At 35.1% G+C, this 144,179-nt stretch overlaps 1 protein-coding gene across 4 annotated transcripts; it reads right to left on the bottom strand.

Moving 5' to 3' along the window:
* Window positions 1-32,480: 32,480 nt before the first annotated feature.
* Window positions 32,481-140,358, bottom strand: LOC149794559 (sodium/potassium-transporting ATPase subunit alpha-like). Of its 4 annotated transcripts, none has more exons than XM_089968830.1 (21): window positions 140,210-140,264; window positions 124,582-124,750; window positions 123,614-123,699; window positions 110,969-111,148; window positions 107,010-107,213; window positions 97,077-97,190; window positions 96,531-96,665; window positions 94,055-94,172; window positions 90,063-90,331; window positions 86,062-86,260; window positions 73,913-74,024; window positions 72,866-73,191; window positions 70,552-70,727; window positions 69,959-70,095; window positions 64,588-64,805; window positions 63,853-63,954; window positions 59,164-59,413; window positions 48,189-48,363; window positions 46,048-46,178; window positions 40,680-40,781; window positions 32,481-37,019 (listed from the first exon to the last, which is right to left on the bottom strand). In XM_089968830.1, exons 2-21 carry the CDS (start codon window positions 124,589-124,591, stop codon window positions 36,896-36,898), a joined length of 3,168 nt encoding a protein of 1,055 aa, XP_089824956.1. In that variant the 5' UTR covers window positions 124,592-124,750; window positions 140,210-140,264; the 3' UTR covers window positions 32,481-36,895. The 4 variants fall into 4 exon arrangements, with proteins under 4 accessions (XP_089824956.1, XP_089824957.1, XP_089824958.1 ...); XM_089968831.1 differs by having other exon boundaries at window positions 124,647-124,750; window positions 140,210-140,260; XM_089968832.1 differs by lacking the exons at window positions 123,614-123,699; window positions 124,582-124,750 and having other exon boundaries at window positions 140,210-140,358.
* Between the last annotated feature and the right edge of the window lie 3,821 nt (window positions 140,359-144,179).

Here is a 144,179-nt window from a genome sequence, read left to right as displayed (position 1 = left end):
ATTTCAAACACAAATATATTTATATAAATAGCCGATCTATTTTAAATGATATAATTGATTCATCTAGCATCAAGCGAACAATCGAAGCCATTGCCTTGTATAACTTCATAACCTGCTTTTTTCCGGTTCACTCCAACTTCACTGTGGCTGATCTTCTTGGTCCTTTCGCTTTTTTCTTCTCCAAACCCTCTATTGTCTCGCCTCTTTCGGCCCTCAGACCTTGTGTGGGTAGGTGGATACGTAAGTACGTAGATACATAGATACGTGGATAAGTAGGTACGTTGATACGTCAGTGGAGCTATTTCCCTTTCAAAATCAACAGAGAAGCAACCTAAATCTTCTGTCAGATATCCTACTGGGAATAGATCATTACTCCCTCTCGGTATGTCTGATATCGTCCTATCGGAATTCAAACAGATACCAAAAGCTGTCTGGTCAAGCCAAACAAGGCAGGCCATAAACAAACCTAGTTTCATAAGATTAATACGCTTCCTAACGGTTGTTTCATCACTGACTCAGATTAACATCACACGAGACATAAAAGTTCCGTTCTCGTCTCAATTACACAAATGAATGAATGAAATTCATTACATGTTTAGCTACGATATTTTCAGCGAATACACACATTTAAGTCTTTAGCATACACGAAATCTCACTTAATGGCTTAACAACGCTAGCTTCAGTCAATACGAACTCAAGTCTTTATCATACGTGAAATTGTCTAAGATCGGAGAATTCAAACGGATTATCGTAACCCATATCAACTAAAGTAATGCATGAAATTCTTAGAATACCTGATTCTTATAGCAATCAAGACGATAAATTCAAACAATTCCTCAAACTTATATAAAGAAGACCAGCGTACGAATTCAGATAGATGAACTCAAACACAGTTATACTCACATAAACTCAAACAAAGTTATACTCATATCAAGAAAATTGATCTATGGATTTAAACAAATAAATTCATGCAAATATAAACAAATAAATTCAATCAAATCGTTATATTGGTATCAACGAATTACATGAGATTGATGCAAATACCTTGTGCTTTCAAGCTATGCTCACTTCTACCGCCAGAATTGTGTCCGTCGACTTTCCAGACATCCAGTCCATCGGATAAATGTTTTACGAGAGAATTTCTTCTAAATTCAATCTCAGGGTCTCCTATATTTTTTCCTCTTGTAGGAAAACGTAGACTGACAAAATTTTGCGATGGGGCCTATTAAAACCAAGACATTTTGTGTGGAAAACACCCCCCCCCCCATATTTACTGCAACCATTCAGGATTAAATATATCTACCGCCTTTTATAACTAAGCGCAAAAATTTTGGTCAGCCTGACTTCTAGATTTCCAAATAACTGATTCTGGACAATTTCAACTCTGACATTTTCGATACAAAGATCGAATGTAACCTTTTCATTCCAGTCTGTCTGACTGTTAAAAAAAACAAAGGCTTAATTAAGAATCACTTCCTCTCAACACACAGACATTAAAAAGCATTGCGGTAGAGCGATTTAACACGTACCTGTCCCCATAAATCTAATTAATTGTTGTCTTGCCCAAATTAGTGTGCTCTTTATAGATCGACATAACTTTTCACCCTTACACCCTCAAGCAGACTGACATCCAAATCAAGCCTGTTTTAACAGATTATGATACCCAAATCAAGGACTGATTTTAGATCAGACTGATGCCCAAATCAAAGATTGATTTTAGATCAGACTGATACCCAACTCAAGCAGACTGACATCCAAATCAAGCCTGTTTAACAGATTATGATACCCAAATCAAAGATTGATTTTAGATCAGACTGATACCCAACTTAAGCAGACTGACATCCAAATCAAGCTTGTTTAACAGATTGTAATACCCAAATCAAATATTGATTTTAGATCAGACTGATTCCCAACTCAAGCTGACTGACATCCAAATCAAGCCTGTTTAACAGATTATGGGTATCAGATTATCAGACTGATACCCAACTCAAGCAGACCAACAGCCAAATCAAGCTTGTTTAACAGATTGTGATACCCAAATCATAGATTGATTTTAGAGCAGACTGATACCCAACTTAAGCAGACTGACATCCAAGTCAAGCTTGTTTAACAGATTGTGATACCCAAATCAAATATTGATTTTAGATCAGACTGATACCCAGCTCAAGCTGACTGACATCCAAATCAAGCCTGTTTAACAGCTTATGATACCCAAATCAAAGATTGATTTTAGATCAGACTGATACCCAACTCAAGCAGACCAACAGCCAAATCAAGCCTGTTTAACAGATTGTGATACCCAAATCATAGATTGATTTTAGAGCAGACTGATACCCAACTCAAGCAGACTGACATCCGAATCAAGCTTGTTTAACAGATTATGATACCCAAATCAAAGATTGATTTTTGATCAGACTGATACCCAGCTCAAGCTGACTGATATCCAAATCAAGCTTGTTTATCAGATTATGATACCCAAGTCAAAGATTGATTTTAGATCAGACTGATACCCAGCTCAAGCTGACTGACATCCAAATCAAGCCTGTTTAACAGATTATGATACCCAAATCAAAGATTGATTTTAGATCAGACTGATACCCAACTCAAGCAGACCAACAGCCAAATCAAGCTTGTTTAACAGATTGTGATACCCAAATCAAAGATTGATTTTAGAGCAGACTGATACCCAACTCAAGCAGACTGACATCCAAATCAAGCTTGTTTAACAGATTATGATACCCAAATCAAAGATTGATTTTAGATCAGACTGATACCCAACTCAAGCAGACCAACAGCCAAATCAAGCTTGTTTAGCAGATTATGATACCCAAATCAAAGATTGATTTTAGATCAGACTGATACCCAACTCAAGCAGACTGACATCCAAATCAAGCTTGTTTAACAGATTATGATACCCAAATCAAATATTGATTTTAGATCAGACTGATTCCCAACTCATGCTGACTGACATCCAAATTAAGCTTGTTTAACAGATTATGATACCCAAATCAAAGATTGATTTTAGATCAGACTGATACCCAACTCAAGCAGACTGACATCCAAATCAAGCTTGTTTAACAGATTATGATACCCAAATCAAATATTGATTTTAGATCAGACTGATTCCCAACTCATGCTGACTGACATCCAAATTAAGCTTGTTTAACAGATTATGATACCCAAATCAAAGATTGATTTTAGATCAGACTGATACCCAACTCAAGCAGACTGACATCCAAATCAAGCTTGTTTAACAGATTATGATACCCAAATCAAAGATTGATTTTAGAGCAGACTGATACCCAACTCAAGCAGACTGACATCCGAATCAAGCTTGTTTAACAGATTATGATACCCAAATCAAAGATTGATTTTAGATCAGACTGATACCCAGCTCAAGCAGACTGACATCCAAATCAAGCTTGTTTATCAGATTATGATACCCAAATCAAAGATTGATTTTAGATCAGACTGATACCCAGCTCAAGCTGACTGACATCCAAATCAAGCCTGTTTAACAGATTATGATACCCAAATCAAAGATTGATTTTAGATCAGACTCATACCCAACTCAAGCAGACTGACATCCAAATCAAGCTTGTTTATCAGATTATGATACCCAAATCAAAGATTGATTTTAGATCAGACTGATACCCAGCTCAAGCTGACTGACATCCAAATCAAGCCTGTTTAACAGATTATGATACCCAAATCAAAGATTGATTTTAGATCAGACTGATACCCAACTCAAGCAGACCAACAGCCAAATCAAGCTTGTTTAGCAGATTATGATACCCAAATCAAAGATTGATTTTAGATCAGACTGATTCCCAACTCAAGCTGACTGACATCCAAATTAGGCTTGTTTAACAGCTTATGATACCCAAATCAAAGATTGATTTTAGATCAGACTGATACCCAACTCAAGCAGACTGACATCCAAATCAAGCTTGTTTAACAGCTTGTGATACCCAAATCAAAGATTGATTTTAGATCAGACTCATACCCAACTCAAGCAGACCAACAGCCAAATCAAGTCTGTTTAACAGATTGTGATACTCAAATCAAAGATTGATTTTAGATCAGACTGATACCCAACTCAAGCAGACTGACATCCAAATCAAGCCTGTTTAACAGATTATGATACCCAAATCAAAGATTGATTTTAGATCAGACTGATACCCAACTTAAGCAGACTGACATCCAAATCAAGCTTGTTTAACAGATTGTGATACCCAAATCAAATATTGATTTTAGATCAGACTGATACCCAACTCAAGCTGACTGACATCCAAATCAAGCCTGTTTAACAGATTGTGATACCCAAGTCAAAGATTGATTTTAGATCAGACTGATACCCAACTCAAGCAGACCAACAGCCAAATCAAGCTTGTTTAACAGATTGTGATACCCAAATCAAAGATTGATTTTAGATCAGACTGATACCCAACTCAAGCAGACCAACAGCCAAATCAAGCTTGTTTAACAGATTGTGATATCCAAATCAAAGATTGATTTTAGATCAGACTGATACCCAACTCAAGCAGACTGACATCCAAATCAAGCCTGTTTAACAGATTATGATACCCAAATCAAAGATTGATTTTAGATCAGACTGATACCCAACTTAAGCAGACTGACATCCAAATCAAGCTTGTTTAACAGATTGTGATACCCAAATCAAATATTGATTTTAGATCAGACTGATACCCAACTCAAGCTGACTGACATCCAAATCAAGCCTGTTTAACAGATTATGATACCCAAATCAAAGATTGATTTTAGATCAGGCTGATACCCAGCTCAAGCAGACTGACATCCAAATCAAGCTTGTTTAACAGATTATAATACCCAAATCAAAGATTGATTTTAGATCAGACTGATACCCAACCCAAGCTGACTGACATCCAAATCAAGCTTGTTTAACAGCTTATGATACCCAAATCAAAGATTGATTTTAGATCAGACTGATTCCCAACTCAAGCTGACTGACATCCAAATCAAGCCTGTTTAACAGATTGTGATACTCAAATCAAAGATTGATTTTAGATCAGACTGATACCCAACTCAAGCAGACTGACATCCAAATCAAGCTTGTTTAACAGATTATGATACCCAAATCAAGGACTGATTTTAGATCAGACTGATGCCCAAATCAAGGTTATGTTTTAGACGAGACTGATTTATTACTGGGAAACTCTTTATGAGCTCATATTACAGGACGATGTAGTAAATCCGATAAAAAAATATAACAAATTTGCATTGAGTGCTGCAGAAAGCAACACCGGATGGCATGTTATCTTTTATCCAGCAAATAGACTTTTAATCTTGATCTCTTATTATAAATTACAGATCCTAACTGGATTAACTTTAGTTAAATGCATATAGGCAATATTCAATTAGAATACGAACATGTTTGATCAAACAATTAAAATGCAATATTTTCACAGGAATGATTCGAATTTATACTTTGCCAGACTTTTGTCTGAGGTCATCAGTTTACACCATTGGTAAAAACCAAACTCTCGGGGAATCATGATGCACTTTTCTGGTGAGCAGGGTGGTTTGGTTTCGTTGATTTAACGCCATCTCAGCACACTCTATGGCTATACATGGTATCCTGTACATTTATTGGAGGAAGAACCCTGGAAGACCATGAGAAAAACCACAAACCCGTGGTAACCATGAGAAAAGCAACACACCCGTGGGAAGCTTCTGACAACCTTGCTCACTCAAAAGGACAAAGGTAAGACGGCAGTGAACAGAAGAACACTATATTTCTATTTCTGCGTGAGATTCGCAAAACCAGGCTTAAACATTATTCCATATACAAGACTTTCATGGAACTATTTTGAACAAGTACATCCTGAAATTCCAATAAAGATGGTGTGTGTGTGTGTGTGTGTGTGTGTGTGTGTGTGTGTGTGTGTGATTTGGATTTTTAATATAGCTTCATCACTTTTTCAGTCATATCGCTACAATTGCCGCAGTGTGGCTGTTTATAGCAATGTCTAGCACTGAGGCATCATACCGCAGACAAGTGACATCATGTCTCACACAGTCACATTATATTGAAACCAAGCCGACCATTCCTAACACTAACCTCATAATGTTGAGCACCAAGCGAGGCAGATGCTAGTACAATTTTAATACGATTTTGGTATGACTGGGCCGGAGTTCAAACCAGCGACCTCCCGCGTCAGAGGCGGACGCTCTAACCACTTGGGACACCGGAGCGTATAGTGAAGTAAATCATATTGCGAAAAGAATAGCTTCTTGTGATGTAGAGCTGTTGCAGCTGTCGTATATAATTGCTAATAAGTCAGGTCAAACTACAAACAACATACACCTGGTCTGCCGTCGTATTATGGCCGGTTGATCTGAATTTATGCAGTTTATTAAGACTAATTAATCCTGATCCACGGGCGCATTGTGCGACAGAAGATCCGTTCTATGATGTTTGCCTATAGAACAGTCGGATACACGAACATATACGTTACATTTTAATTGTGGTCAGAGAATGACTAGTGCAATTTGCTAGATAATCTTGTTCGTGTTCTCTGCAAGCTTTGTAGACTAGTGTCATGAAGACCAACTTCAAGACGTCGTAAACTATACTGATTCAAGCAAATTTGCATATATATATACTAACAGGCATGAACCAGATTTATCGTCTATACTCGTTTATAAGTCGAGTCAAACTGCAAGAACAAAACTCCTGATCTGCCGTAGCGTAGCATAATGCACATACGGATCAGAGTCTATGTTGTTTCTTCTACTGATTACTCCTAATAAACTGCACAGGCCCAGCTCTGCAGGCGCGTCATGCAACGGCAGATGTGGGTCTGTGCAGTTTGCAGTTTAAATGACATATGCGAGTATGGACGGCATCAGTTCGTGTCCGACAGGTACAGATATTTAGTGCCTGTTCAGTCTAAAAACTCATCCAAGTAAGTATTTTGTAGTGCCAATTTGGTATGTGTATGCTGGGTAAGAGAATACTGATCAATTCTCCATTTTACTGCATTCGTCTTTCTGTTCCATGTATCCCTTCTCTTCTTATTTTGGTTTTTACACTTCTTAAAGGGAAACATTAACGGAAACAAAAAAATCGCCCATCAGTGTTTTCTGTCCGTTTCCACGTTGGACCAAAATGTGTCTGTGCGCAAAATATTGCAAAATGCGAAGTAAAATAATTATATTTCTAATAAAATACGGAATTATTTTTTTACGAAGGTGTTTGATGCTGTACCTAGGTCAACTTATTTCGCCATTTTCAACAGCGAGGAGTCCAAAGTCACAGATGAAACACAACATAAACCATGAGAGAGAGGCAGTTCGTTTCATTAGATGTAACAGAAATACACGTCATAAACAAACATACGGACAGTTATTTTCAAACGTTCAAAGTAGTATTGATATAGTATGCTGATACGAACTCTCTATTTCTTAAACGTTTTAGAGCTATCAATATAACCGTACCTGCCCCCCCCCCCCCAAAAATAAAAGCAGATTTACAAAGTGGGAGTAACAGCATTTGTTACAAGCATATCTTATTAATGAAAGACGTCATTTGCACCATTCTCACATGAGAACTTTTCACTACTTTGTTTAAATGCACACCAATTCGTGGACCCTTTAAAGGTGACCGACTGAACTATCTCCAAATCTGTTTATGCACGCTTATTTTGGTCATAACATGTTTGCGTGAAATTGGATAGAAATGTGGCTTCGATGGCGTCTGTTCAGGACGATAATCTCCAACTTCTTAAAAGAAAAGTCGTACTTTAATAGAACGTCAACTAATTTTGGTAATTTCACTGAATAGCTATGAATGTCTAAACACGCCCAATGTCGTAAACACGCCCAACGCGATGCAAATGTAGTTTTGAAGAAATTAATAGCCATTACATATAATACGTCTTCACAAACAATTGCCTACATGTGCAGAAACGGGTATGAACAGGGTTTACGACAGAACTTTCTCGTCATTACTATAAATGGTGAACCAATGAAGGAATATACTTCCTTTGAACGTACCGGCAATAAAAGGTTTAACAATCCTTTAAACGCAGTTTTACATATTTTTTTTAAAAACCTAGATCATTGAAAGTAACATTTGATAATACAAACCCAGTGTTACTATTTGAAATATCTCTACTCCTGGCAATTAGTGGATATAATGACCATATATGAAATATCCCGATTGTTTTTATCACAACATCTGATGTTCAAAAATAAAAACGTAACGTACGTATCCTTCATAAAGAATTGTGTTAATTCATATGTAATTAGATAGTATCAATGGCCTTTGAGACGTCTAATGAAATGATATATAAATAAACAGTGTTTTATGAATTCAGAGAGAAACTGATAGCCCCTGTAAATACAAATAAATAGAAGAGAAAAAATTGCCAAAATTAACATTGAAACGAAAAATATTGTGAACCGCCATGTTATCATCACGAAAAGCTACAAAAGTACAAATATTTGATTTTGGAGGCAAATGTTTTTAATTCTCTCTTCTTTAATTAGCTATCATCGAAATAACGTCATACATGCTTTAATGTTTTATTACAAAAACAGATGTAGCTAATAATATTTCCTCTCCTTATGTTCATAAGGTTGTTCCGTATCCGTCTTAGGCATCAATTAAATGTACCTATATGCTCATACGATTGATCCGTAACCGTCTGGCATCAGTTAAATGTACCTATATGCTCATACGATCGATCCACGTACGTCTGGCATCAATTAAATGCACCTATATGCTCATAAGATCGGTCTATAATCGTCTAAAATCAGTTAAATGTACCTGTATGCTCATACGATCGATCCATAACCGTCTGGCATCAATTAAATGTACCTATATGCTCATAAGATCGGTCTATAATCGTCTAAAATCAGTTAAATGTACCTGTATGCTCATACGATCGATCCATAACCGTCTGGCATTAATTAAATGTACATATATGCACATAAGATTGATCCAGGTAGTCTGGCATTAGTTAAAAGTACCTATATGCTCAAAAAGATCGATCCAGGTACGTCTGACGTCAGTTAAATGTACCTATATGCTCAAAAGATCGATCCAGGTACGTCTGACAGCAGCTAAATGTACCTATATGATCATAAGATCGATCCATAACCGTCATAGGCATGAAACCAATAAAAGAGACATCGTCTTTCATATTCTGCAGTCTGAAAAGTCTCGCCATTGCAGTCAGTGTAAAAATTACTCTTTCTACAAATTAAAGATAACAAAGTTCACAAGACACTTGTACTTTGCTTTCAATTTTTAAGAAATCAGCACAGAACCTGTCATGAAGTCATGTGTAAGAAAACTCTGCCCAGCCAATTAACTGCCATATAAAGGCACCACGTGCAGCAGAAACCTCGACTTCTCACTTACAATGACGTCTTGTGTACACCCACCCAATTAACAATGGCATATTTTGATGGTGTGTGCACTCGTGCGCGTGCGTGTGCGTGTGTAACATCAGTAACAATATACTCGTCATTCCTAAAATGGATAGAATAATCCTAATTAAAACATTGAATCATGTGTATGACTCCGGAAAACTCGAAATTATGCAAATCTCGAACCAAACATCTGGTCCCGTAACGCTCTGAGCTTCCCAAGTTCTGATTTAGTAAGAATACACACGTTAACCATAAACGCACAGTTTCAACTTGAGTTGTAGAAGTAAGAAGTAATTTAGGTCTTGAGTATGAAGGCCTCTCCATCATGTACAATATTATTAGGCATTATTGTAACAGAACGGTTACTAGTCCGAGTTTCCTCTGACCCTTGCCACCCCATTTTTTTATATTTGGACATTTATGTTGGGGTGTAGGGTCAGAGCGCATTCCCTATCGAAAAGTTGGAATTCGCCGACACCATTTGGTGTCGGCATGGGGTAGCCGCTTTCTAGCCGACCCAGCATACTTGAACGACCTTTCATCGAGATACACCTGCATGAAATCGATAGGAGTATGATTTATTTTCTCTAAAATCGTGAGCATAGCATTCGTCATGTCTTTAATCCGCTGACAGACGAGACGAAAGTAGGTCGTTGCTGAAATTTGACCTGGATATGGCTATTTGCATTCCGAGTCACATGACTATACAACTCTCGTAACCTACATGTCAATGACATCAGATGTCATATAGTCACGTGATATCGACAATAAATAAATTTCCCAAGTTGTTGTACATAGAATTTGGACATATTATATAGAAGTCACTTAATGTTTGTAAATAAATATAATGCACACTTAATTCTCAACATATTTGTTCTGAAAACAACGAACAGAAACCTGTCGGTATCGCAGCAAGGTGGAGAAAACCATTTTCAAGAAGTACCGAGCACGTGTCAGCGATGTTTTTTATTTGTTGGTGTCACGTCACTACCACATTGACACGTACCGTTCGTAGTGAATCTGGTTTTCTTCAAATTTCTGTAACATTTACAGATTTCCGTCGTTGTTTTCACAATAAATATTTTGAGAAGTTTGTGTATTTTCATTTTTTCTATAAAAATTGCATGACTTTTATTTATATGTTCGATTTGTTTTCCTACAGCAACACTAGAAATGGTCTGTTGTGTATGACCTCTGATGTCATTGAGATGTAGGTTACGAGATTTGTGTAGTCTCTGGACTAGGAATACAAATGGCCAGATCCAGGTCAAATGTTAGCAACAATGTACTTTCGTCTCGTGTATCAGCGAATTAAAGACATAACGAATGCTATGATCGCAATTTCTAAGAAAATAAATCATATTCCTATCGATTTCATGCAGGTATATCTCCATGAAAGGTCGTTCAAGTTTGCTGGGCCGGCTAGTAAGCGGCTACCCCATGCCGACACCAAACGGTGTCGGCGAATTCCAACTTTTCGATAGGGAATGCGCTCTGACCCTACACCCCAACATAAATGTCCAAATATCAAAAATGGGGTGGCAAGGGTAAGAAGAAACTCGGACTAAACGGTCACATATTTTCCGTCGCATCTTGAATTGTGTGCTACTTCGTGTATGCGAGGGCGATACAAAAGTACATACTACCTTTATGATCGTTGAAGGAATTACCTACACTTCAGGTACATTTTGCAATTATGCTTCAGGGCAGACGTGGTGAACTACCCAATTTAGTATTCTGTACTGTATGTGATATTAATTAATTTGACATACGTGATGATACAAGTATAATTAAACCAACGGAAATTTCGACCCAGAAGTATAGTTTCTAAGCATACTAAACTATATAATATAACTGTCAGTTGTGGTTATATTTGTCAGCTATATTTGAAATTTATCACTTAAGCAGTCGTCTGCTATCCAGACCTGAACGGAAAGTAATTTTCTTTGATGAACGCGAGGACAGAATAAGAAACGGAAATAAGTGAATGGGAGAGACAAGCAGAAAATTTTATACAAATATTATAAAGATGTTTTATTCAAACTGCATTTATTTTGGAATATGTGGTATATGATTAAGAAAACGTGATAAAGTTTTATTCTATTTCCATTACGTTTGTATGATTCTGGGTATTTTTTTTTCACTGTAGTTTCATCCCCTTTATTTTAATTTTATAGGTCCAAGCTGTTTTTATCTTGCACGTTGTATACAGTAAATAAATACCGACCTGAAGTTTACTTGCGCGAGCAACCTCGTAAATCAGGCTGCACCACCTACTAAATAAAGCATTTTTTAACATTGCACTTCCTTTTGACGATTTTAATTTTCCAAATTAAACAAGTTTTCGCTGATGGAACAAAGTTTGGTTTACAATTGTTACAGTTTGACGAAACTAAAGAATCATCAGCTAGATTGTAACCGTATCAGGCAAGCACTTTCGAAGACAGGAGGTGCAGCACGATCCATAATGAACCGGATGCAGCACGATCCATAATAAACCGGATGCAGACAACCCTTGTATAGTATTCGCACACCCTTACATTTGTTTGTACCCGGTAAATATTTTATAAACAAATGCATCACGGATATAAGCAGTTAACAAACCTAAGCATTTTCATTCATGAATTTCTAATTTTTTAGCTGATTTCACCCAGAGGGTTCCCAAACACTTTAACTTGTTGGCGTTTCATATCGCACGGGAGTTTGTTTAGTAACACAGTAACACGATCGCCATATTTGCACCGGTAAGTCTATGTTTTCAAGTAACAGATGTGATGTAGTTAACAGTCATTGATAATCTCAATAATTTAGTAAATTCTGGACTTACATTTCTTTGAACACATGCATTCAAAAGTTAACTTTTTTTATTTATTCGAATTCGTTTTAATAATAGCAATTATATAGTAACGCAGACGACACCATATTTGCTGAAACGGATTGTTCTAGAAAACAGAAAAAGGCAAGTCTGGTTATTTACATCAAGATATTCCGCTTTCTATTTGAATCGACAAAAGTTGTCTGTGTTAGGGACTCCCTGACGACAACCATGTTAGAATTTATAAAATGATGACTGAAATTACTAAGTTCTGTGCATTTTTTTTTCTTCTTGATGCTTTTCTGTTGTTTTTTTTTGTGTAATTGGTAGGGGTATAAAAACGGAAGGAAGTGCGAGTACTCTAGAGTGTTCTTTTAACTATATGGGGAATTTAATTGGAATTAAATTAGGCTTCATATTGTCTCATGGCTGTGACATACATACATACATACATACATACATACAGACATACATACAGACACACACACACATACATACATACATACATACATATAATACACACACATACACACATACATACATACATATATACATACATACACACAAATACATACATACATACATACATACATACATATAATACACACACACATACATACATACATACATACATACATACATACATACATACACACATACATACATACATACATACATATAATACACACACACACATACATACATACATACATACATACATACACACATGCATACATACATACATACATACATACATATAATACACACATACATACATACATACATACATACATACATACATACACACATACATACATACATACATACATACATACATACATACATACATACATATAATACATATAATACACACATACATACATACATACATACATACATACATATCTACAACATAAAAATATGTTCATCTTTACCACATGGCTGTGACCGGCGTTTCTGGTCGCTAATGTGGCGAGTGGCGATTTTATTTCCAAATTTTGGACAGAAATTGCAAAACAGTTCCTTTATTTGTCGAACATATTGTGAATTTTAACTCATCCCATTTGTCCATATAACTATGACAGTATATACTGACGATGTGAACAAGTTTTCTTCAAGTCTAGTTTTGGCCTTTAATACGACACGTGTGTGTGTATGTGTGTGTGTTGTGTGTGACGATATGACGCTTCAGTGGCCTAAAAACCAACCATTTAAGTGACCAAGATGTGATATATAGGACACGCTTGCCTTACTTAAGATGAGTTTGAAGTCAATAAAGCAAGAATTATAAAAATCAAAATGAATTATTTTGGTGGGTTGGTGCTGCAGCACCACAATGCCAGGAAACCTGATCTAAACGCAAACTTAACCAATGCGTGACAGAGGATTGTAAGGGACTGACTTACTAGGTTAGATGATAACGATAGAGGATGTATTGACTGACAAGGTAAACGGCATCACCCATTTTAAAGATTGTACATACTGATGCGATACTCACTCTATTGTTTGTAAAGGTTAGGCTTAAATATTCAGCTGCGTGAAAACGTTTGCCGTATTCAGATTTTATCGTGCATTCTGTCTAGACTCTAAAGTGTTTTGAACTACAAGCTTCTTACAATAAATCTTATAATATCCTAAGAGTTAGTGTTGACAAGTTATTTACGACACCTACTATGCCTGAACACAGATAGGACACCATTAAGATACCCAATCATAAATTGATGATGACATAGGCAAACATCCAGTAAATCACTCTTTCGAATAAACGAGAAAACTGAATTTAAACTTTGATTGGTTGGATACCAGTTACGGTATAGTTTTAAAATTATGGGAACCTCCAGAATAAGGTATCGATACCCTACTGCAATGAGGTTCACACTGTATATCAAAGTGTACGCAGTAGTTAGTCCCTGCGTGCTATTTATTAGGTGTAGTACAGTAGGGGCGTCATATCACGAGATGAGTGCAGTCACCTCAAGACTCTGCAATCCAGGTATGCTATGCATCTCCTTAAATCATCAGAAGTGACAGACATTAGAACTGGAAGATAGTCTCTCTCTCTCTCTCTCTCTCTCTCTCTCATGTACCACAATAATCTACGGCGCACTTTTTTTTTTTTTACAGATCAAACACATACCCATTTCATCTTTGTCCGCTTGAATTCGAGCGTCCTGGCACGACCGACTTTGATATATGGAAAAGCTTGCTTAGTAGGTTCCATTTAGTCGGTTGTTCTTCACTGGGTCTTCCAGGGCTTGTCCTCCATGAAATATATGTAGAAAAATGCCGTTAAACCCAAAATTACCAAACAAATCCAATCTCTCTGGCCCCCCCCCCCCCCCCCGTCCCCATCTCTCTCTCTCTCTCTCTCTCTCTCTCTCTCTCTCTCTCGTTTTAGCATACATTATTTCATTCATTTATTGGGTTACAGTGGTGTATCGCATATTGGCATGTACGACTCGTTAATTTGGGCGCAATTGCGTGCTACTTATTTTGTCTTATGTACTGCTACCAGCACAAACCACAAAGCAAAGACGCCCATAATGTCACCACTGTCTTCTTCCGTACAAGGCGGTGACCTTTCAAACAAGAAACGTTAATTTCATTTATTTTCAAATCAATACCCAGTTTCCTATCTTGTGCGGGGCTGTCCCCAAACTAACACCAAACATATGAAAGTCACATCCGATTGGAATATTCCTAACTTGCGAATTTTCTGACTATGTAATAGTTTATCATTTTTCGTGTACTATGCGCGCTTATATTTTCCGAACGATTTACCGAATCATTTTGGCTTACAATAGCCGTTGATTTTTGGGATCTGTTTTCTGGTGTCTCTATCATCAACATTATATCTGTTACAGAGATCTACAACTCAACTTGCCTGATTTCCCAGACAAGCTCAAATTCGGCTCGGGCAAGCTGCTTCCAAGTATCTTGTCCACCGCACGTATTTGGGTTTGTTAGTACTCCGTTACTAATCGAAGACAGTTTTGACAAATGAATTATATATATATATATATATATATATATATATATATATATATATATATATATATATATATATATATATATAGTCACCCATAAATATGTTCTGCTGATGTTATAAAAAGTAATAACAAAAAAGAGAAAACATCTAAAAAGAAAAATAAGGAAAATAAGAACTGTATGCTGATATTAACTTTTTATAACCGTCTGACAGGACTAGCCTTAGAAGCTGATTACATAGAATTTTATTGAATATCTTAAAACCTTTCGATCATTGTATTTTTTCAATTTTTTTCATGTCGTGCAATGTTCTTCTCACTGTAGTATTTTACTTTTGTCTAATATCTCGCATGGATTTCTCATTGTATTTTTTTAATTTTACCGACTGTCTTAATAATGTTATTATCATTGTATTTTTGATTTTTCACATTCTACCTTCTTTTATGAATATAACTTTTTTCTCTATCGGGCCTCGAGGACTCGACTCAGATGACTCGGAGGGTATTATTTAGACGGGATTTTTGAGTAGAAGTATTAAAAGTAATTTTTCATTAAATTATATTGAAAGTAATTTTCCACTAAAATATATTGAGATAAATTTTATACATTTCTGTACTACAACTGTATAATATTTTAATAAAGATTGCGCTTTACGAGCAAGTGCAAAAACCCGTAAAATACATTTCTCTTTTATCCAAAGGTCAGCAATTTAGACTTAGTGGGAAGCTGATGAATAGGCAAATTACTAAATCCCAAATGGATGAATAAGCTAGATGATTCATGCGTTTCCCGTGGGAAAGGACGAGAGCCTTGTTCTGATTCGAAATGTACGACACAAGTACTGCGCATAAATTGAGAGCAAGCTTGCGCAAAATCAGTTTGTAAATCGAGAATCAGAGAGCTCTGTCTTTCCTTACGGTAGCTCCCGTTACCTCTTGTTCAGCCTCCCCAACAATGTAAACTTATCTACACCGTTAGGAGTGACACCTTTTCTTAAGTTATGTGGGAAATCTTTTCATAAAACATGAACTGAATTTGTATTAGATAATTAGAATGCGTTCGATAAGGGTCAGAAAAAATGGAAGTGATAAATGTTAATGTAAGGTCAAATAGTGGAAAATGACAGTTGAGACAAACCTGAGGAAATATTTCAAGAAATCTTGGACCATTTGAAACAGGTGTCATAAAATTATATTTTCCAGAATAATTATTAATAAAGGCGGACTAGAATGGATACGTCTTAGTTCGACTGGAGTGTTAACAAATTTTGGCAGTTAGAGAACGTAATTCTGATTGGATAAACTAAACCAGGATGTGTTCCCAGATAGAATTCGAGGTTTAATAAATTCCCGTCGCAAAATTATCTAGTCTGAGTTCTGAGGTAAGCGAGAATGTTACTCCGAGGAAAATTAATAAGTAATTTCTCTCGTTAAATAAATTTTCTAAGCGACAGGACGTCTGGAAATTTGAGAGACCCGGAGCCAGAGAAGAGACAGAGGAAATTTTCTGATTATAAGCGAGCGAGGACTCGGGAAGGCACAAAAGTATAGTCTCAATTACATACAATATGCATTAATGTAAATATGTAATTATTGATTGAATTTATTCGTTTAGAGTCATGCATCAAATTTTCCTTAAGTTCGGAAACGTTGTCTCTAAACCACATATAAACACTTGAACCGTTATAACGCGGGTCTGACGGCACATAGCGCAGACCCAGCTCTGTTGTCATATATAGCCCAGGCCTGTAAATCAGAACTTCGCTAACCGTTGTAGATATGATTTCAAGCGTACCAGGTTGATCCATTGTACTTTTGCATTATACGGTGTCAGATCTATGTTTTAACTGTAGCTGTAAGATGCGTGTAATACGGTTTGCATAAAGGCTCTCACGGCAAGTCACGTGCTGCAGAATTTTCATTTATGTCACGCTATTAATAGCGGTGGTGAAAAGTATCTGACAACTATATGATATACCACTATATTAATGTCACTAGGAATGCAGTTGTCGACTTTCCTGTCACATGTCCTTTGGTACAATGCCAGATGAAATTACCGTCTTTACTAACTTAAAACACATGCTGGAATGCTCACAACGGGGATCTAGACATGTCCGTTATAAAAACATGGCACATTTTCTACGATACATTTGTCATCATACTAAATATTACGCGAGTGAAAACTTTGGAAACAATATTGCTAAATAAATGTGTACATCTGGAAAACTGCACATTGTTGACAGAAACTGTTATTATTAAAGCTGCAGTTTGAGATAATGGTAAACTATGATCCAGTAGCTCAACTTACACGTCAAAATTTAAATAAAAATAGAAAGACCCACAAATAGCCTAAAGAAAAATCAAAGGAAATTCCCTTGTTTTTCCCGCAACGTCAATATGATATGTAAGTTATTGGCAAAGAAAACAAATTTTACTACCTCTGTTCGCGGGGGCTTAAGTATCTGACTCGGTCAATATGGGCACATGAGAAAGCTTGCCACTTAATTTACTGTGGGCCGGTAGTTCTTATCCGGGTTTCCCGGGATCTTACTCCACCGGTTATACTAGCCGATATGTATAGCCTAGCATATGCAGGAAATGTCGTTAAAACCACAACAACAACAACAACCGAATCGTCCTCTTACAAGCGTCAGTTCGACCGGTTTGTGGTATGTGGTGTTGTGGTTTGATGCCATTTTCAGCACATGATATGACATACATGGTGGTGCAGTATATCCATTGGATGACTTGCATAAAATAGACTATACATAGCGGTGCAGTATATCTGTTGGCGATCATTTTCAACTGCTGCCATGGTTCGAATCAGTAATAGTTACTTTTTTGGTAAAGAAGTTAGTGTGTTCCATTTATTGATATCGCCATACAAGAATGACAGATGATAGATTTTTGTGGTCTCGATGGTGTTCAAGGCCGAACAAAATAAGAACATGATCATACAGACCTAATAATGTGAGCAAGAAGCGATTCTCCTGGTTCCGTGTGTTGTTTCTGTCAATTATTTTGCATAGCACCAACCCATCCCACACACATACCAACAAATCTAGCATTGTTACCGGTTGGCACAATTTATCTGGAATTGATAAACTTATGTTCCCCCCAGACCGTATACTGAGACAAGTTTTGTATTTAGGTGATTTACATACAGAAACAAATATTAAAGACAAAACATTTCAATCCAGATGCGTCTTTGTGCGATTCAATCCAGGGGCATCTTCGCTAGCCAAGGTTTCGATATGTTAACCCTATCTACACACTGGCGGATCGAGCAGATATTTCTATGCATCAGTCCTATAAATTTCATTGGATGCGTCGGCAAGCCACCGCATCGAATCAAAATTAAGTTGTTCAAATTTGAACACTGTTCCTGTACCATCGAGACAAGTGAAGCACACAACTTGAATAAGCAATTTTCCACTGTAGGTCCATGTTTGTACAAATACTTTCACTGAAAGACACCTGTAATGGCTTCTCTCTGGTATTCAGTAATACTTTCGATGTTAAACTTACAAAGTATCCTTTTGAAGTAATTTGCCTCCACCATTTTCACCCGTTGCACATTTTACCGCTGTTACACGCTATTGGTTAGTTGGCATTACATATTAAGGGAGACAACTCATGAAATCCCAAAGATGCCGCTAGGACAAAGCGCTAAAATATATGTTCAATCTGCCGAGGTGTAGATATGGTTAACATATCGGAACCCTGGCTAGTGAGGATGATCCAGGGGCGTCTTTGTGTGAGACGGCTCTTGACGCTTGAAACTTCTGACTCGAACTAAAAAAAAAAACTTTCATAGCGGAAGCCATTCTTGTAGCTAAGAAATTACGTATCCTCCAAATAAAAAGAGAACAAAGACGGCTAAACATGCTGAATGTCCAGTGAAATATTTTGTCGCTCTGAAGCCAACAGTTAGGGCATTTTCTAACACGAGCATCAGAGGGCATCTGGGCACACAATCTTAACATTTTGAGGGAAAATTTCATGCAACGACTCAGGATACCTGATGTGAAATATTTATGGAAAGAGTAAATACGGTAACCAAAAACCGTGTTTTTGCCTCGTGGTTTGCCAGCTGTGATTTTGTTCGGCATAAATCATCACTCACACATTTTGGTAACATTGTTTCAGCCTAATTAAAAACAAAAAGTAATTTCCTTGCATGATACGTACTAATACACACACGAGAACAATTACAATTTTCTGGTCACTGCGCAAAACAACTCGGTGTCATTTCCAGGGAGTGGTATTTATTGTTACGAAAATGTTCTTTAGAAAACAAACTTTATACCGTATATGATGCAAACCTCGCTTAAAAGCATTATCTAGTTTTGTTGTAAGAGAATTCAGGACAGGAACGATTTGGTTGTCCTTTCTCCTTCAAATCTGCATGTACTATTATTTCTCTAACATCAAAAGGTTAATGAATTCCGTTTGTCAACGGAACTGCATTCCGGTCGCGTCATGCTTATCACGTGACCGGTACATTGACAAACGTAATGTCATTACGTCGCATACACATGCTAGTCGGTTGGAAAAATTAATACCGTTAACACGAGCTTAACATGTACATGTACAAAAATTGTGTTAAAGGAACATTCAAAATCATACTTAAAATACCACTTCCTTTATTTATACTTTCCGTAATTGTTTTAATTGTCTCTTCTTATTCCTTAACCTTCAATGTTTTCTATATTTTCCATAATTCACTGTGAATTTGTTAATTTAAATGATGATATCTCTTACGGCAATTCTTGGTGAAAGTTGTGCATGTATTGCATGTGTTTTAGGATTTCAAACGTAGCTTTAACAATTTTAATTATATCGCTACGATGTCTGCAGTGTCGCAATTTATAGTGATGTCTACGTCATGCCGCAGACATGTAGCATTGTGTCCCGCGCAGTCACATTATCTTAACGCCGGGCCTACCAGTTTTAACACTAACCTCTTAACGCTGAGTGGCAACCACGGCAAATGCTACAATGTAGTACCATTTTATACATCTTTGGTATGACTTGGCGACCTCCCGCATCCGAGGCAACGTTCTAACCACTTAGGTCCACCGGAGCGGTTGGTGAAGTGAGATATGAAGATAAATGAATCAGCATCTTCGCTAGCCAAGTTTCCGATACAGGGTAAACATATCGGAACCTTGGCTAGCGGAGATGATGAATCAGGGTTACATAATTTATTGGGGTTAATGCAGGAGCAAAAGATGTTGCCTATCAGGTCACGAGGAAGTTTACACATTTAGCTTACTTTGTCACATGTAAAATATGATTCTCTTCACTTGTAGCTCACGTAGATAAATATTCATTCACACACGCACACAAAGACATGTATGTATGTATGTATGTATGTATCCTTTTTCATCACAAGTAAGATGTCTTTCTAAATTGTATGGTTTATTCTTTGAAAATATGAATAGATAAGAAAAGCTTGCAATTTATCTGCAGTCTTGTAAGATTGTGTTCATTAGGCTATTTGCAGTATCACTGATAGGTTGCCATTCTCTTTTAAACTCGTTCCTGCTACTTTAGTTACGCGCTGCTCCAAAAACGGCGGTACTCCTTTTTTAAAAAAGAAGATAAATCGCCATCAATTAAAATATAGTTAAGGGATTCGGTTATGTTGTTGTTGTATGGTTTAACGCCATTTTTCAGCACACGATGTGCTATACATGGCGGCCAGTATTAATGGTGGAGGTAGAACCTGGGAAAACCCCGAAAAGAACTACCAACCCACGAGTGATCCCGTTATAATGGGAAATTCAAGAATTTGTACCTAGGGTTCGGATGTGTATGTGTGTGAATGAATGGGGAATAAACTGTATAGCATTTTCATCGCCAACACATACTGTATATCACAATTAAAGAAATGAGCAAGTCATATAAAAACATGCATCTTATTCAGTTTATTTTTAGATCGAGTAGGTCAGTATTATGAATACAAGACTTTTCTCGGCAGCTGTAAACTTTCCAGCCAAATGGGCTCTTTTCTCATCATATAGGTTGCGAGGCGTCCAACGTGGCCGAGTGGTCAAAGGTGTTAACCTCCACGGATCACTCACATCTCGCCTATGTACGCGTACGTTCGAGTCTCGGGCTCGGCCAACGTGAACATTGGAAAGTTTGCCAGTAGCTTCTCGTGGGTTGAAAGTTCATCAAAGGACCTTTCTGGATTCTTCCTGTGCAGACAGTACTGGCCAAAATATATAGCCTATCATGTGCTGAAAATGGTGTTAACTCCAGAACTACAAACACAACAATCCTAAAAGTTGTTTGACATTTTATCAAGGAGTTGCCGTTCCACATGCATTATTATTTTGATAATAATGCACAGTAAAATATACATGGACTCTTCATTATATTTTAGCTGAAAATAGTTTTGCAAAGCATAAACAGCAAACATTACACAGCTCTGCTACATGTATATATTAATACACAGTATTATTGGAATTCTTTTAAATATATTTATTTAGAGTTAATTTAAACTCACAAATGTGGTTATTCTGCTATGTATTATTTAGTAAAATATCTACCACGGGGAGAAAAAAAAAATCCTTTGTCAGAAAGGGAAGCAACTTCTACAATAAACATAATCGAAAATAGGTACTTACCTTGTCTGCATTAACGCATTCCCATACAGAGGCTGAGAGGGGCCCAGGCTACTTCGAGAGTTTGAGACCCATAGGCCCTGGTTATGTTGAAATTTGGAAATGAATCGATCGCCAAAACAAGCCTATATAATTTACTACATGAAGATTTAAGTACGCAACGAAGTATATTTATTATTTTCAGAATTGTTTATCTAAAAAATAACTCTTTTTGAGGCCCCTTAGCGGTTGAGGCTCAGGTCATATCAACGCCCACCCACCCCCACCCCCACCCCCGATCTGATTGGACTTGCATTGACGTACGTCTCGGCTTTAAGAGCGATCTGTATTAATATATAAGGGGAGATACGGCGTATTATTACAACGAAGGCTTGTTTCGGCTTGTGCACCTGAATGACTAATCTATCAAATATCACGGTTTATGTTAATGAAGAACCTTCCCTGTTGTAGACATGATCTCGTGTAGAGATATGTATGAACTGGCTTGAGTGTGTATTTATAGGATCGTGATGCAACATTAAATATATTTTTTATTCTTTCTGCACGAGATTTCAGTCATGGCTCTCTGCTGGTCAGATCTATTAATTTCTGTTCACTTATTTTGTCCTTACAAAACGATTCAACAACTTTCACAGAGCATGGTTAAACAGCATAAAACATAACTGAGGGCGATGTCCTCTCCTACTATGATATGATGAACATAAAGGTTATACCCCTTCATATTTTGTGGATCTCACTCATTATTGTATACTAGCTCACACACTTCGCTTAATAAACACAACAACCAAATATATAGCAAAATCAAAGAAGGATAGTGGGGAAAGATGAAACTTAAAATGTAAATAAAATCATAAAATACATTTTAGTTAAATTTGCAGTATGGTCATAAAGTAAATTAACCAAAAGCGAGAAGATACATGTGGTAATAAATAAACAGAGATTTAAATAAATCTTGTAATAAATTATCATATAAAACACTAATTTATTCAATTACCGGTTTCAACAGTAATGTTCAAAGCAAGAAATATGCATAGTAATATAAAATATGTTTGTCTCTGTCTTATTCTCCAATGACGAAGTAAGCCATTATACACGTATGACTTGTTGGTTTTCAGCTTGTAACCATACTCTAATGAGAAAAGTACTGGACTAAATCATGGGTGTTTTCCTTTTTCTGTTTCCTCGTTATAAGTAAAATCCTTTGATGTCAGTATTATATAGATATCACGGAAGACCCACGGCACAACCAGATAAATGGGTATTCGTTTACACGACCACATTCTAATTTCAATCGAATATCTTAAGAGGAACCACTATATCAAACAAATCAAAATAATAGATCCAGTGACAATCTCCACAATATTTCTGAGATCCTTCCATCTTTGTTTATAGTGACATCACACAAATATCAGAGCTAGTTTAAACAACCTTTGATAACCAACACTACAAACACCCTTCCTTGGCTTGAGCCACATCTGACCCAAAAGGTCACCTGCTGTCAGTAGTGGGGCCTTGATGATGTTTGATACATTCCATGTGACACAGTTTGGTATGTTTGGTGCAAAGGAACAAAAACATCATACTATGTTGTATTCAATAATTATTCAATGTAATAATCGAGTCTTAACATTAAATATGGCTGAATCATTTGTCATTTATTTTTTCTGTTCCACATCAAGCCCAAAAGCTGCTACTTTTTGTGCTGAACCAGTTGGATACCGGATCGAAATCCAGTGGTGTATGTGACGATTCACGAGTTGTTTTTGCAGAAGGTATTGAGGAGAATCTGGGTAATCACTTTTCTTAAGTTTGGTACGTGCTGTCAGGATGGGATCCTTTGTAATGCGACATAAGTTTAATGAACATACTCTTTAATGGAAAGTAATGACAGCATTTTCAAATATTAAAGAAAATTTGAAGAGCCTTTCAAAACAGCTCTTCAGTGCAATCTATACGGATGAGAGAGCAAACTAGGAGGAGCAATTTATCATGAGGATATTGATAGGTAGTACATTATTATGCTTGGCTTATTCTCACTGAGGGACAGTACATTATTAAACAAGGCTCATTCTCATTGAGAGACAGTACAGTATTATGTTGGCTCATTCTCACTGAGAGACCGTACAGTATTATACGGGACTCATTCTCACTGACAGACCGTACAGTATTATACGGGGCTCATTCTCATTGAAAGACAGTACAGTATTATACTGGTTTCATTCTCACTGAGAGGCCGTACAGTAAAAAGTCAGGCTTTATACATTATTGCTAGCACGAATCGATTGATGCGATGTTAGAATCAAAGAAAGTTTCAAATGCTCTATTTTCAATACTATTACATTATTATGCTGTGATTCTATGCATTGAATAAAAAAACGCGTCTGAATCAAATACTCAAGCTATAAGCTTAATAGCATTAAAAGCTGGCTGATTTACTTACTGACAGTTTCATCCGCTAGTTCGTAACGACAATAAAACACATTGAAGCGCACTACGTTTGAAAGGGAGCTGATTCTATTATCTGTCAGTGCGTAAGTAAGAAACAGTCCTTCCCCCTTGATAGAACTCTTGAATAAACGGGTATGCATCCATACCCAACTCCAATACCCCTTCTTATACTTTGTTCGTGCTTGACTGAGTGAACAGAAAGCAGTATCTCGAACTCGCCAAGGCTAATAACCATACACCTTGAGTAACGCTGTACTCGGAAACCAAAACCGTCTATATTTATGTTTATACATAATACAAAAGGTATTTTCGTGCACACAATTATGTATCATGCGTACGACTTAAGGAGAAGCCCCCTGTCCATATTTAGTAGCCAGCCTCGCGCCGATGTCGTACTCTTTACCTAAGGGAAAAGTAGTAAACCTACACCAAAGAAATAGAACATCATCTACAAGCAGGATTTCGTTTCTTATTGATTTCAAACTAAGTAAGCATTATATGTGTAAAAACAGGACAGATAAACGGATGGGAAAAGAGATGGACTGATGAAATGATAGGCGCTTCAATGATTCTTTCATTCCTACTTTTATTTATTCTAAGTAGACTTAAGGATATAGAAGCATTCTGTTTCTATCTAAAACAACGTCGATTTACACCATATTCTCTTTACCTATATTAAATACTCTGGATGGGAATACAGTTACAAGAAGGTCTTTTTATGTTGAACCCCCGGAAGAAACATATTCCTCTTCCAAAACTGATCATTTGTGTGTGTGTGTCAAAACTGATTACGGAACCCAGAAGCACCAAGGTACAAGGCCAGTCTTATACCACTTTGTTATCCATCATTTTCACTCAAGTACCCAAGACTATTCTGAATGACGGGTGCGAAAATTAGATCTCATTCACGTAATATTAATAATTGTTACATATTCCTACCGCAACATCCCACACCCTTACGTATGAGCAGGAGGGTCGGTGGCTCGTCGTTCGATAACGCGCGAGTTAAAAATTACCAATATTATATCATCAAACTTTTTTTTTACACATAAAGACAGAGGATCATTTCACTAAAAAGAATTATCAATCTCATGCCTGGTATTTAGCAAAACCTTCAGTTGTAGGTATTGTTCACTCTTCATTGTGCTTCGTTCGACGTATTGACTCAGTCATAGACCGAACAAGAAGAGGCCAATGACAGGTCATTTCGTAAGGACGATGTATTTCCATTGTGGAAAGGTAAAGCTTAATAATAGTGAAAGCTTAGGTACTTCTGATATTTAAATTCCAAATTTTAGGATGGAGTCTCCAACATTTTATTGTTGGGATCATCTCTTAAGTTAGTCCTAAAGTAAGACCTCGAAGCAGATATTTATGTTTTAGGCGTCTAGGCCTTACTGCCCAAATAACGGCGCTGCATAGCGTGTTCCGATGACGCTTAGTTTAACATCGGAACGACAATTCAAACTTTCAGAAATATCTCACGCACTTGGCAGCCAACATCGGCACATTTCTTCAAATTAAAGTTATAATGTTTTAGTCAAACTTTACTTACTCTGATGTCTTCTCCCTACTAAATTCAAATTCGCACACAAGCAAATGGACATGTTTTCAAGTTCCGTTAGCCTACATTTCAGCAAGCTGGAATGCGATGGAAGCCGGGAATACCGTAATTGGTTAAAAGAATGATAAGAATCTTGAACGAAACGAAGTTATCTAAACACTTTGTTCAATATTAGTATATTTTTATTAGTTTCCTTAAAGAAGTATACTTCAACTTAACAAGAGATATCAAATTACACAACGTACCGTTTTCATCACTCTCTTCTGCAAAGATGACATTTTGGATATTTAAAATGTTCTTAATTGGAGCTTTTGTTTTCTTAAATCGTCAGTTAAGAAGTGTTTTTGGCAGCTAAGAGGTACAGCTTGCTTTGCATCACTTGTCACTTGAGCAACGTGTGAACGTAGGGGGTCTAAAATCAAAGGCCCAAAATAGATATGGCCAGACTGACAGCTGATACTACTGACTCCCCTTGATACAAAGAAATAGTATAAACGGTGCAAACAAAATTTATAACTGTACAAAACAGATACTACATCCAGGCGTTTGAAACTCGGGTCAAACTGCAGTCATATTACAATGTCAAAAATGACAACAATAAAGAGGAAAAACAAAGGTTATTTTAATAGAAGCAAATTTAATTTCAAACCAGGAAATATTGCTCATAACAAGGGCGTAACAAGTGATAAAATGTACAGAAGGATGGTACAATAACTACAAACAAGATAAAAGATTTTGGAGGGTAAACACAATCTTGAAGATTAAAACAAAACAGGTTCAGACGTTGCTGCTCAGAGCTTTGGTGCAATGCAAGTTCCTAAGGCTGATTAACAACAACGATTCATAAGCTGATCTGCAAGAAGGGAATCCGAACAAAGGTTGTAAATAGAAATGCATCATTATTTAATCTTACAAAAAAACATAAGCTTTTAATCTGCATGTACAGTTGTATGAGGCAGTTATTGTAATGTAAACAAAATTAAAAACAACAGCAACCCATACAATGAATATTAATAAAAAAATATCAGCAATAATACAGCGGATAATATATCGAATAAAAGCTCATTTGTTCTGAGAGACTGGGTTCTTCATAGAGTCTGTAATTGTAAACTAAAAATTGCAAAATAACTGAACCATTTTAAACATCAGGGGAGGTAACCTATACAATCCATCTAATGCCAAGGCACAGCAAATTTGTAAAGTAAATTACAAATTAAGCCATTCTAAAAACACCGTGTATCATGTGACAATGACAACGACAATAGCTTCTGGATAATGTAGGTCCATAGGCCCAAAGTGATACAGTTACATAACGATATTGCGGTGATGTAGAACGCCATATTATAAATAGACTGAACACAGTAAGTGATGAAGGAAAGAAAAACATAAAAACATGTGGAAGATGAAACAGAACTAGAATTATATAACTACATAGTCGTGATCTTCCATACAGGTCGAGAAAAAATAAAATAATAATATAATTACATGTACATTTGATCTATTTTGTGGAATAATGAAAATACGAACCGTGCAAGTTGAGATATTATGATATGGTTCTTTAACCTCATCTGAGAATAGATTTATTCACGTGCATGGGTTTTGCTAAAAAAATTTGGTATGAATCTGTTTCTAAGATCAGCATAAAAACAGCATTGTAAAACAAAGTGATATTCATCTTCTATGTGTCTTGTCTTTTATTACATAACATGCATATACGCTGATTTGTTTTTTTTACCGCTCCGGTGGCCTCGCATGCGGGAGGTCGTGGGTTCGAACCTCGGCTGAGTCATGTCAAAAACCTATAAAAATGGTACTAACAGCTGCCTCGCATAGCGCTCAGCATTAAGAAGTTAGTGTTAGGACTGGTCGGCTTGGTGTCAGGATAATGTGACTGGGTGGGACATCATGATACCTGTCTGTGGCATGATGTCCTAGTGCTATACATCACTATAAACTGCCACATCGTATCGATATGACTGAAAAATCGTTAAAGCTACGTTAAAAATCCAAATCACACACACACACACACAATCACACATAGACTCTTTTTTCTGGAGAGGTGGAATGTCATTATGACGTCATTCCTCTATAGTTAAGTTATGAGTGTTACAATGGAGTCTGCTTAATACATTTTGTAGATGAGTGGGTAAATTAAGTGTTAAATTGTTGAATAAAACTGAACGGATACAAGTATAATAAAATTTACTAAAGTGATATGCCTTGTGTGATTTATTTACGGCTGAATTCGAATCCCGAATTAAATTGTCTTCAAGACGTTGACTGAAATTCAGCAAAAATACTTTTTTTTTTATTATCTCCTACATCCTGTGCGAACAAACTATAACCAAATCCATGTCTGAGTAGTATGTCTTTAACTTTCAAAACGGATGAAACTTTACTCGACTCAACCATTTTTTTTTTCAGCATAATAAAACATGGGTTTGCATATTGGTTATCATCGATTCTAATCAGCCGAATCCAATACTTAATACATTCATGATAATAATAATTATGACATCGAGTTAGTCTTCCACATTCTCCTCGTGGTAGAAGGGAGTATGTATGTCTCAGGAGGATTATAAATCTATTGCAGAAAATATCATGTACGTTTTCATTTGTATGTGTATATTCATACCCTCAAATTTTATCAGTATTGGTTAATACAGATGCTATCATAGCCTCAAATAGTTTGAAAGTTTCTCTCACGGAAAATTTGCCTAACTTATTTTGAATAATGCTTACTGTATGTAGAAACTTGTTTGCTTGAATTGCGAATTCTCGCTTTGCTTTGATCCAGATAAGTGTAGGTGTGAAATATAATCTCATGTATTTATACCTAGATATTGTTTCGACTTGTTTACCGTTATACAATTTTTGTTACTCCTCAGAAACCCGCCGTTTCTGAATACAATACTTTTAGTTTCATTTAAATTAACACACATTCCACTATTTTCACAAAATGTCTCTACAATCTTAATTTACCTTTGTAAAGAACAGATTGTTTCAGCAGAGTTTGCGATGTCATCAGTATTCAACAGCGCAATAAAGTCAGATATTTCTTGTGTAATAAAGATACCAATATGACAGTTTTGTTAGTGGCCTGATACTAAATCATTTATAAATAGATTGAACAGAAGAGGGCTTAATATATAGCCTTGTCTGGTGCCAATATTACAGGTGAATAATTCTGTATCTTGCCCTTTCATCTGCAATCACGAACCGAGATTTGTGTACATCGAGACTCAAACTTTAAACGGCCTTCCACCGATACCTTTCTATGATTAAGCAAGTCAGTAATTTTACACGATCAATAGTCAAAAGTTTTGGAAAATACGATAACAACGACCTCTTTTTTTTACTTAAATATTTCTGAACCATTGCTTAAAGCTAAATAAATATATATTACTGAGTAGCCTTTGCGGAATCCCGCCTAAGTTCTTCAATTTTGTGGCTTATTAGCTTCGCACCACTTAATGAGGCGTAGGTTTAAAATATTGGTAATTTTTAAATTCAAGATACCAATGAGGGAGATATCCCTGTAATTGTTATGGGAAGATAATGCTTTCGCCCCATTATTTACGTAAGTGCTCGGTGTAAAAAAAAAAAAATGCGTTAAATAATTTGACTAAACAAGGACACATTTGGGTTAGATTTCTTTTTTCATTTCGGTTATTATTCCATCTGGTCCACCAGACTTTCCTGATTTTAGGGATCCAATACTTTTGAGAACTTCAGCCTCAGAGATAGGAGTTTCAAAAATATCATCCAGGCTTTCAGGCATAAGACTAAAACTGATTAATTTCTGAGTCATTACGATAGGTAACCATCTGAAGTACTCATACCATTGATGGCACGAGATCGTGCCGTTACTGTACGCTTTGCGCGCATGTGTTTGTTTAATCAGCTTCCAAGCCTTTGAGACATCTTTGATTTTATTAATTCCTTTTTGTTTTAATACTTATAATTCTCTATTTTCCTGCGATTCACACTTTCGAACATAAATCTATTTTCCATTTGTACCTGTCAAAACTTTGACTAATATACCTTTCTTCCGATATGTGCATGTTTCTAATGTTGGCAAGTGGAAAAGAGAATTCACACATGCGAGGGAAGTGTACAGATTTCACTCCAAGAGCCAATTTCACAACCAGACCAAAAATAAAAGAGGGTGGTTGAAGCAATTATGTAGTCAGTTATGCTAGCCCCAACATTAGCAATACATCTCTCGAGATCTTAGTGCATTCTACGATCTATGATATATACAGAGTATGTATTACGTATGTTAATCAGTGAGATATCGAATGCATTACCAACAGAATCTTTTCAATTTTCTTTCTGGCTCATAGAAATAATTTGTTCCTAACATAGAATCAACAGCATCATTTTCTAAAAATGCATTTAGGTTACTAGTTATGCTCTAGGGGTCCTCAGCCAAAAAGAGAACAGAATCGGGACAAGAAGCTACAACTTTTGACAAAACTCTTCAGTGGCAAAAGAATCGTATATTGGAGACCCTTGTGGTGATAAATATTTGAAAACAAAGGTATCAAATATTTATCTAAATCTAAATGGTCTCCTTTAAAGTGGAGACAGACACAGTCCTCTGGTTCTAAGCAAATTCTTTTTACAATACCTCTCGTGTATCTGATGAATGTTTTATTCTTCTGCAAAACCACTGAACTGACTTTTTGCAACACATTAGATTCTGTGTGACAATAAAGCTAATACATTCATAAATTTCAAGGTCCTGTGATAAGAGGACAAACAGGAAAGATGGTGAAGATCTGGGATGAAACAAGAAAAATTAAATTTGTTGTGATGCGATATGAAAAATATTATTGGTATTTTAATACACTAGTGATATGTGCAATAACGCAGTGAATTTAGGAGTTGCACTCTGGTACAAAATACTGCATAACAAAATATAACGAGGAAATTAATGTGGCAACCAAAACCAAAATCTACCCCGATGGTCAATTTCATACATCAAGAAGCTGTTTACAATACTTGTAGTGAAAACTGTTCTAATGGATATGGATGAAAAATCATGGCCAATAGAATTAGAAGGTCTATTAGTACTTAAACTCCAATCTCACATGGATGTAAAAATGTGAAAATTGATCCAGATAGTAAGTACTGGGCAGCTGTTGAGCTTTGTGAGGTTCATCTTCCATAATTATATACATTTTTATTCGTGGGTTTGAACCCCAGCCAAGTTATACCCAAGACTTATAAAAATGGTATCAGAAGTTGCCTCACTTGGCACTCAGCATAACAGGCTAGTGTTAAGACTGGTCAGCCTGGTGTCAGGATAATGCAACTGGGTGGGACATGATGCCACGTGTATGTGGCATGATGCCCAAGTGCCTGACATCACTTTAAGCTGCCACTCTGCAGACACCATAGCAATATGACTCAAGTCGTTAAAAGCTACTTTAAAAATCTAAATCACACACTTGTACCAGCTCTAAATTTCTAAAGAAATGACTACCATAATGTAATTTCTAATAAAGCAACTAATGACACTGAAAGAAAAGCAGAGATGCACATAGTTGTCATGAATACACACACTAATCCCACCCTTATTGGAATCATACTACTATTTAATTTCCCATAGAACAATGTTATTGTATAAACAACATAAATTTGTTCATTGGATGTCACACATGCTTTCTTTCATAAGAGCTTGAGAATTTTTTTCCAGCCTTTCAAACGTGTGTATTGCAGCATATTCTTATGCCTCATGCTGCTTAAGCTATACTGATGGTAGGAAAATTAAACACAGGAAATTAAATATTTTGTTGTAAATGACAGCACATAGATTTAAGATATTGGAAAAAATTAAATCTATTTATAAGCTAACTGGTGTATCTCAAAACATGTAATACTCTACTTTTTATTCCTCCACGAGCAGACTGGTTACCTGTCGATAAAATAATTAGTGGTCCGATACCTATACGTTGATAATGGTGTCCAGTATAGTAAAATATCTCCCCTCTACATTGTAAAATTTCATGATCAATAAAAATTAAAAATATGACTCAAAAGAGCACACAATCTGAACACCTTGACAATGTGTATGACTAAAAACGAATTTGGCTTCGCAAAAACTGCACACTAAATAGTTATTAAAAATTTAACAGAGACAGCATAGTTCCATGGTTGGCATAATCAACTCTTGATCATACAGATGAGTACGATACCTCAAAAAGAAGTACCCTCAAATGTGGTATTCCTACCTATTACCAATAAGCTGCCAATTATTCAGTGTTTGACAGGCGTTAACCAACAATTTTATCCTGGACCTAAAGTGTAGATTTCAGTAATTTTGCTGGACGACTTTTAGTGCAACCAAGTGATGACTTAAAAGTCAGACCTGAAATTAATCCTGTGCCTGTTTCACAGGTGAAACATTAGTCTGACTTGTTTTATCCAAAGGAATAAATTCATGAAAAGTATAGCATACTTAAATAGATGCCATTTTTATGCTATGCTATGAACACAAGATAAGCTCGTCTTATCTGCCATTAAGTAGTCTAGTAAAAAATTTTATCCAACCATTTTAGTTTGACAAAAACTGAACAGAAATAAATAACACAAACTTGATGTGATGAGTGATCGTTGTTACTTTATTTTAGTCAGCCATTTTAAAACCAGCTTTTACAATTTGTATATAGTAGATGGTAAATCCATTTAAATGTAAAAATTGCTAAAAAAAAAAAGAAAGTATGTAAATATAAAAAAATGGAATTGTGGATAAACCAGCCAGACAATAACCACAGACTATTTTTATTTACATACTAGAAACATTGCACCACATATTGCAAAGACTCTTTTCTTTTAAGATAACAATGTCAAAATGACATAATTCATTCTAAAATATCTATTGTCATTAAATTTTAAGATTTAAAAACCAAGTTTATCATTTGTGCCTTGAATCATACCTTCAAATGATGCATAATAATGACATCCCTCAAGAAAAATGCACACTGGTTGTATTGCAGCAAAGCATATTATTTACTTCTGTATCATATAGCCTGCAATGTGTTCCAACAGCAATATTACCTACTTTCCAAAGGAAAAATGCGCTGGTCAATTTTTTTTTCCTTACTCTTTATTCATGCTTGGATGAAGTGGTGATACAACAACAAAATGTGTACATGCTTCTAGATTCTGTCCCCATGCAATATCTTCATATGACTGGTTTCCTTTATATTTTGAAAACAAATTTCTTGATTAATACCTTGAATAGAGAAACTAAAATGATCCTATTATCGTCAAATTTTTTATAGAGGCTATAATGTACTCTATGGCTATATGAAGCAGAATCTTTAAAATCATGAAAGAATCATAAGAAAGAATATTTATATGATGCTGATTAAAAGGTAAAAAGGAAAAAGAAAGATAAAACTGGTTATACACTGGAATCAAACAAAAACAAACATTCTCTCCTGAGATAAGCTATCACCTTAAGTCTAATGGCCAATAAACTACATATAATTTCATTCTAGATGAATGCTTCAAGTATTATGAATGAATGTGAACAATCTGCTGACATTCTATACAAAACCTACACACATGGAAACTGGACATAATAATGAAGCAACATAGTGGAAACTGGACATAATAATGAAGCAACATAGTGGAAACTGGACATAATAATGAAGCAACATAGTGGAAACTGGACATAATAATGAAGCAACATAGTGGAAATTGGACATAATAATGAAGCAACACAGCCACCTTACTGAGTCAACTTGATCTCGACTATTAGAATTTCAGAGCTCTATACAAGTTACATTATATATTTACAGGACAGTTACACTAACAATGTCTGAAGTAGAAACTTAAAAATATTGACAGAATCTTGAAACTGAAAACTGATTATATCTGTCAACTCTCATGCCGGGAGAAAAATCTATCTCAATTTCTGGGGTCGTTTCATGCCCACCTCCAGATTTCATAATATCTCCCGCTTTTTGCTGAGAACTCATGACTATTTCATTATGTCTGTTGATTTTCATTTCTCTCAAAAAAGTCCTGCATGAATAGACATATCTCATGCAATCCACAGAAGCCATGTTCTATTTTATCACCCATGAATATTATTGTAACAAAATAATTAGTGTCACACTAGAAATAATTTGCTTCTTCAGTAAATAGAATGTTAAGTTTAAAAATTATTCACAAAAATTTACAAATCTGTTATAATCCTATAACAATACTAAAATCAGAAAATAAACCAAAACAATAAAATTGTCAGCAATTAGTTTCAATCCCAAAAATGATCACTTAATGCTCTAGTATCTCCATTACCACCAAAGAAACTTATACGAGTTAGCACCTTGCATACCATATAAACAAATGTTAATTACCATCACTAAATTAAAAGGAATAAGAAACATACCAAGCAGCATATGTTTTCTCAAAAAACTAATTCAGAATAAATGTTAAATGCCTTTTGAGTTGAGAAGAAGGAAATAATATAAAATGTGGGAAAAATAGTTGCCACAAGTATGGTTGCTTGAGACTGCATATTTAGGCACAGCTAGTTACAACAAAATAGGACATCATTTATTTGCCAATCAATTGCTGGTGCTTACTTAACACACACTATAGAACACGGTTTCTATCAATTATGTTGGAGGGCCAGTCCTTTTCACAAGATAATTGTAATGATTAGTCACACTGGCTTTCTTGCTTGTTTACTTAAGACTAATCTTTAGCTATTGTGCAGTTTGGCCACAGCAGACCAGAATATGAAAAGATATGTCCTGGGGGAAAATAAGGTGGATCAATGGAAGAAACAGCACATCCTTTGAGAATTTCATGCATGTTGGACCCAGTAGATTGGTCAATATTTAGTGAAAAGGAGGCTTAAAAAATGCAGTGAAAACCTCCCAATTTTAGGTTCCAATCTCCCCGTTTTTTCATTCAATCTCCCTACTTGACTTCTGAAAAGTTGACAGGTATGGCTAATATGATACTGATAAAATACTGATACTGATAAAAAAACTAAAATGGAAAATAAAGAAAAAAACCCCACTCATAAATAGGAACCCTGAACATTGCCATTAAGCAAGAACAAACATTATTATATGCTCATTTTCCCCTGCGTTAACTTTACATTGTCAGAATCATGCAGTATTACCCAATACTGAACCTGTGCACCTATACACATATAGCATTCACGTGCATAAAGGAACTACTTTCTATTGAAAACAAACAATGGACGCAGACGCCAGCACTTTTGATCTGTAAACAAATCATGTACACTCCCGGTTGTTTAAATTTGAACTAGAACATATGTTTCGTGGACTGCCATATACCAGCTACTTTGGCACATTCCGCATTGATACAATGTTTCGGATTTAGGCTAGCTACAGTATACAACAGACGCAAGAAAAGGTCCACGCAAGAAAAAGTCCTTACAAACAACATACATGTGACAAGTCCTATACTGTCTTCTTTAGCTGATGATAAGAATGGCAAAAAAATATACTTACAGTTTTACATCCTGAATTTCCTCAAAATGTACTTTCTTAGTTCTGCAAATCTGAATTACATGAGCCATGTCATAGTTTCTCAATCTTGATTACACATTTCGAAATTGTACTGTAATTTCGATGGTAAGTGCAATTACATCCTCCTTAATGCATTTAAAAAATGAAATAAGCATTAAATTCCATAGCATTTTTGATAATTGCAATTGAAAGACTTCATATTTTTCCCACATTATATCAAACATTCAATGACAGAAATAGAAACACATTTGCAGATGTCAACACGCTTCTCCCTAGCTTCTTCAATCTGATGTATTTCATGTGGAATTGTTGCATAAAAATCTAGTCCATAATCATGAAACTTCGTAGAATCGAAAAAAATAACAAAATCTATTCATTACAGATCAAATGGAAAAGTTGTTGCAATGCACATTCATTCACAATATGACTCCAAATTTCAATTTTAACTAGACACGCAATTTTCTTTCAAAACTTATGTCAAGCATGCGACAAAGTTCAAATTTATCTGGGCAGAGTTATGTGTGCAGTAATAATATTGTTGTTGTGTAATTACAATTTCGAAATGTATAATAGTGTATTTTGTTGATATAATTAAGCCTTAGGTAGATTAGGAAAATGAGCATATAATAAAAAGGTTACTGCATTTATATGGGAAAATATGAACTTGTTTTGTTGGATGGATATACTGCACTCCCAAGGTCGTGCAGTATTCTATCCAAAAAACTTGTTCATATTTTCCCATACAAATGCAGTAACCTATAATTCTCTCCTGAGATAAGATATCACACCAAGTCTGATGGTTAATAAACCACACAAATTTTATCATAGATGAATGCTTCAAGTATTATGTATTATTGTGAACAATCTGTACATGATACACAAAACCTGGAAACAATATAGCCAATATGTATCGAGTCAACCTGGTATTCTGTGCCAATCAAATTTACTGACGGTACTTCTCAAAAGTTGTTTGTGAAAGCCATAAAATAACTGTGTTTACAAAAACTTACAGGGAAAAGGTTGCAAAAAGTTGTCATCAATGCCAAGCTGCTTTAAATGTGGCCACAAGATTTAGGTTAACATGATGATACCACAATTTACATGGAAACTCTACTTCATAAATGAGTGCAAATGTTAGGATTGTAGTTACTGTGAAGAATTTGCTTTTTATACTCCCTTGCTATGTGTTCCATGATGGTAAATAACTCTTACCTCAGTATAAATTATGGCTGTTGCAGATTATAACTTTAAGTTTTAGATATAAAAACATCACAAACCTTACTAAAATTTCAAAACTTCATAAAACATTTTATGGTATCAATATTAACAGGAGTTGGAATTGAATTTAAAAATAATAAAAACAACATTACCAATATATCTCTCTTTTGTATCTAACACATGTTCATAAAATGCATGTAAATGTGGACGCATACAAATATTTGGAAAGTATGAATAAAGAAATCTATCAAACAATGCCAAGTGTAAATGCATAGCTCCTATTAATAATATGTTTCTCTCTCTACAAATCCTCCTGGTTTTGAGTGACGTAATATAAGTTTTCGGCACTCATCATAGACAAGGATCAGCAAACTGAAGGGGAAAGCTACGAACCACCAAGTTGCCCTGCAAGACAAAAAATGAATATGGTACACGTAATAAACTTGAACACATTTTTTGGTACTAATTTGCAACCCAAAATATGTCATTGTAAACAAGCAGTATGCTTAGTATAGTCCTGTCTACAAATCAAGTCATGATCCAATAAACAAGCATTATGCTTAGTATAGCCCTGCCTACAAATCAAGTCATGAGGCAATAAACAAGAATTATGCTTAGTATAGCCCTGCCTACAAATCAAATCATGATGCAATAAACAAGCATTACGCTTAGTATATCCCTGCCTACAAATCAAGTCATGAGGCAATAAAAAAGCATTATGCTTAGAATATCCCTGTCTACAAATCAAGTCATGAGGCAATAAACAAGCATTATGCTTAGTATAGCCATGTCTACAAATCAAATCATAATGCAATAAACAAGCATTATGCTTAGTATATCCCTGCCTACAAATCAAATCATAATGCAATAAACAAGCATTATGCTTAATATAGTCCTGTCTACAAATCAAGTCATAATGCAATAAACAAGCATTAAGCTTAGTCTAGTCTTGCCTACAAATCAAGTCATGATGCAATAAAAAAGCATTATGATTAGTATAGTCCTATCTATAAATCAAGTCATGATGCAATAAACAAGCATTATGCTTAATATAGCCCTGCCTACAAATCAAGTCATGATGCAATAAACAAGCATTACGCTTAGTATAGTCCTGTCTACAAATCAAGTCATGATGTAATAAACAAGCATTATGCTTAGTCTAGTCTTGCCTACAAAACAAGTCATGATGCAATAAACAAGCATTATGCTTAGTATAGCCCTGTCTACAAATCAAGTCATGATGCAATAAACAAGCAATATGCTTATTATAGTCCTGCCTACAATCAAGTCATGATGCAATAAACAAGCATTATGCTTAGTATAGCCCTGCCTACAAATCAAGTCATGATGCAATAAAAAAGCATTATGCTTAGTATAGCCCTGCCTACAAATCAAGTCATGACGCAATAAACAAGCATGCTCAACACTTTCTTGCCAACAAATAGGGCAATAAATGAAATGCATGAAACAATAGTTAGCAATTTTGCCCATAAATCTAGTCATGTTCTATTTTACTCCTTTCAACAACACCACAAAATCATTGATAATGATACAAGTCCACAAAGGTAAAAAAAAGTTATAAAAAAAAAGAAACCCGACGAGCCCATTGTGGACTGTAAATCTATACATTGTGCCTATGTTTGTATATCAGTTCCCTGTGAAATATGTGTAGCCCATGAATTATGTATGGTTCCAAATCTAGACAGATGTCAACTTAATGCTGATATTTCCACTGTCCTGCAGGGTCAGCTCTCACACCAATCAACTAGCCCTGCAGAAACTTGAATGACCATGCCAATATAATAATAAATAAACTATGGATAATTTATCTGGCCCCGAGGAATTACAACTATTAGAATTATCTGGCTATCCTCAAAGCCCACAGCCTGGCATCTAATCTGACCTATCCTCTGGTGATGGTATTGCTCTTAATAAACCTTAAGTTATCATTATAGAATTAAATGAAGGAAGGAAGGGCATGAATAATTGTTACATGTGTATGGTCAGAGACACCCATTGTCAACCAGGGAAATTAGGGACAAAAGGGTAAAAATTTGTGATTCTATTGAAAAATTCCTGACACTTACTGCAGCAAACTAAAATTCCACGTGGAGGCCAGAAGAATGATAAAATCATTTAAAAACATTACAAAATATGTCTATGTGTAGTTACACAATACTATTTACAGAACATAGCTCTGTGCATTCTTTTAATTGTCCTCCAAACTGCTACTTGCCCTTTTCAGCTTTGCCATAACATCCTTTTCCACACAGCAAAGGTTGGATTGCTGTTTATCACACTGCATGGCTCCATTCTCAGCTCCTCAATGTTTTTGATAGATTTTCATATCTTTAAAACATGGACACATTTTTTTAAGATAATGAATTTAATTAAATTTTATTCTAATATTGCCTTCAGGATGGGCTTAAAATCACTGTCAGACATTTTAAAGTCAAGGCATACATAAAAGTTTCAAAGAAACACTGCTGATTATAGTTCACAAGCAAACACAGAAATAGTTCACAAGTAAACACAGAAATATAATTTGAAAAAACCCAAAACAAGCACAGTACATCATGAAGAAAACACAAGTAAAATGAAGCATTCCAAACAATGGCACAAAACTGATCACATGATACAAATTACCAGATAAGACTGGGCAAGAACAAAATAAACTGTTCTTATTATAACAGCACGTTACCATACAATTGCCATGTCCCATACCTCAATGGCACATTGCAAATTACCATTAAAACAGGAAAGGACTGAAAATGCTCTAGTTGTACGTAAGAAACTGAAGATATGTTACAAATTTCCGGAAAAGATTTAAAAGGACCGAAAATATTTGCATATGACTTTAACTAGCAACCAAATTTTCTTTTGGTTTATTTTTTTGTAACGTAAAAAATCTTGATTTTTTAAAATGGTGGCATGATTCATGAACAGGCTCGGCAACTCGGGACATTCAAACCAAATTTGGGATGATGGGCATCTCTATATACAGCACACCTAACTGCTGTCATATTTTACTCTTCAAAATCAGGGTCTATGTTGTTTAATGTGAACAGCACAGACCCAGGTCTGCTGTAATACACCAGGCCAGTAGATCAGTGCCTGTGCCCTCCTATGTGAATAGCACAACTCAGATGTTCTGTAGAATAAAGGGTCAATTGATCAGGGTCAATACTGTTTACTGTCAACAGCATTAACTGATTAAACAAACAGATGACTGACTTTTATTATCCTTTGTTGTGACCTTGAACTTGACAGCAGCAGTATGAATACAAGAAACTGCCATGATATATAACAGGTTAGAGTATCATTAAAATATCTTCAAATGTTGTACACATAGACAGAAAGAGGTCACTGATTTTCATCTTCCTTTGTTTTGACCTTAAAGGGGCATTGCTAGGGTAAGTATCTTCTGTGGTTCAGAAGTTTTACTCTGGACAATAACACATCACAGAATTATATTTTCCCTTATAGTACCTTTGAAATTGAGGTATGGGACATGGCTATTGTATGCAACACATTACTGAGTCCAGATGAATATATCAACAAGATTTCATTAAAATCTCTCAAACCATTAAGTGTTTATGGTATAGATAAACAATTTTACTGAACTGAGTGTTCAGCTGTCTTGAGCAGGGCATTTGAAAAGTGACAACTGTCTTGCTATCTGATTATGGCTGTGCTATAAATAAACACCAGGTAGTGAGGAGTAAAAAAGCAACTTTTCAAGGAGTCAACCACCCACCAAAGTTCAACTAGATTGGTCAGCAAAGAATAGTTATATTACTTTTATAACTAACTGCACCCCAAAATAATTATAAATGAGTGCCTTCTGAGCTCCACACACCAAGCAATTTATTTTCTTGCTGGAACAGTTCTAATGAAGCCATGATAAAGTTCCTGGTTAGAAAGTTTAGGATGATAGTAGTAACAAGCCATCTGTCCCCAGTGCTAGACATCACTATAAACTGCCACAATGCAGACATCGTAGTGATATGACTGAAAAATTGTTAAAGCTACGTTAAAAATACAAAACACATCACATGTCCTTACCGAAGGTTCTGCATTCTAAGTCCCTGATCCAGACCTGGGCAGTAGGTCAGGAATGTAGCCAGTGCAGTCTCAAAGAATAATCCAAATGTCAAATGATGATTCCTGAGAAAGAAAAACATAAAGCATATACTCCCATTTTTATTATACATTAGAAACTCAAACACTTCTGCACATGATCAAGACCCATGGGTTAGAAACCAAATCATGTACATATAATTTGTGTATTTCTGCTATGACAGAGTAAAGGACGATAAAGTTTTATGAATTTCAATACCATGGTTTAAGACTTTAGCAAGAGACATGGATAGTTATAGCGTGGGAGGGTACACAATATACCTAATAATAAACTTTCCCAATAAGCAAATCTTTACTACCTCGTCTACAAACAGAGACTTTATTTTATCAAATCTACCAGTGCACACTCCAACACCCTAACTTGTACAAATATGAATCTGAACCAAGTTTTTATTGTTCAAGCTTTTTCAAAAGATTCCATATATTATCTACATCTGAAAGAGATGTACAAGGCAGTCCTGAAATGATAATCAACAGGACACACAACTTTTAATGATTATAAAGGGTTTTATATTGCTCCAGATCACATGCTAGCACACAGTATCAGATAAATGTGTTTCATACAATTGTCACTTACTAAACTGATGCATTGTGAATCATTCAGGACACAAAAGAAAAAAAAGAGTGCGATGTCTTGAGGTACTAGTTATAATAAACATGAAGGAACAAGTAACAAAATGATCTGCAAAGATTTATTAATTATTTTACAATATGTCATTCAGATGAAACTGCTATCAAAATACCTGTATGAAATAAATACACATTTTATTCTCTGCAATTTTCTGAGTTAAAATTTAACCCTTCAATACCCCCACCCCATGTCAAAGGAGACATGCTGCTACCATCTGGTGCAGTGAACATTCTGTGAGGACTTAAGGTCTCTCTGTGAGCAGGCTGGGATAATTCTCTTGCCCAGAGTATTGCAGGTTCTGGAAGTAATCCCCTCCAAAGCTGTCCACTGGAGAAGGTTCATGACTTCAAAGAGATGGAGGATGCTGCCTTCTTGACAACTGAGGTATGCTATGCCTGAACTTGAACCTGAACCTGATACATCCTGTAGTGTTGGAAAAAAAAGCCTGCATTTTCTAAGTTGTTGATATATTCTTGGTCATCTCTTTGATAACAAAGCTTCCTCTTGAGTTTGTGAAAACTGGTCATGGTCAAGTAGTATTGTCTTCTTGAAGACAGTAGTCTTGTACTCAGAATAAAACCTTTGAACTGGTTTGGTGTTTTATGGCACATCACACGTAGGCTATTTAGTGCAGAGGTAACTGGAGTAAAATTCCTTGCACAATGGATACACCATTATTAGCTGACCTGGGATGATTCAATGGTAGGATTCAAACCTGCACCCTTTCAGACATGAGTCCTGAATGCTATCCATCACAACAATGTGCCTCCTTGCATAACAGAGTGTAATAAATGATTACATACTGCAGCTCTACTTTCACTAGTTACCTATTGCTAATGTAAACACTATCATGCAGAAAACAAGTTCAGATTAGACTGAACATGACCCCTATATAACTTAAGATTTGTTTTGCAATCGGTTTTCTTTAGACTGAAACGTCATACAATGTGGAGCCCATAAAATTTGAATATTGACCTTATAATTGGCACTATATGGACATATTGTGAAACCACTTATCTACCCACCCACCTTCCAATCTACCACAATATGGCATACCACAAAAGAAAAAGAACATTCTTTTCAATCACATCAGAACAGAGGTAATAAGCTGATAAAAATACAATGGATTAATGTTTTGTATCAAACAATTTAAATCAGTTTTTAAAACCTGCATGAAAAGATTTTATCATTGTCCTCCCATAGAAGACAAATTTTACTGGGTGAAGGTCACAGGCGTGAGTACCCTTTGTGTGACATTACATAGCTCATGGGTCAATAATTATGCTGGTTAACAATTATAAATGAGGCCTCACCTAATTCATATAGTCATTCGCTTTTACCATATATATGGTACAAACAATTGTGTCAGTCATGTACTAAGTGCAAATGTTCAACTAAAGCCAGTGAAATGTGACAAACGTGTGGTACGGAGTGGTACTATTAGAGATACATACAATCAGGTAGTTCTTCAATTTTATCATCAATTGAGCATTCAAAATAAACTTCAACCACAAAATTTAACCCAAGTCATTGAAGCATAAAATATAAGTCAGTGACCAGCATTTGTGATGAGGTGTAGCACTCCTCATTATTATATTCTCATTTTTGTCTCAATTAACTTTAAAGTGTAAGAATCGTGCAATATTTTACAATAATGAACACCTTGATATTGCAAGCACATGCAAGACACATGTGCTTAAAATAGTATAGTGTATTAGGAACTACTTTGTAAACAAACCATGTACACTCATGTAGTAAACGCTTTAGGTTTTATTTGATTAAATTTATTTGTGAATGAACTAAAGAAGCTGTTTCATTTATTAAAAGTATAGATAATAAAGTTAATTTGGATGAGTTCACCGAGACAGAAATTAAACTTTCAAACAAGCACATAAATGAACATGATATTCACAACGTCAACAACAAAATTGTGAGACGTGGTAATTGAAAATACCGTTTTGATAATTGAAACAGTTATTTAAGAGATATATTCATATCTTTTTAAAAATAGAATTTTTCAGACTTGGACCAGTGCTATCTAGGGTCCTTAAAAATATAACATAGAAAAGCATATTGAGGCCAAGGACTATCACATATCTATCAGTGACATGCCATTTTACAAGTCTCTCAAAATACTAGATTCGAGAAAAAAATGCAACTGAAGGTTTTGATAGGAAACTAAGAGCCTCAGAGCCAATAAGTCACGATGACAAATAAGTATTATTTCTGCTGCTGCTGGCTAAATGGACTGTTACATAACAACAGCTTTGCAATTTTCCGTGTAACTATGCTGATACAATTTTAGGCTGGCTATACACACACTGTATGATACAGTTCATAGCTGGGGTCCCTCCAAGAGCGAGATGCAAGTGACTTGGCATAAACATGTCTTCTTTAGCTGGTAATATGAATGGTAATAAATATACTTATATCTATGCATCCTGAATTTCCTAAAAATGTACTTTCTTAGTTCTCCAAATCTGAAAGACATTTCCTGCAAAACCAGAAACACAGAGAAACTACTAAAATTTCGAGTACATTTCCAACTGAAATTTGCACTGAATTGACCCAATAATCCAGTCCATCATAATCAGAAAAGCAGAACTGAGTTGATAAAAACAAAATTCATCTATTTCAGACCAAATGGAAAAGTTGTTGCAATGTACATTCATTCACAATATGACTCCAAATTTCAATTCTATGTAGAACAAAATGATAATTCCTTTTTAAACTACCATCAAGCATGTGACAAAGTTCAAAGGTCACTTTGTGGTACTATGTGCACATTAATATTGTTATTGTGTACTGATTAATCTATGGTTGAGTATTTATTTTTGAATACAGCATAAATTCAATTACTTTGTTTCTTGTAGTGCATTTTTTATAATTAAGCCTCAGGTAGAATAACAAAATGAGAATATAATAAAAATGTTACTGCATTTGTATGGGAAAATATGGACTGGTTTTCTCTGAATAATACTTCACTCCCAAAGGTTGTGCAGTATTATTCCGAAAAAACTCATTCATATTTTCCCAAACAAATGCAGTAACCTCTAAATATGTATCACCTCATAATTCTAGGTATAAAAAGCAAAAAGGCTCAGGTAAATGTGGAAATGTGCCCAAGAATGTGGCCTCTCAGCTCCTTCCCTTGAAGGTAGGTGCTATGCAACCATTCCAAACAGCTTCCAAGGATTTTGGGAAAGAACAGTGGACATTCAGTAAGGATGTATAAATGAATATACTTTTATACATGTGGACACTGATGCTGGGGTGATAAAATACTTTATAGAGGGGGAGCAAAGGAATGTTTCTTTCTCTTCTCACCAAGGTGCTAGAACAGATGTACAAGATCATCAATAGAATGATATGGATAAAGGGCAATCTTCTGGAACAAACAGCAATTCGAATCTGATTTAAGTGTAAACCCCACCAATTGTAACAGTCATAATAATTTACATATTAAATGTAGACACACCATCTTGCGTAATGTTGAATCCTGTAAATACTCCATGGGGAACCTTACTTACAAATGCAACTGTTTTACCTGTAGTACTGACCATTCAGACATAATTGGTCAAGTGGGCAGTCACTCATAAAAAACAACTGAAAATGACTGGATGGTTTTTAGGAATAGAACACAAAAGATAAAATTTGTGCTGTAGCAGGTTAGTTCTGCCATGCTTACTCACACAAAATCTGGAACCACTGAAACATCATGGAAAACAAGAAATATAAGGTATGTAATTTGGCATGTATAGAAAATTGTTTTAAAGTTTATGTTCACGATTCTAAACAGAAGTCTAATTTGTTCTTTGAGAATAGAATTTCATATTTTATTATAATGGTGTAGTCAGTAAGAGCCCCAATGCTTAATTATTATTTACAGTATAGTATTTTGAAGTTAACTGTAAACACACACATAAAATACTGTTTGCATTTTTGGAATTCAAGACATAGCAGTCATACAAATAGGGTAATTATAATTTTTAATTACATCATGATCAAATAATTTGTCATGCTGCTTGAAGAATGAATGGCCATAAGTATCTTAGTTTAGCAGTTGAATATTATTTCTTTAAATAAGGAAATAACAAAGCTTTCATATATGTAGATATGTTCAACAGTAAAGCTTGAATGTTTGATGATTGTATAGTACCAGCCTATCATGAAGTGCAGCTGTAACGATATTTCAATGCCATATTCATATTTTCTATATGTAAAAAGAATTTACCATGTTCTTTTTAAATTAAGTATCTGCTAGCTGTTCATGTATCTTTCCTTATCATATCTTTCCTTATCTGTCCATCCTTAGCATGTTCTTTTCTATTTCTAAATGACAGGAGAATATTCCATCCTTACAGGATGGAACACTGTGAGTTAGCTAGTATTCATATTAAAGTATTTAATATTCTTTTATTCCATTTTCAGGGTTTAGTTTAATTTAATGTAAGTTAACTTACTGCAATGTAATTTGTGATGTCAATAAAGTCAACATGGTGAATCCCTGAGTGTTTCCCTTGTATTTGTGGAATTAGTGCCTGAACCCAAGTATGTGGAAAAAGCGGAAAAACACATTCTGCTACAACTGTTCAATGCAAAGTCTTAAGCACAGAATATGAACACTTTCAAGTCCTAGATATGGATTTAATATATACTTACTTCATTCCCTGTTGGAATAGTGACAGTCTCCTGGTTTTACAGATGAGCAGATCAGTCCACTGCACAATCACAATGGAAACAAAGAAAGCTGTATGACAAGTGTATTCCAGCTTCTTTCTCTGGGCAAAAGTCTATTGAAGACAAAATAATCTATTTAAATAAAACGGAATATATTGCAACATTTTTTAACTCTAAGTGATGGCAATCACAAATTAACTAAAAGACTGAGGGAAAAAGAAACCTATGTCCGATAAAAATTTACAATCTGTGAAGACAGAATGTTTCATCAAAACCGATGTTTCCACTGTGCCTTTCCTGTCACAAAGGTCTGAGTTTATGAAGCATTAAATTGGGAAAGATTATAATTACTTCAGAACCTTTCAATAAGTCTGAAATTGAAACACGTCATTTTAAATACAGTCAAGAGTACCACCAGGCATTATACAGCACCACTCAAAGCATCACCGGGAAAAGATACTATAGTTGCTGTGGTCAAATGGGTAAATCTTTCCAGTTTTCTAAGAAAAAAATATATTTTAGATTAAAAATGACAACTACAGATCTTGAAAACATGTGTTCATTCTTCTGAGGAGGTAAATGAATTTCAATTTCAGAGTAGGATTTTGTAGCAGGCAGCAGCCCATGTAACAGAAACTCCAGTACAAGTTGCAGCCATCCTTACAAATCATGTGGCAATTTTTTGCAAGACATCATGGGTATGACATATTTTCTCATATGCAGTGTTTTGAATTTATATTGGGGCACATCTTAAAATATATAGTACTGGTCTTACCCACAATGCCTTGCAGAACACTGTATACAATTACCTGTAAAATATGGCATATTTATACAGAAATTTCCACATTTTCTGTTGTCTGTAACAAATCATTCTTTTGACACTGAAGTTCATTTAATGCTAAAAATAATGTGACCCTTCTGCACCTGAGCTAAGAGTACATTTTCTTAATTTGATGAGGTCGTTTTAACCAGAAAGTGTTAAGAAATGCCTTGTCTACAATTTAATTAAGACTTAAAAATGGACAGTCACTCCTTGTGAAAACAACATGCAAGGCTGCAGAGGTGAAGTAATGTACAAGATCTCAAAATTATAAGAGCAAAGTCACGTTATTTCTGTGAGATGCCATCTTGGGTAAATGGGGACACCTTTACTGAAATGTTCAAGTACCTAATATGTGTGGTAGATGTATAATCACTTCCACTTAACACACCACTAAAAACATGTAGATAGATAAAACTGTAAGGTTGTAAGAGGTTCAGAAATATATATAAGCACTCCACAAAGATATAATGATTTATATAATTTATCACTCAAATATCTGTAATTTTTAAACCTGAAAAACAATCAAGTGAAACTGTCTGTCTCATGGCTACAAGAAAGGTCACATTCTGAAACATTATACATCTGTCTTTAGTTTTTTCTGCACGATAAATATAAGAAAAAAAACAGTGTAGCTTAAACTATAAATAAAATAAAATTATATGCAAAACCAGGATAAAATGTCCTAGGCAAGTCTTTATACCACAATGCTGCACTGTAGTTTTTACTTGTGCTAGACTGTAGTATTCAACAACTCCGTCTGGTAGTTTGTAACCTTTATACAATTTAAAAATGAAAAACCTGAGGATACAAAAGTTGTAATTTCATTCATTTATAATTCCAAACCGAACGGTCATCAGGAGATCGTTGCATTTCATAACAAACAAGAGTTTTGATACAAACAATCATGTCCATATTTACATTGGCATGTCCATTTTGAAGAATTTGTACAATAAATTTGCAGTTCTTGAAGCTACTTGCTGTGCATGTTTTCTAATTTGAGGGCAAATTTTTCCCATTTCTGTTTTTTAAATTGGTATAGTTGGGGGTGGGGAAAGGGGGAAGAGGGGGAATATTAGAACTAGAAATAAAAAATACTGGATGCTGACAATGCAGTGTTCTCCTTCCATCTATGGGTAGTCCAAAGACCCCAAGCTACAAATTTAAGTAGGCCAAAACCAAAATTCCTGATTTATTCTCCACTGCTTCAGTAGACAGGACCATATGTATCCACACGGCACTTGTGTGGAGCTCAATTAGAATAGCATGCCAATCAATCTGAATTCAAGTAAAACACTGTTACCCATTCTTGTCCATAGGAGTCCTGCAGATCCTGAATCCCCATGGAATCCCACTGTTCACGGACACCAAAAATACGGTTTGGCCAGAAACCATTTTCTCCGAGGATGACAAAGTACACAAAGAAGCCAGCTGAGGCCTGCATCATACCAATCTGTCCATAGGCCATACTGATCAACCTATAAAAATACCCAAGTGGTAATGAAATTTTTTACATGCATAAAATTCTTAATCCCATTAATGATCAATGGGAAACAAAAATTCCTATCAACTGACAAGACCTAAATTAGGAAGATGACTTATGAGAATCCAACAGATGGTTCATACTGTTTTGAAGAGACAAAATCTAGGGACTTTTTGAGGATTATTTAAAAGCAGTAGAAGTATTTTGAAATAATAGAATCATGCACCTGAATCGGAAAGGACCGGGACAAATGAACACAACTCATGAAAATCTTGAATCACAAAAGTGCATGGCAACTTTCCACTCAATATTCCTAAATAAATATCTACTGTTTTTGTTCATAGTGTTATCAAACAACAGAATAAATTAATCTTGATGTTTTACCCGCTTTCTAAGATGTGACAGCAAATATGGCACCAGATCAAAGTTTATCAAATATGCAGTCTTTATTTGTCCACATGAATACTGTTGATCTATTTTTGCATCCAGAAAAATTTTCATTAAAACTAAAGCATTGTTGCCGCACGAGTTTTAACACCAGTGGCTATCATCCACCTTTAAACTCCACAGTATTTCTGCTTTTAAAACTTAGTTTCCAGTTAAGTATGCAGACAAAATGTTGCTTGCTGAAGCATATGTAGCCAATAAACTTTGCAGAAATAGCAGTGTTATTTGGTTTTTGTGGCTGAAATTCTAACATACAGAAACATGGAAATAATGATCTAGCACTGGTGCTACATAAAAAGGGAGCTTGTTCACTTTTGTAGTGTACAAGTCCACTAATAGACCCCACCACAGTTGAAAAATTGCCCCTGCTACTGACTGGTGCATAAACCATTCCATAAGGACAAGGCCCCATCAACATAGGTTGTACACCAGGAAATTTCTTTTGCCTGGAATATGGTGGACTTCATGATCTCATCCAAGACTGCCCACTGGAGGAGGTCCCAGTCTTGTACACAAAATGATGCATGTGTGCCTACTTGATGCCCATGGTATTCTACTAGTTACATGTTGTCTGTTGTGACCATAACAATGGCTCCAAATGAGACTGGCATACCCATGTTGGATTAAGAACAGTACCTGTGTTTCATGGTTGTTTATATGAAGGGTTGCTTCTTTCCAAGACCAAAGTCCTTGAAAAGATACCCATTCTGGCTGCAGGTAAGCAGCCACCCTCAATATTATTTGTCTGTTCAAACAGGAATAGGACACCTTTCAGGAGCCAATCCTGATTTAGTCACAAATTCAGAATGACAGAAACTGGATCCCAAGGAATCTGAGCCAATACCAGGTCCTTGTGTAATATCCAGTTTGCAAGAAGCAGGAATTGGGAAGAGTGCAAGTGAAATCTATCTATCCCTAGTGGAACCCGATATGCATCAGTCTTCAGAACTCCAAGTAGAGAGGTAAATGAAGGCCAATATTTTGGCCATAAGACCCACTATTTGGGACAAATTTGAGCTGGAAGAGGTCTTGAACTGGTGCTGCTTGTGCATCTGTTCAGGCTGACCCTGTATGAAGAACTTGTGATGAGATCCAAGTGGTCACTCAACTTGTGGATGCTTCTGGGTCAATTTTGACAGGCCTGGAATTATTGCCAGAGACAGATTGCTGGTCCCTCAGATCCTGTAAAACTACCATGGGGAAAAGACCCGATAAAAATGTCTTTCCAGCAAGACCTAAGATGTATCCAAGGTGGCATCCCTGCAGAGGTGAAGAAACTCCAAAGCGTGCACCACTTAAAATGGAGACTGATGCATTGAAATGGGAGGTGCACTTCTTAAAATAAAACACTTAAGTACCACTAAAGAATGATTCTTCCTTCAACAGACTGAAGGAGGCAGCTGAAAATAGATTGGCATAAGAAGCAGTCATCACTAGGGGTCAAGCCTTAAGCTCCAAGGCATACAAATCTTTGAATGGGAGATGAACCTGATCCCAGCCAATATCCCCACTTGGGATGCACCAGAATCCTGGGCATGGGTACCTTAAATTCAGCTGGGGAATGAACTTCACAGCTGCAGGCAGTTACCAGTTTTCAGATGGCAGTGAGAGACCTCCCCTTATGTTGCCTGGCAGACTCCCTGCTCATGGCAAGCTGCTGTGCAAGCTCCTGAACCATTACATAATGTGGGAGCAGCAGATCTGAACAATAGTGGACTCCAGAAAGCACCCCCCTTGCAAATTTTTAAAAGAATCATAGCATCCTCTGCCCCAAAAGGCTTTAGGCACAAGACTAGGGGAAGGAAATGTAAAACTTTGTTGACCAATACAACCATCTAGACTTCATGCTCTTCCAACACCTGACAAATAGAAATGAACAGGATACCTGGAAGGACCTGGTGCAACTGGTTCTCCTTGGAACTCCTTTGAGTCCACCAGGATGGAAAGGGCATTATGGTCCCAGACCTTCTTCTGAGGCAAGGCAGGACAGTTCTTCCCAGCAACAAATTATGGATTTTATTCCCATAACAGTTTATGCAGGGTAGTGGTGGCAGGGGTAGCTATCCCAGGCAAATGAAATCACTGATGCTTTTTCCAGTCTTGAAGATGTGGCAGTCAACTTTTTTCTTGGACATAGTTGGAGGTGATGATACTATCACAAGAGTCCAAGGAAAAAGATGACAATATTCCTCAAGTTGGCTACAAAAACGGAATCATTCTTGGATCATATTCAATTCCAGGCTTCCATTTACTAACTGCAGAAGGGAATATTTAGCTTGACTGCACTTGGCATCTAGTAAAGGAAAGCAATGCTGTAGTAACATATATATATATATATATATATATATATATATATATATATATATATATATAATTGTTATTATAAAATAGTGTTTATAAAATGTGTGAAATTTAATGGAGGTCATACTGGCACCATTTTTATTAGGACCAACATCATATAGAAGCGCTTTAGTGAAAATCATGTATTAACATGACCATCCCTTAAAGATCCCTTAAACAGAACTAGTGAAAAGCACCTGTTTTATTTAGGACCAACTAGATATGGCATAAAGTCTTGGATGTGTTCTCCACAGTCACAATTAAGGATGTGTCATGCTGTTGCCGATAAATAAATATATGGCGCAAAGTATGTCACAGCATCTAAGAAACACTGTAAATATGGGTCAAGTTTGAAATCAGCATGCAGGGAAGGGTTAATGAACAGGCAATTTACATCAGAGAAGAAAAAACAAAACAAATTGTTATCTTCCAGAAATTCAGGCCTCGGGTGCTTTGAGTGCCACATGAATCCAGTTGAGTAGGTCACTCAAGTAGGAGAAAAGGCAACTAACAAGGTAGTAGTCAAATTTTATTGGCCCAACATGGGTAGCAAACACATCACGATTCTGTCAACTGGCAATGTATGGGGATTCTGAACATAGCATGTGCTGCGATCATCAAAGACAAATCAACAAACCGAAATCAGACCCTAGTACAGAAACTTCCCTTGAGTACACCATGTGGGTGGGAAAATAGGGAATAGATAAGGTCAGCACCTGTTCAGTGTTATCTGAAGGTCAGCATCAACAAAAGAGAGATTTTAAATAGGTAATTACAGACCCACCATGTCATACTGGATTGATAAAACATACAGCAAATTTAAATGCATGTCAGTAAATAGCTTTTAATGCTCTTAAGGGAAAATTTATCAGTACACCAGTCATAAAGTTGCCAGAGGTGAATAAATCGTTTGTTTTGAGAAATGATATATCCAACATGGGATAAGGAGCAGTTTTGCTACATAAGCAAGAGGGGTTAAAGTTACCCACTACTTATACTAGTAGGAAATTGCTACCTCCGGGGCACAGACATGATTTTGGTAGTCCACAAAAAATGCTGAAAATTTGAAAGGAGGGTTTAGAGGCCTCCCCCAATAGGGTCTTGAGGGGCAGCGCCCCTGATCCGGTGGTCCAGGCAGCCTTTGGCCCCCACCCAAAAATGCATTTTACAATCATAAAAAAACTGCTCCTGGTGCAACTTAAGCTCATAATATATAACAAAATAGTCATTTGAAAAACTAACAAACTTACCAAAACTTTTCAACATGACTTGAATAATTTCACAGTATTTATTGTCACCTAATTTGTTCTCCAATACTACTTGTGCTTAAAGTTATTTCATGTGCATGTCAGTGTTCACATCGTAATTAAGTCACAATAATTTCACAATTTTTGCAGCAAAAATATTTTTTTCTTTTCATAACAAATCTGTAAAATAAACACCCAAGAACATCAACTATATGCAAATAATCCCATACATTCACTTGTCTTTTTCTCCAATGGACACAACTTGTTGATATGCCAGTCAGGCTCTTTTTGCGGCTTTGGCAAAGATTTCTTTAGCCTTCATTTTTGACTGACTTTTTTGGCTCAATTGTTTCTTTTCCTTCTCAATGAGAACCTTTTTCTTTTCAAGCTGGTGCTTGTACTGGTGACATGCAGTGCACATATTCTGACAGAGAGCTACATCTGTTCTCTCATGCAAGAAATCTTTCTTCTTATAGTAATTAATTGCACTTTTTCCAGTTTGAGCTTCAATTTTGTTCATATGCAGCTTCTTTTGTAGGTGCTGTTCCAAATGCTTCCAACTGTGATTACCGTAGAGCAGAGGTCACAAAATGCCAGTCTTCTAGCGTTCAGTTTTCTTATAAAGTGACCAACTAAATTTCTGTCGACTTTTCGCTCCAGCCATTCCAATTTCCATATGGTTTTTAAACCTTTATATAAACTTCTCGTGTCATGGTCTCTCTCAACAACTCGGGACACCATTTTTTGCAAGCACACTTCTTCTTTCATTGCCATCAGTTTCTATTACACAAAGATTCCTTGGATGAATTTAAACTTTTGACCAATCAGAATACTCTTTACAAGTCATGTGCAAACTACTATATGAAACGAATACGTTACAAGGGTCATTGTGGAATGGGACTGAACAGATCGTTTTTAATAAACCGGATCAGAGATGATATAAAAACAGACTATATCAAGAAAAATCGGATTCAAGACAGGAGAAAAGAGAAAAATCATGTCTGAGAGCAGAACAACTCTGTGATTGAAATAACTATTTGGCATTGGTGTGGGGAACAGGAAAATTTCACATGTACCACTTTGGAATGGAATTTGTCACTGAAACAGCATCTTATTTATCTGAACAAAGCAAAAGTCGCAGGCTCAAGATTGATATGTTGGACATTGACTTTACAGCCATTTTGTTTCTGGATCATCGCAATTTGAGGTCTGGAAAATGTAGGGCCAAATAATGGAACAGAGTGATTTCCAGATCTTTTTACCATGATATTCTGAAATTGTAAATAACAAGTTTCAGTACCTGTTATTCTTTTTACATTGTGATTTTCTAAAAGTGTTTCACTTTTGTTAAAGCAGGGATGTATTGTCATGGAAATGTGTGTAGTAAAATACTGAAGCATTATTTAAGAACAAAATGTACACGTTTTGTTGCTGCATACAGTGTTCTCTAAAATTGTTTTAGTAATAGCAGCAACTATTTCAAAATACTGAGTTCAGTTGAACAATTTCTGAACGATTTGCAAAGTGCCAGCTATGAGAACAATGATTACCTTGAGATCTCTGGGTGTGAGCTTCACCACAGCCAGGTTAATTATAGAACAAATTCTCATTGTTTTATCACACCGTTTTGCCTGGAAGCTGTCCACTTTACGGTATTGATATTCAGGGGACACTCACCAGTTATTATGTACTTTTGAGGGAGTGATGTATGTAAGGTGAAGTTGTTTGCATTTAAAACATACACAATGGAGAGAATGTTGGCATACCTCTATACTACATTAATGTAATGTGGATGATATTTCTTTGGATATTGTACTTTTGGAAATTGTACATGATTTAAGTATACTGCTAACTAAAATGACTGCTCCCTTGTGCTAAAAAATCAGCCTGAATTAGCCTAAAGTACACTATACATAGCAGCTATTAAAATAGGGAAAATGAATTTTGCCAGACTAGACAATACCAGCTTCTGAAAGTGCAATGAATGAATCACCAAATATATAAAATGTAAAAAAAAAAGTTATCAGCTCTTTTTTTATACAATTTACCTCTGAAGTTCAGGAAGTGAAAATGACCAAGTGGAGCTAGCACTCTTTTGAAAGGTGCACATCTGGAATAAGGCCAAGCTGTATAGTCTATAACCCATATTACACCCATCAATCATAAGCAACTGAACCAGTATGTATCTCAGCATAGATTGCTAGCGGTGAGACACACTAAAAGCACGGTTTTCTACCCTTACCAATACTCACTCTCCTGTAGATTTAAGGAAAGTTTGTTTTCTAACTGACACACTGGTTGTTGGATCATGTCAAGGAGTGAACGTTCTCCATTTTTGTTCTCCAACCATAAGGGTGAGTGTTACATTTGAATTTTATTTGATATGTGAAGCATATTCAGTTTTTAATGTTGTATCATGAAATGATGCCTTTACTACTACACGGATTTGAAATGTTGTGAACTTTTGAATTGTTACAAATTGCGATTAGGGGTTTAATTAGAATGTATCAATTTTAGTAGCATGTATCTATAGATTTTAATTCCGCACCTGTTATTATGACCAGTTTGGTTTTATTGTAGCTGTCTGTACCTGTCTGTACATATGTCTGTGTGCATGATGGATCCATAAAGGGTGGGTGTGGCCAATACAAGTGGGCCAACCCAATTTAGGAGAACTGCGTGCTCTCAGTGTGTATGTGTGTGTGGGAATATCAGGCTGTCTGTGTGTCTATAATGATATGGAGATGATGTAACCATCAAGGCCATACAAAGACGAAATCGCTAATTTGTTAACTTGTGTGCATGGTGGATCCATGAAGGGTGTGTGCGGCCAATACAAGTGTGGGCCAACCCAAGAATTCGGGAGAACTGTGTGGTTTGTCAAAGGACACATTTGCATGTTTTTACAAATACTTATGAATCATATGGCTTTACAAATGACCAAGTCATATGTTTTCTTTCAATTGACTGTCGTTTCAATTGAGTGCAATTGGGTCATTTTGATTGCATGAGATTATTTGAATCTCACTTTCATTACATGAAATTACATGAGATTAAGTGAATCTCACCTTCATCACAGATTATCCAAATCTTATTTTCATTTCACAAGATTATTTGAATTTCACTTTCATTACATGAAATTACATGAGATTAAGTGAATCTTACCTTCATCACAGATTATCCGAATCTTATTTTCATTCTATGAGATTATTTGAATCTCACTTTCATTACATGAAATTACATGAGATTAAGTGAATCTCACCTTCATCACAGGACATTATTTGAATCTTATTTTCATTTCATGCGATTATTTGAATCTCACTTTTATTACAAGACATTACAAGAGATTATTTGAATCTCACTTCTATTATGTGAGATCATACGACTCTTACCATCATACATTTGAATATATGAATCATTTTTTGTTTTCTTATTTGTGTATGTTTGGGTAGAGTTATTGAAGGAAACATATGTTTAGAGCGTGGAAGAATCACTGTATCTGTAGTGCATGTATTTTTATTAATTCGTACCATAAACTTCCATCTTTCATCACAATGTGTTGTGTTGTGATTGATCCAAGTACCCATTCAGGTCTATCCTTTTACAGTAGCGATAACAAGGTTTTTAAGATGGCTGCCACATTATATGTTAGATCAGCACCAGTTTCATTTAAAACAAGCCAGAGATGTCTTAGTGAAAACCCCATGTTCATATGGCCATCCATGCAGGAGGAGTATTTATTATATGCTCATTTTTTTCTCCGTTAACTTTGCATTATTAGAATCATTCAGCATTTTACGATACTGAACTTGCGCGCAACTTCATATTGCACTCATAAAGGAACTACTAACTAATGTAAACAAACAATAGATGCAGATGGCCAACACTTTTTGTAAACAAATCATCAACACTCACATAGTAGGCAGATTACATTTCGGTTGATTACATTTGTTTGTGAGTGAACTAAAGCAGATGTTTTGTGGACTGCCACATTCCAGCTGCTTTGCTACATTCCGCATTAACTTTTTAGACACAATGTTTCGGATTTAGGCAGAAGATGCCAGATTTCATAAAATTGCTGGGTACCTACAAATAACATGCAAGTGACAAGGCATAAACTGTCTTCTTTAGCTGGAAATAAGAATGGCAAAAAATATACTTACAGTTTTACATCCTTAATTTCCTTTCTTAGTTCTGCAAATCCGAATTACATGAGCCATGTCATGGGTTCTTAAGCTTGATTACACATTTTGAAATTGTACTGTAATTTTGACTATATTTCAACTGCAATTACATCCTCCTTACTACACTCAAAATGAAATAAACATTAAATTCCATAGCGACTTTTTGATAATTGTTGCAATTGAAAGACTTCATATTTTCCCCACATTATGATTTCAAATACTCAACGACAGAACAGAAACACACTTGCAGATGTCAACATGCTTCTCCCCCACTATTTCAATCCAATATATTTCATGTAGAATTTGCACAGATGAATACAGTCCATAATCATGAAATTTCATAGAATCGACAAAAGTACAAAAATCTATTCATTCCAGATCAAATGAAAAAGTTGTTGCAATGCGCATTCATTCACAATATGAATCTAAATTTCAAGTAGGCCAAAATGCCATTTTCTTTCCAAAGTTTTGTCTAGTGTGGGACTAAGTTCAAATTTATCTGGGTGGAGTTATGTGTGCATTAATAATGTTGTTGTTGTGTAATGATGAATCTGCACTAGTGTATTTAGTTTGGAATCCAGCATACATTCAGTTACTTTGTTTCTTGTAGCGTATTTTGTGTATATAATTAAGCCTTAGGTAGAATAAGAAAAATGAGCATATAATAAAAAGGTTACTGCATCTGTATGGACTCGTTTTGTCCGATGGATATATTACACGACCTTGGGAGTGCGTATATCCATCCAACAAAATGAGTTCCATCTGAAAAACTTGTTTATATTTTCCCATACAAATGCAGTAACCTATAAATACAAGATTTTCAAGATGGCCACTCTTATGGCCATATTGGCTTTCCAAATAGCACCATTTCCATTTATGGCCAACTAGACCATGGGATGAAAGTGTGTACAGTTTCATGACTATCCTTCAATACGTTTAGGCAGAGAAGTGATAACTTGTGCTAACTGACAGATGACTGATATCCAACCATCCCATTAACTTTCCTGGTCAATGACCAGTAGAGCTAAATGCAAAGTTACAGCCAGGTTTGAGATAAAAAGAAATGTCCCTTTGATTTCAAAACATGGGCCAACAGTATGATCACAATGGGTCAACCTTATAATAAAATAAGACATAATTTACAAGATAGATTCTCCTTCCTATTTCTAAGAAAAATCAAATAAATTAACTTCTTTACTGAAAGAGTCTCCAAGCTGATGCCTTAGACTATAATCTAACAGTACAGAAACAGTTAGTCTTCAATTTCATGCCCCTTCAGCAAAATATCTTTAAGTCTCTGCATAGTTTCAAAGTGATTTCTTGAGGGTGGAATAAGTTTTTTTTTTATTTGGTTCCATTATTTTAGAACCCAATTCTTCATTAGAAATTTCAAGTTGCAAATGACTGTTGTGGCTTGTTTTCAAATCAGTCATTTTTATTACCTTCATGGGCAAAGCTTGATAATGAGTAAAAAATTAGTTCATCACTGTTGTCATATTTATCTCTGAGCAAAACTCTACTGCCTTCAAAATGCAAATGGCAAAAGATCAGAATCACCTCTACATGTAGTACTGGAAGCACACTACTTGTGAAAATTGCCAGGAAGACAAGTTATCTTCCAGTAAAAAGTGTTAATAAAGCACATGTGGAAATAACATGATGTCACTTAAATTTGTCTCATATTTTCACTTAGGCTTTTACAATCTGGCACCATGCCAAACTTATTCTCAAAAAGATGCATTACAGGATGTAAACATTTCCAGATGATCCAAGTGCAAAAGAGGACAAAGAACAGCAAATGGAAAATATCAGTAGATCCATTATGTTCATTTTTATGACAACTGTTATTGAGTCATCCTGGCATTTAATGGCTGGCACATCTATCAGATCAAAGGTAAAATAAACCTTGTTCATTGGCATATTCAATCTCATTTATTGAACTTGGTGTCTATTTTGTGCAAATACCACAATGGGCATACTGACTAAAACAATAAGGAGTCTTTTAGTGAAAAACCCTACATCAACACAACCATATGTTTGTGTAAAGTAGTGATAAGAGTTTTCAAAACTAACTACTATATTAATTACTGATCAGTACTACTTTGTTTTACTTAGGACCAACTAGACATCACAACAAGTCTGCTGGTAAAAAACCCTATGTCAATATGACTACTGATTAAGGGTTAGTGGCAATAACAAGATTTTCAAAATGGCTACAATGAATGTCAACTTGGCACCATTTTCCTCTGGGACCAACCAGACCTTTGGGAAAACATGCTGTAAAGATTAGTGGCAATTCTCAGTGGTTTAGAAACAGTGATAAAAACATGCGCTAAAAGATGCAGAATGCAAAACCAGTGAATAAGCTCTGATGATCTGTGAATGGCAGGGCTACAAATATCCACTGGTTTTGTCATTTAAGATATATTTTTGTTGGTCCAATGGTTCAATACAATGCAAATTTAAAAAAAGGACAAATTTCCTCATGTCAAGGATGAACATTAGATCAACAACTAAAACGAAATACAACAAAGCCTTATCAGACATGTACATAGAAATATAACAAGTCACAATGACCTCTCATTCACAAGCTTGTCCTTGATGGGATCACGAGGCATTCTCTTCATGATGTCCGTCTCTGCACTCTCATAAGCCAGGGAGATGGCAGGTACCATGTCAGTTCCCAAGTCAATGCACAAAATAGTGATAACTCCCAATGGGAGTGGCATATCAAAAAGGATGAAAGTCAAGAAAGGACTGATCTCAGGAATGTTGGAAGTCAGGGTGTAGGCAATGGATTTCTTCAAGTTGTCAAAGATCAAACGGCCTGGGGAAAAATAAAATCTAAACAATAAAAAATCTCAACAAAATCATCATGATCAAAATTTCTTAACAGAGATGTGGACAGAAAACAACAACAAAAAAAACATGCATGCATATGTATGTATACGGTTGAATGGTAAATCAGCACAATGCTGGCTATACTGTGCAAAGTTCAGGTAAAAATGTCCCCCAAGACCTCAAAGCACAAAGAAAAAGGACAAAATAAACCAGAATTTTATCAACACTCTTTATTAGCACAAATCCCTCATTTCAGTAACATATCAATGTCGGCCATATTGCATGCATCACAATTTCATGCTAACTGTTCCTTTCTCATACTCTTTTCATGATTTTATATAGGATAATATGCACATAGCATGCCAAAAAGATAATATGCAGACAGCATGCCAAAAGGATAATATGCAGACAGCATGCCAAAAGGATAATATGCACACATCATGTCAAAAGGATAATATGCAGACAGCATGTCAAAAGGATAATATGTAGACAGCATGCCAAAAGGATAATATGCAGACAGCATGCCAAAAGGATAATATGTAGACAGCATGCCAAATGAAAATTATGCACATAGCATGCCAAAAGGATATTATGCACACAGCATACCAAAAGGATAATATGCAGACAGCATGCCAAAAGGATAATATGCAGACAGCATGCCAAAAGGATAATATGCAGACAGCATGCCAATAGGATAATATGCAGACAGCATGCCAAAAGAATAATATGCACATAGCATGCCAAAAGGATATTATGCACACAGCATACCAAAAGGATAATATGCACACAGCATGCCTACATGGTCATATCTAAAGGCATCATATTAACCTAGGCCAATAAGTTAAGAAATATATGTCAAGCATAACTTTTTCATATGGGTAATAGGAGTGAGATATATAAAATCATTTAATGATAAGAGCATGAACAGTAAAGTCTTAAACACAGAAACAAAGTGAAATGTGAAATATGGGTCACAATGATCTATTTGTAAGATGAGGCTGAAGTCCTCATCAAGCTGCATTCTCTTGTCATATTTCATAATACCAGGTACAGCAGTATTAAACAGTGGATAAAATATTGTGGTCATGTTCTTGTTTTGTTGATAATAATGTTCATAATAAGCTAATGGTTGCCAGTATAGCTGGTCAAGGAAGAATCTCATCAAAAGCCTGGTTAACAACCACCTACCCACAGAAGTTACTGGCAAGCTTTCTCACATACCCACATTGGATTAGTTCGAAACTCGAACCCACGTAAACAGGTGAGATAGCTGTGATTGGTAACGGTTGGCACTTTAGACCACTTGACCCCCCCCATGTGGTCATTTGTGTTCTTGTAATGGTGTGGCACTATGAGTCAGATGGCATAAAGATCAAAAGAAAGGTAGTGATGCAAGAAATATGGGTCACAGTGACCAACTTTTGTGATGAAGGTGTACTACTAATTAAGATGCATCCCCTCACTAAGTTTCATGAATCTAGGTATAACAGCTTATTTAAAGGGCACTGAGCCCTATTTGGTCAGAAGCTAAAAGTGAGAAAGTCATTAAAATGTGACAATGTAGGTCACAGTGGTATTCTTTTTTGGATAGTGTATGGAAAAGAGATTGAAACAATGATCTTATTTAACAATTCTAGCATGAACAGAGCAAACAGGGTTCCCATGCTTTTTTGAAACAAAAATATCTAGTTTTTTTTGGGGGGGGATATATTTTTTTCCGAGGATCATTTATGACTCTTACTGAACAAAATAAATACTGATTTAGAAAAAAAAGTGCATTTGTAAAATCTAAAGCAATCTTATTTTGAGATTCTTCCATAATATCCAAATTCAAATGACCATGTCTCAAAACTCAGTATCACTACAAACAAGCATAATTCTTGAAAATCATATACATTTGCATGTATCTCATTTTAATATAAATAACAAAAATATTAGCTACACTCTGTTTACTTCATATGCCAGTATAAAGAAAGTCTTTTAGGGAAGGATCATTTTGAATTTGGACAAAAAGCCCTTAAAAATTATGTACCATGTATACTCAATTATGTACTGAAAATTTTATTATTGCGGAGTAGGGGTAGTCTTATAAGCACAATAACAAAAATGTTTGATAAATCTAGGAGTAACTTTGCAAACTAGAGATGCTTGCAGTAAACAAAATACTAATTCAAATATTGTTACGTTTTCAAGCCCATGAGTTTAGTGTCAGATTCAATCAGAATATAAATAAACAGCTTTTGTTCACAAAATTGCTTTTAGTGTCTTTGCTGTAATCTAATTCCATCCTGGCTCATCCTCTTACATCCTCAGATCATGTTCCTCACTTATTATATTTTTTTAACAAGCTGTTTTGATAACTGACAATACATACTGGTAATGATATGCACATTTTGTGCTTGAAGTACTAAATTCCACACATACCAGAGGTCTGAGATTCTGTGATTCATTTGCCAAGATATACTGGGAGTTGCATGGTCTAGTGTGAAACACTAAACAACTCTTTCCAATACTTGACTTCTAATGAAACAAATTATATTTTCTATGAAATTTATTTTGATGTTTCTTTTGCACTGTAAATACAGATTTTAACAGTGACAGTATTCTAATCTGTTGACTTGTCTGTTTGCTATGAACACAACAACTACTGACGATTTTAATGACAGAACTAATTTTGATTTACATTATACACAAACCTTTATAATATTAATTTTTTAATCTGCTTGAAAGGGACATCGTGAAAGAAATTCCAACAAAAAAATAGAATGAGGAATTGGGGTTTAGAAACTATAAGACTTTAAAAATATTCCCCCAAATATTCATTTGAATAATTCCTGAAATACTTAGCAAGGCTTGAGAGTGATATTCACTGCAAAGGCAAGATGGGGAGGTGAATTTTACTACTGACAACTATGCTCAATACAGTGTTACTAGTGCAAACTTCCAGTAACAACAATGATTTATAACAATAACACTCAGCATAATCATGTATCACAGATGTATTAATACAATATGACACAAGACCAGTCTTCATACCTTCTACATTAAAAAAGTATACCAATATGGAACAGACTAAGAGGTAACAAATCTACTAGATGCCTAATCAATTGGATTAACTGTATAAAAATATTTAGGGCAAGCACATATATGATCCATTCCTTCCATTATAATATTCTACTAATGGAAGGCACTGACTGAAGAAAATGTGCCTCATTCTTTCTACCCTTTGAATTAAATGCAGCTAATCATAGGTAGATTGCTTCTGTTTTGAATTCATTAGCACACTGAGAGAAACTAGCTCCTTTTCATACATATCGGCTTTCCTTTTGATTAGAACATGATCTCAGATCACCCAATCTTATGCAGACTCAACAACCCCTACACCTTTATGAACAGGCTTAATAAAATGAACCTCAAATTATAGGCTTATGGAAGTTTCCTATGTAGCCTGGATTTTCACAGACTGTGGTTGGTCAGGAAAGTGAACAACAAACAGTGGGTACCTCACACACTTTAATCTACATTGTTCATGCAAAATTTCCATGCCATTTTGCTTTTATTTCAAAGCATCATCTGGAAAGGTTATAAAACGAAACAATATGTAAAAGGTCAAGACATCTTTCAAAAAGCAGGAAAGATAACAACTAAATGTACTGCACATTATGTTCTGTTGACCACCCATAATAGGAAAGAGAATTCCACACTCCATATGAATAAAAAGATACAAACATTATGTAGTCTAGTCAATGGGATCAGAATGGAAATTCTGAATTTGAACTGTTGGTCAAGGGTGAAGTCATTACAGTTTAGCACCTGATGTCTCAAATGTCAAAATTTGGCATTTGTTAATGTTATAAAATTACTGCAATTTCTTCCATGTGATTCCCATTAACATTTAAAGTGATAATGCTGTTATCCTTTTTACACATCTGTAAATTCTGGGGACTACTTCTGGGCCTCAATCAGTCCATAAAAATAACATGGACCTCCACTTGTCTGTGACGTCAAATTAAAAATTACAACCCCAGATAAAATCACCAATTAGAAGTTCAAACACTGCAATAGCATCATCCTTCCTGTACTGCAACACTGAAATATGTTGCCAAACAAAGCCTATAACAGATTTTACAAGCACTCTCTTACAATATTTTTCATGTTTGGATTGACAATGTGTCATTCAGATAATATTCTATGTCATGGTACTTTGAACTTTATTTACTTTGTGAGTGATAAGGTAAAATGGAAACTTTAATAAATACACAATCATACTCATTTAATCCATTAGTAATTACATTGTAATTCTGAAATACTGTTGATTTGTTTGTTTTCATAGGTATCATTTCTCATGGTATTGTGAAAAATTATGTTTTAGTCTGCGAATGTGAGCTTATTCCAATTGATTTTGAAATTTTGTATGGTACGCACCTTCTTCAACACCAGTCACAATGGAAGCAAAGTTGTCGTCCAACAGAATCATATCAGCTGCCTGCTTGCTCACATCACTACCAGCAATACCCATAGCAACACCTATAGAATTACAGAAATACTATCAAGGGTTAAAACTGTGCATGAATTTAGACACTGCATATACCTTATGTACCTTTAAAGAATTCATTGCTAATGACAAAAAGTGTGTTGCCTTTAGAAAGTTTAATCTTACTCATTATCTTTTGAAGTAGCCAATGCAAAATAGAAGTTCATGGATAAGCAAATGCTAATGTATAACAAAAACTGTTGGGATTTTGAAAATGTATATGGCTCAGCTAGGAAAATGGATAATAAAGGACAATGAAAATGTTCCATCTAGCCTTTTCAATACATCAGTGATACAGTCTACACCACAAAATGTGTCAATAACTTTTTAAATACTTGTTTACTAAAATACAGAAGAAAAATTCCTAAAGGCCAAAAATGTAATCTTGTGAAAAGCAGAATTAGTAAATCCAAAATATGTTCAGCTCTTAGATTCAATGTACAGAAGCAAGTTTGTTTAATAATATTTTTTATATGTGAAAAATAATAAAAAGTTCTGATTTGTGCCTGAGATATGAAATAAATTGTTTTGCTCCTGTGTATAAAGAAATACAGCACTTTATATCGTTACAGGTATGTCATATTGGATTCTATTGCATCTTTATCTATCTGGGAAAAAAGTCACACCAATATCAGCCTTCTTTAGGGCAGGCGAGTCATTAACACCATCTCCAGTTACAGCCACAATTGCCCCCTGTCGCTGGCAACCCTCCACAATGATCAATTTCTGCTGAGGTGAAGTTCTGGCAAACACAATTTCTGAGTGGTTTCTCAAGAATTCATCAATCTGAGCTGGGGTCATGTCTCTCAAGTCACTTCCATGGAGTACAGCAGCTTTAGCATCTCTGAAATTGCAATTTAGTTTATTACAAATAGAGCTGGGTATCATAAGCCATGCTGTATCACAACACGAACAACATACATTAACTGTACAGGAGTCCTCAAAGGGACTGATGCTCAACTGTTTGAGAAAGAACTAGACTAGATCATTTCCTTCTATTATTTGCTAATTGGTGAAACCATCTGTCAGATGCCATATTGAATGCACTACTGTTATAATTTTCAATTATATCCAACTAGACGTTGTATGAAGTTTATTGCTGAAAACCCCATGTTGATACAACTACCACTGAAATGGAGAAGCAAATTTTTTTTTAAAGATGACCATAATGATTGCTTTTTTTAAAAAATGAATGTTAGATGGTCATCGTTTTCTTTCTGGACAAACAAACCACTTCAAGAAGGCTTCTGGTGAAAACCCAATGTTGAAATGACTTTCCAACTAAAAATATAGTTTTCAAGATGGCTGTTATGGTGATCATATTGAAAATCACTGGAACCATTTTCGTGCAAGGTCAACAAGACATCATAATTTTTCTTCTGGTGAAAACCCCTTGTCAATATTAGTGATTAAAAAGATTTTCAAGATGGCTATCATGGCAGCCATATTGAAAGTCAGACGATCAACTACATACAGGAACAATTTTTATTTACAGCCATCCAGACATCTTAAGAAATCTTTTAGTGAAAATCCAATGTCAATATGACCATCCACGAGGAAATAGCAATGGAATTTTCAACATGGCTACATTGCAACTATATTGGATGTCAGATGGGCATCATTTTCATTTCTAACCATCAAGACAATATAAAAGTTCTGGAGAAAAGCCCATGTCAATTAAACCATTTAGGAGTAGTGGCAATGACAACTTTTAAAATGACTATCATGAAGCCTATATTGGATGTCCAATGGGCACCATTTTCATGCAGGACCAACCAGATCTTGGGATGAATGTATTTGTAAACTCCTCTCTCAGTAGATTAAGTGTGTACTTGTATCATTTTTATTTTCGACACAGCTTTAATAATTTTTCAGCCACATCGCTGCAATGTCTGCATTGAGGCAGTTTATAGTGATGTTTAGCACTTGGGTATCATGTCTGCAGCATGATGTCATACCCAGTCACATTATCTTAACACCAGGCTGACCAGTCCTAACAATAACCTCTTAATGCTGAGTGCCAAGCAAGGCAACTGCTAGTACCATTTGTATAAATCTTTGGTATGACTCTGCCAGGGTTTGACCTGGTAGTTCAAGTTGGTAGTGATAATCTTGTGCTGAAGGACACCAGACAAAGACAAAAGGAAATCATGCACAATGTTCGAGTCTATTATCATGAGCTAAAAATATAATAAACCTTAAATGAAGTAAACAGTAATGGTCATCTCATTACAACAAGATATTTTAACGACCTACAGATACTTTATACACTTTAATGGAGATAAATAATAGATCTTTTTGGTAAGCATAAATATGGTTGTGTCTTATAAATACTTCCAAACCTCATGAGAATTAATAACTGCTATCTCCAGGTACAGTAACGTTTTTTTTTTGTTAAGCACAATTTAAAAGGTATGTAGAGATTCAGTAAAACCAGTCTTAAGAAACCTCTGCTATGAGACCACCTGGCACTTACAACCACAACTGTCACTCATGGATTGATTTTATTATATAAACACGCCACCAGGAACCACCTGCAGAATATGACCAGTGACTATGATTTTCTGACCAAATAAATGCATTTTGGAATTGCTATCAATGACTGTTTCCCTGAAGCAAATGAACACTGATGATGTTTATTTAATCCATAGTAAACATGACCACTTAGGTGTGTGACTGCAGTCAAAGTGTGGATTCTTCTAAAACAACACTGCTATTCATGACTGCATCAAAATACAGAAAAAAATACTACTGACTTTATTTAATTCTTTGAAGCCTCAATCATTTATGAGTCTGTGCTAAAAATAGTGAAGTCTGACTACTGGTTTTTAAAATCTATCTAGTTGGTCCAGGTAGCCTTTGTATGCTGCAGACCATACACCTTACTAAAGTACACATCACTTTGTAGTGTCAAAGTCCTGTAAATCCCAATTATGATTTGATATGTAATTTAATTTGTATTATTTGCTGGCTTTTCTTAATGATTATGTCATATACACTTGTATTTAGTACCTGACCCTGTCCAAAATCAAGATCCCTGTATATCTGAACAGGGACTTTTATTTTGTAAACAACATAACACATAGCTAAGATTTCTCTAAGAGTGTGGATTAAACATTCAACTCATTATTAATGTAAACATGTTTACCAAAATTTGAGTTAAAAGATAATCTTTTAGAATGGAAAATTCCATTAAGTGACTGATTTCCAGAAAATGGTAACTGTGTCCTAGGTCAAGAGAGGTGTGCATAATCTTTTTTTATCTAAAAATTACTAATTCTTGTCTTAACATCTTGAGATAGAATCAGTCTTATTTTGGTTTTCAGTTTTTCATTTGGGTGCATTTATTTATTCAAATTAGTATTCACTGGAATTACAAGGTGCCTGGATACAAACATTAATTTGGAATTATTGTGAATTAAGACAAGGGCAATTTTGGGGATTATATTATTGTTATACATCAAAATTCTGTTAGGACATCACCACAAAACAGAAACAGGCCACTGACTCATTAGTACATATGAGACTACAGGCAAATCAAAGCATTCATTATTAGAATTATTTGGAATACCGCTGGAATTCAATTGGAAGCTCTTACCTTTGGACTTGTTATAAAACTTTTAGGACTATTTGGTATTAAATTCACAATATTGTAAGTTCTTTTTACATTTCATTTTTCTGTTACTTAGTTTAAGACCATAGAGTAGTAACAGATTAACTATTCCATCTTTGAAAGGAGCTGTCACAGATGTACATAGTCCATTCAAAGGTTTGCATTTTTTATTTAGTCAGCCTGGTGTCAGGATAATGTGACTGGGTGGGACGTGCTACATGTCTACGGCATGATGTCCCAGTGCTAGACATCACTATAAACTGCCACACTGCAAACATCATAGTGATATGACTAAAAAAGTGTCAAAGCTACATTAAAAATCCAAATCGCACCCCCCACCACCACCACCACATCAAACCATTTCCTGGTTCAAAAATAACAAATATATCATCTTTTTACATTACTGAGTTTTTAATAGGAAGCCTGCTACTAGAAAGAATGACAATCAGAATAAAATAGATCTTCAACGTCTTATGTAAAGATCTGACAGCGGCCACTGTAGGGTCATGTTCTGGTGACCTAAGTTATTACCATAATTGCTATTTTTATTCGCCAGTCAGATGAAGTCTTATATGTTCAAGTTTGGGAAACTGGGCAATGTGCCTGAAAAGAATGTGTGCTGAATGATTTGATTCACTCTCAGATTTCTGAAAGCTGCATTTCCATCGGCTAATTCAAAGGTCACCAGAACATGACCCCTAAGCAGTTGATGTCAGATTGTCATTTAGGACAGTGGAGATCTGATTAGAAAAATAATAATAATGAGGAAACTATTCTTGTCAGATAATATATATATATATATATATATATATATATATATATATATATATATATATATATATATATATATATATTTAAAGCAGTTAATGTCTTCATTTAAAAGTAGCATTAATTATTAAAATGTTCTTTTCTTAAAAACAGAGTTATTTCAAGGTAAATTAAATTAATAGTTCTTATTCTTGGGCGCCAAATGTGAATTGGGTATTGTTGGCAAGCGCAATGGAAAATCACTCAAAAATGTTATTTAAATCTTGATAAATAAGTTGTTTTTTTAAAATAATCTCTTTCCATTTAATCCATTTTCCCACAGGGACAGAATATTCTTGTTATCTGTTACAATGTTGTTTATTTGAGTCTTCCCAACATAAAATTTTGAAGCAAGTGAACTCTCCCCACTATAGTCAAGTCGAATAACTTTTATTTTTTCTTCTGAATTATTATTTTTCCGCTTAGGAAATTACACGTTCAAGTTTTGTAACAATTTATTCCATTTTTCCTAACTGTACAGTACTGCAATTTAATTATGCAGATGAAACGTTTGTAGAGAAAACATAAATGCCTTGTATATAAAGGACGTGCGACATGTACTTACACACGGTTTTTCAGTCTTTGTCTGGAACCATGTTTTGTTCAAGGTTAATTGCTGTGTGTGTGTGTTAATCCACAAAATCTATATTTTGCACATGCTGACCATTTTAAGATCTTGATAATTATATCTGGTGATAATCATCAATTACATCAACAACAAAAAAAAAAACCCCACCAACCAGCTATGTTAAGCCAAATCTCTATCAAAACATTGCTGACTCCATTTCTTCTAAACAACGGTGTTAATAATACTAACCTTAGTGATGCATGTACTTTAGCCAACACTTCTTTGAGTAAAGAAATCCTTACATCCAGAAATAGACATTGGGAAAGATAATCAAATTACTTACCTTATCTTATGAATACAAATTTGGTTCTGAACATATATTAATAAAACGTGGCTGCTTGTGAGGGTTCATTTTAACATTTTTTTCACTAATATGTTGTCCACTGGTCATGTTAGAGGGGTGGCCTTTCTTGAGGGGTACTTTTGAACACCAACTCATCGGTGCTGAGGGATTCTTGCCATAAAAAGAGGGTGGCCACTGGTCAAGGGGGGCCGTTCATTAGGGGGACCACTATATATATATATATATATATATATATATATATATATATATATATATATATATATATGGATGGACATAAAAACTAGAACAGAGCAAATTGATAACAACTTTTTAAGTTAAACATGCCTACATACACAAAATAAACAATAAACACAAAATCCAGGAGAAATTCTGTGCTCCTCCATTTTAGAATCACTAGGTGGAAATCGCACTAGTGTTAGTCTTGTAATCTTAACATGTGTTATGCAAAATGACTGCATAACTGTAACTTATCCAGGATGTGAAAGAAAATCTTGACGAAAGGTTGATCGCAAGTTTAGTTTGGTGCAATGCTACCACAAATTAACACTTTTCACATACTTTCACTGGTATGTGAAGCCTGGATTTTATGGACTAGCAAATAAATAAATCTTTCAAGTTGTAGATTACCTATATAGATTACCTTACCTGGGGTCTACTTCCTCTGGTGGAACACCACGTTCAGCAGCGATGTCCTCAACAGTCATGCTACCCTCAGAGATGATACCTACTCCCTTAGCAATGGCCTTAGCTGTGATAGGATGGTCACCAGTTACCATGATAACCTGCTCATGCATAAAATATATTTTAGTCCGGTTCTGATATTGTCATTATTATAAAGACGGTTACGATTTTGTGTAGAGTAATCCAACATGTATCCTTGAAATGATCAACATGAATCAAATCCTCCAGCATGTGCATGAAAAGTCAAGCCTGTTCTGTTAAGACTCAATGTACCAGTGGCAGTTAAGGCTGTTTTGCTAAAACACAATGCTCCAGTGGTACTTAATATGTTTTGAAATATGATGTACCAGTGGTAGTTAAGGATGTTTTGTTGAAAAATGATTTTGCAGTGGAAGTTTAAGAAGTTCTCCATGATCCAGACAATTTATTACCTGGACACTTAACCAAAACTAAAAGTCCCAGTTTATAATTAATATCATCAGGCATGCATAAAGTCTTACACAGGATGGTCTGCATCTTAATATAGAGTAAAAGACGACGTTACTTCATGCCCATACCTTGATACCAGCACTCCTGCATTTGCCAACAGCGTCAGGTACAGCTGCTCTTGGCGGGTCAATCATGGACATCAGACCCACAAATCTAAGTCCAGTCATGGGGAAGTTTTCGTTATCTGGGTCGAACTCATAGCCTGGTGGAAACTGATCCGTGGGAAGGAAGTAATCACAGAATCCTGAAATGTGTGTTTGTTTTAATTACCTCAAGTATCTTCACCTTCTGTTCAGGTGTGCAAATCAGTACTTAAAATTTGTAGTTGTCGGCTAGCATGAGGATACTAATTTTCCTATCAGACTTATTTTTTTTGTAATTTTAATCGTCCAATGGCTAGTGAATATTCAGTTGACCAGTCAGCTAGTGAATAAGGATTTAGTAAAGATTCAGTGGTATGAAATCTCTCAATGTATTTGTCCTTTTGGCTTCAAAGAAATTTATGTTAGATTCTAGACCTTAAAGTAAATATTCAGATCCCAAAATATTCTGATTTGCTACATAAAAGTTAGATATTTATAGTAATGCGTGTTCAAACTGAACTCCAGAATTAAAAGAAACATGTTTTAATGTTTTTTTAAATTATTATTATCCATCCATGCCATTTTTACTAGTCCTTTATCTAGGCACTAGTAGGGCATGGTTGATATGGAAACTTTGGAGCAAGGTCTCAATGTCCTTGACCTTTGTTCAATGTATGTGGTCTTCTTATACTTGCCATCACAGTGACCTGTGATCTTTATACCTCAGGATCTAAATGATTCTTTATTAATCTAATGCAAGCAATATAAAAAGTTTAGTCAAAGATCTTACTCAAGGACAAACATTGCTTGCAAAATGTAGCTATCTGGTGGGTAAAATTAATTTTAATTATGTAATACTTACATGCCAATATATTTAGCTTACTTCTTCCGCAATGGAAACACCTCTTCTGTGCTAGATGCACCATCCTCCTGTTCTAGAAATTCTTAAAATGTGTATGAAACGTTCACAATAGTGCATCCTCAATCTTTTCTAGAACCTTAACTAATGACAAATATCAGAACTGGGTGGAAGGAGGTGAGCTCATCGTGAAAGGCAAATATTACATAATTATAATTAGTTTTACCCCACCCCCCAAAACTACATTTTAATATCAATATTATATTACCTGTTTCTGTCATTTTGCTGACTTTGTCAGTAAAAAGGAGGCTGATGGACTGTGCAGGAGTGAAAAGTCAAAAAATGTACCCTGTAGTCCCACCACTTGACTGGACAAAGAGAGGGAAATCTGAGTCAAAATTGAGGAGACTTATAAAAGGAGAAGACTGTAGAATTCATGTATGCTTAGTGATCTTATGTGTTCCGAGGAAAGAGAAGAAAAATACATTTCTTTCCTCTTTTATTACGAATAACTGAATTGTCAGGACATGACAACAAAATGGACAAACATTCATTCATGTACACTCTGTACATGAAATACATTTGGTGAGTGTCCCATGGGGCCTTTGTTGTTATATCCATACTTACCCATGCTTGTGAATCAGATTTCTGTGAAGTATAACATTAATATGGGTTGTGTCAGCCATGCATTTATAATTATTATGAATAAAGTGAAGTTTTTCCAATTACAAATAAATGGAAAAACCTCATTTTATTAATATTTTTCTTTTCTAATCAAGTTGTAAAGAGGAACATCACCTATGAACTATATTAATGCCAAATTAAAGGCTATAGATTTATTAGATATTAATAACACACACTGCATTAAATAATAGTAAATGAAACTAATACATGAACCCCTTTACAACATGTAAACAATAAAAGTGGAAGCAGATGAATGGATAATTTTGACAACCCATCAGAAATGTATACATATTCCAAATAACTTCTGATGAGTAGGAAGGTAGGTAATTCGTCATGCATAAAGCAATTAAAAATTATCACTGGACTACTGAAACAAACTTTTGATAAATAAGCACCGACAGTGTTGACTACTGAAGAACTATTAATATCACACCCTAATTCAATGTAACCATAAATGTGGTATATATCCTTTAAGCAGACCCATGTTATGATGACATCCTGAAAAGAATGAGAATGCACTTTTATAGAATGGGAGGATGGTGCATCTAACACTTCTTCTATTTGGTGATTTTGACCTCACAACATATAGGGTTCAAGTTAAAGTCATCAACAATGTTTTGTTAACTGTAAATGTTGGACAAGTGTAGTTAATGTGCACAAATGAAATTGGCAACAGATGGACATCACAACACAATATTTAATTAACACAATATTTAATGAACACTCCAATCCTCTGAAGAATGCAACTTAACTCACCCAGTACTCTCTCTCCTAGACCTCCCAACTCGAGGTAGGCGGTATTGAAGGCAATTCTGAAAGGTTCATCTACTTGATATTCTTTCCCATTCCTGAGGTAGCTGGAGCACCTGTCCAAAATTCTTTCAGGAGCACCTTTCATCACCAAAAGGTAGCGGGGATCATTAGGATCCTCTGTTTCATGGATGGATACTTGATACTTATTGGAGGAGTTGAAGGGGATCTCGGCAATCTTCTTGTTCCTTTGACGGAAGTTAGTGACGTTTCCAATGGACAACTCTACACACTTCAGAAGAGCAGACTCGGATGCATCTCCATTGCAATCTCTGAAAGGTTCAGATGATGGCATTGGAACTTTCAGAGTTTCATATATTCCTTTCAACACTTAAAATCTTGTCCCTCAAGGTCTGAGAATTCTTTATCCAACCCCCCAAAATTGAGAAAATTCCATCAATCCCTGCAAAAGCCTCATTTATACCTAGAAATACTGAATGTGGATGTGAAATATCTTAATTCAATATTGTATACCAAACAAACAGTTAATTATAAGCTCACAAATATACTGAGTTTTATATGTTCTTATAAGACAGTATTAGCAATAAAGGCTATGAATCTCTAAAACTAGTGAAATCTGCTTTGGTTTATTTTAATTGCCAGAAATATAGAAAATCTGTACTAAATGAATAGAATGTATTCCAGAATCAAGTTTTTCAGGACAAGCATATCTAGAATGGCCTTCATGAATTAGTAAATTGACTCACGCACAAGAACTTAAAGAATGCTGCTTCTCACCTCCATATTCTAAATACTCAGCTGAGTCAATGGAGCATGAAAATTGGCCATCATGACCTCCTTTGGCCCGTGATGAGCATTAACTTGAAGAAGAAGAAAACTCATTTCATGACTGTACATGCAATAGTGTCTGAGAACACAAGTTAAATGCAAAAATTTCAATAGTGACACCTTCACCAACAATGACAATGACATCAGAAAAGTGATCAAATGTCTTGTCATCTCTCTATATACAAGATTAAAAAAGTAACTTACCTCTTAAGAACAGGTACTTCTTCCTGACCAGTCTTGAATTCAGCTCGGTTACACAGCATAGAGATGCGAGCCAGGGCAATCCAAGTGGGATCACTGGGGCCATATGTAGCATCTGAACAATTAAAAAATGTTCCTTGCTGCTTATAACAATAAGTGTTCTGATGTTAAAGATGATAAAATCACCATACTTACATTGAGTGTTACATTTGGCAAATTTGATTTTAGTCACAGACATTGCTCATTTACACATGTAAATTGATACTACCACAAAGTCTGTATTATACTGTTTGACTTAACAGATGTTATTTTATCACAATTTTTATACAAAATCTATGCCAGAATATGACATATAATAGGAAGTAAAATACCACTGTCTAGCAATATTTCTGAGGCCATTACAATTCCACATGCAAATAATATTCATCCTATACAGGTAAAGCAAGAATATGTTCTTAATCAGTAATTATGACTATGCTTCCATAATCACTTTACTCTAGAAAGGTGATAAAATCAATCAATGCTGGGTTCATATGTAACAGAACCATTATATCCATTTTAAACAACCCTTTCCCAACAGTCAGCAAACTTGCCATGCACAGCAATATAACCCAAGAATCAGGAACCACAATTTATGTTTTATTATCACTGAAGTTTTGTAACAAGTCTTTTGGTGGGGAATCATGTACAAATGTTAAAGGTCCACAACTAGCACAATGGGATCTCTATTACCTGTTTTAGTCCAAAATTGGGGATTTCATTCCAAGCTGATGTAAATGTAAGACCAGTCTGCCAAGATGGAATTTTTACTTGGAGAATGGTGTGGCTACCATTTGCATAATATCCCAAAATAATAACCTGAGCTCCAGATAAGTATTTAATAAAATATGGCATTTAACCCAAGTCTGCAAAAAATTATTTTCAATGTTATTTTTGTTAAGTCTGCAAAATACAAAATTTACCTGATAGGCCAGAGTCTTAATTATTAAGATGTTGATAATGCCTTCTGACAAAACATCAAATTAGGAAATGGTTGGTGACTGGAAGCTCAACAGTGAATGAATATTCATCGATCCAGCTTAAAATGGAAACAAGAAGCAGAGTTGTCTTATTCTTCAAGTTGTCCATCAGAGCCAATATGGGAATTGACCATAACACCAGTCACAAGAAATGTCGATATAAAAAAACATCAGTTTGTGCAATGTTACAGCAGACAAACTTAGGATAAGGGATGAGACCTTTTTGCTTTGTTTTGTTTTGTTTTAGCTCCATCACATAAAGGGAAATTCTTAAAAGTCTTGTCTTAAAAGACATAAAAGTCTTGTTTACACTGTACTTCTTCAACATTTCTTAGTGTCCATAAACATAATGAACTCAAAATTATTTCTACTTAATGTAGTCCGGGGGCCCTGAGTGGCCAAGTGGTCTAAAGCACTCTCTGTTACGGACCACTGCCATCTCACCTCTGTCTGCGTGGGTTCGAGTCTAGGATTCGGCCAATGTGGGTATGTGAGAAAGCTTGCCAGTAGCTTCTGGTGGGTCGGTGGTTCTTTCCAGGGTTCTTCCTTCACCATTAATACTGGCCACCATGCATAGCCTATTGTGTGCTGAAAAATGGCATTAAACCCCACAACAACAACAAAAACTTAATATAGTCCAACATGGGACTTTCAGTTTTGAAAGTGCATCTGATGTATAAAAAAACAGGTCAGAAACTCAATAGGAAACTGAACTCTTTTTGAAAATGGATCCATTTTTCAGCAACAACATGACTCTGGGCAATCAAATAGTCTAATTTATTTTCTGGACAACCAGTCATTTACATGAATTTCCATTTATGCTGTTTTCTCCATCTAAATTATACAAAGTGTAAATGTCTTTTGCACATCTCTTTTAGCTTTTAAAGGAGTACTACTGCATACATTTTCAAACGTTTTAGTTTGCTTTTGTATTTTCTGTTAGATTCAAAATGTCGATTTTTTAAAATTAACATTGTGTTCGATTTAAAAAGGATGAAAATCACATTTAAAGACAGTCAAGCTTCTATGTACATTGGGCTTTCCTCATCTAAAAATAGAGATTGTCAACACATAATATGGTCATGTGACATGTCAAACTGGTAATCTAAGGCACAAAGAGTGCTGGTGGATGTTTATGCTTTCAATATAATTTATGTGATAATAAGAGTATCTACTGTTGTCACCCATGGGATGAGCGAGTTTAAAAGCATAGTAATCAATTATCCTGGAACTAAAGCAGTTTTTATATGCAGTTTTATAGCAGTGGATAAGCATGTAAATTTCTCATGTAACTATATCAAAGGGATTAATTTCAAAGTGTAACCAACTAAAAGTTTATGTTGTCACATCTCTCTCTCTCTTTCTCAGTCATAAAATAAAATTATCAAAAGATGAACCCTGATATATGTTTATGTCAACTAAAGCTGGCAACATGATGTGATTTCTACTCTTCACATGATAATTTAAAAAGGTAGTGAAATGTTTAAATTATGATACTGGACAGCAACACTGTCTTACATGCAAACATTCATACAGACCATCATTTTCCTCTTTCTAAGAACACAAATTTAAGTCCATTTTGTAATCAGAAATTAAACCCATCTATTGGATCTACTGTAGGTAAAGTATTGATCAGATCAAGGCAAAAATATACATAGAATCCTTTACCATCACAGCTATAGTTCTCTCAATGTAAGCTTAGTTCAAAATGAGTCTAAACTGGCAAAAGGGTTCTGGATTTTAATATGAGAGTTACTGCCAGCCATGCTCTCTTGAATACTTCTGATAAACAGTGATTTGAAAGGTCGTTTTTGTGATGTGATACCTGAAAAAAACCCAGATGAATAAAGATATAAACTAAAACAAATTCATACAATATTATGCCCTGATCAGTAATCCGCAGTACATACAATGCACAACGAGGTAATGTTGAACAAAGCAACTAATTTGGAGTTAGAGTAACAAGATTCTGAATTAAACAATATTAATTCAGTTAGAAACAGTCTAGAAACATGTTGATAGCATGCACTGCAGTCATGAAGTCAATTCAAGTTTAAAAAGATGAGTAAATTTTCACTATCCATGTTAATTTCCATTAACAATAGCTTTATCCATTATATCAAATCCATGTCCCCATCAGTAATTTAATGTACAACTATCAATGTGATTTAAATCTCCTGCAAATGTAGATTCGATATCATTTTATAATCGAGCATGTTGTTAATTGTTTTGAGATGACCTTTCTCTTGTGTCAACTTACTTAAAGTCATTTTCCATAGGTTGAAAGTGCATAGCTCCGTGGTATCTGTTGTACTTTCTGCTATTTATTCTTTCCCCATTTCCTTCATGAAACTAATCACATCTGCACAGAAGGTTTTTCCACAAAACACGTCTTCCTCTGGGATGTGTATCTTCATCATGATGATGTTTACATGGAATCACCGGCTTCTATGGCAACAGCTGCAGTTGTTTGAATATGTAGACTATATTCTTGTTCACTATTTATAAACTCAAAAACATTGCTGATGCTTTTCAAAAGCTGAAAGTCTGACTTCAATTATCTATGTATACCCATATGTTTGACTACTTGCTTGAGTCAGAAAATTTTGTTTTTACAAGGATTACAATTCCCTAAGGTTTCTTGGAATTTAATATTTTTTCAATATTATGCAGTAGTGCTCCTTTAACAGATCATATCATCAGAACAGATCTGAAAATGTACAAATACTAGATATCTTGTTTCACGTAAGACTTTTCCCAACAATACTGGATAAAACATTAAACAAAATTCTTGATTAACACAGCCTATCAGAAACTACGACCAATTTGATTGTCCATATAGTAACATGATAAATGATGTAAATGTATTGAGGTGGGAAATATAAAGTACAAAGATCATGTATTTTAAATTACTGTGAGGAATTGGTCGTGTCATTCCAATAATAACTGGAATGGTGATGGTGTTTGGAAACTAATTTCAATACAGCCACAACCCATAAAATTTTACTTTGAAAAAATACCACACACTTTCATGCTGAGAAAAGGAAATTAAATTAAAAACACCCAATTCTCCCCTCTCCATTAATTCCATACCATATTGTTGACATGTGATTCATCTTAGATTTTTGTTATTACATATAGGGTAATAAACAATTTCTAAATTATTTCCCTTAGACAATACCCTGGTGTCCTTTAAGACTTTCCTTGGTCAGTGACAACAACAATAAACAACATGGACAGCTGTACTGTATGACTTTCTAGTCAAAAAATAAAATACCCCTGTGACCTACCATGTCAGCAAGCTGTACTATATGGCTTTCCAATCAATAAGTACAAAACGCCTATGACCTACCGGTATCATGTCGGTAAGCTGTATGGCTTTCTAATCAATAAGTACAATACCCCTATAACCTATCATGTCAGTAAACTGTATGGCTTTATAATCAATAAGTACAAAATGCCTATGACCTATCATGTCAGTAAGCTGTATGACTTTCTAATCAATAAGTACAATACAGATGTGACCTATCATGTCAGTAAGCTGTATGGCTTTCTTGTCAATTAATACAATACCCCTGTGAACTACCATGTCAGCAAGCTGTACCATATGGCTTTCCAATCAGTAACTACAATACCCCTGTGATCTATCATATCAGTAATCTGTACTATATGACTTTCCAATCAATAAGTACTATACCCCTATGATCTATCATTTCAGCAAGATGTACTATATGACTTTCCAATCAATAAGTACTATAACCCTAGGATCTATCATTTCATCAAGCTGTACTATGTAGTTTTCCAATCAATAAGTACTATACCCCTATGATCTATCATTTCAGCACGCTGTACTATATGACTTTCCAATCGATAAATACAAGATTTCACTTGCAAGCTTCATTTTTACCATTTTACCATTTATCATGTGACTGAAGTGAAGCTTAATCAACCCAAACATTTCAGTGACATAAGAACAAAAAAAACAAGTAAAGTTAAAATGATTTAATGACATCAGATAAGTCCGAGGATTACTGTCCAATTTTTAAGAACACGATTCAATTTTACTATATTATACTGTGGTATCATTAAAATCAGAATCAGAACCATTTTATTAAATAATAATAAACATAATCTTGCTCTTGTTATTATCTCATAATAAGGATCAAAAACGATAAAAATTAAACTTGTTTCATAAATTTCCGGTAATAAGTGCTGATGAATAATCCTCTGCAAATTTTCTTATTACATAGCTTAAATAATGTAAAAGATGCATTTTAATGCCTAACCCTACCTGCAAATAGAATTAATAAAAAAAAAAGCTTTTCTGTAAAAGCAGTGAGAAATATATAGTTCTGTGAAATTGTGTAAGAAAAAGTAGCATAAAAAAAGATTAAATAAAATTATGCAAATATAATATAGGTGTGAATTCTAGTGTATTGGGTTGCTCTCTGTCCAGCCTTCCTTTTATTTATGCACGAAGTTTAAAACTAACAATGAGTTTAATCAACACAAATTTAACATTGACCTCAATTGAGGTGAAGATGGGCATACTGAGATACACAGATGCCAAAGTAATTGCTAATTTCAAGCATATGCCATGGAGGCTTAACTAAAAGGCAAAGATACTGACAGTCTGAATTAAGTATATTCAACTTGTAATGCAAATCCATTCAAAATAAATTGTGCACATAACAAGAAAATATTTTACATTATAATCTACATTATCTAGAAAAATAATTAGAAGAATTCTTCTCCAAAACTTAAAAATTTGAAATAGCCAATACTTAAAACATTAATGGCCAATTTTCTGAATCATGAGATGGCTGTTAAAATTAAGGTTAATATCCCTGAAAATGTGCATTGAAAATTAGTATTATAAAAAGGTGAATTTTGTTCAATTTTCAGATGTTGGCATGTTTCATGTAACAGAAATTATTATTTTTAAACTTCTGACTGAATTACATTACAATAATTCATACAAACCTTTGATTTTTGTCTTAAAAGTTTTTGGGGAAAAACATTGTTCACTCACCAGACAGATGTCTACCTCAAAAATAAATGCCTCGTCAGTTGGCAAAGAAATATGGTTATCATGAAAACATACAGGATGGCCAATTTGCATCAAATCACCAAACTTGAAAGACATTATGCCAGGATGCTTTCAATCATTTAAATAGTTTTCTTCAACTTTTAGTAATGGTGGCCTAATCTGATGACAAGATTGGCACACATTTTACGAAATGAAAAGCTATCACAGGTTTTAAAATTTTGCTTTATTGTTTTTTAGATAAAAAAATAAATTAATGATTTTGACATAATAATGGTGGCCATATCTAATGGTGCATGGCATCAAGTTTAAGCCTGAAAAGCCCTCGTGTCACCATGCTTATCAAATCTGATAAAACATTTGTTGGCAGTTTCTGAGAAGTCAGTTAAATGTTTGCTAATTTTAGTAACATTGACAATATTGGATGATATCATGCACATCATATGCATAAAATGTCTGGTTTTGTTTTGTTGGGTTTCATGCACATCATTTGCATAAAATGCCTGGTTTTGTTTTGTTGGGTTTCATGCACATCATATGCATAAAATGTCTGGTTTTGTTTTGTTGGGTTTCATGCACATCATTTGCATAAAATGTCTGGTTTTGTTTTGTTGGGTTTCATGCACATCATTTGCATAAAATGTCTGGTTTTGTTTTGTTGGGTTTCATGCACATCATTTGCATAAAATGCCTGGTTTTGTTTTGTTGGGTTTCATGCACATCATTTGCATAAAATGCCTGATTTTGTTTTGTTGGGTTTCATGCACATCATTTGCATAAAATGTCTGGTTTTGTTTTGTTAGGTTTTCATGCACACCATATTAGGCTTTACAGAGCAGTCAGTATATTTGGCGGAGAAGAGCGATGGAAGACCCCAGAATGAATCACTGACTCATAGGAAGCTACAGGCAAGCTTTTCCACATACCCACGCTGGTTGATCCAAGACTCAATCCCATGCATAGAGTTGAGATGTGAGAGTGAGCTGTAAAGGTCAGCACCTTAGGCCACTGTCAAGCAGAGCATCAGTACAAGATGTGAAGGCCTTCATGTCAAATTCTGAAAATTATTTTTTTCAGAAGCCATTTATAAAGATATTTCTTTCTATAAAAATGGCACAATATCTGATGGCAGATCAGGATTATCTGGATAACTTCAATGGATTCATTGCCAGGATACATTTGCCATGTTTGGTTGAAACTGTCCCTGTTTTCTAAGATGCTGAAAATAGCTTGTGTAGATGATGATGCACAGATGCATGACATGCGCCTGAAGCAGGACCACACAGTAAGTTCAATTAACCTTGTGGCCAGGTGGGAAAACAAAATTTACCTCTAACCTTGTAATTATGAATGAACTCATCTAACCTTGTCCTGAATGAACTCAAATGTAACACATATATGAAAATTTGAAAAGTTTGTAAAACATGTACGATATAATTTAAAACTCAGAAGCATTTAACATTCATGCAAGTGAAAAAGTATTGAATGGTGTACCAGAGTTCTTGTGTTTCAACTAATAGCTTGAAGAAAATTTTTACTAAAATATAGCAATGGAAATAAAATAAAATTTGAAAAAAGAAATTTAAACAAGAGTCTTAAAAAGAATTTCCAGGAATTCAAGACAAATACACTTTTTCCTCCTAACTGCTGTACTGAGATCATCTGATATTTTTTAAGCAATACAGTAACAATATTTCCAAATCAGCTGCTCTAGTGGGCATATTATAATCAGATTGGTGCCATTTTCATTTATGACTAACAAGATATCATTAAAAGTCTTCTGGTGGAAGCTCTACATTGATATGTTGTTGTTATGGGGTTTAACGCCATTTTTCAGCACAGGATAGGCTATACATGGCAGCCAGTATTAATGGTGGAGAAAGAACCCGGGAAAACCCCGGAAAGAACCACCGACCCATAAGAAGCTACTGGCGAGCTTTCTCACATACCCACATTGGCTGAATCCAAGAATCGAACTGGTACAGAGAGAGAGAGAGAGAGAGGTGAGATGGTAGTGTTCCATAATGGAGAGTGCTTTAGACCACTCGGCCACTTGTGGCCCCCTTAAATTGATATGAATTTCCATTTTGAACAAATAAATACAAGAACTTCAAGAATGCAGCCATAATGTCCATATCAGATTGGCATCATTTCCATTCAGTAAGTCTCCTGGTGAAAGTACAGTATCAACATAAACAGCCATCTAGAAGTAGCAACAAGATTTTCAAAATAGCCGTTGATGAGCAATCAGACTTTACAGCAAGTTTTTGATATAAATAAAACACCCATGTTCAGTAGATCATTCATTCTGAAGTAGACAAGATTTTAAAGATCACCACTTTGGTGGCCATATTGGATGTCTGAGCAGACCCATTTTCACTTAGGACCCACAATACATCATGAGTAGTTGTTCAATAAACCCCTTGTTGATGAAACCATCCACACAGGAATAGTGATATAGTTTTCAACACACTGCATGTGTAAATGACACCATTTTTGTTTCGGACCAGCTAGACATACGGTACCCCAGGAAGTCTTCTGGTGAAAACCTCATTGCAATATGTTGTTTATTCAGGAGGAGTAGTAATAAATACATTTTTAAGATAGCCACTGTGGCAGCCATATTGGACATTAGATTGGCACCATTTCATTCAGGACCAACCAGACATCACAAGAAGTCTTCTGGTGGAAATTCCACATCAATACCTCTTTTCAGCCATGAAAATTAACTATTACAATAGTTTCAACGTGGTTTCTATCGTGGACATATTGGATGTCAGATCATCACCATTTTCATTTAGGACAAATCCTTGACAGCACAAGATGTCATACTGTGAAAACCTAAAATATGACCATCTATTCAAAGACTAGAAGTACCTGGGTTTTCAAGATGGCCATGGTGGCCTTCATATTGGATTCGGTACAGTTTGTATCAGTGACAACCTGGACCATGGGATGAATGTTTGTGTTAAGTTTCATTGCAATACTCCAAGTAGTTTAGGAGGAAAAGTGAAAACTTGTGCTAACAGGCTGACAATGATGACCAACAAGCCATCCCATAATCTCTCCTAGTCTGTGATCAGTTGAGCTAAAATGTAGTTGATTTATTTTGGTAGAATTTATGTCTTTCTTTTATCGACCATGCAACTCAGGATTTGTTTTCTTTTTCAAAATTAAAAATGGATTGCTAAGTTAGATGATCCAATGGTGAGTGATTTCTGATGCCCTTTATACATTGTTTTTTAAGTATTACATCAATTACCTGATTTTTCACAATGAATACACCATGTCTATCATAAACTTGTGTTTCACTCTGATGGTCATGGTTTTGAATTTTAGCATTGTTCACTTTACAATTTCATGTACTACTACTTTCATCAAAAACAGTTTCTTGAAGGTGTTTGTCTCATGAAAAGATGACTTTCAACACTGGCATGCTGACCATGTCACACCTTGTCTTGAAATCATTTTAAAAACATGCAACAAAGCAGAATATGAAACATTTGTCTTTCCTTTCTTACTTACTTTCCAAAACAAAATCACATCTTACAAATGATTGATAAGCTTCAAAACTACTTCAAAAAGTTACTCATCTTTAAAAAATACAAAAAAAACAAAAGACCATATAGGCATGCCACTCATTACTTGTCGCTGAAATCTGTCTCAGAATTAAAGTCTTACCAAATTCTTCAGTCATTTTTAAATATTTAAAGAAAGACAGATCAGTAAAAATTATGAATATGAGATAGAAAGAAGAATATGACATCATCTTTATTACACTATACAATATTCATTATAGAAGTAGAAGCTGTCCAATGAAAACATTACTGTAGACTATCAATTCAAGATTATAACTGATTAGATTTTAACTAGAAAAATATTCAAGGAACATGGATATACCATGTGCCTGAAATAACCCTAAAAAAGAAACTTTAAGGTGTGATGGGCACACATATGGATCAGGGTAACATTATATGGCTCTACTGCTGTTTTGACGTGGTGGAGCATACAGAACTTTATGAACTGGTACTTATATTAGAAATCATTCATATTAACTTCTTCATTCCCACAAAACAAACATTTATAATATTTCCTGGTAAACTAAGTAATAATCAAACATCTATAATATTTCCTGTTAAACTATCTACCTAATGGTTGGCACATAATATCCAATGATACTATATTTTACAGCTTCATGTAAGACCCATCTGTACAACTGTATCCACATTCACAACTTTTAATTAAATTCCCTCAACCTAGCAAGTAAATTCAGCATCTAAATGCACAATAAGTTTTCTCCAGAATGCAAAATTGTGGTTATTCCAGGAAAAATGAACCATGTCAGCAAGAGCAAGGTGACTGGGCTATTGTTTCATTACCAAAGCGTGATTGCTTAATAAACACCTGACTGCCTAATTGTGAGCCATTAACAAGTGTTTACTTAACGGGTACTTTGTAATGAAGCAATGGGAAATGCTCATCTTTAAAGTACCCATATTAACAATACCACGAATAACACATTATACACCTGTCCTGTGTTTAACAGTCTTCTATGTGGGCTCTAATAGGGTATGGTTGGAGATTATTAACCAATGGATTGCAATAACCTCAAGATTTGGTTAAGGTATACAGTATTTAACAAAATGTGCAGAAACTATTATTTTCTTATTAGATTTTCCATGGCTGTGACCTCTAATCATTTGATTCCAAAATCTAGCTTTTTATATTACTCAAAGTTCAAGATATCCACAAAGTCAAGGAACTTAATCTAAAACAAAAATTATTTGTAAGTCCATTGTTCTTTTGGCCAGTTTCAATTTATCCACAAAATCAATAGGTCTCATCCACGAATTTGATGCAAGCCGTCCAAGTGCATAATCTAGAACTAGTTATTAAATTAATGTCTCTTCTTCCAGTGACCTTCACTTGGATTGTTTGACAACAAAATCAATAGGCTGCTTTTCTTACACAGGATGCAAGTCATCCGCAAGCTTTAATGATGGTATGTGGTCAATAACATTTATGCAGAAACCACATTTCTTCTTTCAGTCAGTAAACCGGACTTTTAACTTTCTGAATATAAAATCAATAAGTGCAATCCATCCAAAGTTTTGTACAGGTCTGTGACACTGAATTTTGAACCTAAAATGAGCAGGGTTAATCTTTTCCAGAAGTGCAAACCTTTAAGAAAGTCTGAAATAGTGGTGAAGAAGTTAATGTGTAGAAACCATTTTCCTTATTTCAGACACTGATCTTGACCTCTGACACCCAAAATGACCAGACTGTTCATTACTTCAAGTGCAAGCCATCTACAAAATTTGGCAGCTAGATGGGAGACAAATTCAGTTGATGTGAGGAAACAAAACTAAGAAGAGACAGACTCAGACAACATCATAATATATTCCACTTTATGATGGACATATAAAAAAGTGATTACAAACTATTCCATATACTCCACCTTATGGCAGATGTTTACAAAATACATGTCACAATGCTGTGAATGATGAAAATGAGTTATTGGCAATTAATATCTCCTACTACATGCAATTCTGCGCTGTAATGCATTGCATATCTTCTCCTACTGATGATGATGGAATTAAAAGCTTTTAAGGATTATCTATCCCAATCTTTGCAAAACCATGCCTACTATTCTCTAGTTTTGTTAGTTCAAAATAAGTTTTGCCTATTAAAAGCAACTAGATTGCTGGATAAGCATATTTATGTTTTTTTTTAAATCATTAATAATCCAATTAATAATTTCTCCTATTCATGGTTATATGAAAGTCATTACACATCCATACACACACCACACACATTGCAAAACCAAAACATGTCCCTTAAGGCTAGAAATGTGATATTTTGACATCTATATCTTGGAAGGAAATGTCGTTTCTTAACATAATGGAATTTTATTTAACGATAACATGAATATTTTTTCAGACTGATGTAGCCATCTAAGGTACTGCAGGTTTTCTTCTATGACATCTTTGTACAATGTTTCAAAAGGTATTTTGCACACATCACAGCTTATATATAGGAAAAGGCTTTAATAACACTAACCCTAATGCTAATAAAAAGGTACTCACTGGACTGATCATCACTAGTGTCTGCTTCTACAATTCTTCCATCGAACCACATGTGAGCGACAGTCATTCTGTTCTGAGTTAGGGTGCCAGTCTTGTCAGAGCATATTGTTGAAGTGGAGCCAAGTGTCTCTACTGCTTCTAGATTCTTCACCAGACAGTTCTTGCGGGCCATACGTTTGGCAGTCAGAGTCAGGCACACCTAGTAGGGGAAACAATTCTGTACATGTATATTTGAAGGTAAAAAGAAAAGAGTCCTTCAAAAGGACTGATACTTACTGGTCAAGATGCCTTTCCAGGAATGGACAATAAGACCATTACTTGTTTTTTAACTGCCAAGTGCTAAACCATCATGATATCATTTTAATTGTCAAATGTTGAAAACATGTTTGGTATTCTTCAACAATGACAAGATTTTCAAAGTAGCTGCTGTGCTGGACATAGTGGACCTCAAAGTGGCATTTTCATCTGGTATTTATGATTGGCACCATTTTCATTTAGCATCAACAACATATGATAAAAAGTAGATTGGTGAAAACCCGATGTTGTTATGCAGACAAGATTTTAGTTCTTTAAAAAGAGAACTGAAGATGTGAATGGTGGTTTGGGATCCTCCAGGGGTATAAAGGGGTGGGACCCCAGTCCATGGGGGCGACAAAAGATGCATTTTAGACCCAAATGATACAAAGCTGCTCCTGTTGACCCTTATTACCATTATATTTTGCAAAGTTAGTATTTCAATTCAACAAAAAAAATTGAAAAATAAAAACTTATCCAACTTAAAAAAATACTTGATGTTTAAAAATGTTAATTGTTACATCAACTTGCTCTCCAATAATATTAATATTAAAGTTGTTACATCTGCATGTCAGTGTTCACTCAGTATTTCAGTATTTCAGCCAAAATATTTGCTAATTCTTGCAGTACATATTACATGCATATCACACTTCTCTACTTTTATACAAAAATCTTTTTTTCTTTCTTTTTCGATGGTAAGTTATTAATTATATACATCAACATTATAAAAGTTTTTACATAAATTCAATTGTCTTTTCCCTAGTTCGACACAAGCTGTTAGTATTTTTGTACTAGTCTTGCTTTTTTTTGCAGCCTTGTCAAAGATTTTTGTTGCTCCTCTTTGGGTAACAATTGCTTTTGTTGGCTAAATGGTCAATTTATTTTTCTTTTCATTCTCAACAAGAGTTGTTTTGTTTCCTTTTTAGTATGTTAAAGGCAATTCTTGTATTATCTACATGTTGTTTGCATATTTGACACATGGTTGTGTTTTTCTCTCTGTAAAGTGTCAGGGTTTTCACTTCTAGACAGTAGACTTGCAAGCGGTTTGCTTGGTACGTGCCACAGTGCTAAAAAAAAATGGTTGCTAAAAACAATCGTCCTTCTCAAGAATGAGTTTCAGAATTGCTAATTCAAGATGCCATGTTTGGCACACAAACTTATTTTCACCATTTTGTTATGTTAAGATTTTCAACATGTCTGATGTGGTAGTCATACTGGACATTAATCTGCACTGTTATCATTTAAGCCCAATTATACACAAGAAGTATATTAGTGAAACCCAATGCTAATATGACCATTCATTCAGAAGAAGTAGTGGGTAGATTTCCATGCTGGCCACTATGGCAGCCATACTGGATGATTGAGTGGCACCATTTTCATTTAGGACCAATTACACCACGGGATGAATGTGTTTGTCAAGATAAATGACAATCCTCCAAGTAGTGTAGCAGAAGTAGCGATAGCAAACTTATGTTGGGGACCTGGGTGGCTGAGTGGTCTAAGGCACTTGCCTTAACTGATTACTGACGTCTCATCTCTGTCAGCATGGGTTCAAGCCTTGGGCATGGCCAACATATGCAAGAAAGCTTACTAGTACATTTAGCTTCAAATGGTTTGGTGTTTCTTCCTGCGTCTTCCTCCACCAAACTATCTGGTCTTCTTGTATAGCTTATCATTGCTGAATTTTTTTAAACCCACAAAAACAAACTTGTGCTAGCAGACAGATTGACCAAGACAATGGATGAGACCATCCCACAAGGCAGTAGAATGACTATTAGATTAAATTGTTCTGGTGGCCTAAGTGGTTAGGCATCTGCCTCGGAAGTGAAAGGTCGCATGTTCAAACCCTGGCTGAGTCATGCCAAATACATGTACTTATAAAAATGGTACAGACAGCTACCTCATTTGGTGCTCAGCATTAAGAGGTTAGTGTTAGGACTGGTCGGCCTGGTGTCATGATAATGTGACTGGGTGTGATATGATGCCACATGTCTGCAGCATGATGTCCCAGTGCTAGACATCACTATAAACTGCCACACTGCAGACATCATAGTGATATGACTGAAACTTTGTTAAAGCTATGTTAAAAGTCCAAATCACACACACACACACACACACTATTCGATTGAACATTTAAAATAATCCACTATTTATGAATCAGCAATTTCTTGAAAAAAATGGAATAACTTGTTCATAAAATCTTCAATTTCTGATTTTCAAACTTGGCCCTTGTTTTCATGTGACATTTTATTGGTAGAAATTAAATCTGACCATAGTGTGTATAGATGAATGTAAATTTGGATGGTCATATTCATATGTGTACAGATACCAAAGTGATCACTATGTCAAGCTTCTGCCAAGACATTAGACAAGCTTCCTCCATTGCTGCATGCAAAATTTCACCAAAGAATTATGCCAAGCAAATGCGATGATGTTGTGTCAAGTCTTCTACAAGGTGCAATAGCTTCTGCCAAAGGTAGAATGTTGAGATTACACAAAGTCTCATGTCAACCATCTGCCAACATGCTTTGTGGAACTTGAGCTCACCAAGGCATTATGCTGAGCTCACGTTCACCAAGGCAAGATGTTGATCTTCCACATAGATTCTATTTCAAGCTTCCAACACTCTTTGTCAGGCTTGCAGTCAGGCACAATGTTAAGCTTGCTTCCAGCAAGGCACAATGTCAAGCTTGCTTCCACCAAGGAACAATGTCACGCTTGCTTCCACGAAGGCACAATGTCAAGCTTGCTTCCACCAAGGCACAATGTCAAGCTTGCTTCCACCAAGGCACAATGTCAAGCTTGCTTCCACCAAGGCGCAATGTCAAGCTTGCTTCCACCAAGGCGCAATGTCACGCTTGCTTCCACGAAGGCACAATGTCAAGCTTGCTTCCACCAAGGCACAATGTCAAGCTTGCTTCCACCAAGGCACAATGTCAAGCTTGCTTCCACCAAGGCACAATGTCAAGCTTGCTTCCACCAAGGCACAATGTCAAGCTTGCTTCCACCAAGGCGCAATGTCAAGCTTGCTTCCACCAAGGCACAATGTCAAGCTTCCCCTTTAGTACTATACTGAGCCTCCACCAAGGCTCTGCAAGCTTCCTTCAAGATACTATGTCGAGCTCTGACTAAGTAGGGTTCAACAATATCCTGAAAACATGGACAACTGATGATCTAGAACTATTCAGGCATTTCCTAAGAACTTTCATTGTCTTCAGCTACTTTTCAATCATGTGGTCCGAAGAAAAAAATGTGCAAACAAATTTTGTCACGTATCACAATATGTAAGGAGACAAAATTTGATCTTCATTAACATTTTTTTTTATTACTGACAGATAATCTTACACTGCACAAAAAGAAGCTTAGCACTTTTTTGTCCATCTGATTAAAATCGAGATGTTGAACATATAAGATATCCAGCAGACAGACATAGGTTCAATTTGGTGACCTCTGCAATGTCCAGAAAACTTCTTTTTAGCAACCTATGAGATAAAAGTTTAGAGTTGTGCTTAGTAATAACATATTTCAAGTGATGTTTTTCAGTTTTAAAGTTTGAAAGCTGCAATATGAACATCATATTGGTTCCCATCAAATCCACTGGGAACATATTCAAATCAGATCTCTGCTTTAATCAGATTAACCTTTGTGTGTGGCAGTAAATATAATAATTTTGAAAATTACATGCAACAGTCAAATGTGCTACTTACGGTTACAGTGGCCAAAAGTCCCTCTGGCACATTGGCGACAATAATACCAATCAAGAAGACAACTGCATCAAGCCAGAAGTATCCAAGGATGAAAGCAATGATAAAGAAGGTCACTCCCAGAAAAACAGCCACACCAGTAATTATATGAATGAAATGGGCGATTTCCTTGGCAATGGGCGTTTCTCCAACTTCAAGACCTGAGGCCAAGTTGGCAATGCGACCCATTACAGTTCGGTCACCTGTCTTGACAACAACACCACGGCAAGTACCTGCAGAAAATATGACAACGGCTATTCTTTAACCAAATAATGAGTTAGTCAAACTTTATATAATTTTTTAACATGCAAAACTAATGATCTACATTACTGTATATATAACTGCATCATATTCTGCAAAACCATATTAGGGTTAAAAAAAAAACTAAATAAATAAGAATGAAAAAAAAATGAAATTAAAAAGTAATGATATTTACTTGAATACCTCTGTCTGCAGAAGCAGACTATGGTATTGATGGACTACAAACCATAATATACCATTATGGAACGGATAAGAGATCTGGCATAGTAGTAAGTAAACTACTGATACAAGAAAGTTTATGTTAGTGAAAAATCCTATTTTGGTGCAGATGTATTCACAAGATACATACCAGCCGTAAAGACCAGTTTTCCAACATATTCAGGCTGACAAAGCTAGCTATGTATATGCCCCTTCAGAAGGAAGCACAGAATAATATTCATATACAGATAAGGAACAGTATGCTCAGAAAAAAGAGATTATTGCTTATACAACTACAAGTGACATCTTTTAAAAATTGATTTCAGTAGAGCTCTAAGAAAGTGGAGCAGGAAGGAAGAGTGACATATTCAAGTGTTAGGTAAATATTGATCTATTGCCATTTCCTCCTCCCACTCCTGGTCTACTCTCCCGTTATTTCATTGACAAGGATGGGGTTCCCCTTTAGATAAAATCCTGGCAGCAATTCTCCTTAAATTGTATATGTGGAACAAATCTGGAATTTCTCTTTTCATGCAGAGATATTTAACCAGTGAATGAAGGTACTGACCGAATCAATAAAATTAGCACAGAATCTGCGAGGATGCAGATTTCAAACCGGTCGTGTTTATCACATTGTGTAAATTTTAAAAAAATATAGAACAGGATTGGGTGTTGAAATAGTTTTCCTTTTTCACTAACAAAAGCAACCACCTTTAGTCGCAGCAGTCTTTTGCATCTCAGGAAGTGCAATGTGATAGATTTTTTTGATATTCATCCTCATTTCCATTCCCATTTTTGTTCTAGATGAGATTTTCTTTGCACCAGGAAATTTCATTGCTTCTTCTGTTTTGAAGATAACATCTTAATGCCATCCAAATATAAGTAAGATATGAAACTGTTAATAAGATGTTTTCAAAGCATTCATGTTTTGCAAAATAAAGGGCCTGGTGACTTAAGTGAGTTAAATGGAGCCTGTATTAAATGACCTAAAATGTTTAATAAAATTCACTGACAACCAACAGGTAGTCTGTTTGAAAGTATTTGTGTTATCTTGTCATCAATGAGAATTGCTCATAAATATAGGATAAGTATATGTCTATGTGAAATCTGCATAATGGAAATACAACCAGTATGTCAACACACAGAAAAGGGCACCATCAACCTTCCAATGGTGGAAAGACCATCAAGTTTATATGTGTCATGTCGCAGGCTGTGTATTATGAATCATATCAATACGTGGCACAGATGTATCATTTCATCCATGGTTGTAATGAGTAATAAATGCTTTAAATTCTACATGCATCACGGCAGTTAACTTAGATTGGTTTTAAAGTACTTCAAGTCAACAATAGAAATTAAAATTTAGTCCTGATGAGGACTTCTAAAATGTGCATTCTGAGCATCAGCCCTCCTCCCCCCACTTTTTTCTGGAACAGCTCTGGAGTAAATTAAACAACTCATGTGTACAAGCAAATAAAATAGAGAACAAATGTACTGACCCAGACCTTCCAACTCTGACGAATCCATCTCAGTAAGGCAACTGATTTTTTCCGTAAGATTGATCAGTTTTCAGTAAGGTGTAACAAAATATCAATAACTGCTATTGTAAGGCTGGAAAACATAATTAAAAGTTCGAAGCAGCAACGATAAACATTATGTTCAACTGAAAAGTTTGTAAAGTACGCGTAGACTTTATTTACAAGTACAGTTGCACAAACTTTAGTTCCGAACCCTATGCAACTCAATGGCTTGTTGCTATCTCTCAACTTGACGTATTTCTTGGAAATTCTTTTTCCATTTCACATGACGACGGCAATCGTATCTCCTGCCGTGAGACATATTCAAATTGGCATGTGATGTCCAATAAATGTAATTGTGTCCTTTCCAGCTTTTATTCACATGAATCTGAATACTCCTTTTATCTATCTGTATTGATTTTTAACACTTTTTTTAGAAGCTTATTTTTCCTTTCATCTTAAACATGCATCGCTTTCTGGATGCCATTTAAAAAACATTCAATAATCAACAGTTTGATCATGCAGATGCTTTGCAGGAATAAATAGGTGCAGTTTACAGCATCTGGGGTACTGCTGTAAAGTTAGTCTGGTTTCCTGACTTATTTCACTAATCTTAATATGAAACCCGGATCCAAATTAAACATGGATGCATCGATTATCCGGATTTTTCGGCAACTATCATTTTACCTTAGTTTTTGCTTAAATGTCATAAGTCTGTATTTTAAGGGTAATTTTTGTAACAATTATGGCAAAATTGTAAGAGTTGGCTGGTCTGCTGACCCTGCTACTGTTATGTATATTTAATTTAATTGTTTGTTAGTTTTAATTTTTTTTATTTCATTACATATTATTGTAATGTAACAATGTTTGCTGGATTTGACCGTGTCCAAAACTGAGTTCATTTCTGCTTGACCTGACTGACTTTTTCTTAATTTTCTTCATTTCATCTATGTAAACAACTAATAATAGTTTTATTGTTCTCCATGTGTATGAGCTTATTAACTGAATTATTATTCAGATAAACAAGCAGGAGTAAATAGGTTGATCTGGGTCAGGGTTTTGGAGATTCCTAAGTGAATTTTAAAGGCTATTTTCCATTAAGTAATGGTTGTTTTGGTTTTAGAAAATGATAATGTGACCTGAGGTCAAGCAGAGAACTATATAACCTTGTGACTGTGAGGATTTTACCAGTCATGCTTTAACATCTAGCACTTTAAGTTGTATTATGTTATGACCAGTTTGGGCTGAATTTAATTTTCTTCAAATTATTGAATTCAAGTGATTATTTTCTCTGGAAATACAAAAGTGCTCTGACAAAATTCTTGGATAAGACATTGGAATTTATACCGAATTCAAACCTGAATAATATTTCTGTGATTCAACAAGAGACTGTTGACATATCAGTACTATGTAGGCTATAACAGACACATTATCCCCTTCAATACTGGATCTCTTTGAGACTTGAACTGAGTTTCATTTTAGGACTTTTTATTACTAGGACTTGTGTCTTTAATTCTTGGATTATTTTTTGATTTAATTCACAATACCAGAAGTTCTTTTTATTTCATTTTTCACTTTGGATTCTAGGGAAATAAATTATTTGTTAAATTTTACAAAGCTTGTTGTATTCACTCTTTCTGTTCTTTTTCTAAGAGCATAGGCTCATAACACTACACTGATGGAGAAGTTTATATGTGCTATTAAAATTCTGGCACTAAATCATTTTGCACTTGCTAAGTGATGTGTCAAGTACTTGACCTCACTGCACAAACTGAAATTAAGCTCACAAGCTTCTGGTTACAAAGAACCAGATATAATCTCCACTAAGTCTTAAAGAACTTGTACTGGGTGGTAGCTCTTATTTCCACCAAAGCTCAATACCCTTCAACCACTTTAATAAAATATACTTCAGTGGATAAACATGTAAACTAAAGTATACATGAAACGTACTTGGAATCAACAAATTATACTGTTCCTTACCTTCCACGGCATTGGTAGAAAAGAAAGCCAAGTTTCTGGTTTCTAGTGGGTTTTCGTTGGTGAAGTCAGCAGTCCTGGACTGTGGCTCAGATTCTCCCGTAAGTGAAGAGTTGTCAACCTAAGCAAACAAACATATGATGTACTACATACTGAATATTATAACTGACCAGCATCAATACATTTTCATGAATTCATTAGATTCAACACTAACCCCATTCATGAGTTCAAAGATTCAATGACTAACACGTAATCATTATATAAAAATTGTAAAAATTGACTCATTATTATGCAAACTGTAGAACTATTCTTGGCTAGAATAGAAATATCAAAAATAAAAAATATGGGAATATTGACACAAACGGACCCAAGTGGTTGAAGGCACATGCCTTTTCCAATCACTCACACATCTCACCTCTGCTCATGCAAGTTTGAGTTATGAGTTGTGGGTATGTGAGAAAACTTGTCATTTGCTTCCTGTGGGTCAATGGTTCTTCCTCTTCCAAACAAACGTCCTGGCTCCATGTATAGCCTATTATGTCCTGAAAAAATGTGGTTAAACCCCATAAAACAAAACAAAACTTCTGCCCACCACCAACTAATTGCCCCAGTCCTCACCCTATCCCAGCCAATTATCCATGGACCAGATCATAGTGTTCATCAGATGATGTGCTTTCCTGCCATAACTTTATTAAAATATTTATTTAAAAAACAGTCAAAATATAACTAAAACAAGAATTTCTTGAAGAAGGGACTGATATTACTATAAAGAACTTCCAGGAATCCACGAATATAATGTTTATTCAATAGAACTGCCAAAAGTCGAATCATCTGATATTCCAAAGCATCAAACATGTTTCACATCTGTGTGGGTCGAGTCTGCTAACATTGGCATGCGAGAAAGCCTGCCAATAGCTTCCTGTTGGTCACTGGTTCTTTCGAAGTTCTTCCTCCACCAAATAAACTGGCCAACATATATAGCCTATTAAGTGGTGCTAGATGGAAATTCAACCAATAAAATTCCAAATTTTTCATCAATAAAAGATTTTCATCAAGACTTCAGTGCAGCTCTACTGAATGAAAGATCAACCCTTTTTTTAATTTAGGACCGACAAGACAACACAAAATGTCTTCTGGTGATAACCTTATACCAATATGACTATGCGTTCTGGTGAAGCTGTGACAAGATTTTAAAGATGGCCAATCTTTTGGCAATACAAGATATCAGCTCAGCATGAACTAGTCATTATATTAAGTCTTCTGGTAAATACTCTGGGTCAATATGACATGTTGTTTAGGAGTAGCGATAGTGATTTCAAAATGGCAGCCATAAAAGCAAAACCCTTGGCCACGTCAGATGTACCATCCTTCAGTTCTAGAATATTTTAGAACAGGTGCATCGACCCAGTTTGTCTCCATATCCACATGACAGGCCCATTTGCAATAGCACCTCATTCTTATCTGGAACATGGACTCTTGACAGACATCATAGCTGGGTGGGTGAGGGCATCTAAATGTGACAGTTAAGTATTACCTCATTAAAATTAGTTTATCCCCCTCCCAATGTCGAAGTAATACATTACCACTAGCACTATTTTATAACAGAATTTGTCAATTCAGAGGAAGATTGATGACTTTCATTGGAACAAACTTTCTAATCTTAAGGACAGGTTTCAGCTGCTGCTGAACAACAGCAGGCTTGGTCATTATTTATGCCACAACTAACCAAACGAAAACATACATTGGCTCTGGTTTAATAAGGACTGTAGGTAAAAGGAAAAGGTAGCTTGCAAAACACAGCCTTCATAATGTCCTCCAAGGGTAAACAACTGAGACAGGTCCAGAATTATAATAAGCGGGTACTGTATAATGTGTTTCATTACATGACTGCCTCACTAGAGCTGGTACATTCCTGGACAGCCAAGGACAAAATTATAATTAGGGAGTACTGTATCATGTGCTTCATTACTTGGCTGTCTCACAGAATTGTATATTCCAGGACTACCAAGGACAGATTTATAATTAGAGAGTACTGTATCATGTGCTTTATTACTTGGCTGTCTCACTAGAGTTTGTATATTCCAGGACTACCAAGGACAGAATTCTAATTAGGGAGTACTGTATAATGTACTTCATTACAAGGCTGTCTCACTACAAGGTGGTATACTCCATGGCATCCATGGACATCAATATACCTAATGTAGCATTATGCGGTTTATTAGAAGACTGTTTCACTAAAGGTTGGTACACTCCAAGACTCCCATATACATTATAATGAGGTAGTACTGCATCATGTACTTCACTATAAGGCTGTCACACTATTAGATGGTATACTCCATATCCCTCTGGCATCAACATTAAATCAATCTTTTTTAAGTACCTTTTTACACAAGAAGCTGCCTGCTGAGATATGACAATTTACTACTGAAACTCTTGCTACAATCGTGTTCTTCACTCTGATAAGAAGCAAGCAGAATACCTTGAATCCATGGGCAGTTATAACTCTGACATCAGCTGGTACTCTATCTCCAAATTTGATTTCAACTACGTCACCTACTACTAATTCCTCAGCTCTTATATTCAGTTTTTCACCATTTCGTATAACAAGTGCATACTGAAATAGAAATAAAACATGTAAAAGTTTCATGTAATAAATAAAAGTGTCATGTGGAACGTGGTGTCTTGCATAAAAATAGCATCATAATGACCAATCTTCATGCTTGCTAATGTGAGGCAGGAACTACTAGAATATCATGACAAAAACTTTATAAATTTAGTAATAATATTCCAAAGATTAAGTTGAGTACAACAAAAGATGTTGTAAATATCAAACTTTCAAACAAGTTAATAAAGACCATAACATGCCACAAGCTTTACATACATGCATATCAGACTAGAACTCCTACCTTATATAGATAAAAACTTTGAAAGACATGTGAAAACGTTTGATTCCAACTATCAAATGGGTAGTTTACATGACAGGGACAATCTGAATGGCATTTATGGAACAGTTCAATATACTCACCTGAGGAATCAAATTTTTGAATGAGTCCATAATCCTTGAGCTTTTGGCTTCTTGGTAATAGGAGAAACAACCAGTTACAATCACTACTGTCGTTAAAACAATACCTAAATATAACTGAAATAAAGAAAAGAAAACCGCCATAAATATTCTAGATATGGATGAAATTCTCCAAGATGAAAGTCATCCATGAGAAAGCTTTTCCTGTGGCTGATTTTTCCCAATAAATTTTATGTATAGTTAATTTGCATTGTATTCTACACCTTTGTCCATAATTAAGGATAGAATTCAAATTACTTGACTATTGTCGTTTTTCTAAGTTGTTTACTGACATTCAAGTTGATTGTTTAGTTTTTCTTAGAAACTAACTTAGAATGTTCTGGAAATGAACTTATGACTCATATCCTTGTCGCTTTATTGTGTTCCAGGTTTTTAAATAAGGTTGTTGTCAGCAATGTTATTAATAAGTGTGTTTGTGTGTTTCTTTAATTCTTAACAAAGCTTTAACAAATTTAGTCATATCATTAACATGTCTGAAGCATGGCAGTTTATAGTGACATCTAGCACTGGGGCATCATGCCACAGACATGTAGCATTATGTCCCACTCAGTCACATTATCTTGACACCATGCTAACCAGTCCTAACACTAACCTCTTAATGCCAAATGCCAAGTGAGGCAGCTGCTAGTACCATTTTTATAAGTCTTTGGTATGATCAGCCAGGTTCAATGCTGCAAACTCCCACACCTGATGTGGATGCTCTACCTGCTTTTAGTTGTGTTCTGGTATAATCTGAGATGAATTATATATTCAAATTATTTATTGGAATTACAAAGTGCTCATTGACAATCTGTATTAAAACTATTTGGAGATTCTTGTAAATTCATTAAAAGACATTATGGAATACATCAGCAAATTTAAGATTAGAGCTCATTTGGAACAACCATTGAAATTCATTATGAGCACTATATCTTTGGAATTGTGATAGAACATTTTTGGAATCGGTATTTGGGATTCACAATACTGCCAGTTTCACATAAATTTTCATTTTTACTTTCACAGTTAAATTATTTGTGAATTTTACTAAACTGCTGTTTTCGCTTTTTCTGACACTTAGTTTAAGACTACTGAGCCCTAAAAATTTATATCAAATAGAACAAACCTGCTAAGAATATAGAAAGGCACGTACTATGATTACCACCTGTATGTGAAGATTATTAGTATAAATTTAAAGGTCCAGTTTAATATCTTCCATTTAAATATCAATGAATACATCAATGTGAGTACATACTATTTATCCTAAAATGTTTATTTTACCAAATAAATTAAAACTGAGGGCAGAGCAAATGCAAATGAAATGCATGAAACAAATACAATGAAATGAAAAATGATTTAAATGAAATAATAAATATGTCTAAGAGAAAATGTGCAGTTCCAATGAAAACTCAATGAAGAATGATGAATGATCAATAAAACTAGATTATTTTTGGCTGCCACCAGTTCACGATGCTTTGTATGTACATTCACCTTCATCTGGATGATGTCATGTATCCTCTCTCTCTCTCAGAAATGCCTGAATAGAGTGCAATATAGCATTAATGAGCCCTTTAGAGATGAGCTGGAAACCCTAAAAAAATGAAGACTACTCTGGCTAAATCAATTATTTATAGATAACGAATCCACACAAACAATCAATACTTACAACTCTATGGTAATTTTTTGTGCACTGCACATCCTTTTTCTTAAGTTGTAGTACACCTTTTAAATCATTTGAAAATTACATATTGAAAATTACATACTGGAAAATGCACTCCAATTGAAATTTTTTTAAAATAAATATAAAACTGTTTACTTGAGATAAAGCTCCTTAATCCAATGCATCATTATCTCATCAACCCAACCCGTGGAAAGAAAGATCAAGGCAAGCAACAAATAAAAACCAGATTACAGAGTGGCACCCTAATGGAGACATCTGACACAAGTATGAGTGAATCAACCTTGAGTACAATTCAGCTGGACTTGGATGAAATAAAGCAAAGTCTCAGAGGGAGCATTTCAAAAGCAGATTTTACATCTGCTATTGCTGACTTGGTGAAAAAGGATGACCTAGCAGAAATTGTTACAACTATTGTGAGGAAACTGTTAGAGAATGTGAAGGAAGATCTGAGAAAGGAGATAGTAGCAGAAAGTGAGAGGGTAATAAAGGAGAGGACAGGAGAGTTGATGGACAGGATGGATTCACTGGAATTTGAAAACCACCAACTGTTAGAAAAATTACAAGAAGCAAAGAAGGAAAATGATAAAATGAGGATTGATATGAAAGATTATGAGAGGAGATCAGAGCAAGCAAGTGCAGCTTCAAACCAGTTCGAACAATATTCAAGGAAGCTGAACATAAAAGTTTTAGGGCTGGAGGAGGAGGAAAATGAAAATCTCAGAGAAAGAATTCCGAAGTTGGTGAAGGAAGTCACAAAAATTAACTTAGATAACAGGGACATAGTGGCTGTGCATAGGATTCCAGGTCGACAGGGACAACCAAGGCCAGTGATTGTCAAATTCTGGAGTCTGGATTGTAAACTTCCAATTATCAAGAAGCGGAAGGATTTTCTGCAGTACAAAGGAATTAGACTGGTAGAGGATGTAACCAGGCTGAATACTGGACTTATAAATAAATTATCTAGGCATCAAGAAATTGACAGGGCATGGTACTTTAATGGATCTGTGTATGGTAAAACCAAATCAGGAAAAAGGATAAAATTTGACATCTATGATGAAATTGATGAGAAAATTAGATTATAAGTGTAATAAGCAATTCTGTGAACTTATGAAATTGACCGAATAGGTATGTGAACTTTCGTTTTTATACTCCTTTTTCTACTCTAGTTTGTTTTAATATTTTGTGTATAAGACACTTCTTTCCCTCACCAATTTTATCCATAATTTATATGTCTGATGATTCACTGGTCCACTGTTATATCTCTCCCTAATAAATTCTCTCACTAGTTTATAAATCATCTTTCACTCTTATACTCTCATATACACATTTACTAAGTTGTTTACTCACTTTTCTCAACATTACTCTTCCATGATAAATCTCTCAGTCTCACATTTTTTGCTCATACATTCAATTACCCACCACTTCCTTGTATGCGCTCTTTCACTCTTTCTTTTTCTTCCCTTTTACCCCTTTTTTTCATTCATTAAGTTGTAATTTATATCCTTTTTAATCTGTGCCGTTTGGTTTACAAAACTATCTCTAGCTCCAGAAAGGTCTGTCAGAGGTGCATAAGAGTTATCACAAATGGAGTTGTTTCACTTGTTGTCCATAGTATACTGTATCAATGTCAAATGCAGCCAAAGCTACAGCCTTTACTGTAACACCATGGATGATTTTATTATGGATGTTTGTATTCTGTGTGAGTGTGAGTGTGAGTGTGAAAGTCATGCATATGATAAACTCAAGGTGATAATTACTTCATACATTCCTGTACAAGAATATGTATGTGTAAAATTTCTGCTGTTTTCATGGATAATAACATAAAAATTATATCTATTAATGTTAGAGGCCTGCAAGGTTCAGTCTTAAAACGAAGGGATATTTTTCACTGGGTAAAACAAAAGAATGTATCTATAATATGCTTGCAAGAAACTCATAGTACAAAGAACGATGAAATATATTGGGCAGCTGAATGGGGATACAAATGTTTATTTAGCCACTGCTCTAGTAAGAGTGCTGGGGTTGCAATATTTTTTAGAAATACTTTTGAATTTATAATTCATAGAGAAAGATGTGACAGTCAAGGGAGATTTATTATTTTAGATATTACAATTAATGGCAACAGAATAACCCTCGTGAATTTGTATGGTTATAATGATGATAATCCTAGCTTTTTTAGAAAGTTAAAGGAGGAGACTTTATGTTTTGAGAACTCATCAATTATAATGTGCGGAGACTGGAATACTGTTCAAGACTTAGATTTGGATACTTATAATATTTTACATGACAAACACCAACAGTCTAGGGCAGCGATTCAAGACCTGAAAAACGAATTGGAATTAATTGATCCCTGGCGAAATTCCAACCAAGACTTAAAGATGTATACCTGGAGGCAAAAATCTCCCTTGAAACAAAGTAGACTAGATTACTTTCTTGTATCAGATGACATTCATATGAATACAGCAGATGCATGTATCTTACCAGGGTACAAGACTGATCATTCAGCTATTGTTTTGAGTGTGGCGTTTTCAACGTTTCCAAGGGGAAAAGGATATTGGAAATTTAATAACCAACTGTTGAGGAACATTGAGTATACTGATTTGGTCAAAAAATGTATAACTGACACTGTAAATGAATATTATGTAGGGGGAAATAAAGATGACTCTCTCCACGTTTCTCTTTCCTGTAACGACCAAATGTTCTTTGAAATTTTGAAAATGAAAATAAGATCTGAAACTATAGGTTATTCTATTAGGAAATCAAAAGAGAAACGGGAAAAATTAAAGAAAATTGAGCAGGAAATAATAGAAATTCAGGGGGGACTGTCGAATAACATAAATGGGGAAATTCTGGAAAATTTAGAGAGAAAAAAAGCAGAATTAGAGGAATCTAGGAAAAAATACATAGAAGGTGTTATATTAAGATCTAAAGCTAGATGGTATGAATTTGGGGAAAAAAGCACAAAGTACTTTTTAAATCTTGAAAAAAGAAACTATGTTAATAAGACAATAAAGGAAATTATTTTAGATGATGGGACAAATATATCTGACCAAATAGATATTTTAGAAGCACAAAAACAGTTTTATATGGAATTGTTCAAAAGTAGAACTGCTCAGCTTGATGATGAGGCTATTCATGAAACTCGAAATAGATTTTTTAATCACAATATTAAACTTAGTCGAGAGGAAAGAGAATCATGCGAGGGTCTGCTTACAATTAATGAATTTGGTATGTCTCTAAAACGGATGGAAAATGGAAAAAGTCCTGGCTCGGATGGATTCACTGTAGAGTTCTATAAATTCTTTTGGAAGTCTCTGGGGGGATTTATATGTAGATCAATAAATTACGGATATACTGTAGGAAAACTTTCAGATTTTCAGACTCAAGGAGTCATCACCTGTCTACCAAAGGAGGAAAAAGACAGAAGATATTTTAAAAACTGGAGACCTATATCACTTTTAAATACTGATTATAAGATTGCTTCGGGAGCAATTGCAGCTAGGATTAAAAAGGTTCTTCCATCAATAATCAGCGATACTCAGAAAGGATATATGAAGGGTAGATTCATTGGAGAAAACACCAGACTATTATATGATATCATGGACCAACTTGAGAATGAAAACAGATATGGTTTATTATTGTTAATAGATTTCGAAAAAGCCTTTGACTCAATTAACTGGATCTTTGTAGAAGAAGCTCTACAATCTTTTAATTTTGGTGATTCCGTTTGTAAGTGGTTTAAACTGTTTTGTAATGACTCTAATAGTTGTGTTATAAATAATGGACATATGTCATCTTTTTTCAGACTTGAAAGAGGATGTCGTCAAGGAGATCCCCTTGCACCTTATTTGTTTATCATTGGAGTTGAGATTTTAGCTATAACTTTAAAGCAAAACGTGGATGTACGGGGAGTAATCTTTGACGCCAGTGAATATAAATTGGGTCAGTATGCCGATGACGCTTTTATTCTTCTTGATGGATCTAGTTTTTCTCTTGAAGCAACTATGAATATCTTGCAAGGTTTTTCTCTATTATCGGGACTTAAATGTAACATAACAAAAACAAAAGCTATTTGGATTGGAAACAGAAAATTTTCTAATGAAAGAATATGTCCCGAAATGGGCCTAATTTGGTCCTCTTCTAACTTTACACTCCTTGGCATAGAATTTTCTCCAGATTTACAACAGATGGTGGAAATCAATTATATGAAGAAACTAACAAAGGCAAAACGAATACTGGCAAGCTGGAGTCAAAGACATCTATCAATAGTTGGTAAAGTAATTGTTGTAAAGACTCTTGTTCTGCCCATATTCATACATCTTTTTTCAGCACTTCCTAACCCATCAGCAAAAGTTGAAGCAGAACTAAATCGCATGTTATTTAAATTTGTATGGGGCGGAAAAGTAGAGAGAATAAAACGTGATATACTAGTTTCCCCAGAAAACGAGGGAGGACTAAATATGATACACATATTTTCATTCATTAGGTATATTAAGATAAGATGGGTTAAAAGATTGCTGGAAAAGGAAAATGGAACGTGGCAGAACTTAGTCAATACAACTATACTCAGAAATAAAAAGGATATTTGGAATTTAGGGAGAAGGAAATTAGAAGAATTTTGTAAGTTCATTAAAAACAGTTTTTGGAGAGATGTAATTTTGGCAGTATCTAAATGGAAAGAAGAACCGCAAAATCCTAACGAGTATCTATCCATGAGTATTTTAAATTTTGTCCCCCCTAAAATGATCTATCAATACAAATCCTGGACAGAAGCTGGTTTTGAAATTCTGAACGATCTAGTAGATGTTCACGGTAATTTAATACCTTTTGAGATAATAAAACAAAAAACTGGAAGCGATGATTTCTTGAAATACTTCTCCTTAATATCCAGAATTCCTAAAGCATGGAAAGATGCCATAAAAAACCACCTAGTACATAATAATTTTGATAAGCAGGAGGATAAAATAACGAACTTGCGAAAACAAGATTCACTCAAGTTTATTTACAAAGATCTTTTACAGGAAGCTAAAAGGCAACACACTGCGAAGCAAGAAACTTGGATGCAAGTATTAAATAAAAATATAAGTAGTGAGGAGTGGTCTGATATATATAGCCGGGCAAAATGCTGTACCAAGGATACCAAGTTGATCTCTTTTAACTTTAAATTAATCCATAGAATAATCGCTACTAATGATTTTCTTAAAAGAATTAACATATTTGATGACAACAAATGTACTTTCTGTAAGAGTGAAACTGAAAGTATTGAGCATCTCTTTTATGACTGCAGTATTACTTCACAGTTTTGGTACCGTTTTAATGAAGTTTTTGCACCTTTTTGCCCAAATATTGTACATCTGTCCAAAAAAGAAACATTTTTAGGAAGTGAACAACTGGACAGTTTGGGTAATTTTCTGCTTATTTTGGCAAAATATTATATTTATACTTGCAGATTCAATATGAAAAATCCTTCTATTTTTGCTTTTAAGCAAATAGTTGCAATGCATAAGAACATTGAAAATTACACTGCCAAGGTAAATAAAAAAGAGGACCAATTTCTTCAAAAATGGACCTCAACAATGAACATTTAACTTGTCTCTGACTTGAGGGTAAACAGGAACAAAGTACTGTAATATCACAAAAGCCATGTCACCTAGATTTTGGCCATATGCATGTGTATATGCGAGTGTGTGTGTGTGTGGTTTTCTTTTTTACTTTCTCTGTAGATTATATTTATTATCCCTAGATTATCTGATAACCAGAAATGTTTGATTGTAAGGTGATCCTGGGATGGTTCCCCGACCCAGTGGTCAACCTATTACGGGGTTAATAAAAAAAAAAAAAAAAAAAAAAAAAAAAAAACCCGTCTCCTGCATATGTATGGTGTATGAAATTTTTTAAACATTTCTGAAGACATAAACAATTATTGCTGGAGGCAACACATCTTCTGAAGCAGAAACTGCAAGAACTAAGTCAGAATTTTAAAAAAATCTGCACCAGTCATGCTAATTCTCACACTTATTTTACAGGAATGAGATCCATGTACACTGCAATTTCATACACATTAATGAGGATTATGTCGGTGAAATCAATGTTCTTCTCTTCTGTCCCTCATAAATTCATCAAATGATTTTATTTTCTCCCAAATCTTCTAGGCGATGCTGGGTCATCGATGTCCATGCACGAAGCACTATATTGTGTCACTCTAAAACCTGTTCCACTATTTCGATTTATTTTCAAAATTTCTGTGAATACCTGTGAAAAGGAACCAGGATTAGCTTCCCTATGTCGGCCAATTTTGTATAATCAAAATAAATAAATAAATAAATATATTGGCACACTTAATAAAATCCAAAGTCAGCTTCCAAGGTCAGCTGGCTTTGTAATACATAAACCATTGTATTGATATCCTTTTAAAAAAAAATTGTCTTAAAAGTATCCAAAGTCGGCTACTGAGGTCATCTTGCCTTGTAATAAAAATAACCATTGTCTTTGATATCCTGTCAATAAGTTCAAACAAGTTTACTGCTTGCTGCCAGTTGTGTTTATTCAGCACTCAGGTTTTATTTGCTTGGCATCTGTAGTCATAATTATTACAAACAGGCATTGATGTCTGTGGGTAAATAGTACACACCGCAATATCTTGCTGTAATAATACTTTTTATAAACCATGTCTGCAAAAAGATTGTCATTTGCACTGAAGTGAATGAATTTTCAAACAATGATTTCTATTTGTAAGATACTGTCATATAGTTGACCTGGATATAATATATTCATTGTTATTTTGCACCTAACATCGTGTCATGCATGAATGGCACATGCCTGCAAGCAACTGGTTGATTATTTCCATCTCTTCTGCGATTTTGTTGGATCCAGTTTTCAGTCGGATAACACATTCAAACCTTTGAGTACAACCAAACACAATTTGTTCTCAATCTTAACATCAATTAACAATGTGTTGTGTATTATCTGATATAAGCGATACATGCTACATTGTGGATGCCTATGTTACATATACGGAGTTCGTAGATACATTTTATTCTTTCATGCTCATGATGAAAAAAAAAGGAATAAATGATAACAATACAAGGTTAGTTTCTTTAATTGTATTATCAAATAAACAGTTTGTTTATCTATTTTACTGCAATATGCAGAGAGGTGGCACAAATTCAACACAAATATTTTTCGTTTCTTAAGTCTTGGGACATGTGACTTTAGTAAAACAAAGTTCTGGGACAGGAAAAATAACTATTTTATCATGTCCCAATATATACAGTAAATCCCAAACAGTCCTAAGTATTCTATCACAAGTCCAGATGTACAGTGCTAAGAATGATTTCCAGTACTGAATGTGCTGATGTGCCATTAGTCTTGGATTAACTGATGTGCCAACACTCTTCATGTATCACAATGGTATAATCCAGAATGTCCTTGAATGAATTAACAATAATCCAAAAACAATGTTTGAGTCCAAAATATCAGTAAGCACTTTTTTATTCTGATGAATAATTTAATAATTTATTGATTCCTCTCAAACTATACTGAACACAACTAACAATGAGTCCACATTACTGATGTTAAATTAGGAATGAATAATTTTGATGACAACAACCTTTTAAAAAATACAAAAAAATTAGACACAATAACATAACCAGGATTTGGGCAATTTTCCGATCAAATTAAAAAAATGTTTGCTTTCTGAAACATTCTAAAAATTCAAAAGGCACATAAACATGTTGACAAATTTATCTTAAAGTATACCTACTATCATGAACAAAAAATTAACTACGTAATAAATTACTTACAAATGACCATTACAATCTATAATCATGGACAAAAGTTAAACATATGATATCGATATACATAACACATTATCTTAACCTGCAGCTTATATTATGTTTTTTGATAATCTGTTGAACTACAGTGCAATCACAGTGTTAAATAGATATGTACCAGTGATCTGATGATACAGGGTAAAAAACAGTTAAATTTCTATTAGTACCAATATATACAGGCAAGAATTTATGGACAAGAATATACGGCAATATATGGACAAGCATATATTTGACCTTGTGACATCTCGTTTATCTCTAGTACTTTTCACCTTCTGGTTCAATAGATCAATACAGTATGTTAAGGTTTCCACCAAAATTTAGTTAATGGCAAAGGCATTCAACAAAAAGCAAAAGTGTAGGAAGACTAATTTTCTTGTTATAACTTACGTTGTCCCCAGGTGGATTCTCCATAGCTCCTGCTTGAATAGAATATGCAATGTAACAAAGTATAGCCCCTATCCACAACAGTAATGAAAAACCTCCAAACATCTGTTTACAAAATTTAACCCACTCAGGTGTTGTTTTAGGAGGTGTTAGCTCATTTGGACCATCTCTGTGCAAAATGTCTCTGGCCATCTCTGGACTAAGGCCCTGAAATAAATGCACATGGTAAGCCACATCCATTTTGGATAAAACAGGCAATATAATTACTTCTAAATTTATTGAGTTCATGTTATTACTTATTCTTCTTGCAGGCAATTTTAAAAGTTTACATCTACAATTAAATGATCTTTGCCTGGATCACCAGATGTGGCAGTATTAGTGACCTTGTTGCCCATGACACATATGACTGCCACCAGATGCATTCCATTTCTCTCCTAAACAATCTGAAACAGTGCAAATAAACATGCTAGACGGTGTCATAATACTGATATGAAAAAGTAGCACCTTGCAGTCATTCACCAGAAATTCAAAAACAACAGACCTTACAAAACCCAACAAATACTACGTTTTTGCCCAATTTCAACTTTCCTTTCTATAGATTTGGGGTAATTTTTAAATGAAACCTAGTAACAGAAATTAGACTGTGTCAGAAAAGCATCATCATCCCCCCACTTTTCTTAATTGTCAGTACATCCCCAATCTCATATATATATATATATATATATATATATATATATATATATATATATATATATATATATATATATATATATATACATATATATATATATATATACACACACACACACACATACATACACACACACACACACACGTGTCTCAAATGGTGCAGGACTAAAATGCACACACAGGCAGGATAACATAATTGCCCCCCCCCCCAAAAAAAACCCCAACAACGTGGGGGTTCATATGCAGCTGTCAAAAGATTTTTAAAGCTGCAGTCCAAGACTCCTTTCTCTAAGAAAAAGTTGCAATCACAATAATAATACTTTTTTCAACGCAACATTTGAGAACATTATGTGCCTTAGTTAATCGCTACTATATAATAACAATAGATTGCTAATACTTATTCAATGTAAATATTTAGTACTACCATAAGGAAATAAAAATAACAATAAAAGTATATCTGAATATGACAGTGAAAAAGATCGATTTTAGGATGATTAATGATGACTACCAAAGGAGTTTTGTATTTCTCTAACAACCAAAAAATTGTAATAGTTTTCAATTACATTATGCAATAAAATGCAAGTGTTCTATACATCATGAAAGGATTTATCTTATGATGGATTAAAACCATACCAAACGTTGTTTCTCAACGGAAGTGTCAAATCATGCACACAATCTATCTTCTGATCGTTAGGCTCCCACAACTGATTACCAAATATCTCCTTGTCCGCTAAGATCTAACTTGTGCAGGTTTACCTAATCCCATTACAACTGCTTTAACCTTTTTCGACAGACTGCACATTACAAGTTTGATATTTGCTTCAAAAAAATATTAAATAAAAGAATTTCACAGAAAACAAGAAACATGCATACCAAGGATTCATCTAGTTCAATTTTCATGCATACAAGTATGAAAAGTATACACTTTTACATGGATTTCAGCATACTGAGAACCCAGAAATATTACACAGACATACTGACTTTCATCAAGATGAATTATCTGTACCTTAGATCAAAAAACATCCAAGTCAGAAAAAATCAATTTTTCCAAACTGTTATACAGACAAATTTCAGTGTAGTCACTCAAATATGATGCAGCATTTCAGCCAGGTTAAGACAAATAGGGCCCTCCATTTTGAAAATGCAGGCAAATGGTGAGATCAGAACAGACTAATTTCTTAATGAAACAAGATATAAACTGTTTACAAAGTCCATTTGCATTTTAATTGCATTAAAAAACAACAATAAATAAATAACCATCTTCAGTGCAGGATTCTCTTTTATGCCACTGACCATATTCTAACAGCATGAGAGAAAAAGGTCTAAAATGTTAAGCCTCACCATCATTATAGTCATGGGTATTTGCTTTAAAGTGATTTCTCAAGCGTATGATGATCTTTTCCTTGTTTCAAACATTGCAGAATCCAATTATTCATTGGATGTTTCAATTTTTCTTCAACTTCTCGGTTCTTGTGGGTTTTACCAGCTTACTGAGTAGTCATCATATATGCAGTGCATTTTATCACCTTCACAATTTGAGCATCATAGTGATAATGAAAACAGTTATGCATCCTACCATATCTACCTCTTAGCAAAATATTAAAGCATTTAAAATATGGTAAATGGAATTACATTACATGCAACTAGAAATGTGTTTATGAAAACAGCTGACTAAAATTTATTTGTTCAATTACAAATGTTGTAAAACAGAAGTGGAATGCATTTTTATTGCAGAGTAAAGCTAATTTTATTTATGAAATACCTACTAGTAATTATTACCAAGCTTATTCTTTCCACAATGAGAACAATCTTGTCCATGCCATTTGCATCTTCCTCCTGTGCTAAACATTCTTAGAATGTCTGATCAGCCCAGCCATACTAAGCCATCAGCCCATGGACAATACCATGCCCTCACTCTTTATAAAGGACTTTTGGATAAAGACCAACATCAAAGCAGCCTAGAATGAGGGCATCCAAGAGTAATAGGTATTACGTAATTAAAACTACTCTACTCCCTCAAACAAACGTTTTAGTATCAGCTACATATCAGATAATCTAGCAGCATAAGAAATCTATTGGTTAAATCCTAATGCAAATGACTTTCTGTTCAGCGTGAGTAATGACAATACTTTTAAGATGGCAGCCATGGTGGCCATAGTGGACATCAGATAAGTACATTTTCCACCACAAGGAAACTAGACATCATATTAAGTCTTTTAGTAAAAACCCCATGTTGACATGACCATCCGACAAGACTTTCAAAATGGCCACTATAGTGGCCATATTAGATATTAGACAAGCATAACTTTCATTTAGGACAATTTAGAAATCACAAGTCTTTTGTGAAAACCCATGTCAGTATGAATTTCTGATCAGGAGATGTAGCGATAGCAAGATTTTTCAGTTAGGACTGACCAGACATAATAACCAGTCTTTCAGTGAATACCTCAACATTATATAGCCATCCATTCAAGAGAAGTAGTGGTAAGATTTCAAGACAGTACTGTGGAAAAAATGAATGTTCAAGAAGCACCATTCTTGCTTAGGCCCAACTAAACCATGTAATGATGAATGGGTATGCAGTTTCATGGCAATCTTCCATGTAGTTAGGCATGATAACAAATGTGTGCCAACAGATGACAGGCAAATCAAAAGCCAATAAGCTATTCTGGTCTTTATGATCAGTAGAGATAACACTCACACACACAAACTCACAGATTTGCACAATTTTTTTAAGTTACAAACATATTAGGCATGGTTAATGTCTATGAAAATGTATAAATAAGTTATCATATCAGTTAAATATGATGCCATTTCATTAAGTTTGGATTATAGTGAAAAGCTGACAGTTGTCTTAAACAATCCTTGTTTGAAACACTTATTGATCTTAAAACAAACAGGACTTTCTACAAACAGAAACCCTTAACCTTTACCTTGTAATACATGGTAATTATGACTAATATCCATTTTTCAATGGGGATAAAATCATTACTCCCAATATCCTTGATACAAGGAGTACTGTGTCCCATCATTCTTCCAAAGTAACCATACTATGCCTTCCTTCAATGTGCTACTTCAGGTGTTTCTTCTACTTTTCAAATTTAACCTTGATCTGCTAAATTAAATGCTTTTCTTACTTTGATTTTAGTGTAAAGTTCTGCAATAAGTGTTGAGCACCAAGAAAGATCAATTTCTAGTCTTCTAGTACTTCTAGTATTTTATCTTGTACTTTTTATTTGAAAGCATAAACTCTGCAAATTTTATGTTCTCACCATATCTGGATTTGTTCCAAGCCTTGCATACAATTCATTAGCAGGAAGTTTGTGTTCATCCATTTCCAACTCTTGCTTAAGTTCATCCATCCGCTCCTTCTTTGCCGCCTTCTTTGACTTCTTAACTCCCTCATCTCCTGGAGCAATGGCATATTGATAGCTGTTCTGTTGATTATCCTTCTAATAAATAAAAATAATGAAGGTAATAATACAATAATAATAAAACAAACATCATTATAAGCATTGTCCACATGTGGTACCTTCTTCGAAAAGTGGACATTAATCAGCATGTCATACAAAGTAAACAAACTTTACCATACCCCAATCACTGGCTGCAAATACCATTAATTATACATGTATCTACTCAGCTGCAATTCATGCACTGCTCAGTGAGTGTTCACTGCTTCGAGCAGTTCAGTTCCAGTAGGCACTGAAGACCTCACTGTGTGGTATCAGCCAGTATTCACTTGCTAAACAGTGAATAGCATATTAGGATATGAAAATTGTACATGCTAAAGGAATATGCAAGCGGAATATATCTGTGCCCAAAGCAGATGCTATGGGAGAAGTGACTCAAGAATTGTGGTGAAGAATGTGGAAAACAGAGAGTTGGATGGAGAGATGGTGCATTCTAGGAGGTCATTCATTTGAGGCTGAAGAAACAGCGGATCTCTTTGCAGAAAGAAAGGCATATTAGGGCCAATGTAAATTATCAAACCAGGAATAACATTCTTATGAAAAAGATGGTGCTTTTCCCCGTTTAAAAATAATTGAGAGTATCACCATTTTGTACTAAAACGCCATTTAATTCCAATTTAGCACACTTTTTGGGTCTTGTGAAAATTAACTTATTGTTACTGTGTTAATGGTTACATTTAATATCCATAAACCTATTTAAAAAATCCACCATTAGTTGTAGGGGGAGCTGGAGCGAATCTGCCAATTCGAACTGAACAAGTAGTTTACGCCAGGAAGTCATTAAAAATAAAATGATTTCTTCTGGCTCTTGTTCTATTAAAGAAAAGTGCATTAGAAACTTCTTATCAAAATTGGCTAAAAGAATACCATTTCTGTAATCCCGTCATATGACTGATGTATAACATGACATAAATGTCCATAAGAAAGCTTCATATAGTATAAGCTCAACCATATACAGAACCCAGTGTTACACATTTTTATTCATGTGTCATCACTACAAAACTTGACATTGTTTACATCATAGCTGTAGTGGACGCATTCTAAACACTAATGTATATGTCACGCTGTACTAACATGGATGATAACAAAATATGCTCAATGTGTATTCTATAGATAACACAGCTTTACATGAAGTAAACCAGATTGCAATCAATGTGTAGGAATCTCCAGGACCCCAATTTATGATAGGTGCAACAAATTCCCTTGAGTACCATGGAACCCATAACCAGACTTGCACCTCCATACGGTGCACAGTAATGACAGGTAATCTCCAGGCCCAAGTAGAAAGGTTGGAACAAGAACTCTCTGCACTAAAATCAAAGAGTCTACACAGCATTCAAATGGATAAACCAGGTGCAAAGAAAGTGTGCCTGGAAACCCAGACAACACAATATACAAAAATGTCAAACGACAAAAACACAAGACCATGTCAGAGCACTCAGACCATACCAAAACCAGCCATTAGGAAATAACCATTATACACACAGAAGATACAACCACACCAATTAAACAAGATGAGTCTCTCCTACAGATATTAAATGGGCAGAGCCAAAACTTAGTTAAAGCACATACTGTAAACACTGACCATCATGTGTCTCACTCAACATCAAAACCAAGTACAGAAGGAACTGCTCTAAAGACAACCTGGACCAATTACCCACTGCAAGAAGCCAAAAATAAATACAAATACTAAATACAGCAGTCACCAAACTTGCAGCCAGTCTAGTCATGCAAATCAAGAAGTCCAAGCAATGCATCTGAATCCCCCATTTGTCAAAATCAGCAACATAGTTAAAGACAGATCTCTTCTCATAGGATCATCAATAATCAAAATAGTATCAACATGAGGGTTATATAAAACTGATGTAAAACCCATAGAGGTGCAACTATTAATACTATTGCAGAAAAAATATTGGAAATATATATTTTACATCATATTCTTCTCATTGGTGGCAATAATTACAGTAATGGCCAATCTTTCAAGGGCACTGAGGATGATTATGAAAGCTTGTTGTATGCCATCGGGTCCAAAAACACAGAATGTAAAATAATCTACCGCCAAGAAGGGATGTACTTATGACTCCATTAAATGACACACTAAGTAAGTTGTGTGAAAATTTCCAAATACATTTGTTCCGCAATACAGGACCTTCTTCAAAGACAATTGAGTGAAGCAACAATTATACCAGTGAGACTGAATCCAGTTGTCTAACAGAGGTACTGCCATGCTTCTTAGGAATATAGACCAGTACATAAGACACAAAAGGGGTTAGGCATGAGTTGGAAATTCTGCTTTTATTGTGGAGAGCACGGTCATGTAACACAGTGATGTCTGCATGGAAAACAGATTCGTTGCCATCTTTGTAATGAACTAGGACATAAGCACAATGATGTGGAGGCCTATGCAACAATTATCCAGCAAAAAAATGCATCAGAATATGTGTATACTCGTCAATGTAATAATTATAATTCTATAAACTGTAGATTTCAGGCACTATTTGATTTGTGTACAAAGTGCAACTTGTTAACATGTAAACAACTATGTGATACTGCTCCTCTAGTGTCTAATATAACAATGTCTTCTTGTAGGTATATAAATCAGTCTCATATTGAATATTCTCACGAGTCCACTAGATGCTGTCATGGTGCAACAAGTGATCTTGTATGTTATCTCCTTCATGTGTTTATGTAAATAATCGAGGCAATGAAAAGAAATCTGTCAAGTCTAAAAACAATATACTGCATACTACCTTGTCTGAAAATCATTCCTCTGATTGAAATTGTCATGTCTTTGGCCTCCTCAAAAGAGGTCTGCAAGTAATCAACCTAAATATTCAACACATCCTTCCTAAACTGAATGAGATAAAGTTAATAATTTACAGCAAACTAGATAAGTCAATATTCTAGGTCTATGCGAAACCTTTCTGATGATACAGATGATTTGGCTCTCCAAATACAGGGGTTCAACTTTGAAAGAAAAGATAGGGAATTCATGGAGGGTGGGGGTATTCTTCTCTATGTAGACAGTTCCATTAGTTATAACAGACATGTTATCTAGAGTCTATTGGGATAGAGAGTATCTGGATCGAAGTAACACTTGCCCAATTAAAGCAAATACTCTTACATTCAGTTTACAGGCCACCTAGTTCCACAGCTGATTGGATTGATAAATTTTAGGTGCAAATTCAAAAAGCATTACTAAAGGAAGATTTAGAAACTATCATATTAGGTGATTTTAACACCGACTACATTAAAACTCCACCATTAACATGGATAAGTAACTTTGAAACTTACAACTTTACTCAACTAATTAACACCCCAACTAGAGTAACAGATAAAAGTGCTACTATCATTGATCATGTCTATAATAATAAACCTGAAAACATAAGTGAAATTAATGTGCCAGTGTATTCACTGAGAGGCAAATACCCAGTCTGTATAACTAGACATGTTGAAATCATCTAAAAATGGTCAACACACTGAAATACAATACAGGGACTTTAAAGTTTGATGAGAAAATCTTCTTAAATGATTTAGTTTGCAAACCCTTTCAATCAGTCTGCAATAGAGCTGATGTCAACACTGCCTTAGACAAATGGTATCAGATGTTCAATGCAGCCTTAGACAAGCATGCCCTAATTAAAATAAAAAGGGTTTAACACCAATTTACACCCAAGTGGATTACCCCTGAGATCAATGAGGCTAGGCACCTAAGAGATAATTTCCACAAGAAAAAAGACATGAAAAGCTATAGAAAGTGTAGGAATAAAACTAAGCACTTGATAGATAAGGCAAAAGAGAACTGCTGTAAACAGGCTATAGATGAAACTAAGAGTACCAAGACATCGTGGAAGCATTTAAAAGAGCTGAACCCACCCAGGAACAGTTTTTTTCCCCCCGACTTAAGCAAAATGATGACATAGCAACATGTGTACAAAACATTTTGGAAATGTTCAACAATTTCTTCATAAGCATCTCTAGTAATACTTTTAAGAACCAGACTAACAGCCCAATTGAACTTGATGCTCTTCTATTATGTATAAGAACTAAAATTCCTGATGATAATTGTTTTCAGTAGCTAATGTTAGTGAAGCTGATGCTTTGATATGCTAATTAAGGTGAATATTAATAAATCCTCTGGATTGGATGTAATTAGTCCATGAATTCTTAAAATTGCTGCAACAGCAATAACAAAGTCGCTAACGCATATCATAAACTTAAGTATAATGAGTGATAATTTTCCAGAAACACTGAAATGTGCAAAGGTTACACCTATCTTTAAGAAAGGAGAAAAGGAGGATCCAGGGAATTACAGACCAGTATCAATTATACCTGTATTGTTAAAATTATTTGAAAAGCATGTAGCCATTCAGGTCTATAATTTTTTTAAACATACCATTTACTCTCTATTTCATAAAGTGCAATCAAGATTTAGAAAGTACCACTTGTGCAAAACAGAACTTACCAAATTAATTGATCTTTGGCCGAAGGAAATGAATAATGGACATATGACTGGGATTGTTTTCCTTGACTTCAAGAAAGCCTTTGATCTTGCTGATCATGAAATTCTGCTGCAAAAGTTAAACTGTTACATGTTTGACAATCCATCTTTAAACTGGTTTAGATCATACCTAAACCAAAGGTCTCACCAAGTAAGCATTGGCATTATTAGCTCTCAAACTCACACAATTCATTCAGGGGTCCCTCAATGCTCAGTTTTGGCCCCTATCCTCTTCCTTATCTATATCAATGATCTACCATTAAATAATGAATCCAAAATAAAGATTTTTTTGCAGATGATGCAAATTTGTATACATCTAGTTCTGATAGTAAAGTTATCCATATGAGATCAAACTCAAGACCTTATTAGTCCAAAACTGGGCACAACAAAATAGGATGGTAATAAATGAAGGTAAAACAAAATGAATGACTTTGGGTACATCACAAAAGCTACACAAGTCAGGGAAACCAGAATATTTTTTGCAATAAAAAATCATCCGTTAGAAATTATCAAAGATGAAAAGCTTGTAGGTGTGACCGTAGATAATAATTTTTTTAACTGTGATCGTTTAACACTTCAATTGTGTCAAGAGCTTCAAGCTTCTCTTTGTTGGTAAAAGCCTTACTCTTCCATCTATTGTTATCCGCTGTAAATGCAAACACCTTTATACCTATTCGTTTCAACTATTACAGCAAAAATAACTTTTACTCAACAATAGGGCCATTTTTATAGTGAATGGATGACAGTATTCTCTGGTCAACTGATTGCATTTTGGCAGCTTTCTTGTTTCTGTTTTATAAATTGTCCAATAATCTGAACAAGTTTTAGCTCTGTGATTGACTTTGATGACTGACAATGTAATTAAAACAATTTTCAAATTCAGGTTAGATTCTTTAATTCAATTGTTTGTTGCTGACTTGTGCATGCATTATAAAGAACAAAAATGTCAGCTATTGTTTAATCAACAATTGTACACAAAATGCATTGAGGACAAACACAAAGAAGACCTAATAGCTTTATTGTCCATGGATAATAGGTCGACATCTTTCAAGAAGAAACTAAGATCAAAGTTCTCAAAAGGCATAGCCATTGGTTCAAATACTTGCATTCCTGATGTTTATTTGGGCATAAAACTTCAAGAAATTGAACAAATTTTACAATTCAAGCAGCCACACAATCATTGTGTTATATTCAAATCCATAGGTGATTTCTTCCCCAAAATGATAATAAACGTTTTACACATTACTTTTCATACTTTTAAGGAAAAAACTTTCCCAATTAGGAGAAAAATAAATGTATATCAAATTTAAGGAGTTGTGCCATGGTCATTTTATATCTGAATTCATATAGATCTCTTCCCCGAAACTTTTTATACATTAATTCTAATACTTTGACAATTTTGTTTTTAAAAAATTGAAGTATGAAAAAATACATATAAAATTTTGTGAGCCACGATCATGTAATAGCTGAATTCATGTTATAACGGAGCATGCTATAGCGGGGGCAGACTGTAGTTGTTGCAGGTAGTCTTATTCTCATGCATGCAGAAACTCAAAAGAAAGAGAACTGTCTAATATACATAATGAGACATAATACTAAAGTCATTGCTTTATGTGGTAGAGATTCTATCTAGGTGATTAAATAAATCATGATTCTTGTCAGCATATCAGAGAGTCAGCTACAATGTCAGGACATTAAACTGAGTACTATCCAAAATATTATAACTAGCTATCATATGTTGATAATTGCATTATGACTGTAGAATGATTCTTTCATGAACTTGATGAAATACTTTTTCTTTATAATGTTGAAATATTCCGGAAAGATCCGTTAATTGTTACAAAATGTACACAAAAACTTTTCTATAACCATAAAGTCAACAATGTCCCAGAATCTTGATTGAAAAAATTTGCATAAAAAAATCAGTGGCATGAAACACATATCCAAATGACCTAATTCTGCTTCAGAAACTAACATACCACTTATAAGGTGAGTCTAAAGGCAAACAACAAAAATCCATAATGGCAGCTCTACCTTGTTTGTTCCACTGATTACTCCTAACAAACTGCACAGACCCAAATCTACAGGTGCATGATGCAATGGCATATCTGGGTCTGAGCAGTTTTCAGTCTTATAAGCAAGTACTGTCAGTATATCCAAGACTAAAATCTTGGATATAAAAACACGCTGTATAGGTAAAACTGTCCTACTGTATTTTTAGGTAGGTACTGCATTCATCATGGTGCAACTGGAATAAAGTGCAATTATTAATGTGACCTTATGGGGTATGTAACTGGGCTGCGTGGTTGTGAGAAGAAAAAAAAGCATCAAATTGAAATCAGTTTTATTATGGCAAACAATTTGTAAGATCTCTTGCAGTGAAAAAAAGTCATATTTTGTGATTAAATGAACTGAATAACACTTAGATGGTACATGCATGATTCATAATGAAAAAGTAGGTGTAGGCTGTTTGACCGTATAAACAAGGATGATAAACTTTTTCAAATTTCTTCTAAGCAATCTTCTTGATTCTTTTCTCCAGGACTGGAGTCCACTTTTTCCTGACTTTGGAGCAATGGTTTAAGGAATTAGTCTGCATTGGGTGGCAGGACTAAGGAGTCTCCCTTTAAGAGTCACTTCCCTGTGTCCCTTACAATAATAATAAATGATGTCTGATAGTAGATTTGGTATGTAGCCATAGTCTTTAACTTCCTTCATGAGCAATGGCAGTCCAGTAGTTTCCTGCCTTGGAGGATGTCCTTTTCAACCTAAAAGTAAAGGTGGCACTTAAACAAGTACTATAATGAATTTCATCAATTTGTTAGTAATCTAGTGTCATTCCATAAGAAATCACCATCAAACCATGCAATAAATTTACCCCATGATAACCTAAGCATCTCATTGATACTTAGTGAAAATGCAATAAAGTAGTCGAGTACAAAATCTTAAAATGATAAAGAACGATGACATATCCTTCCATACATATACATTTTATAGTTACTTTTTTGCTTACACACACACACACACATATATATATATATATATAAATAAATAAACATATATTCCTACAAAATGTTCGATGTGAAAAGACCTAGTTTTCCAAGACTAGACGATTTTGAGAACTATTCATGCTGTGCTATCCTCTCTCTGTCTCTGGACATCCAATAAAAGATGGTGATACAGGTATCCTGAGGACTTCATGTATGGAAACAAAATGCATGAATTCACTGACATATCTATCTTTTGAGCCCCAAAAGACATACAGACACATGCATAAACAGTAGGTTCAACATTGCTCGCATGGCTTATATAATTTAACAGTTCACCATTTTATTAAGCAGGCATATGCTGTAGTGCAAGAACATGTCAACTACCTCCCAAATTATCATGTTGACAGCCATTCCAGTAAAATATAACCCCCCTCAAGTACAGCACTTTTGTTTGATTCTATTTAGATTCTGAAAGTTAGTAAAATCACCTCTGGTATTGGTTAACAAATAAGAAACCACAGGTGGGGGTGTAAAACAAAAGTAGACTTAAAAACAAATCAAAGCCCGTCTTAGAGGTCTAAATTGCGGTTAATCAACATAGAGGAGAGAGACTTTAACAGGTTATTTGATTCTATTTGTCTTGGGTTTTCCTGTGGTATTCACATGATCTGGACTTATTGTAGAGTGTGTTTGGTCAGTATGGCAGAAGAAAACAAAGATTTTGGAGTTGACAATTTCTTTTACAGAAACATGGAATCCATGAGGAATACAGAAATTTAGAGGATTGCTATCTCCCAGATCCATTTCACATTTGGTTTGATGATGCTCTGTCTGGAAAACATTGGTGTACATTTATTTAGACACCTTTATTTCTCATATCTCTCCAGGTACAGTCAGTTGAGGGGTCCGACTGTAAATAATATTCCCAATCTTATATCGGTCAACTTCTAAATCAGTGTACAATAACATTAGCCTGTGTCATCTCTTTTTCAAACTTTCTGACTACATTGTGCTGTTACCATGTACTGATGTCTAAACTATATCCTGGCCATATTCTGGACAAATTTGTATGCAGTAAAATTGCGTATTTTAATAATCAGGTGACATATTTTTCTGATATCAGTATCAATACATCTTTGGGGGATGATTTATCAAACCAAGAATAGACCTCAATTGAGATAATCACCAGAACGGGCTTGGATTTATGCACATGTGCAAAGTTGACTGCACCAATAATAATTAGTGAAACAGACTGGATGATCACTGGAAATACATTTGTTGCACTATTACTTAGTATTCATGATCATCACCAGGGTAAATCTGTAGTACTCATAATTTCTGACCATCTTAATGGATCACTATAAAAAGGAGTCGCTCTTTAAATTTCTGTGCAAAAGTGATTACTTTTTTAACTACTGAACAATTACTGGTATGAATTAGGTAAATGTCAAGATCCTAAAATCATTCAATATAAACATTTTGTATTCAATTTTATTATGTGACATGTTGTTGTTGTTGTTGTTCTAGGGTTTAACGCCATTTTTCAGCACAAGATAGGCTATACATGGTGGCCAGTATAACTGGTGGAGGAAGAACCCTGGAAAACCCAGGGAAGAACCACCGACCCACGAGAAGCTACTGGCAGGCTTTCCCACGTACCCATGCTAGCCGAGCCTTGGACTCGAACCCACGCAGACAGAGGTGAGATGGCAGTGATCCGGAACGGTGAGCACTTTAGACCACTCGGCCACTCGGGGTCCCCTATGTGACATGTAATTATCTATTCAAGCAAAGAACAATAGATCAAATGTGCATCACTATATAAGTATCCTGTGAAACTCAAAAGTTTAACATGCCCAAATATTTTAAAGAATCTACAAAAGCTTTGATCAATTAAAATTTCAGAGCTAACATTGCTAACATTGCATGCTTGCTGCAGTTTGTAATATACAATAGAAATCACCACATTGTAAGCAATGCAGTATTTCTCCAGCTACAATTATTTTGAAATTCATTTGTCATATGAAATAATAGTGGTATACATTGGGCAATAAGTACAGGATATTAAGTGAATATTGAAAATATTGGCTCCGAAGGCATGTGGAAAATGATGCCGAAGTATGCACAGGCATTCTATGTCACATGAAAGAAGGCCTAATATTTTTAAATACTCAGCCAATAAACTTCTCATTATGTACCAAAAAACCCAATTAATTAATCTGTTAAGGCATAAGAATAACACAATCAAAACAAGGACTATTTCATTTGACATGATAAAATCTCAAAACAAAAGCAAGGGATGACAGAAGACAACACCGAATATCTACATCAAAAAGTGGTATTGAAGTACCTACATCAAGAAGTATGGGGGTGATATTAGACAACACCGAAGTATCTACATCAAAAAGTGGGGGACCATAGCAAGCAACACTGAAATATCTACATCAAGAAGTAGGAGATGGAACTGTCAAATGTTGAATAAAACAATGAAATAGTCTTTGTTTTGATTGTGTTGTTCTTATGCCTTAAAATAATAATTGGGTTTTTGGTACATAATGAGAAGTTTATTGGCTGAATATTTACAAATATTAGGCCATATGGTGATCGGCTTTAAGTATTTTGTGATGCTTTGAGTTCCATCATATATGTATTAATATTAACAGTCTGATAAGCAAATATACCCAACAAAGAAAAAAACAAGCACTGTATGTAGACTTTAGAAGTTTTGCCCATAAATATGTTTACTTGTTTGAATTCATACATGAACATGCAATATGTCTGAACATTGTTGACAGCACATAAAATATGTTGGGTATTGATGTTACACTTGCATTAAAAAAAAAAAAACTCCAGTCATTATTGAAAAATGTTGTTATTGTTACTCCATCTGAATGGATGGTCATCTTCACAGACAACAAGGATGCTCCTAATTTGTTAGAATGCCAAATGTGACAAACATCTGCACACAAGTAGTATAATCCTTCAGACAGTCTGACCAGTATTTTGCATTTAAGCTGATGCCACCTGCAAAATATTTTACTGCTGTGCAGTGATATAACCAAACATGCACTGGAGCCTTGCCACATTTATAATGAGACACTGCAGAGAAGCACCAATCTCCATGTTTGTGTTGAAATAACGGTGGTTGCATTGCTTGCACTGCGATGAGATCTAATGCAGCCGTGTTTTATATCATCCCCCTACTTCTTGATTTAGGTTCATTAGTGTTGTATTCTATCACACCATGACTTTGCAAAGTAGATACTTAAATGTTGTCTATCATCCCACCTCCACTTCTTAATGTAGGTACTTCACTGTTGTCTTCTATCATCCCTTGCCCAATTCTTGAGGTAGGTACTTCAGTGTTGTCTTCTATCATTTCTCCCCACATCATGATGTGGGTACATCAGTGTTGTCTTCTACCATCCCCTCACTTCTCAATGTAGGTACTTAAGTGTTGTCTTCTACTGTCCCCTCCCCCACCACTTCTTGATGTAGGTACTTCAATGTTGTCTTCTACTGTAAAGTACCATCACTTCTTGATGTAGGTACTTCAATGTTGTCTTCAATGGTTCCCTCTCCTACTTCTTGATGTAGATACTTCAGTGTTGCTTGCTATGGTCCTCCACTTTTGATATTAGTACTTCAGTGTTGTCTTCTATCATCCCCCAACTTCTTGATGTAGGTACTTCAATACCATCTTCTATCATCCTCCCTACTTCTCAATGTAGGTAACTAAGTGTTGTCTTCTATCATCCCATCACTTCTCAATGTTGGTCTTGCCACTTCAGTGATCTGTGCCTTTTCTCGTTTGATCTTTTCATTGCTTGGCTTTACACATCTCACTGGCTGTCTTGCTTTTAACTTTCCTTGCAGTCATCAAAGTGTGTGATGTTCTTCATCACTGTCAAACTCCAACACGTCGTCTGTCAAGTCCCTTGCACATTTAAAGATGATATCAGTTTTACTCTAATATTTTTGGGTGAGGTAGGTCCTTTTTTATTTATTTATGCAATGCCATACCCAAGTTCTTGCCAACAGTATCTATTTCTGTCATTAAAAATGTCCTTGCTGTTTATGAGAATCTGTCAGCCTATTGATATTTCTCTTGCTTTTTGGATCAAAAAGTCCCTTCTTAATTTTATGAGAATACTCTGTAGAGTATAATTTGCTACTGTTACAGTCACAGCTGTTGACTGGTTACTGGTACCTGTAATTGAGGGAGTTTTAAATTCTGGCATTAAGGATGGCATGAAACCAACTTCAGGTGTGTCTTAAGTTTGCAGTTATGAGTTTCCTGTAAGAGTAAATGTAAATCTGTATCAGTGATCCTACAATATATATTGGCATTAGGTTAAAGTGCTTGTTAACATTAAACACGAATAATATCTTGCATGATTAATAACAACAGGTACTACTTCCACTGCACATGAACAACTATGTATACACAACATGATGGCTCCCAGCTGCTCTCAATATTGGCTCATGGGTTTAAGAGATGAGGTTTTATGGTAATACTGTATTATTTTAAGATAATTCATATACTAGATATGTTAATGAAAGTATGTAGTTTAAAGCTCTCTAAATAAATTTTGATACTACCAATAATCTGGGTCAAACATAACATCCTTCCTTAAGTACGTGCAACCTGTATTTTACCTATAACTATTCAACTTTCTGCGTGCCATTTTCATGTGACCATTAATATATTATGGCTAATTATTATTACTGAAAAAATTTCGAAAGCTTTCCAAGCGTTCACTGCTTCTTCAATAGGTTCCTCTCGTGTATCTGTAACATTGGCCATGAAAATAAATATTTTTATTTATAAAAATGTATTCCATAATCATGCCTAATTGTGACCAGCACTGAAGAAGAGCACAACAGCAACTGTCCTCAACCTTTCCAAGGATTTTGAAAATTAATACATTCAGAAATAAATATGAAATAAAGTACCTTTGTTGACCAACATGCACTGCTTTCTCTCATGATTTTCTCACCATGCTGCATATCATAACTGTTTTGTGCCTGGGAATTACTTTCTATGCAAGGAAAAAAAGAAGGAATATATGGTATTTTGTATCTATTTTGTAGCAATATACGGTCTCATTCCTGGTAATCATTATTTCAGTTGGGTTGACTCATGATGACCAATAATGACAAATTTCAATATTCATAGCAAGTCATATAATGAAAGTGAATTTTTTCGCATAAACTTGGATCTGCTGTTTTGAAAATAAGCACTAAACAAAGGATGATTTTATTTTCAAGATTAAATATAAAAAGAAAATAAATCACTAAAAAGATTTCAAAATAATTCTAACCCATGATAGCTGATATCTGGGGATGTGCATCATGGTCTTATGCTAGAAATATTGTATAGTTGATATATAACGTATAATTAACTGCATGTCATTACAATCCTGGCTACATACCGGTAAGCTATTTCTAAGTTTAAAACTTCGCAGTTTACAAGTAAATATTCTGAATATCTTAAAAGACTCTCCCTTTCAAATGAAAAGAAACATGTAGCCCTACACAAAAAAAGACAAAAAATTAAAACATAACTGAAACCTAAAGGTACAGTCCAATGAAGGAATTCAAATCATATATGTACCATCTAATAAAAACTTAATCATATAAAAATTTACGTTCTGAAAATAATGCCATGATATCCAAGAAACAGTTTGGATGGAAAATTTATTTTAATAACATGTGATATCAGACAAGAGCACTTCATAATCATAAAACATCCACATCATCATTATATCATTGAAGGCAAACGTGTGATTATGTTTGCCATTAAATACAAGCACAGACAATTTAAAATGAAAAACAAGTATATAAAAAAATGCACAAGGATTTATTAATGAGCTTAAGATGCACTTCTTTTTCATGAAGCAAAAGAACTTTTATTATTTTACCTAATAACATACTATATTCCTGAAACTAAAGGCATTTCAACACCCAATATTTGTGATTCACAGACCCATGATACTGAGGATACTGAGGAAACTTCAATCGCACTTAAAATGTTTACTTCTGTCAGCATGCAGTGTTCAGGTGGCCTGATTCGCTTTGATGCTGTGGTACCTGAAAATGTATAGGTTAGTATCTACTTTGAACAGTAACATTCATGAATTGCTCTTCCTGATGAAAATTTATTATTGCATCTAAGGTTTTATATACAATTCCTAAAGGCATTTTCAAATTTCTATAATTTTAAATGTCACTGATACTGAATTTTTAAAATATATACTTTTCAAATAAAATTTATGCTTTTCAAATAAATATATATTTCAAGTGACATGAAACATGGACACTACTCAAATTATAACACTCTACAGTGACAAAATTAGCTGGTTGTGGTTAAAAAAATGTACATTCTGTGTAGATTTTCCCTATAAAATATAATTAGCCTCTCCCAAGTTTGGTAAAAATAAGCATCTTCAACAAAATTAAACAACCAATATACAAAAATCAATTCCATGGGTATTATGTTGGTTATGAACATGCCTGTAATAATTCTGTGTCCAGCTTTTTTGCATTATTTTCCCACGAGTATCTTAATGTGTAATGCTTTGCAATGTACATTACTACATACTTCATAATTAACTCATGACAGGGGAGGGTGGGTGTATGGCATACATGGAATGCATATGTGTACTTTCATCTAGTCCACCTTGATATTTATGTTGTTTGGTCACACCCATATCAGGGTGTATGTCTTACAGTCCAAAGGTAACTTTCACCCACCCCTGTCACTAGTCTGTAAATGATTTCTTATATAAGCAATGGTTTCTCCAAGTCGTTTATTTTCCTAGTTATCAAATAAGGTTATCATCATTAAATTTTACAATATTATGCAAGAACATATAATAAACATATATAAAAACGCAAAAAATGTATAATTGTTATGATTGGCAATCATACTGAGATAACCCACCCCATCTGCTCTAACACACTTACATGTCCAATAAGAATTTCGTCATTTCCCTGTTGCTGCAAAAATCCTAAGTCTGTTTCACCATCTATTTGTCTCATCACCTATCTCTAATATCCTCTGTAATGCACATCTCTTTCTCTTCCTTTTCTTGGCTGAATCTGTCGCTGTTGATTGAACCATTTTTTTTCTTCTACAGCAGAACTCATGCGAGATATTTGTGGAAGACATAACATTTTAAAGGTGAGCTGGGTGCTCTTTATAGATCTCCATTTTTACCACAATTGAGACTCTTTGCCTCATAATTTCTTCATTTTTAGATGTCTGAATGTGTTTCCAAGGACGAAAACAAATATGTTTATACCAAACATCAGTACAAGAGTTTTAATGTTCCTTCATATTTTTCACATTCTGCAGTGGTGTTCCTTTAATTCCAGGGGTCTAGCTAGACTTGCATTTTAGGGATACTGGTAAGTGGCTTATTTTGACAGTAGGGAGAAGTGAGAGCTGAACATGGAGATGTGGAAGCAAAGCAAGAAATGCAATCTTTTGAGTTTTCACTCACTCATGTGAATTATGACCTCTATTTATCTGCACGCATTTAACATTGGTTTTATGCTATACTTTATTCCAAGCTGAAAAATCTGTTATATGTTTGCTATGAACACATTTTGTATGGTTAAAAAAATTATGATATTCATACCCTTTGTAGTCATACTGAAAAGTGTGTATGTTTCGACAGAGAGATACATGCAGTGTATTATTGCATGTGACCAAGAGCACAGCCGAAACTATACATGGTAATTAATTATAACTGACAGAAGTAACGAGAATAGTCCTGTAATTGCAAGTTGGTAAAATTGCTTCATCAACTACCATTTTACAAATTTTTTAAATTTACTTTCTGAAAGTTCAATATAAAATGACAGTCAAAAGTACTTCTAAACTGTTGTGACCCTGCCCCCAGCTACATGTACAAGGGAGCAAATACACAAGTGCCTTCGTACGATACTGATCATCCTAATGTCATTGTTCTCGATCAAACATTACTGTAAATTATTCATAGACAATATATGGAAGCAGTATAGTTCATACACGAATGAACTAGACCCTTCTTTCCAACCAAAACGACACAATCAAGAACATGTATGGCGCCATGCATAACATTTTAGTGGATCTATTTTTAGAAAGAGGGGTTTTCTTAAAGTAACCACTCACTTTCTAGCTTCGTTTCCACAATCCTTTCATAGGATTGAAAATTTATGGCTGGATTATTTGCCCACGTACTTGTAAAAGCAGAAAGTCATGAACTGATTAAATAGTATTTGCTTCACTGCTTTTTCATGTTTTCACATAAACTAGTGATATCAGAAAACAACCGTAACTTTACAAGTGAGAGTACTTTTCAAATTCTACAACATAAGATTGTTACACATGTTTGCAACCTACATTTCACAGACACAGCGATGTCCAACATTACAGGTTCACTATTGGGTTCAAGATGATTTTATAAAGACCCACCCTGCAAATAATACAGCAGTTAAAATCTTCAATTTTTTAAACATAGATTAGAATGTCCTCCTCATGATTCTGTTCTTAAAACACAAATTATTATTTAAATACTGGTGCTTTAAGTTGTGAAACATTAGTTGGTATGTTTTCATCATAAAATGGTAACCCTAACTTGCAGAAATCTGGTAGTGACTACTTGATCTGAAGGGGGTTAATGAACAGTCAGCCATTAAACACATGTCTGTGGATGTGCAAGAATTTGCTTACCTGCGCAATTGATATAAACATTGCATACAATAAATGTCACCTTGGGCTACAACACAACATTGTCAGAACTAGCCTAAATACCTGTCTATAGTAAGCTCACAGTTGTTGTTTTAACCTCCCTATAGAACAAGGCCAAGTTCACATTTTTTTAGGTGACTAACAAACCTGTGCTTGTTGAATGTGATAGAGAATTTATAATTTTGAGAACATACTGCATAAACACGTTTTCTATTTTAATCCAGCATCTCTCTCTCTCTCCGACAAATATGTAATAGTCTGGTAACCCCTGAACTAGATGTCACTTGCACCTCATTACACACCTGTGTTTTTAGCTAGCAGCTAACTGTAGGTCTCCACATCATCAAAAGCAGATTCACTGGAGAAATTCAACTACTAAGTATGCATCAACCTTACATATTCATTTGTAAGTAAAATCTTACATACTCCCTTAACTTGTAAAGGCAAACTTGCATTATCTTCTCAATTCACAATCTTTAATATAAACATCCACATTTGTTTTTTTTTATGTCATGGCTTCCGAACTAGGTCAAGGGCTTGAAATATTACAGAACTGTTGTTTTTATCTCCCTACATAACAAGGCCAAGTTCACATTTTTTTAGGGACTAACAAACTTGTGCTTGTTGTTGAAAGTGATAGAATGTATAATTTTGAGAACATACTGCATAAACATGTTTAAATCATTGTTTTCTATTTTAATTCAGCATCTCTCTCTTTCTTTCTCTCTCGGACTAATATGTAATAGTCTGGTAACCCCTAAACTAGATGAAACTTACACCTCATTACACACCTGTGTTTTAGCTAGCAGCTAATTTTAGGTTTCCACATCATCAAAAACAGATTCACTGGAGAATTTCAACTATTAGGTATGCATCAACCTTATATATTCATTTATAAATAAAATCTTACATACTCCCTTAACTTGTAAAGGCAAACTTGCATTTTTCTCAATCCACAATCTTTAATATAAACACCCACGTTTTTTCTAATGTCATGGCTTCCAAACTAGATCAAGGGTTCAAAACTCGCAGCAGCATCCAATTTTTCTATAATTTGTTCTGCATTTTTATGTGCAAACTTTATTTTTAATTCTCTCGTCCCATGTGGGTTTTTTGGGGGTTTGCTTTTACTCTCATCCTAGGACGGACAATGAAGCTAGCAATTTGATAGAGATGTTAAACTGGATCAATATGACTTTTGCATGTAAAAGCAGCCCATTTGTTGCTTTTTATGAGGTGCCATAGCGGTTAAAAGCTGTTCAAATCAAAATGCTGCCATTGAAAATTTAATGTCCAGAATTCCAATTCTTCGTGTTGTATAAAATATTCTTGTTTATAAAAGTTCCATTTTCTAGGTCAAGATTTTAGATTTATCTGTTGAATTAAACAGTAGTGGTTGAAAGTTATATTTTCCATGTTGAGATTTTAGATTATGTTGTTTGAATTACACAGCGCTGGTTGAAATTTCAATGTCATACGTCGAGAACTCCTAATTTACACATTGTTACATAGAGTTTATGTTGAAAGTTCCATTTCATATGTTGAGTACATGTATTTAGATTTCATCTGTTGAATTAGACAGCACTGGCTGAAAATTGGTATTCAATGTCGAGTTTTTAGATTGTATCATCTGACTTACACGGCGGTTATTGAAATTTTAATGTCATATGACAAGAGTTTCAGTTTAACGTGTTGAATCACATTGATTGTGCTGAAAGTTCCACTTTGTATGTTGAGTTTTGAGATTGTATCTGTTCAATTACACTGCGGTGATTTTACATTTTATTGTGCTTGTCAGAATTGTTATTTTTTATGGTGAAAAGATGTGTTGGAGTTAAAAGTTAACATTATACAATGTCCACTTTAACAATTCAAAATAATATTTCATGCAATTACAGTTTGAAAGTTACCATGCACAGGCCAAGAATTATTATGAATTTCTTTGCTAGATGTCACTGTCGCAAACAGACCAAGTTATTTTTAAACAAGGAAGCTGCTTGTTGCTGTGAAATTTAACAGATGAAACCTAAAAACTCAGCATATGATATGGAACTTTCATCACAAACAGTTGCATGTAACGTGTATTAGGGATTCTCGACATATGATACTGAAATTTAACCACCGCTGTGTAATTTAAAATATACACTATAAAACAACGACAATGGAAATATAATTATAAACCACCACTGTATAATTCAATATATAAAATCTAAAATCTCGATCTAGAAAATGGAACTTTAAGGACACGTGATATTGTATTTCTCGACATACACCAAAATTTCAACTGCAACTTTCTCATTGGACCAGCTTTTCGTCCGCTATGGCGCTTCATAGTTTTTCTCTTCCAAGTCTTTAACTAGTGTGCCATAAATTTGATACTTGTTCAATGCCAGGTCAAGTCCCAGTCATCATATCACGAAACTGACACCTGTTCAGTTGCAGCAATCCCTTGATGTGAATTCAAACGAACTGCAAGCTCAACCTCTATATAAATAATGGTCCAAGTTTATGAACAGTCAGAGTTCTGTCAAATTACAGTGAACTTTGTCAGTTAGGCATCATACATCATGAACGGATGAAATTAGGTACTCTCACCAATATGGGGAGAAAAAAAACCGTAATGCGCATGATTGGACACTGAAGTTAACCCTTTAGCTACTACAGCTGTTGTGCAGTTTCACTACTGCTGAGTGCTATCATATCAGTTACTGAGACTACAGAGGCTGGTTGCTAGGCTGAATACGAGAGCATCATCATGGCAGACTACAGAAACTGACAATAAAAACGGTTACATTTATATTCATTATTTCATCAGTTTCTGCTGGATTTCAGTTAAATAAAAAACAGTTTACCTTGTAAAGTGTCTGCTATTCATATATTTCCACTTTATATACCCCTATATCCCATCATAAAAGAAATCCCAGTCATGTAAACAGTTTTGAATCCCACAAAATAAATCCAATATTTACATATGTACATATAAAAACATGAACGAAATCCACACTCTAATTACAAAGTTGAGAGTGGTACCTCTCAAAACAGTCATTATCAACACATAAATGTATATTCCAAGATATGCCCACATCTCCATGATGCTGATTTCATACCATTTCAGGTCTTGCTCTTGGTCCCCCATTTTCTTGGCATAATTGTTTGTTTACAAGCTTTTCCACCAGACATAAAAAACTTGAGAAAAAAATCTTTCTCATTGCTTAGTGGTCCAAGCTTGATTGTTGAACCAACATGAGAATCAACGTCATTGATCTCAAACACGGCGAGGTCATCACTCCATTGTGCAAGTGGGACTATGTCCGCCTCGTCATCCGATTAAAAATTGCTTACATCTGGTGTTGAAATGGGACTAACATCAGTATCTGATCCATTTTCTAAAAGTGACTCATTAATCTCTTCGATATCACTTGCACTGAACCCTTTAAAGTCATTCATATCTGAATCGGATTCCATCTTTGCTTATCTCAACTACACGTGTTTTGTAAAGTGCAGAAAAGCCCTTACAGTATGTCTAAATTTAATCTCTCAGCTTTCAAACTTGCATCGAAATGTTGAGTAAACAGTCCTCTCATTGGTAATGATAATCAAAAATACGTAAACTTCTGTACTTTCAACCAATCAACGTTTAATTAACATAGCAGTCATGTCCACATAGATGTGACACTGGGGTTTCGAGTACTGCTGAACTACATGCACATAAGCGACACTGGGGTAGAAAACTAGGCTTATCGACACTGCATAAATGCGTCAGTGGGCTTCAGGAGCTATTTACAGGTGATGCTTAGATGCGGCAGTCGTAGCTAAAGGTTATGGACTTTGCAGAGAAAAACAACATTACTTTTGTTGTTGTTGTAGAGTTTAACGCCATTTATCAGCACACAATAAGCTATACATGGCGGCCAGTATTAATGGTGGAGGAAGAACCCGGGAAAACCCCGGAAAGAACCACCGACCCATGAGAAGCTACTGGCAAGCTTTCTCACATACCCACATAGGCTGAATCCGATACTCGAACCCACGCAGACAGAGGTGAGATGGCAGTGATCTGTAACGGAGAGCGCTTTCGACCACTCGGGGGCCCTCAACATTACTGTTGCAGAATGTGAAGTTGGCATGCTGGAAAAACAGGTGCATGGCTGCCGCAAGATAAAGTCAGTTCTAGTTCATAGAACATGACATGTGATGAAAATTAAAATAAAGGAAAGCCTTTTTGGAGTTTGGCTGAACGAGTAGGTTCTATAGCAGTTTGTTTCAGATGCTTTTACTGCAGTCTGTTAAACAGAAGTTACGGCGACATCACATACCAAGCTGTAATTCATGGTGGCACCATGTCAGTACCACAACCACTGCATGTTTGCCTAAACAAGCCGTTTAAGGCAAATGGGCATATATAGTGGCACAAGCAGGCTATATAGATGGTCCCAAAGAATTTAAAAAGGTAGGAAATGTGAAATGTCCAGGGACTGAGTTAGAATCTCGGTGGGTATGAAATGCGTGGTAGGAAATTCCAAATGAACTGTTAGTCAATCAGTTAAGAAATGTGTTGTTTCAACACAATGGATGGGACAGAGGTAGGACAACAAGTAGGTCTCAGCGGTCAGGAAAAAAAGCCGAGACCTACTTGTTGGTCTAGGGACAGAGAATGAAGAACTCTTTCAGCGACTTCATTCGCGATTATCTGTCAAGGAATCTGCATTGATCTTTACGATGACAGGATGATAGTAGAGGAATTCAGAACTTTATTTGCTAACGATGATGATGATGATGATGATGAATTCTTGGGCTTGAACCTATTCAATTTGACTTAATTTTCCCCAAACTCAGTTCCAACTTGCAGACTAAATGTCACCCCTTGCAGACAAACTTAACTTGTGAAAACTCCTCCTTACATGATTGTCAAAGAAATTCGCTTCTTGCTGCCCTAAAATGGGGGGGGGGGGGGTTTTGACTTATAGTCGAGTTGACATATAAGCGAGTATGTACAGTAATGAGACAAATAAAGACACATAAATGGCTGAAAAGTTAGGTCATGTTAAAAAAAAAATGTATACACTGCTGCCCCATTAAAGCATGCTCAGTTATAACACGAGTTTGAATTTAACATGCTCGCGGTGTGGCTCCCAAAATTTCAAATGCACATATTTTTCTAGTAAACAAAAAGATGCTCCTTTCTTAAAAGTACGACAAGAACATGTACATATTCTATTATTATTTTGGGAAAGAGATTGCGTATGAATTATATAATACAAGTTGCTCCTGAAATTACATAAACGTATTTTTCTCATACAATACTCTATTCTTTTTCCTTCTTAAAAGTACGAAAATGACACGTAAACAGTGTATTCAGAGATCGCGCTGAGCTTTGCCAATGTGGTAATTTGGCTTTTATTATTTTTATTACTATTATCATTATTACCTGGCTATTTTTTTTATTTTGGTGACATTGTTGGCTGTTTAAACTTTTATTTTGGGTTTGGAGTGAAGAAGCACTGATACACCATGAAAGAAAGCCACAAACTTGACATAAAATGCACTGGAAGCTATCTATTTTTACATAAATTGTTTTTCATATTACCAAACCATCTTAACTGTGCACTGTGATATGATAATCCCTTATGCTGACATTTGGCCTGAGAACTTTATGCTGATAAAATTCAATAATTGTGCTACTAGGACAAGCTACAATCGACCAACGTTTTAAGGCAGGAACTGCAATAGTCCAAGTTTCCTATGACCCTTGTTAACCCATTTCTGATATTTGGACATCGATGTTGGGGTGTAGGGTCAGAGTACACTGCCTATCGAAAAGTTGGAAAATCGCTGACACTATTTTGTGTCAGCATAGGGTAGCCACTTTCTAGCTGGCCTAGCAAGCTTGAACGACTTTTCATCGAGATATACCTGCATGAAATCTCTAGGAATAATGATTTTTTTTTCTCAAAAATCGTGAGCATAGCATTCGTCATATCTTTAATCTGCTGACAAAGCAAATAAAAGTACATCATTGCTCAAATTTAACCTGGATCTTGCCATTTGCATTCAGTCACATGATTATACAAATCTTGCAACCTACATGTCAATACATCAGAGATCATATAGTCACATGATCTCAACAATAAACCATTTCTAGTATTGCTGTATGAAAACAAACTATGGAAGTCGCATAATCTTTAGGGAAAAATGAAAGAACACAAACTTCTCAAAATATTTATTCTGAAAACAACAACTGAAAATCTGTAAATGTTGCAGCAACTTGAAGAAAACAAGCTTCAGTCAGCAAAGAGTACATGTCAATGCAGGAGTCACGTGATACCAACAAAACATCACTGACATGTGCTCTGTACTTGCTGAAAATGGTTTTCTCCACTCTTCTGCGATACCAACAGGTATCTGGTAGTTGTGCTCAGAATTAAGTTGTTGAAAATAAGTGCATTATATTTATTACAAACATTAAGTGACTTCAATGTAGTATTTCCTAATTATATGTACAGCAACTCAGGAAATTTGTGCAAAAGAAGAGCTCTCTTTAACACAGAAAATTCCCCACCGCAATATGCAAATCCATTTTCTGTCATGGAAATGCTGTGTACTCTGCTGCAGAAGAACCATGTTAAGCTCACTGCTAATTATAAAAACCTTTGATACAAGAGACTTTGTTCTGTCAACTGATCAAGTCTTGAGAGAAAATTTATAAGTCTCAATTCCAGTCAATTCCTTTCCATTCTTGAAGATGATACTGCATCAAAGCAAAACAAAGTGATGCAGTATAATTTGGCAATTAAAAAAATGCAAGCTCATAGTGGAATTAAATCTTGTGTTTTTCTAATAAGCTATGGTCTAAAACCAAAATATGAGTGCAGCAAACCAAACAGTTTATTTTTCAATCCAGTTTCTAAAAGCACAGTATGTACCATGTGCAAAGCATCAAGATGCACCCCACCCCAAGTGTACAGGTTGATACAGAATTGTCTTTGAATTTACACTGTTCTGACCACTGGATCAATAAAATATATTGCCAAGTTTCAACTTTCATAGCCATCGAGACTGGCAAAGAATAACAATGGATTTTTTTAAACAAAACAAAAGCTAAGACTAGCCCAAGGGCAATTTTAAACTGATCTCTTCCAACAATATTCTTTTACAGCTGCCAAAATACAGTTAAGTGCTAAACTTTCATCTTGTCTATAAATGAAGAAAAAGGTCACTAAAACCATGCAGTCAGTTAAATTTTAAACAGTGTGCTCTGATGAGTGCCTGCAGAAATAAGGCAAAAGTAACAGATATGCTCTGAATTTATCAGTAAAAGGGATAAGCAGTGGTTTCTGACACATTTTACAGATCTTACTTTATCACTGAAGGATATGATTTGGTTTACCCTAAAGCTGAAAACTGCAATTTATTAGCAATAATCCATTCCCATATGTGCAAAAATTCAAAATACATTAAATGTTTTCAAGAGACTGAAACATTGCTCGTTCACGAAATCTTAAGGCTGCACATAACAAAAAATATGCATTTCTCATGTCACCTATATCCATAGCAAACGATAAACATCATTACTGTGAATATGATTAAGCATGCATCAAAGTTCCTTTAAAAGCATCATTGATAGAAATATATTTTATTAAGGAATGAAAAATGATTAACTGCATAACATTCATGGCTATGTTTTTGGACTGACCACACAGTAAGAAGAACTCGTCTACTTCCATTGTAGGTTTTACAATAATGCACCAGACTAGCACCATTAAGAAAAATAAGGTCCATTTTGATCAAAAGATGCACATTTACAGTACCTTTCTGCAAGTCAATAACTATGCCAGTTTTAGATCCTAGGGCTAACACTAAAATGATAATGTACCTTGTGTATTTTGCATCTAATTTTACTTCCATCAAGACAACATCCAGATGAGCTACTACTGGCTATACCATGCATCCCAAGCCCTGGGCAAACCATTCACAATGTGTCCCAAGCCCCAGGCAAGACACTTCACAACATATCCCTAACCCTGAGCAAGACACTTCACAACAACTACCATGGTACAACCATACCTTTCAAATCTTGCTGTGCTGTAAATATCAAGCTAGCAGCACATCCTTTGGTTGCAATAATGCCTCTTTAATCGAAAAGATTTTCTTTGCATAGACAAAAAAATAAAATCCCCATTATAATGCGTACCTTACAGTCTGACTATATATCTCATTTTTTAACCCTGCTACCAATTTCAATAACAAAAATGTTTAATGTGATAAAAAGTGCACAGATCTAAGTCAATTGAATCACTGATTTATAATTTATAATCTGACTGACCAGAATGGCACTAATACTGGCATCCCCTGTACCTTTCATGCTTAACGGACTTTCCATACTAACATGGTGCCATATTACGCACACTATGGGCTAATTTATTTCCATCAGACAACATAATGATGTAGCTCATCCTATTCGGTAACTGCCGGATAATTCCGTAAATTACCATAACGTTGAGAATTTGGAATTATATCCCTTTGCACACATGAACATATAAATTAAACAGCTTGTAAAATCCACGTGAAAGGCAAAGTTTTCGTTTTCATTCTTTTCCTTTGCTTGATTCAACATTGTAAATATCAGAAGCAGACGACACATGTATGTACATTTGTAGTCATGCACACACCCGTTAGCTGAAAATGGACTTGTCTAGGAACTGGAATTGGATCTCGAGCATGTCCATCTATTATACTGAAAACTTCCGTTAAGCATGAAATGTGCTGATTATGAAGTGTTAGGGCCACTATACTCTCAGTCAGGTTAGAAATTATAAATCAATGAATGAAGTAAGTTTCGTGCACTTGTTATCACATTAAAGGTTTCCATTATTGAAAACGGTTGGGGGGGTACAAACGGGTTTGTATAGTCAGAATATGGCTGCCCATCCAGCTAGAAATTACTTTCGAAGATTTTTAAAGTAATGAAATATGCACTAATCAGCAAGGAATAGTTATTTATTTTACCATCACTTGAATGAAGTGACTGCAAATGATTGAGAAATAAAAATCACAGATTCTTCCATAGTAGTAATATTAGTACCCTTACTCCTATCTCGTGGACAGGGTACGAACATAAGCATATGCGTGTCAATGGAGCAAGCCAGGTGTGGCCTAATATCAACAATCTGAACACATTCCTTGCATACAGTCCAATAAATTGAGTAGTCCTCTTATTTAATGCCGGAAGTATCGAAACTCATTGTAGAAATAGTTTTAAAATCTCGTTTACCTTTTTTATCCGATATTTTCGTTTAGATCGTGTGCCATATTAGTTCAAATAATGATTATTTCCATTCTCAGCCTCGTTTGTTTGTGTGCCATATAAGGACACTGAGGCCTTATTTGAAAACGTAAACAAACTGCAGTAAAACTATGGCACAGTTCGAGTCAGAAATTCTGCACATTAAAAGTAAATACAGTTTACCAGCAACTGTAAAATTCTACCAAGAAGCCATTATTTTCCACTTGATTGATAATAACATAGCTTGGAATATCCAAATATTGTCTGGCAAGACTCACGTAGAAAAGAGGTCACAGTGATTATTTGTCTGTCATTATCTGTCATTGCGGACACAGTGAGGTTAGTGAAACCATGCCAATTTATTTTATTGTGTAAGGGCTTAATAAATTCAAAATAAGCCAAACTTCTTTCACAACATGATTATACTTATGTAGTAGATTTCCACACTGTTTTTTTGACTTTAGCGATGATTGTTTTTGCTCCATTACATGATATGGGATCAGTTCGTAGCCTCAACCACAACAAATCAAGCAATTATGGAGAACTCGCTCCATGGAGAACTCATCCCAGCTTTCAGGAGAACTCGCCCCATGGTGTCGGAGAAGTCGCCTCACTTCGCCTGGAGAAGTCGCCCCAAGGATAATATATACTAAATGTGAGACGTCGCCACATGGTTGTTAAGGCTTTATTTTTTGTTGTTTTTCTTCAACTTTATAATTATTAAATCTATAAAATTTGCAGTGGAGTGAAGCCATAAGATAATCAAGACATATTTCAGTGAAACCATTTCAGTATTTCTAACTCAGGTTTGTTTCTATTAATTAAAAAGGGTACTCGCTGATATAATTTACAAATTACTTAAATAAGAAGACAAGATTAAATGCCACTGAAAATAGTTACATCAACTGTTACAATGAACGGTCTGCTCTTTGATGGATGGAGATAAAGCTTATGAGGGAAAATGGAAAACGATGTGTGTGGGGTGGAATAATTGTGATCAAAAAAAAAAAACACATAAAATTCTGTGCAAATAGTTTTGCATTTGATTTATGCTTCTTCAGGCATGAAATGTTTTGAAAGAAACGGATGACATCTTTTATTTTAAAACAACAATTACGTCATTTCATAACGTCAAATCATATAAATATGACTCACATCCACTAGGTGGTGTAAAAGATGATTTAATTCTGCTAATATAACTCATTTGTTAAGAATGAAAAGAATTTGATTTAGTCTCTGAAATGTTGTACGTTTTATCATAAAAAATTCTTTTAATTTTAGGTGTCTAGAAAAATTAAAAATTTCTTCAGCTAATTTAAATTTTTTGGATATTTGGGTTTGGAACAAAATTGTATACCTCTGCCTAACTGTATATAGTCTCAGTATTCTCAGCTAGGTAACTGAACAAGTCAAATTGCGATCAATAACTTATTTATTTCAAAAAAAAATATTAAAAAGGTTATCTGGGTGACAAGTTTTGGGACGACTTCTCCAGATATGTTGAGACAAATTCTCCCAGGGGCGAGTTCTCTGCATACCCAAATCAAGTTGAGGCTACGACATCGCAACTAATTCTTCCATGAAAATTTCATGTTGTTTTAAATACAGAGATGTATAGTCTGACTATGCATCCCCGTTTGTTTGTACCTCCCGCCAATTTCAATATATGTTAACAAGTGCACAGAACTAAGCCAAATGAATCATTGATTTATAGTTTATAACCTGGCTGTGATCAGAATGGCACTGATACTGGACATACCCCTACACTTTTCATGCTAAACAGACTTTCTATACTAATACAGCGCCATACTGTGTACACTATAGGTTATTTTATTTCCATCAGACAACATAATGACGCAGTTCATCCTATTCTGTAACTGCCGGATAATTTCGTAAGTTATCATATCGTTGTGAGTTTGGAATTATATCCCTTTGCACACATAATAATAATAATAAAAATAATAATAATAATAATAATGAGGACTTTGTATAGCACCTATTCTTCAGAAGCTCTAAGCGCTTTACAACATTAGACAACACCTGTAAGATAAAAAACATAATGATATGATTACAAAAAACAAACACCATGAAATTAGAAAACACATGAACATATAAATTGTGTGTGTGTGTGTGATTAGGATATGTAACATAGCTTTAACAATTTTTCAGTCATATTGCTACGATGTCTGCAGTGTGGCAGTTTATAGTGATGTCTAGCAATGGGGCATCATGCTGCAGACATGTAGCATGATGTCCCACCCAGTCACATTATCCTGACACCAGGCCGACCAGTCCTAACACTAACCTCTTAATGATGAGGGTCTAGCGAGCCAGTTGTTTGTACCATTTTTGAAAGTCTTTGGTATGACTCGACCGGGGTTCGAACCCACTACCTCCGGCTTCCGAGGCGGACGCTCTAACCACTAGGTCACCGGAGCGGTAAACATAAATTAAACCGCTTGTTAAATCCACGTGAAAGGCAAATTTTTTGTTGCTATTCTTTTTCTTTGCTTGATTCGACATCGTAAATATCTGAAGCAGACGACTTAGTATATCTGTAGTCGTGCGCACACCCCTTTACTGAAAATGTACTTGTCCAGGAACCGGAAATGGATCTCGAGCATATTCGTCTATAATATTGAAAACTTCCGTTAAGCATGAAACGCGCAGATGATGTCGGTATTAGGGCCACTTTGCTCAGTCAGATTAAAAATTATGACATTATAAATCAATACAAGAATCGACTAAGCTCTGTGGACTTTTTACCACAATAAAGATTAACGTTTTTCAATTCGTTTGTGGGGTACATTAAGACTAAAATTATTGTACAAACTCACAGCTATACAAAAATGATTCGTACGTGACTTAGACCAGCAAGTTGTTCTCCACTTTTTTTTTTTTTTTTTGACTGACGCCGCAAGTTAAAAAAAAAAAAAGGTGGAGAACAACTTGTTGGTCTATACGTTATGCTTTTCATAATATCCCTTCGACATCTTCGTTGCCTTAGACCTAGTGCTACAATGAAAGACGTATCAATTGTTATGTATGGTTACTGCTACAAAAAAAAAAATCATGTGATACGTTTTACGTTGTAGGACTACATTCGACCTTGCAAAGTCGATCCAGTTGTGAATATTCATGAGACGGCTAGTCCCAAATCTGTGCTAAAAGCACAACTAAAAATGATGAACTCCCGTAATTAATATATATATATATATATATATATATATATATATATATATATATATATATATATTAAAACATTAATTTGGACTAAGTCTTTTACGCTTAAAGCATCTATGTCAATTTAAATGAATGAATAATGAACGCATGTAATGCACACAGCTTCAGCAGCCATATTGGTCTGAAACTGGATATTTCCGTACCATTTCTGAAGAATACAGTATATATCCTAAATTCAAACAGTAAAACAGAATGCTGGTGCATGTTGCAGCGCTGGTAATACATCCTGTGAATAAGTACTTCAATATCCTTTCAACTATTCAAAATTATTAGCAATTTCTCTCACCTGGTGCTGTGACTTAAACTTCGTCGATGCCATCTTTGCATCAGTTAGAACGTTATGATCTTGATATAAACAAGGCCGACTTTTAAGTGAATGACGTCACTGGACTATTTTTAACTATCCCAAATAAAGTACCAATCTGTTCTTTTCCGTCTTACACAATACACATAGTTTCGTCAGCTGAAAGGAAATATTCCTTCTAGAGAGAGGGCTAATTCTAATAACTGTAGTATTAATAATTGTGGGATTGTTAAGTGTTTGTGGGTAATTATCTTGACCATAAAGTGCACATGGTATAATGTTTACCCCTACACCGGTAGAGTAGCGAAACGTATTTATAATGTATTAATAACATTACTATTAGTTTGCATGTGCTAGAAGAGGGAAATTAAGCACACTTTTGTTGCGGATTAGGTACAGAACAACAATCTGATTTTGTTATGGATTGTTTGCACGCTTTGATGCTTATCTGTATTCGCTAGGCATAGTGCTTATTTGTGTTCTTCTTGCCGCTTAGCGGTGTTGAGTAGGCCACCTTAAATTATTATTGAGAGGAAGTGACGTTATGTTGATCATTTCGCAATATGCACGTATATAGGTCGTACAAGCAACATTTAAAAAATTGCTTTGTTTTCTTAAGATAACACATACCTCTGCAGTATATCACAATATAGTAATTTAGGTAAGAGGCGCCCCGAGGGAGAAAAAAAAAAAACCCTCGAGAGTTGAGTTAATGGATCACGAGCTCTTTATCTACTACAAAACACATTCGAAACAATTTATAATCCGTGTTTCCTCTGACCCTTCCCACACCATTTCTGATATTTGGACATTTATATCGGAGTGTAGGGTCAAGAGTCATTTTCCTATGGAAAAGTTGGAATTCACCGATACCGTACGTTGTCAGCATATGGTAGCCGCCTACCAGCCGAACTTGCAGATTTGAACATTTCATCGAGCCACACCTGCATAAAATCGATAAGAAGATATATTTTATCAGAAATTGTGAGCATAACATTTGTTATGTCTTTAATGTGAAGAATATGGAGGGGGATTACCGCCATAATTATATCCGTGTATTTTCTACCCTTCCTTGATGCATTATTGTAAATGGCTGCTTGCAAGTGTTGCTTTCATAATTCTATCCATGTGTATTGTATTCTTCATTGATGCCAACTGAACGTGGCAGTTTGCAAATACTACTTTCCTTCTGCATTATTGTAAATGGCTGTTTGCAAGTGTAACATTCATAATTCTAGTCATGAGTATTCTATTCTTTATTGATGCAAGCTATAAACGGCAGCTTGCAAGTGCAAGTGCTTAGATCTACTTTCCTTCTGCGTCACTGTGTCTTGCAGTTTGCCAACTACTGAAATGATTCTGAAGTTTGTGTTATGACAAAAGCTATGTCATTTATTACAAGTTTTGTATGTTATGTTAGTAGTAATAGGGAGATAAATGGCGTCAATCGAAAACCAGGTCAAAAAGGTCGTGAGGCTGTATAGCGTCAAGGGAAATTTAACATAGGAATATCGTGGGGTTGTAAAGCGTCAAAGGAAATTTAACATGGGGTATATTGGGGCTGTATAGCGTCAAGGGAATAGAACAGGTGAAGTAACGTCACGGTACTAAAGATTGGTAACAATGTAGCAAGGGGCTGACCTCAATCGGGACCAAAGAGCGGGAAAAAAAACCCTAGAACGTTTGGCGGGACAAAGAATTATATAAAACATACAACATACAAACACAAACAACTATACAACCGACAAAAAAAATTTAGGCAAGAAAGTACATCTTTCTGAGGCATATAAGTGGCCATGAAAAGGGCCTTTTGGTTTTATGTTAACACCATTCCGTTAACATAGAATTCATCGCATAGGTTTTCTCAGTAGTTAAGGGGGTTAGATTAGCATCAATGGGAATTAGCATTAAAAACACCCCTGGGTCAGATTAGCGTCAAGGGAAATTTAACATGGAGAAAAATCGTGGGTCAGATTAGCGTCAAGGGAAATTAACATGGAGAAAAACCGTGGGTCGGTTTAGCGTCAAGGGAATTTAAACAGGGTGGGACTTTATAGCGTCAAGGGAAATTGAACATGGGATTTTTTTTTTTTAAAAATTTAAAAAAAGGGTAGGCAATTGAAAGGCTATCTCTTTTCGAGAAATATGGCTGGCCCTGAAAAGGGCCTTTGGGTTTTTCTTCTTCTTCTTCTTCTTCTAACTCCTCCACTTCTTCCACCAAGTCCTCACTTTTTCCATTATTCCTTTCTTCTTCTTCTTCTTCTTCTTCTTTTCCTCCTCTGTTATCCAGTCAGGATGGCCCATCTCTCTAAATTTATGTTGGATCTTCATCCAGTTGTTATTCAATCTTTCAAACTCTAATTTCTTCTTCTTATTCTCTTCTTCCTTTCTCTCTTTGCTCCATTTTTCTTTTATCTTCATCACTTCTACTTTCATTACCTCTCTAATTAGTTCTTCTGCTTTTATCAACTGGTTACAACCCCACTTTACGTACCACCAGTCAGTCCAATGAAAGCTATTTTCTAGGAAGCTCCTGACTTCTGTGATATGATCCAAGGCTTCCTTTAAAGTACCTACTCTCACGTAAGGTGGGTCAATGAATCCTCTGATTCTTTCTACTTCTTCCTCAATCATTCCCCCATTTGATCTTTTGCTACTCCAAGATTCTTCACATTGTTCAGGCTACCTTCAAATCTTCCTTCCTTATTCAATCTTTCTACTACATAAGTTCCATCCATGATCCAAAAATAGCTATGTCTCAAATCGTTAAATAATTTTGTCACCTCCATCTTCTTTTTTGTTTATTCCTTATAATGGTTTGAACGACGAATACTGTGGGTTCTTATACGAAAAGCGCGGACGTGATGGAAAACATCCCCCTAAGACATAAAATTGATCTTACCTAGATCATGACCAAACATCGCGCGGACGTGAAGGAAAACATCCCCCACTTTTCTCATTTCATATAATATAACCCTAACTATACTCTTCACATACGCTAAGAAACCCATAATCTACTATTCACACAAACATACCTGAGCTCTTACAAACACAAACACACAAACACACACACAAACACATACCCTCACATTTTTTTAAAAAGAGTTAGTGTTTATATTCACACTACTCTACCTACACATTGGCACATTAATAGTTATTTCTTTTCTAGAGTATTGGGTAGCCCTGAAAAGGGCTGTTTTTTTGAACTCCAGATGCAACTATCTAATGATTGCACCTTCCTGGCCTGGCGCCGCACACGCATCTTCTTCCCCAGTCTCCTTTCACCTTTCTTCTGGGGAGCGAAGAGGGAGGATGATTCGCTTCAGCACCCCAATCCTCTGTCTGGGGAATATTGAACGACATCATCTCTTCTCTTTTCTTTTCCTCCTCTTCCCTCTGTCTTCTCTCCTCCTCTTCCTTGTTTATTCTTTCTTCTTCTATTATAGCCTCCGCAGCCAGTTCATTTACCAGGCGCCTGACATATTCCAGATGTATCTGGAGTTCAAGAAGTTTGCTTATTCTGCTACTATTCATTCTTGTGTTGATCAATCAACAAGGGTAGCTAGACTGTCCAGCGAGTTTCAATTTATACTGAAAGCGCGGACGTGAAGGAAAACATCCCCCTAAAAAACATAAAATTGATCTTACCTAGATCATGACCAAAAGAAACAGCGCGCGGACCTAAAAGAAACACTCACTCACTTTTTTATGCTACCCATTACTATGGTAAAAAATTTTTATAAATCACTTCAATAGACTATCCACATACGCAAAGCAATCCAATCTAACCCCAAATCTACACCTCAAACACCAAAAAAAACATGATTTTAATCTACTATCCACACCAACTTACTTGAGCGCTTACAAACTCACAAACACATACCCTCACATTTTTTAAAGAAAGAGTTAGTGTTTATATTCACACTACTCTACCTACACACATTGGCAAATC

Source organism: Sinohyriopsis cumingii, chromosome 8 (assembly GCF_028554795.1).
Source record: "Sinohyriopsis cumingii isolate HCF-2022 chromosome 8, ASM2855479v2, whole genome shotgun sequence".
Taxonomy (NCBI): domain Eukaryota; kingdom Metazoa; phylum Mollusca; class Bivalvia; order Unionida; family Unionidae; genus Sinohyriopsis; species Sinohyriopsis cumingii.
This window is presented reverse-complemented; position numbering and strand designations above follow the sequence as displayed.

Bases quoted from the DNA above. Each gene is read 5' to 3' on its own strand.
- LOC149794559 (XM_089968830.1), bottom strand. The intron at 70,096-70,551 runs GTATGGGCATGA...ATGCATGAGCAG, and splicing joins GCAGGAGTGCTGGTATCAAG to GTTATCATGGTAACTGGTGA. The intron at 48,364-59,163 runs GTCATTGTGACT...GTATTTTTATAG, and splicing joins GACAAGCTTGTGAATGAGAG to GTTGATCAGTATGGCCTATG.